This window comes from Chelon labrosus (assembly GCF_963514085.1).
Source record: "Chelon labrosus genome assembly, chromosome: 12".
Taxonomy (NCBI): domain Eukaryota; kingdom Metazoa; phylum Chordata; class Actinopteri; order Mugiliformes; family Mugilidae; genus Chelon; species Chelon labrosus.
The window spans coordinates 13606439-13719024 of record NC_140345.1 but is presented as its reverse complement, the minus strand read 5'-3'; the positions used below and the strand labels follow the sequence as shown (position 1 = coordinate 13719024).

Genomic DNA, 112586 nt, shown 5'->3' with positions numbered 1-112586 from the left:
TGCAATAATGGGTTTCATGGATGACCTTACTGTGATAACAACCACACATGTGCAGGCAAGATGGGTCATGGCAGAACTCAACAGCATGGCAACTTGGGCAAAGATCATCTTCAAGCCAAAGAAATCAAGGTGCTTGGTGATACAAAGAGGAAAACCAGCTGAAAAGTTCAAGCTACTTGTGCAAGGGTAGGCAACACCTCGCATAAAGGAGAACCCAATCAAGTGCCTTGAGAAATGGTTTAATGACTCCCTCACTGATAAAAACATCATCAACACGGAACAAGCTGAAAACTGTCTGAAAAAGATCGATAAATCTGAAATCCCAAGAAAATGTGAGATTGGATATGTGACAATTTAAAAAGTTAAATGAGCTAAAAATATAAATAAGTCTGACCAGTTAAAAAGATGAACAAGTGTGATTAGCTAAACATATAAAATAGCTAAAATGCTACTTAAAAAGAAATTAAAGAGTAAAATGCTCAATCCATTGGTCTGCAATTGATCCGGATGGCCTTGCAATCTGAGCTCTATTACTTCCGCCTGACCCACACTCACGGGAGAATTGCACTCCCTCTTTGCAGATAAACACCTGATGAGGAAACACCATAAATCACCACTGTGGTTATTTCTTCCTGTGGTCATGTAAAGCTTACCATGTGTATATTATTAATTCTGAATTGGAAAAGCTTCAGCTGGAAGTTAAATTAGCATTATATGGCCTGACTGGGGAACATCTTAAATTAAATTGTGCAGCGCACTTCAGATTTCAAAGAACATGTAAAATACGCACGCAGCTCATTTTTCATATTGTAAAGCATATTGAAAGGGAATAGCTAGCCGACTTGGAGGATGAAGGTATGTCTGACCTACTCGATGTAAAAGATATGCTGGAGAAAATACAAATGGCCCAGGAAATACAAGAAAGTGAGATTCAAAACCAATCTGAACAGGACAATCTCCAGAAAGAGATGGAAGCACTTAGTCTTTCATTACAGGAGAAAGAGAAAGCAATGCAGGATTTAATGAACCAAAATCTGATGCCCCCTGTGCAACCTAGCACCCCTGTAAAGACTCTGGTTACGACACCCCCTGATGGCTTGGTATGGCGTAAAGACTTTAAGATCTCTGGCCAAATTGGTCAGCTACCATTTTCTAATTTGGCCAGATAAATTGAGAGTGGGCTTAGCAGAGGTTCCCCAGAACTGGATGTTATCGAAGCTGTGATCTGAGCCATCACAACATAACTTTGCTTGAAACTGCGAAGTTATCTTGAACACTCCCTGCCTTTCGTAGGCAGGATACTAGGATACTCATATCTCACTACTAAGAGAGGGGCGCTACAGATTTATACAAACAGCTAACAACAGAGGTACAAAACAGCAAAGAGTCTCCCCAAAGCTTTCTGATCAGAGAAAATTCTGTTTGCCTCTCAAGAAGCGGAGTCAGGCCTAAAAGTACAATCCAGCCCTAGTTCAGAGTCTGTTTATGTATATCGTCTTGACTGGGCTTCAATATGACAATATTAAAAGTGATCTGCAGCCCTACCTCCTACAAACCGACACCTCAGATGAGCTCTTATTGGAGAAACTCAATATTGCATGTGCTAGGGCCTTGTCTGCCCTCTGATTTACTCTCTGAGATTAAAGAAATATGCTCTGACATAACGCTACTTAAGGATCTGAAGGCCAAGGTCTCACAAATCAAACCATCCAAACACCACACCCCCACAAGTAATTCATTTTTGTCCTCTGTAGAGGACATAAGTCTCTTATTGATATTTAAAAAACTATATAAGCTAGGGAGTTGAAACCGGTTGTGCCATGTAGAGAACACCCTGACCTTTCCATTGATATATCATTGGTTGGGGTGACACGTGCAAAAGGAGCTCTGCATTCTCAAAATGGCCAACATCTCACTAGCCACATTTTATGGGAGCAAGAGAGGTAAATAGTTTACATTTATGATGGATCTAAGTGGATATTTGATATGTTTTAGTTAGAAAAGGGTTTTAGCAAACCTTCAAACAAGTTTTATTTATATGGACAACATTTTAACCACAGAGCAGTATACTTTTTGTCAATGTCCTCTGTGGTGGACATTGGGACTCCATTCATCTGTTTTTACTTAAAACTAATGGTATCACAGGTGACAGTAATTTCACAGAAGTAGAGAGAGTTTTACTCAAAATTGCAGATGAAATTTGAAAATTTGTTTGTAAATTGAAATTGTGTCACATCCATTGTGATCCTATTTGGGTCAGGAGCAACATGTAAGATTAACATTGTTTAGGTTAGGTGTCGTCTGTGAACATTTTGAAAGTGCTGATTTCTAATTCTGATCATTGATCATTCAGAATACTGCCATAAAAGGTAAACAACATTCCAGTTAACTATATTTCAGTTACAAGTCTTAATTAACTTAATAATTGTGTTAGTTGTTATTGCTGATATTGCAGCAAATATTTGGTCGGATCAGACAAGAAAACAAAGAATTTGAAATCCGTTGTCCACTATAAAGGACATTCTATAAATACCTAATATAAAATGTTTTTTCTAAAACTTTTATTTTGCTGGATCCCAGGAGGATATCCCCAATCAAAGTTGACATGTCTTTGCCCTGTCAGGTCTCTCTCCCCTACAGAGCAGAACCAAATCCCATCCCACACTACCAGCAGCAAGCAGTAGCAGCGTTGGGATGCCAACCAATGTTTGGAGCAAGTCAGATTGGGGGGGGTGGCTGATGATAGACTTCACGTTAGGAAGGTCAGCTACTTGAAAGAGAGCCACCCACCTGGCAGCCACACCTTTGGACTTCAATTCATCTTCAGCATCTTCTTTGAGCCTCATCAGAATGGGTTTTGCTGTGGAGCATTCATCATAAAGTTCATCCATGTCGACTTTATGGATGAGGTTGAGCTTGGTGGTCACACTCTCAATGTCACTAAAGGTCAAGGTGCCATGGTCCAGAGAGAGAGGTTGCAATTAGAAGAGCCTGTTGTTTTCTGAAAAGTTGAACCATTTCTCAACGAGAGTGCTGTGTTGAGAAATGCAGTAAAATCTGCCCTTGCCATGTCTGCATCTCGTGGACGGAGATGCTGCAGCTTCAGCATTAAGTAGCCAAAGAACTGGTCATCTCCTCTCTGTGTGAGCTTTTTCTTGAAGTTACTCTCCAGCTTCTTTACAGCTTCCTCAGAGAGATAGAGAGAGGATATTAATGCAGAAGAGACAGTAAACCTTCAAACTCACTGAGCTTTAACAAAGCTCGCAGTTGTCTGGGACACTCCTCCCCAAGGATGATGAAGTAAGATTTCAGTGCAGTCCAGATTTGCATTAGCCAGGTGATGGCTGGATTAAGGGAGAGGAATCTAGCGGACATTTTTAAAAGGTGCGGGTTTTGTGAGCAACCCTAGGCCAGAAGGGTCAGGTCCCCTGATCCCCTTGTGGGGGTTCTGCCTCGCAAACAGCCTCTTCACATCCTTCTCCAGGATGGTGAGAGGTGAGGTGGAGGAGGAGGGAGGCTCTGAGTCCAGTGGCTTTCTGGATTTCTGGAGCGTCAACCGAAAGCAAAGTTTGTCTGCGAAAAAGCTGCACCTTCCTCGCAGCATGGACTTAGCTGTCCAGGAGAGCGTCAATTTTTATCCAAGCAGGGGTGAAATGCTGAACCCCGCCTTTGTTGGAGACCAGAGCCCGTGAATTTATTGAGTTCACATGGACAATTGAATCTACACAACATGTCAGAATCCTCAGTTGCAATGTTTGCAGGAGCAACTGCAATGCTACTGCAGCACGGGAGGTGTTACATGGAGGGCAACCGTTGAGACAACCTTCTCGCTCACCATTAGACTCTGGGTGTGAAACTGTGATCAGGATATGAGACTACAGTGTAAATGAAAAATGTGTCAGTTCCCCTTTTTGCGAAATGCATGCAAGTCAATAAATGACAACAACAGCTTTAAAAAGTGATTATTCACACTGATTAAACACAAGTCACAATTACTGGAAAAAAATAAATTCCTACACGTGTCTCTGAGAAATGGAGAGTGAGTATAGCAAACACTATGAATAAAAAACTTTTGGACATGGTAAAGAATGACAAAATACATTCTGATAAATGATTATTAATACGATACACTTCTCCCAATACAGGGTTGATGAGACAAAAGTTTTGTGCGGTCACAGTGGTTAGATTAAAAGTGGAATGGAAACTTGACAAGTCTCCTCTCACCACAGCGAAATGACAGCAGCACGTGCCTATTTGTCATTTTGTTTTCAGGTCTGAAACTGACACAAGATAGTAGGGGTATAATGGTACACACAAGTCACGGTTCGGTACGTACCTTGGTGTGGGGGTCACAGTTCGGTACGGGTTCGGTACAACGGGAAAAAAGCAACAAAATCTCACACATGTATAAGACTAGATTTTTTCATTTCTTTCGGAGAGACACCAATAGACTGAAAAACTAAAAACCACCTTCTGTTATACAAGTAAAAAATAAAAGTAAAAAATAGAATAAATCATTAAACAAATGCATTAGGAGGGTTCTCATACTATTCATTCATTTTGTTCATACAGAGGAAAAGAAAAAGCACAATTTCTTGTAAGGATAAATTGAGGTAGTCGGGGAGCAACTGGCAACTTTGGTAACTTCATTAATTTACAAAATAAATAATGAGTGTGTCTTATGTGCGTTAGCATGTTTGATGTGTTTCCAGAGACGTACCGCACTTCCGCGAAACATCTTCGGGAGACAGTCTTTGTCTGGTCCACCACCCGCGTCCCATTGCAGTTATGTTGCATCGGGAAACTAAAGTTTTCCCACACTGGTTATTTAAATGAACCCGCGGCTCTTCCAACTCCATACTCTCCATTAATTTTCTTCTTTGTCTGTTTTTCTTCTGCTGTAGGCTAATAATGTTTGATGGCAGCTTTTAGGCTTATTACCGCCACCTTTATTGAAGTGAGGACTCCACTTTTTCTTATTTTTAATAGGCTACTGGCTCAGACGTATTTGCCGTATGACTGCGTGCACTGAACTGTGACGCTCGTACCGTGACACTGCAGGACGAATACAAATACCGTTACACCCCTACAGCAGAGTGGAGATGGAAGCTCTAACACAGTCTGTGTTCTGTGTGCCTTTGCATTCAAGGTATGGTACCTCCTGTATGGTGAATATTCAGCTGTAATCAAACAAACAGTAGAATTAAACAGTCAGTTTTTTGTCTTTTTCATGTGTCTCTTTTGTTTGCAAAATAATTTGATATTCAGGTGAATTTGCACTTTACTGCATTCATTCATTGACTCCATGCTTATTCTGTTTCACTGTTCAATGTGTTACAGTTACTCAAACCGATGGCTCATCTTGGACAGCTAAGGTGCTGTCCTCAGTTAAAGGTGTCCTTGGGTCATGTGTGATCATCCCCTGCTCATTTGATTACCCATAGCTAGAAAATAAACAAGTCTCTGGTTACACTGGGATTTGGTACAACAACGAGAACCATCCTATCTATCACCCAGTCAAGCAAAATATCTTGGAGAATTATCAGGATTGGACAACGCTGCTGGCAGGCTGTGTGCTAAGGAGTCACGATGGTGTGACGTCGCAGCCGAAAACTGTTTCATTAGATGTAACATTGGCGACAAGGATGGAGTTTCCCTTCTCGCTCCTGCCTTTGTTCCTCGCTCTGCTGGGTGAGCCGCCGATCCCGTGGTCTGCTGGTATGAATCGTTCCGGACATTTATATGTCATTTATATGCGTTGGCTAACCCATTGGGTTAGCCAACGCTAACGAAGTTCGGCTAAGGGCGCTGCTAATCCACAGCCTGGGCAGCGAGCGACAGCGCATCTGCACCCTTGGACCCGCGGAAACATACGTAGACTGTGTGGCCTTGCTGGCCGGACATTACGCCACTCCACAGAGTGCTATAGTACGGCAGATCGTCCATCCATCATTATATCACTGATTTCCGGTGTCTGGCGAGCCTATTTAATTTCGGACAGTTAGAGGAAGAGATGATTCAGGACCAGCTAACAGAGCACACAACTGATCCTAAGCTGAGAGAGAAACTCTTTATGTCACCAGACGATCTACTGCTGTCTAAACCGGTGGAAAGGGCTTTTCAGCTCGAGTCTGCTGCCCAACTAGCAGCACAGCTACCAGCATTGGACTGCAACCCTCCACACTCAGCCCTGCTAGCACAGACAGTGGTCCCAGCCGCACAGCTCTCCAGCCCCATCCCCTCCCATGACGAGCTCAAGGTTAACGTAGCAGGACTACGGGATGCCACTGCACACTGGCCATGTGGGAACTGTGGTTCCTCCTCTCACTCCATGCGCACACCGAACTGCCCAGCCACAGGACAGAGATGCCAGCGCTGGGGTAAACTGAATCACTTCTCCAAGGTGTGTTGCTCAGCACCTGCAAACACAAGACCCCAGCACCACTCAACCCACCCATCGAGCCCGGCCACCATCCACTCTGTGGGCTTGAACACCAAGCCATTCAAGTGGTGCACTCTGGAACTGGATGGGGTGTGCTTGCTATTGCTGCTGGACACAGCTGCTTCAAGGTCTCTCCTCAATGAGTCCACAGTCCGGCGGCTGTTTCCCCATCACATACTCAAAGCGGACGCAGAGGAGCTGTATGGCTACGGATGCACTAAGATCGGCATAGTGGGCTCTGCCACCTTCTCCGTACACTGTGGTTCCAGGGCTCTCCCAGCATTCACCTTCACCTTCCAGGTGTCCTGGGGTTTGACCTGTTCTGTGCCTTGGGCTTCTCCATCACAGACAATACAGGTGCCACTATTCTGACAGTGTCCACACTCTGGCAGCAGTGCTGGCCGTCACTTTTTTGTCGGGCTAGGTTGCCTCACCTCCTTCAACTACCAGCTGCTCATTGACCTATCTGTGTCCCCTGTCATCCAACCTCTGCGCTGGCTGCCCCTCGCCCTGTGTGACGATGTCACAGCTGAACTGCAGAAACTGCTGGACGCTGGCATCATTGAGCGAGTCGAAGCCTCACCCTGGATCTCCAACCTGGTGGTTGCCTTGCGTTGACCTCAGACAGGTGAACAAAGCGGTGATTCCAGACAAGTATCCACTGCCTACGGTGGAGGAATGCTCTGTGCTTTCATCCGAGAGAATCAAGAGGGTCAAGAGTGACCTATCTTGCTGGAATGATGTCTGCGTGGCGAGAGCGCTGCGCACAGTGGTCCCGAGTGCCCTGAGAGAGCGTGTACTGGCGTTTTAAAGGTCAAGCAACGCTGTAGGAGCCTGGTCTGGTGACCGGGTATCGACAGGGACAAAGAGACGATGGTGAGACATTGCATCGCCTGCCTCACCAGCGGTAAGACCGGCCCTCCCCCCCTCCGCCCTTGCAGCCTCTGCCGTGGCCTCCAGCGCCGTGGACCCACATGCAGGTGAACATTTGTGGAGAACTCCATGGCATCCTGCAGCACCAGCGATTTCTCCTGGTAGCCTACTACCTCCATTCCAAGTGGCCTGAGGTTCTCCCCTGCCCATTTGCATTGTTAAAGTTACTGCATGAAGCTGTTAATACAAACTCAGATCTGCATCCTTTTCAAATTATGAGCCCCCTAGTGTTTCAGTGGGCATACACCATTCATTTCTTAATAATGCTTTTATTGTGAAATATTTGCAGGAAGCTAACGGTAAAACTCATTAGCTTGCAAGGTTCAGGTTAGTGCTTGAAATTAAGCTAATGTTACGATGTTTCACAGCCTCTGTGTTTTTTATGTGGAAACGTACTTTCAAACCATGCCATGTAACCGGCACACATGCAGCAGCATCTGAGCACCAGGCATCAATCGTCAGTGGGCAAGACTGCTGACTTCTTCACGCAAAAATTGTCCAAGTTCAGGGGGGCGCAAAATCACATGCGTGCTGCAAGTCAGACTTCAGCAACTTCCCTTCAAGCTTCTTACTAGGTAGCTTTGCTTGTCGCCAAAGCTAAAAAGCCATATACAATAGCTGAGGAGCTAATTGCACCGGCTGCAGCTGTCCAAGCTGAAACCATAAAAAGCCGCAGATGCAGTCCGGTCAGTACCACTGTCAAACAACACTATATGCCGCTACTGCATCTGTTTTGTTACATAATGTTCAGAAGATGCTGCATAAATATCCTGTTTTGTTACATATTTCTGGAAACTGCATAACTATGCTGTTGTATTACATTATGCCAAGAAGCTACTGCATGAGTTTGATTTTTTGTTCTGGCAGTTACAACTGAATTCTTTGCCTCAATAATTGCCATAATGCAATTTAAAATGCAGTTTCTGCTGTTTCTATCAAATTGCACCCCCACCCACCAGATCGGGGGGTGCAGGGACCCCAAAAAGATTGAGACTCACTGGTCTACGCCCTCCAGTGGGAGAGACTCCAGAGACGACACCCTTCCCAGGTGACAGGGTACAACAGCAGCAACGCAGCATGAAGAAGCGGTTTGACACTAAGCATCGGGCAAAGCGCCCAACACTCACAGTGTCGGATTGGGTCTGGATCCGTCGACCTAGTCGGGCCCACAAGCTGCTCTCATTCTAATCTGCATCACAACAGATAGACAAATAGCGCCAGCGGTGTGACGTCACAGCCGAAAAGTGCTGGCCATATGGTAAGTTAGTGTTCCGTTATTAACAAAGCATGGAATGAAACACAGTCAGTGTCCGCGTTTCATTAGATATAACAATGACCAAGGGCCTTTTCATTTCAGAATTGAAATGAAAGACTACGACAAATTTTCCTAACATACAAAACAAAGTTTCCATCTCAATAACTTGTAAGTAAAACTAGAAAATTCCTGCGGAAATTTTGACTGTGCCGATGATGCTGACGTCCAGTTTCAAGTGTGCGTGGTGACTGTCTGCCCTAAAGGCCTGGTTCCTACTGAGTGGATGGGTGTGAGTTTGATGTCATGCATGTTGGAGGGTAAAACAAACCAAACAGGATGAGGAGGATGCAGTAGGCCTGGCTGAGAGAGAGAGACACTGAGAAGGGTCATCCTTTATGCCCTTCTACAAACTGAAGGGCAGGTACATGCAGCAGACCCCTCCCAGCTCCACCTGAAAGCCAGCATCAAATAAGGAAGAGAGTGGGAGGGATCGTCACACCCCCACCTTTAAGAGGGGTGTCCTCACTAGGATCCCCAGACTTCAAACAACACAGTACAGCTACTAGATAGCTTCACAATACCCACAAATGTTATGTAACATACTTAATATAACTCTAATGAGTGTTCAACAGCTCATTATTTATTTAATTAAAAACATCATATTATATTAAATTACTCCAATTATATATATACTGTCATTAATGTCGTTACAAGCCATAAACGTTTCCTACTTTATGTGGTGGAATAATATATTTCAGTTTGACACAGTTTTATTTAAAAATATCTTCCCTTTAAAATGTAAGACTTCAACATTATGTTTTAATTTCAGTGCCGGTTTGATGACTGTGATAAGCTCCCGCTAGCAACGTGGCGAATTAGCCGGCGGCTAACCCCACTAGCCTCCGCGTTAGCTCACGGTTAACTCCCGCGGCTAACTCGCGGTTAAGTCCCGCGGGTCCGCGGTTAAATCCCGGTTAGCTCGCGGTTAAATCCCGGTTAGCTCGCGGTTAATACCCGGTTAGCTCGCGGTTAACTCGAGGCTAGCTCGCCGTTAGCTGGAGGCTAACTCCGCGGTTGAGTCCGCCGCGGTTAGCTAGCGGCTAGCTCCGCTAGCTCGCTAACATACATGAGCTATGCTGGAAGGCTAGCCTAAGGCTAAAACATTGGGCGGCTAGTAGTTAACTTCTATTAACAGTTCAGCTATGTTGGGCACAAACACTTAACATATAAATAATTCTAGAAATTCACTTACCTAATAAAGTGATAGCACCAACAGAGGAGGGAGGGAGGGAGGGAGAGGAGAGAGAGAGAAAGGGGGGGGGGGGGGGGGGGGGGAGAGGGAAGGAGGGAGAGAGAGGAGGGAGGGGAGGGAGGGAGAGGGGGGGGCAGGGAGGTGGGGCATGGAGTGTTCTGCCTCCCCACTGTAACAGTCTGAGAGTCCCTAATGTTTTGTCAGTCTGTGTCTGTAATGCTATAGTGGCAGGGGAGGTGGGGGGGTTGGAGTGGGGGGGGTCATAGTGTCAGGTTCTGGCCCCTACAGTAGTGGAAGGGGTAGTTTTAATGTTTTGGCAGATCCTGTTATCCACTGAGAACCCTTTCCCTCCACTTTCTGTGTGCACCTGTGCTGGGTCTGCTCGTCAGGATGGGGTCATAATGTTTTGGCACTCTGTGTCTGTGTGAATGTGCTCCTCTTCTGCTGCGTGTGTAAGCTCGTTAGGGTCTGGTTGTCATGGCTACCAGGGCCACCTGCTGCTGGAGTCTCCTTCTGCCTCTCACCTCTGCCTGAGTGAGAAAGAGGTCCAAAAAAACTGGACCCTAGGATTAAGGGTCCAAACAAATGCTCATATATCAAAAACTACAAGTGCTATCGGGAAAACGAACACATTGTGAGCGTCAGCCGAGGGTTCTCTACAATTTAGTGTTGTTCCCACGCGCGTACTGCCAAAATTGTGGCCGTAGTCGTTTTAGAAAAAAAATATGCGACACGAAAAATCGTCGAAAAACAGCTCTCGCTTTCCACATACACACACATGGGGAAAAATTCGAAAACTGACCGGCGCACTCCTCGCTCGGAGGAGCCTGCAGCCCAAACCGTACGTCCCACACAAATAAAACCCACACCATCTTAAAGCCAACAAAAATCCCTACGTTTTTATGTATTTTTTATCGGTGTACCTCAAAAACTGTGGCCACCACGTAAGATTTAAACTTCCTTTTTTCAGAATTTCGACGAAACTCTGAAGCTAGAGTGACAGTTAGAGTGTGCTCATAGAGATCCATTATAAACGATGATTTCTGACGTTTTTTCCAAAATTTCTCCAAAACGTAAACTGCGACCCTGACCAAACCATAAAAGGTATCGAAACGCCGTTTTCAGGAAAAGAAAGCCCCACTCCCCGTGCCTCGTACAAACTTCCAAGCATTTTTCTACTCCGAAGCACGGCCGAGTAATCGCTGGACAAAGCGAAGGAGGAGATTTTGGAATGTTGGCGATTTTTTCGGGCTTCTCCATTCATTTCAATGGGCCGAAACGCCCGCTTTTTGCCCGATTATTCTCGCCCCGTTGGAAGGATCGCTTAGAAAAGTCATAGCACACTTGTCCCGATTAAGGCGCACGTCTGGATATACAATTTGTCTATTTTTTTCAAGAACTCTGGGAGGAGTAGCGAACCGAAAAAACGGGCAGAAGAGGAAGAAAAATAAACGCAAAGCAATAGTAATATATGTGCCATGCACAGGCAGGCACTAGCTCCCATTGCCTGCAATGGGAGCTAATGCATCGGCACAGATAATGAACAGACTCCAGTAAAAACTATATAGTAACAGTAATTCCTATATTTCTATCTTGAATTCCAGTATTGTTATCATGACATTTATTTTTTTTAATTGTAGTTTATCAGTCTTGACTCCTCTCACTAGTTATGTTTCTTATTTCTTACTGAGGAAAAATGAACTAATGGGCACTAGTACACATCTTTTCACCCATGGTATCCTACACTGTTTGATTTTATGGATTATTTCAGATGTCATTGTTTGGCAAATTCAAATTGTAACAGCACAACCTAAAAAACAAAAACAAGTTCAAACTGCGCTGGTAACAATTGTTAGTTAGGTTTTTTTTTTGACAATCATGACAATCTATTACCTAGTTCCTCATTTGTGCTGTTATAATGCATTGATATCCTCTTTCTTTAAACAAGTTTGCAAAAGAGTTTTTTCCCTAACACAGATGTTCAATACTGAAAAAAGTAAGGGTTTCTATTTGTCCTAGGCATGAAAATCTTTGACTTAATGTGTATACAATTCTCATTGTAGAAACATTTACCAAGTTACAGTGTAGCTCTCGTCACGACAGACACAGATCGGTTATCTCTTTTACTGGCATTTATTTCGACTCTTCTCCCATCGTTCATGCCGTGAGAACTGTTATCACAGTAATACAAATATATCAGCTCATAGCAAAGACTGTACATGAAGAAATAAAAGTATAAATGTTGTGTTTTGTAAACATAAACAAAATACATCACCAATACAAAGAAAAATACCTTGTTAGCCGCTTGTCATGAAGAGAGGTTCTTGACACACATCAGGCCATGCTTAGCAGTATAGCATCGATTAATCCTGCCTCGGCAGCACACAGGTTATAAACGTTGGTTCTGGGCCAAAATACAACAGCACCAATGGAACACATTCATGAACACGATGCAATTGACTCATGTTTTATCTTATAACACACACCTTTCAAGTTAAATGATTTTACTCATCTAACCCATCACCTTTTCTATGGTTGAGGAGATAAGTGAGGGTCGGAGTGTGTCTCCATCCTGCTCTGTGTTTTACTCCCAACCTCTCCTCCTGTTTTCAATTGAAGTCCCTCTGGAGAGCAGCGTTTTTACCCACGAGAGCTCAGTGGGAAGCAGCGTCTACTCTGACATTTCGTCCCACCCGTGCTGACCACAACAAGTCTTTACGGTGCAGCATTCAAATGCACAATGGTAAGCCGCTGCAGACACAATCCAAGGTCCTTCAAGTAAAATGTAAGTAGTAATGATGAAAACAGATGCTTCTGACACACTGACCTTCATGGTTTCAAAAAGATAATAAAAAGCATATGAAGAAATATAAATAAAATCAAAGATGAGTGAAAACTGTCAAATATTCTGAAAGTAATTAGAATAAATCAGAGCAAAGACGTGCAGACAAAGAGAATGTAGGTTAAAATGAGATCACACTCAGACCAAAGAGAGGTAACACTATAGTATATTATGTGATTTAGTTTTCCCCAGTGTGGAAGCTGTTCCACTAACTGAACATACAAACCTATATATATATAGGTTTGTATGTGCAAGATCTCATGCTCAGCTTTTTGAGTGTAGGTTCTGTTTCTGTCACAGGTCTGACAGTCAGCATATACACATCTACGCCCATCTAACCCCATTGTGCTGTCTGCCTGTAAAAAATATTTATCACCTATTTTTAACCGTCACATTATTTATTTATTTTTAATGATAATAATGACATATTCAGTATCATTTCATTTTCATTCATTTTTAATTAATATTCAGTAGCGGTGGAAAAAATAATATAACTCGTATAACTGGCCATCAAAGACGACTCAGGAATCATTCTATTTAACCAGCTCAGTTGAATCCTACCACATCTGATTGATTTATAATCAATAAACTGCACCATTCAAACATCTTACATCACACTCTCCAGAGAAACAAAACATAAAGGAAACGAAACTTAAAGGGGAACTACTGTTTTTTACAACTTATTTCTAGCATAAAATACCATTGTTTACTCACCAGTATCACTTTTGTTTCATTTGCACTCATTCAGGAGATAATTAGATCAGCGTATAGCCATATAGCGGGAGTGCTCAAGGCACCGACTCTAAATAACACATTATCTGCTACGAAACTCGTTTATTTCGCCAATATTTTGTTATGCTATGCTAATACTATTCTCCGCTGAGTCCGGAGTTAATTGTCATCATTCTGTCTTCTAACCTGGATGATGTCATCTCTGAGCTGGACGCGCACCCTCTACGGTCAGCTTGTTTACCTGCAATTTGCTATTGATATGGTCCGTCCACAACCTCAGAATCGGAAAAATATTCAGACGACATCGTTCAGGTCAGATGATGACAACACGTAACTCTGGACTCAACGGGGAATAGCATTAGCATATCGTAACAAAATATTGGCGAAATGAACTATAGTTTCGCAGCAGATAATGTGTTATTAAGAGTCTGCGTTTTTGCTCCAGTGATGCTAACCCTCATGTCAGAAGTTGAGAGTGGCGCGATGAAACCAGTGCTCAAGTGCACAAGGGATCGATCCACACCCTTCCAAATGTCTCTAGACACACAAAAGGGCCGGTGTACTGTACTGCAGTTAATGAAGCAGGACGAGCTAATTCAAGCTCTGTGAGGCTCAATGTGTTATGTAAGTAAACAACTATGGAACCGTGAGGATGAAGAAGACTTTTTGTCAACTGTAGTGCCCCCTGTAGACGTAGTGTCACGCAACTTGATGGGTGTCTACACAATATTTTACAGATTGTGTATGCCAAATTTCATGAAGTTAGCTATTGCAGTTTTTGAGATATTGAAATGTTGCTTTTGTAGCGCCCCCTAGAGACCAAGGGTCACAAAAGTTGGGGTGCTTGTACAGAATTATGTTATTATCAATGATATGAAGTTTGATCAAGTTTAGATATATACTTCACAAAATAGTAGCTTTGGTGTTATACTGTGCCACGCCGTAAAAATTAATTAGCCATTAACTTTGTAATGAATAACCCTGCTAAAGTAGAATAAGAATTTTCGTTATCTTTGTCCCCAAATGATACATGCCAAGTTTGGTGAGAATTGGATGAACGGGCTAGGAGGAGTTGATTTCGCTTTGAGGTGCAATTTTTTCAAAATGGTGGGAAAAAAATGGCTGACCTATTCCATTAGAACCAGGGCTATCTAAGGAATCAGAGGGAAAATTTGGTTCCCGCGAACCAATACGAGTCAATGGAGTGAACTTTATTAAGCATCTTCGACAAAGTGCTGTAAGTTAATGCCTCTCATTTACATATTCACACCCGAACGTATATATTCAGGGAACTGATAGGAACCAAAAACAACGCCTGTAACATTAACTACTCAGAATGTTACAGACGTTGTTTTTGGTTCCTAACGGTTTCCTGAATGTATACGTTCGTGTGTGGATGTGTAAATGCTTATAGTACTTTGTAGAAGCGCTCAATGAGGCGTCTATGGTTCACGTAACCAGAGTTGCTAGTTATTGTATTGTACCAAATTCGATTTGGGCCTTAGTTGTATTTGCACTTGATAAACCAAAACTAGCGAGGGTAGCAACTTTTAATAAACTTAAAACACTAAACAGCACACAGTAGCAGATACCGTAGACAGCCATGACAAGCATTTTGGAGCTAACGAGCTAACTAGCTTACCTTCGTATGGATTTCAGGATTATTTCACACAATTCTGTCACAGTAAAGCCCTGAATACAACGGAGCAGCAAACAGCAGTAACAGAAGGCAACAGACACAGTGCATGCTTCGGCCTAAAATGCTCACATCATGAAATCACACAGCCAGTTACCAACGCTAGTCTAATGATGAATCAGCAGTGTTCCTATTGTTGGAGCATCATAGATGTAACTATGAAGAGCCAAGATGTGTGCTTTAACCACCAAATTAATTCATGATGGCTCTGCAGAGATGCTGAAGCTTTCCGCCAGTTGTTAAATCCGTGCATAAAAACGGTGCATCTTTGGCCACGCTGTATTCTAGCCATGAATACTGATCCATCCAACTTTTGTTAAAACTTCTCTGCTAATTCCAAAATTGTAGTATGGTGTATTTTTCAAGGACTGGCCATCTTGGGCCCTCTTGAGGATGGTTGCTAATATCACCTGCAGCACAAACTGTAACGTTAGCATCCTCAATGGAAACCACCACCGGTGATTCTCCTTCATCTTCATTCCCACAATTTTCTTGTTCCTGGGGCTCTGTGACGACGAGTGGTGGGTCTGCACCTTCACAGTCTTGTTTCCCTTCAGGTTGTGACTCAGAACATAGACATTTAGGGAGCAAAGACCGATCCATTTTGGTGTATTTTACTTTGTTAAATTTCCAAACTCGCTATCAAAAACAAGCTGCCATACGTTAAGGTCAAGGGTTCACAGCGCACTTCACCCATTAATAATGGATATAATATGACATTTTATAATGTAATGTGTACCTAGTACGAGCATAACAGATGGAATTAAAACACAAAAAGGGCAGTGAAGAGATCGTGGGAGGAGAGCATGGTCAGAAAGGGGAGAGAGTGGCGTGTTGTTTATCTTATTGCAGAAAGGAAAATATTCCCAAATTTTCTAAAAGCATTCTCCTCATCACAGTCATCTAGAAATTAATAGGCTCAGTCAATCTGGTGCATCTTCCAGAGGAATGTCTTTGTAATAAGTAACTGATTGTCAGATATTTCTTATCTTATTCATTTAAATTTAGATTTAAATTTAAATTTAGAGAACGTTTTTTCAATCTGACATACATGTTTTCCTTTACTCCTCTTTCAAACCATCTGTCTTCTCTGGCTAAGATTTGAACGTTGTTGACCTCAAAGGAGTGTCCTTTGTCCTTCAGGTGTAAGTGGACCACTGAGTGGTTTCTTGGTGAGCCGGCCCTCCTGTGTTGCATAAGCTACATTACTCTGTTTTTGCCTTGGTGTTTTGTCTTTGGGGTGGACCACTTTTTGCCTAACTGTATTACCAGGTTTGAAATAAACTGGAATGCGGTGTTGCAAACGGATAAGTTACAGTATGCTGTGTTATTGGTATGCGTGCCCTTATATTGGCATATTGCTCCTATGTGAAAAGTATTTCAAGGGGAAATCCAGTTCTTGCTCTTGTTATAAGTAGACTTATGTGTCTTATAGGTTTAAGCTGTAGGAAAGATGTTGCATTTTCTCTGAATCAAGGAAAATGGTCCAGAGATAAGATTCAGCCAACTCCATTCACCACAGTACAATGAGAATCCATTCATCTGCTAAAACAAACAAAATAATATATGGAAAACACTACGAAAACAATGAATATGCATTTATGAATCATTTTTGGAATTTAATAACCTCTACACGCTAATCAGTCATACCTAGATGAACGTAATACCACACTGAGGAAGATACATTAACTGAAAGCTGGTGAGATGTAAACCTGGTAACTTTCATTATTTCAATGTTCCAAATATCTTCAGAGCAGGCTGTGATTGAAAGACTTGTCCTGCTTGATTGACTGATCAATGCAAACGACTGACAGTGAGATTCATTAATCAGCAGCGACTGACTTCGACTGTTACTGCTTTCTTTAATCTCAGAGATCTCTGATTAATCGTTCCTTTGAGGACCTTCTCTGTGCCCTCCATGACTCTCTTTAAAATCCAGGGGACCTGATCACCTCTCATTTAAATCTGGGACTTCAGCAGACAAGCCAGAAGCGAGAAAAGTCATCACTGTCAACTGTTTTAGTGACCAGGTAAAACACTAGATATGTTGTGTTGAGGTATACATGTTTATTCATTTTATATGTCCTGTAATTGTTAGTTAGTTTTTTTTTGTTTTTTTGTTTTTTTAAACTTTCTGTTTCTTTGATTTACAGATTTGGTATTTCTTCCTTATTCACACATCCTACCATGGGTAACTCAGTGTCCACTGGTTTCACTACTCCTCCTCCCAAGAAACTGTCCTGGGGGCGGCAGAAGGAGGACACAGTCAAACTGGAGGACCATTTGACGCAATGTGAGGAGGATTTCTGGAGCGTCAAACAAAAGCAAAGTTTGTCTGTGAAAAAGCTGCACCTTCCTCACAGCATCCACTATGTTGACTTAGCTGTCCAGGAGAGCATCAATTTTTATCCAAGCAGGGGTGAAATGCTGAACCCCGCCTTTGTTGGAGACCAGGGCCCGTGAATTTACTGAGTTCACATGGACAATTGAATCTATACAACATGTCAGAATCCTCAGTTGCAATGTTTGCAGGAGAAACTGCAATGCTACTGCAGCACGGGAGGTGTTACATGGAGGGCAACTGCTGAGAGAATTTTCTCGGTCACCATTAGACTGTGGGTGTAAAACTGTGATCAGGATATGAGACTACAGTGTAAATGAAAAATGTGTCAGTTCCCCTTTTTGCGAAATGCATGCAAGACTAAGAATGTTTCTTTTGTTGTGCTAGGTATGATCCTGTCAAACAGATTTCAGTTTGATGTTATGGTATGTAGACGCTCAGAAATCAAGAGCATGAGCAGACTCCATACAAGAACCCTGACCATGTGACTTTTTAAATGAGCAAAAGAATATGTGGTCACTGTATTGTATCTTAGCACATTGTTGTCAAGGTGTTTTAAACCCCATTGAGATGTAAATACATTTTACAAATGTGTAATCAACCTTGTTGGACAGATAGATGGATTGCAGCGCTACTGTGTGTTACTGTTTCAGTTTTTCTGTCTCTCTTCAGTTAGTTGACATTGTCACAAATGTATCTGACAATGAGTCAACAAATGACAACAACAGCTTTAAAAAGTCACTTAAGTCAAGATGAACTTAATGGCCCATTAGAATTAAACTCAATGGGGCATGAGGCATTTTAAACTGATTTGCTGGGATGGTGATGATATGCTCAATGACCCTTGTGTTTATCGCGTGGTTAACATGTAAAAATAAAATTGGGGAAGTCACAATTACTGGAAAAAATTAAATTCCTGCATGTGTTTCTAAAGAATGGAGAGTGAGTATAGCACACATGGTGAATAAAAACTTTTGGACATGGTAAAGAATAACAAAATACATTCTGATAAATGATTATTAATAGGATACACCTCCCCCAATTCATGTTTTGTGTGGTCACAGTCGTCAGATTAAAAGTGGAATGGAAACTTGACAAGTCTTCTCTCACCACAGGGAAATGACAACAGCATACGCCTATTTGTCATTTTATTTTCAGTTCTGACCCTGACACAAGACAGTGGAGATGGAAGCTCTAACATGGTCTCTGTTTTCTGTGTGCCTTTGCATTCAAGGTATAGTACCTCCTGTATGGTGAATATTCAGCTGTAATCAAACGAACAGTAGAATTAAACAGTCAGTTAATTGTCTTTTTCATGCGTCTCTTTTGTTTGCAAAATAATTTAATATTCAGGTGAATTTGTACTTTACTACATTCTTTCATTGACTCCATGCTTATTCTAATTCACTGTTGAATGTGTTACAGTTACTCAAACCGATGGCTCATCTTGGACAGCTAAGGTGCCGTCCTCAGTTAAAGGTCTCCTTGGGTCATGTGTGATCATCCCCTGCTCATTTGATTACCCACAGCCAGAAAATAAACAAATCTCTGGTTACACTGGGATTTGGAACGACGATGCAGATCGCTCTATCTATCACCCAGACAAGGAAAATATCTTGGAGAATTATCAGGATCGGACAACGCTGCTGGGAGATGTCAGTCACAAGAACTGTTCTCTGAAGATTGATAACATTCAGTCCAGTGACCAAGGGCCTTTTCATTTCAGAATTGAAATGAAAGACTACGACAAATTTTCCTACACAGAAAACAAAGTTTCCATCTCAATAATTGGTAAGTGAAATGAACAGCCTCCAGTAAAAACTATATAGTCACAGTAATTCCTATATTTCTGTCTCGAATTCCAGTATTGTTATCATGACATTTTTTTTTAATTGTAGTTGAACTCTTCTCATTAGTTACGTTTCTTACTTTCTTACTTAAGAAAAAGGAACTAATGGGCACTTGTGACACATCTTTTCATCCATGGTATCCTACAGTGTTTGATTATCTGGATTATTTCACATGTCATTGTTTGGCAAATTAAATTTGTAACAGCACGACCTAAAAAACAAAAACAAGTTTTCAAACTGTGCTGGTAACAATTGTCATTTAGTTTTCATTTGTTTTTATTTCAATCCATTACCTAGTTCCTCATACGTGCTATTATAATACATTTATATCCTCTTTCTTTAAATAACTGATTGCAAAAGAGTTTTTTTCCCTTATAAAGATGTTCAATACTGACAAGTAGTAGTGCTTGAAAGCAGGCATGAAAATCTTTGAATTAATGTGCATGGGGGAGAATACGGAGGGGAAATTCTCTTTGTAGAAACATATAGATAAAGATAAAGAGCCTTTATTTGTCATTATATTATACAAGTATCATATAACGAGATTGCATGGTCAGACATGGAGGGTCGGTCCTGAGCCGCTGCACTTGCGCGCGCCGCCACTGTGGGCCAACCTGACTGGTGCCTAACACCTAGCATGTTTTGATGATGGGAGGAAACCGGAGTGCCCGGAGAAAACCCATGCAGACACGGGGAGAACATGCAAACTCCGCACAGAAAGGCCTCCGCCCCGGGGATTTGAACCAACGCTACCCACTGTGCCATCGTGCTGCCTGTAGCAAGTTACAGTGTTGTTTTAAGGTCAAGTTCCTGTTCTAACAGTATTATATTTTAACTGAATCTTTATTTTGAGGGAAATAATATAGAAAATATCTTTCCCACTATAAAGGGTGTTTGTAGTCCATATGTGTGGACTGAAGCTGTTTAATATATAAGCAAGCAATGCCAGAATTCAAAGCTTCAAAAAAAAAAACAATCCAGTAGACCAGTGTTCTCTATTAATGAAGTTAAATAACTGAGGTTCAGGAACAGGACCACGCCTAAAACACCCAATTACCCACACCTACATCTGTAACCGCCACAATGACATCAGAAAAGCCCATCTCCGACTCGCCTCTGCAAACTCTTTTGGGGGTCAAGGAGCCGACGCCTTCAGAGATATGCCCCCACCCTGAATCTCTCTCCCTGGGTTCCTACGTCCAGTCGTCCAAGGATCATCATCAGTCGCTACTCAATTCTCTTTTTCTTCCCCTCGACCTCTCGACCCTCCCGTTCGATCTCCTATCTTTCCCTTCTCTTTCACCTGGTCAAATAAACTTCTTTGAATATCAAGATGTGTGGTCTTGTTAGTGAAGTTACAATACAACTTCAGATCTTTGCCAACAGCTATTGTGATCTTTCTTGTTAACACAGATGAATCACAACCCATCACCTTGTCTATGGATGAGGAGATAAGTGAGGGTCAGAGTGTGTCTCCATCCTGCTCTGTGTTTTACTCCTGCCCAACCTCTCCTCCTGTTTTCAACTGGAGTCACTCTGGAGAGCAGCGTTTTCACTCACAAGAGCTCAGTGACAGCCAGCGGAAAGCAACGTCTACTCTGACATTTCGTCCGGCCCATGCTGAGCATAACAAGTCTTTACAATGCAGCGTTCAAATGCACAATGGAAAGCCACTGAAGACACAATCCAAGGTCCTTCAAGTAAAATGTAAGTAGTAATGATGAAAACAGATGCTTCTGACACTGTGACCTTCATGGTTTCAAACAGACAATGAAAAAAGCATATGACGAAAAATAAATAAAATCAAAGACGGGTGAAAATAGAGCATTTGGAGGATCTGAGGGAGCGGGAGGGGGTGACAGTATGGAAGAGATCCGACAGATAGGGAGGGGCGAGGTTATGGATGGCCTTGAAGGTGTGCAGAAGGATTCTGAAGTCGATTCTGAGTTTGACTGGGAGCCAGTGGAGATGCTGTAGTGGTGAAAATGAAATGAAGGGGTTTTGGTGATGATACGAGCGGCTGAATTCTGGACCATCTGAAGCTTACGGAGGGATTTGTGAGGGAGGCCGAAGAGGAGAGAGTTGCAGTAATCAATGCGGGAGTTGACAAGGCTGTGAACAAGGATGGAAGTGGTAGGGGGACTGAGGGAGGGGCTGAGACGATTTAAATTGCGTAGGTGGAAATATGCAGACCGGGTAACGTTGTTGATGTGAGAGTGAAATGATAATGAGATGTCAAGGATGACACCCAGACTCTTAACCTGGGGGGAGGGGGGAACTAAGGAACTGTTGATTGTGGGGAAAAAACTGTCAGCTTTGGAAAGTGTGGATTTAGTTCCCATGCGGAGTTCAGTTTTATCACTGTTGAGTTTAAGGAAGTTTGAGGTGAACCAGGATTTTATTTCAGATAAACAGGTGAAGCTCAGATGAGTGTGCATAGCAGTTTTACTTTTGTTGTATTTCAGGACTGACTTACATGCTCTGCACGTCACGGTAGAATGGGTTTTCACGGTAGAAAAGTATTTCCACACGCTTGATGAACCAATGCTAGTTTGCTTCAATGACCCACTGGGATCCTCGGCCTTCTCTGAGGCGTCCCTGTTGTGATTGTCACGTGATTGGCAACCAGTTGACTTCCTGCTTAAAGCGTCATGGCACATCAGTAAAGTCGACTAGTCAGTACAACCCCCAGCACAAACTTGACTATACAGGCTTTAATACAAACTGCAGACAGCTAATGCAGTTTCTTTTAAATCAGACATGGATGTGATGCTTCTATGATCTGCAGTGTATTTAATCAAAAGAGTTTTTCAGTTATAACAAATAAAGAAATAAGGTGACTTGCAGCTAATGGCCTTCATTAATCCTCCATTACTGACTAGTCGGTGCAACCCACTTTACTACACAAAACAATGTGTCTGTGAAGAGCACCACAGTAATATATACATCTATATGTTTCTATGCAGATGCCCCAGCGAATGTGAAGGTTGAGTACAAATCAGATGTGAAGGAGGGACAAACTGTCCACCTGAATTGCTCCAGTGATGCTAACCCTCCTGTCAGAAACTACGAGTGGCACAATGAAACCGGTGCTCAAGTGCACAAGGGATCGATCTACATCCTTCCAAATGTCTCTAGACACAGAAAAGGGCCGCTGTACTGCACTGCAGTTAATGAAGTAGGACGAGTCAATTCAAGCTCTGTGCAGCTCAATGTGCTATGTAAGTAAACAACTACAGAACCATGGTGATGAAGAAGACTTTTTTTATTTAAACACATATAATAAATGTACATTTCTTGCTCCTGCAGATGCCCCTGAGATTAAGAATGCTTCGTCGTGCTCCTCAGAGTGGGACATGGTAAAGTGTGTGTGCAGGGTTGAGTCCAATCCTCCCAGTATGATCCATTTTGTGCTTCCCAACAAAGTTCACCTGAGCACCAAAGTAGAGCAGCATGGCTCTCTTACTATCGGGACTCTACAAGTCAACATCGGGTCCTCCATGTATGTGCACTGTCTGGCAAACAACACGCAGGGCAGTGTCAACGTCACGCTCTCCCTGCCTGTTAAAAGTAAGAAATACTCTGAATGCAGCATATGTAGATTGTCACCACTGTGTTTGGACACACTCTATGATTTCTGTTTGGACAGGTAACATGCTGTATATTTACATTGCTGCTGGAGCAGCAGGAGGTTTGGTGATCCTTGTAGCAGCAGTGATCGTTGTTAAGAAATGGTGAGTTGCAATAGAAAAATGTATTGAATCAGAATTTTGATCAAATGTAAGTCGACCAAACCAGTTTGTTTAATATAAAAGCACAACACTTAACAAAAGACCAGCGATAAATATATACTTTTAAATCAGGCATTTGTTAATACAGTGCAACAATATGGCTTATAATAGTTAAACCAGGCAGAGGCAGAAGGTCAGCTTGAAAATGATTCTACGTCATTAGAATCAGTTCAGTCTTGTAGTTTGCATTACAAGGATTCAGTGTTTGTATGAAGTGTGTTTAAATTAAAAACCAATAATCTGCCAGTAGGAGGAGATCTGGAGACACACCAGAGCCTGTCATGAGCACCACAAAGACTGACAAAGAGGTGGAGCTCTCAGCGTCTCAGTATGCCACGACACAAAGGTTTAATGTTAATTCACATCAAATACAAACCTCACAGTGTCTTTATATGTACATTTAATAACGGTACACGTTTGCTTTCGGCACCAGTCAGAAAAAGAGAAAAGAGACCTATGATGACGTGGGATGCCAAGGCATTTATTCCAATGATCATATTTATGGCAACATGGAGGTATGTAAACTTTTCTTCATTCGTTCGTCATGACACACGTGCATGCAAGAGGAGAGAGAGTGAGTTAATGTTGTTTCCTGTGCAGAATGATGGAGATGACGCAATCTACGCCAACTCGTAACGCATAGAGGAGCTGTCCATGTCCGTGCTGTTGAAGTGAGAATCAAGGAAGTTGTAAAATATTTCTGTATACATCACAAAACATTTCTTTTTCTCTCCTCCTGAAACTTACATCATTTTTCATGCCCATCTTCACAGTTCCTGGGATACAAAGTGCTGTTAGATATAGATAAAGATATAGATAAAGTTATAGCGGTGACTTTCTTTCTCGCTCATCTCTTTCCTCTCGGTCCCACCGTGGTTACCCAGTAGGAACATCACTAATTGGCTAATCAAACAGACTGACCTGCCTACCCTGCCTCTCGCCCGATGGCAGCTGGGATAGGCTCCAGCAGACCCCGCGACCCTTAACAGGAATAAGCGGTTACAGAAGATGAATGAATGAATGAAAAAACAGACTGACACCTGTCCATACCATTTACAAAACAAGACTACGGTGCGTTCAGGAACCATGCTGAACATAGGACATTCCATATACTTAATGAGCAGTTCCAAATACCAGTAATCTTCTATGTAATTTCCGCATTTTGCACTTTGCAAATTCATGCCGCGGGCCAGATTAGATCCTCCGCAGGCCGTACGTTTGACAGCCCCGATTTAAACAGTCTTCAGATATGGATAACCGCAGAATTTATCCATTCACTCATCTTCCATAAATGGGGTTACCTTTTATGCCTTATGAAAAAGAAAATTCCGACAGCAAGAATGATCGAAGTCTAGCAGTTGGTGGAAAGGTGCTGAAATAGATGGTTTTTGAAGTATTGGTTTCTGGTTTCTTGATTCCTGTGAATAAAAAGACAATTGCAAATTTGACAAACTGGATATTAGTCTGGATCTGTTCTGAGAAACGAACAGTGTGTTTTTAAGGCTGGCAAATGAGTTTATACACACTTTGACACTGACTGTGTGGTACTTTTGTGGATAGATAAACTAGCACGGTATGGTTACATCTGAGCCCAGTGCAGCTGTAATATTTCAGACACTGCATTAATTAAAGTTCATACCTTGAGTGCTAAATTCAAAACAAACACATCAGCTCAACTAGAAGCCTGGGCCCGTATTCCTAAAGATTCTGAGAATCCTCTCAGAGAGCTCCTAACTTAGCCTAAAAATTCCTAGCAAGAAGTCTTAGCTTAGAGTGATTCCAGAAAATTCTCAGAAAACCGAGCAAGGAATGGACAGAAACTCTTATCGTAGCGAGAAGGTGTGGTTGACCCTGTTGCTAGGTATGAGTCATCATTTCAAGAGGTGTCAGGCCCGGAGTGGCTAATCGGGAGGACCGGGACAATTCCCAGTGGGCCGGTCTGACTTTCGGGCTGCGAGGGCCGGTGTTCAATTATTATTTTTATTTGTTTATTTATTTTGGGCCGGTGTTCAGTCATGGCACTGAGTGGGTATCACGTGTATGCTGTTACCGCTGTCGCTGGCCCGTCTCCACTTGCAGCTCTTTTCTTTTTCTTTTTTTTTGCAGACGCAGCCTGACGTAACACGTCCGTGCACACCGCACACTGTCCGTGGTGTTTGGAGCCTGGCTCCAGCCCCAGAAATGCAAGGGTGTTTGCAAAATGGAAAATAAAAATAGCAAGGGTGGCGCAGAAAAAACGAGAATTAAAAAGAGAAAAGCACTGGAGACAGATGCAGCCAAATGTGCAAAAATCGGCAGCTTTTTCAATAAAACGTGCTCGTGGTCTGAAACGACGAAGATGATGAAACGGGTAAGACAAGATGTTGAACAAAATGCAACTTTACCTGCACCGTTCAAGTTAATTAATTAGCCCATCAAGTCAATGGATTGCGTGGCGTTGTAACATATAGCCTGTCTAACCTAACGTTACATAATTTAAATAATATGATGCGACGCCACATAACTGGCCACAAACTATGTCTTGTAGCCCCTCAGGTGCAAGATGCATCACCAAGCACCAGCCATGAGCCCACAGGTCCAGAGTATGGTGTAGACCTGCTCTATATGATAAATGCCCTGAGATAATTGATGATGATAGATGATTCAGCACTACAATAATGAAACTGACTTGAAACTTGAAAAGGGGGAGATTTGTGTTGAGATTTATGACCATTTTTATGATTTAGTGACAGAGGCAGAGCCAGGAGCCAATGGTGAGGAAGAAACAGGTGAGCTAGTGTGTGAACAAGCAAGCATCAGTTCCAATAAAACCACTTTCTATGCCCAAATGATAGTGGTGGCCCGTTATACTTTTTAGAATTAGTAATAGTAAAGTAATATGAAATATGCCTGCCTATTTTGCCATTGAACCAAAAGTCAAAACTTTTGACTGAACCAATTACATCATTTTAATGTAATAGGTCGTGATCTAAAGTGGGCCGTGTCTGAGGCCCTGAGAGGTGTGATTGGTTGATCCTAAAAGCTAGATAAAAATACACTTTCGGTGTTAATGGGCCTAGAATGGAAGAATAGAACATAATCTCTATGAAGACTGTGTAATTATAAATAATATTTTACATAAAAATAAATAAGCTATACTTTAGAAATGATCCTACAAAATGTGTGAAAACTCCCACTTGCACAGTATTCACATGCTGATGGTTCTATTTATTTGCTTACATTCATTTACCATGCTGGTCATTTTTCATCCATGTGGTATTAACGAGGGTAAAACGGCTCAGCTTTCATCAGTTTCTGCGGTTGCTAACTGGTCTAGAAGAAGCAGTGTTGGTTGGCATTCAAATCTTCCACTAACCGAACAGCAATGGAGAAGAAAAGAAGTCGGAAACCCAAATGGACATGGGAACGGTGTTTGCTTCTGGCTCAATTGGTCAATGAGAATAAAAATGTTTTAAGACGTAGGTTTGACCCCAAGTCATCACTGCTGCATTGTTGCATTTTTCCTGTTGCTAAATACCTCAGTGCTGTGATGACTTTCATTTCCTGTGATATTGCGATTGTACCAAGCTTGATTGTCATTCAGTGTTTGGAGAATATCTCTCCTGCCTCTTCTTTCAGCCATTTTCTTCTCTGCTTAAGAAACTCCTAAGCCTCCTAAAAGTCCTCCTCCGTGCTCTTAACAGATCTCACCTTAGGAGCTCTTTTAAGAGCTAAGATACTTTAGGAACACCTTTTATCTTTACTAGGATCTACTCTTAATTTTGAGGAGAAATTCTTAGAAAACATCATCATTCGAAGACTTTTCTTAGAATTTGGCAGCTAGGAGCAACTCTTGGCGCTAAGAATCTTTAGGAATACGGCCCAAGGACCAGTATGAGACTAGGGCCAATCAGGCCTGGCAGTGGCATTCTCAGGTTAACAAACATAATCCTGAAATCTTCAAGGTGGTTCAGGTGGCAAATTATATATATATATACACACACACACAGTGTACACTTGGATCTCAAGTGCAAACACCATTCTTCTTGATCTGGATTTGTCTTATCACTGTAAGGCCTCTCTGCAGCATCTTTTTATACCTTTCTGTGACACTGGTGACATTTCAGTAAGTGCTATCAAGTGAATCTGCTGCTTGTGTGGAGGAGGAAGTGACAAACTTTGCATCATCCAGGATAAGGGTGTTGTAACATGAGTATTCAAAAGAAGATCTTAGCCAACATTAAAGGCATCTTTGCCCCATGAACTAGTTTCAATAATTTAATTCATAAGCAACGTGTAAGTCGAGTGTTTATCTACACCGAAGGACGGGTTCACATTTTTAAATGCTGATAAAATCCTTTATGAATTGTTGGCAAGTTTGGTTGCTGTAATTGTTCATCCATATTGACCAGATATTCAAAATTGTTGTGTCGCATGGTATGTCATGATTTTAAAAGAAAGCTTCTCATAGTTATGACTTTTAACCTCATAATTATGACATACTTTCTCCAAATGATGGCTTGTAATCTCCAAATTATGACGTACTATCTCCAAAGTATGGTTTGTATTCTCATAATTTTGACTTTTAATCCCATAGTTATGATTTAAATCTTATAATTCGACTTTAAATCGTATAATAATCTCATTATTATGACATACCATGTAACTCAATTTCTTTTTCGAGTGGAAATGGGCTTCCATAGGTTAATGGTTGTGTAGGTGGGACGAATCGACGTTGTGTCTTTTTAGCAACAAATAAACTTTTAGTGTTACTGTACTTTTAGATGACACCTGCCTCCTTTGTCTATTTGGCCAAAGCTTCAATAAACTCAATATACACGTCCCATTGACCTTGATGTTATTACATTACGGAACCACTAGATGGGGACACGCTCGCAAATCCAATGTGAACTTTGACACTTGAATCTGGACCGACTCCACCTGGAATGTGAGCCAAACAAACACAGAGCTCAAAGGTGCAGTCATATGACTCCCAGATGGCTGAATGAGAGTCAACAGAGCAGAGGAATGAGTCTCCTGAAACAAATTTTAAGCTTCAAGAAATCAGTCCTGGCTCGAGTGCTGCTCTTGCGCACACAGGAGGAGATGGACTTTCGGGGGAGGCGTGTTGTTTAGAGAGCGGGTTGTCTGGTATCATTCTGTGGATGGGGCACGACTGACAAACTTTTCTCCAGCTGTGCGCAGCGTGATGGAAAATCCAAATGACAGAAGAAGAATGACAGCAAGAGATGAGCTCCAGCAGCCAGCGACCGCATTGTCCACTGTCAGGGGAGAGTAGCAGCGATCTGGGGATCTGTCCGGGGGTCACAGACGCAGAGGGGAGGGTCGACCAGTCAAGACTGAGGATGCATATCATTAAAAACGATACAATTCTTAAAAATAAGTTTAAATACATGAGTAAAATGCATATAGATAGATAGATCGATAGATCGATAGATAGATAGATATACTTCAGATTTCAAAGAACGTGGTAAATCAAGCAAGCAGCTCATTTCTCATATTGTAAAGCATATTGAAAGGGAAGAGCTAGCTGACTTGGAGGATGAAGGTATGTCTGACCTACTCGATGTAAAAGATATGCTGGAGAAAACACAAATGGTCCAGGAAATACAGGAAAATGAGAGTCAAAACCAATCTGGTTACCCAGAACTGGATGTTATCGATGCTGCGAGACATCACACCAGGTTTGCAACTGCGAAGTTATCTTGAAGGGAATGAAACCCTTTACACTCCCTGCCCTTTGTAGGATACTCAAATCACACTACCAAGAGAGGGGCACTACAGATTTATACAAACAGCTAACAACTGAGGTGCAGAACAGCAAGAAGTCTCCCCAAAGCTTTCTGATCAGAGCAATGGACCTGAGACAGAAAATTCTGTTTGCCTCTCAGGAAGCCGAGTCAGGCCTAAAGTAGGTCAGAGTCTGTTTATGCATATTATCTTGACTGGGCTTCAAAATTACAATATTAAAAGTGACCTGCACAGTGCCCCAACACGAGTGACTAATGTCGGCGCCGTCCTGTCCATGAAGGTCCCAGTGGAAAAGAAACGCTCAGCAGAACAGAACGTGCCTTCTTTGCCCTCTGATTTACTCTGTGAGATAAAAGAAACACGCTCTGTATTTAAACCATATACATGTTCAAATATTAGGAAACAGGTGATGTATTTATAAATCATTTTTGGAATTTAATAACCTCTACATGCTAATCAGTCATACCTAGATGAACGTAATACCACATTGAGGAAGATACATACACTGAAAGCTTGTGAGATGTAAACCTGGTAACATTGAAACATTCATAATTTCAATGTTACAAATACCTTCAGAACAACAACAGGCTGTGATTGAAAGACTTGTGCTGCTTGATTGACTGATCAATGCAAATGACTGACCGTAAGATTCATTAATCAGCAGTGATTGACTTCTACTGTCACTGCTTTCTTTAATCTCAGAGATCTCTGATTCATCGTTCCTTTGAAGACAGATAAGAGCAGGCATTTTCTGTGCCCTCCATGACTCTCTTTAAAATCCAGGGGACCTGATCACCTCTCATTTAAATCTGGGACTTCAGCAGACAAGCCAGAAGCGAGAAGAGTCATCACTGTCAACTGCTGTAGTGACCAGGTAAAACATTAGATATGTTGTGTTGAGGTATACCGTAATTTCCGGACTATAAGCCGCTACTTTTGTCACTTGCTTTGGACCCTGCGGCTTATACAACGGATATATGGATTTTTACAGCTAACGGTCACCAGGGGCGCACTATCATGGAAGCGCAAGAGCGAGACAGACAGTTCGCACCAGATAACAAGAGCAAAACAAACCAAGTGAGTCCAAATGCAGTACGAGAGCTGCTTTTAAGTTAAAGGCGATCGATCTGGCTGACTTTTCTGTAGTAGGCTGGTTATTTTGATACAGTAAACGGCCGTGTTACTGCACCTTTACTGCTGTGTTGGCTGTTTTCGAAAAAGATGCTGGTTATTTTGTTGAGCAGCCGGGTTACTGCACTTTTGCTGCCGTGTTACAGGAAAGTAGCCTGACGAGCCAGACCCACATTAAATGTAGGGTCTGGGCACTCTCCATAGACAGGGCTCAACCGGAGGGGTGGGATAAACGGTTGTCTTTCAAACGCCCTCTCCACGCAATAGGATAGCGCTACAACCAATCAGAGCAACGAAGAAGGTGACGTAGTCAGAGCGACGGAAAAGAGAGTTCCTTTCTCAGAGAAAAGCATAACTTCAAGTCTTTCAGAGTGGCGGCCAAAGCCGATTCGAAAGAAAGTTGTTCGCTAGCAGCAGCCATCGCTCTGGTAGTTCTAGCAGGATGGGGAATTCACGCGTAATTCACGGAACTTATGGTCGCAGGTCAGTCGTCATCATGTTAAGCCCGCCCACCGACTCGTGATTGGCCCGGTCCATCTTGGATTTTTCGAAATCTCAAGTCAACGGAGAGTAACTAGACTGCCCCTGGAAGCTGCCGCTAGGGGCACGTCTAGATTCTAGGCTAACAGGCAAGCACTTTTAAAAACGAATTAAATTTAGCCATTTAACGTTATTGCCTCGTCAAGCGTTGTAAGCTTTGTTTTTTGTTATACTGCACTACTACGGTAGGCTACTATGACTGCAGGAAGAGCGCTAGGAGCGCACCGTTGTATTATTTGTGCACTGCACAAATGCTGTTTGTAATGTCAAAGATGTGAAAGTTTGATCGATTGATTGATTGTTTGAAAGATTTATTGTGTTTCTCAAATGTAAATAAATGGGACGCTTTGCATTTCCAAACAGTCATTTCTGTCCCGACAATCCCCTCCGTGGTAGAAGAAACCCTTACGGTAATTAAACATTAAAACACCAGCGGCTAATAGTCGGGTGCGGCTTTTAGTCGGGTATGGCTTATATATGGAACAATCTGTATTTTCCCCAAAATTTAGCTTGTGCGGCTTATTCAGGTGCGCCTTATAGTCCGGAAATTACGGTACATGTTTAGTCATTTTATATGTCCTGTAATTATTAGTTGTTGTTTTTTGTTTTTGTTTTTTTGATAAACTTTCTGTTTCTTTGATTTACAGATTTGATATTTGTTCCTTATTCACACATCCTGCCATGGGTAACACAGTATCCACTGGTTTCACTACTCCTCCTCCCAAGAAACTGTCCTGGGGGCGGCAGAAGGAGGACACAGTCAAACTGGAGGACCATTTGACACAACGTGAGGAGGATTTCTGGAGCGTCAAACAAAATCAAAGTTTGTCTGTGAAAAAGCTGCACCTTCCTCACAGCATCCACTATGTTGACTTAGCTGTCCAGGAGAGCGTCAATTTTTATCCAAGCAGGGGTGAAATGCTGAACCCCGCCTTTGTTGGAGACCAGGGCCCGTGAATTTACTGAGTTCACATGGACAATTGAATCTACACAACATGTCAGGATCCTCAGTTGCAATGTTTGCAGGAGCAACTGCAATGCTACTGCAGCACAGGAGGTGTTACATGGAGGACAACCGCTGAGACAAGTTTTTTTGCTCACCATTAGACTGTGGGTGTAAAATTGTGATCAGGATATGAGACTACAGTGTGAATGAAAAATATATCAGGTCCCCTTTTTGCGAAATGCATGCAAGACTAAGAATGTTTCTTTTGTTGTGCTAGGTATGATCCTGTCAAACAGATTTCAGTTTGATGTTACGGTATGTAGACGCTCAGAAATCAAGAGCATGAGCAGACTCCATACAAGAACCCTGACCATGTGACTTTTTAAATGAGCAAATGAATATATGATCACTGTATTGTATCTTAGCATATTGTTGTCAAGGTGTTTTAAACCCCATTGAGGTGTAAATACATTTTACGAATGTGTAATCAACCTTGTTGGACAAATAGATGAATTGCAGTGCTACTGTGTGTTACTGTTTCAGTTTTTCTGTCTCTCTTCAGTTAGCTGACATTATCACAAGTAACTCCGGATCCAACGAGGAATAGTGCTGCCGTATCATAACACAATATTGGTGAAATGAACGAGTTTCACGACAGATAATGCGTTATTTAGAGGCTGCGGGTGCCCCAGTCACTCCCACTATATGGATATACGCAGATCTAATTATCTTATGAACGACTACAAATGACACCAAAGTTATATTTATGCCAGAAATAAGGTCCAGGTTGTAAAAAACGGTAGTTCCCCTTTAATGGCCCATTTGAATTAAACTCAGTGGGGCATGAGGCATTTTAAACTGATTTGCTGGGATGGTGATGATATGCTCAATGACCCTTGTGTCTATTGTGCAGTTAATATGCAAAAAACTGTTACTGCAAATAATTAATGCTAAAAATTAAATTTCTGCATGTGTTTCTAAAGAATGGAGAGTGAGTATAGCACACACTGAATATAAAATTTTTTTGGACACGTTAAAGAATAACAAAATACATTCTGATAAATGATTATTAATAGGATACACCTCCCCCACTACAGGGTTGAAGAGATAAAAATTTGGTGTGGTCACAGTGGTTAGATTAAAAGTGGAACAGAAAATCGACAAGTCATCTCTCACCACAGGGAAATGACAGCAGAATGCGACTATTTGTCATTTTATTTTCAGGTCTGACCCTGACACAAGACAGTGGAGATGGAAGCTCTAACACGGTCTCTGTTTTCTGTGTGCCTTTGCATTCAAGGTATGGTACCTCCTGTATGGTGAATATTCAGCTGTAATCAAACGAACAGTAGAATTAAACAGTCAGTTATTTGTCTTTTTCATGGATCTCTTTTATTTGCAATGTAATACTCAGGTGAATTTGTACTTTACTACATTCATTCATTGACTCCATGCTTATTCTAATTCACTGTTCAATGTGTTACAGTTACTCAAACCGATGGCTCATCTTGGACAGCTAAGGTGCCGTCCTCAGTTAAAGGTCTCCTTGGGTCATGTGTGATAATCCCCTGCTCATTTGATTACCCACAGCCAGAAAATAAACAAGTCTCTGGTTACACTGTAATTTGGTACAACAACGAGAACCATCCCATCTATCACCCAGACAAGAAAGATATCTTGGAGAATTATCGGGATCGGACAACGCTGCTGGGAGATGTCAGACACAAGAACTGTTCTCTAAAGATTGATGACATTCGGTCCAGTGACCAAGGGCCTTTTCATTTCAGAGTTGAAATGAAAGACTACAACAAATTTTCCTTCCAAGAAAAAAAAGTTTCCATCTCAATAATTGGTAAGTGAAATGAACAGCCTCCAGTAAAAACTATATAGTGACAGTAATTCCTATATTTCTGTCTTGAATTCCAGTATTGTTATCATGACATTTATTTGTTTAATTGTAGTTTATCAGTCTGAACTCCTCTCACTAGTTACGTTTCTGACTTTCTTACTTAAGAAAAAGGAACTAATGGGCACTAGTAACACATCTTTTCATCCATGGTATCCTACAGTGTTTGATTCTCTGGATTATTTCAGATGTCATTGTTTGGCAAATTCAGTTTGTAATAGCACAACCTAAAAAACAAAAACGACAAGTTTTCAAACTGTGCTGGTAACAATTCTTATTTAGGTTCTTTTTACCTACTTCATCATTTTTGCTATTATAATGGATTGATATCCTCTTTCTTTAAACAAGTTTGCAAAATAGTTTTTTCCCTTACACAGATGTTCAATACTGAAAAAAGTAAGGGTTCCTATTTGTCCTAGACATGAAAATATTTTACTTAATGTGCATAGGGGGTGAAATTCTCTTTGCAGAAACATATCCCAAGTTACAGTGTTGTTATCAGGTCATGCTCCTGTTTGAACAGTCTTATATTTTTAACAGAATCTTTATTGTGAGGGAAATAACACAGGAAATATGTTTTCACTATAAAGGGTGTTTGTAGTCCATATGTGTGGACTAAAGCTGTTCAAAACAAGCAATGCCAGAATTCAAAGTTTCATAAAAAACAATCCAGTAGACAAGTGTTCTCTATTAGTTACAATACAACTTTAGATCTTTGCCAACAGCTATTGTGATCTTTCTTGTTAACACAGATGAATCACAACCCATCAACTTTTCTATGGTTGAGGAGATAAGTGAGGATCAGAGTGTGTCTCCATCCTGCTCTGTGTTTTACTCCTGCCCAACCTCTCCTCCTGTTTTCAACTGGAGTCACTCTGGAGAGCAGCGTTTTCACTCACAAGAGCTCAGTGATGGCCAGTGGAAAGCAACGTCTACTCTGACATTTCACCTGACCCGTGCTGACCACAACAAGTCTTTAGGATGCAGCGTTCAAATGCACAATGGAAAGCCGCTGAAGACAGAATCCAAGGTCCTTCAAGTAAAATGTAAGTAGTGATGATGAAAACAGATGCTTCTGACACTGTGACCTTCATGGTTTCAAACAGACAATAAAATGTATATGAAGAAATATAAATAAAATAAAAGACAAGTGAAAACTGTCAAATATTCTGAAAGTAATTAGAACAAAGAGAAAAGACGCACAAAGAGAACAGAGATTAAAATGAGACCAAAGAGAGGTAACACTTTATAGTTATGACTTAGTTTTTCCCAGTGTGGAAGCTGTTCCACTAACTGAACACACAAACCTACATATAAAAGCAACATCTCTTGAGTGTAGGTTCTGTCACTGTCACAAGACTGACAGTCATCACGTGTACATCTCCACTGGAAAAAACTCCATTGCTTGTAACAAGTGTTTATCTCCTGTGTATACCTAAAATCTTTTTTAAGGATGTTAGTCATACATTGATCAGCCACAACATTATGACCTACACAATATTAAGCAGGCGGTCATAATGTTATGTCTGACTGGTGTGTCTCGAGGGTATACAGGCTATACAGGCTTTAATAGAAACTGCAGACAGCTAATGCAGTTTCTTTGAAGTCAGACATGAATGTGATGCTTCTTAGATCTGCAGTGTATTTAATCAAAAGAGTATTTCAGTTCTAATAAATAAAGAAATAAGGTGACTTGCAGCTAATAGCCTTCATTAATCCTCCATTATCGACTAGTATATACATCTATATGTTTCTATGCAGATGCTCCAGCGAATGTGAAGGTGGAGTACAAATCAGATGTGGAGGAGGGACAAACTGTCAACCTGAAATGCTCCAGTGATGCTAACCCTCCTGTCAGAAGCTACGAGTGGCACAATGAAACTGGTGCTCAAGTGCACAAGGGATCGATCGACATCCTTCCAAATGTCTCTAGACACAGAAAATGGCTGTTGTACTGCACTGCAGTTAATGAAGTAGGACGAGTCAATTCAAGCTCTGTGCAGCTCAATGTGCTATGTAAGTAAACAACTACGGAACCGTGATGATGAAAACTTTTTTATTTAAACACGTATAATAAATGTACATTTCTTGCTCCTGCAGATGCCCCTGAGATTAAGAATGCCTCGTCATGCTCCTCAGAGGGGGACATGGTAAAGTGTGTGTGCATGGCTGAGTCCAATCCTCCCAGTATGATCCATTTTGTGCTTCCCAACAAAGTTCACCTGAGCACCAAAGTAGAGCAGCATGGCTCTCTTACTATCGGGACTCTACAAGTCAACATGGGGTCCTCCATGTATGTGCACTGTCTGGCAAACAACACGCAGGGCAGTGCCAACGTCACGCTCTCCCTGCCTGTTAAAAGTAAGAAATACTTTGAATGCAGCATATGTAGATTGTCACCACTGTGTTTGGACACACTCTATGATTTCTGTTTGGACAGGTAACATGCTGTATATTTACATTGCTGCTGGAGCAGCTGGAGGTTTGGTGATCCTTGTAGCAGCAGTGATAGTTGTTAAAAAATGGTAAGTTGCTGTAGAAACATGGATTTATTTGATCAAATGTAAGTCGAACAAACCAGTTTGTTTAATATAAAAGCACAACACTAAACAAAAGACTAGCAATAAATATATACGTTTAAATCAGGCATTTGTTAAAGGGGAACTCCGGCGCAAAATGAACCTGGGGTTAATAACACATGTGTACCGAGTTCGACCGTTCTCTGGTATTTGTTTTCATTCATTTGTTTTGTTAGTCAAATGTGACCAGTTTTCTTGCAAACCGCTATTTAGCGTATAACGCTAGCCTTCGGGGCACACCGACACATAAAAAGAAATCGCTATTTCTATACCACTAACAAGGCTCACAATATCACCACACTTACACGGTAGCATAACTAGGGTCTCTACATGTAAACCGAAGCATTGAGAACTTTGCAAGTATACAGGCAGTTTATTAAAAAAGGAACACAGCGTGTCTGGCTCGCATATCCAGGCGGGCGCCATCTTGGGGAAACTGAACTCTCTTCGTTCAGTGCTTCTCTATGCTCTCAGTGCTTTCTTCCGGCAACAGACAGTTCAGTTTCCCCAAGATGGCGCCCGCCTGGATATGCGAGCCAGACACGCTGTGTTCCTTTTTTAATAAACTGCCTGTATACTTGCAAAGTTCTCAATGCTTCGGTTTACATGTAGAGACCCTAGTTATGCTACCGTGTAAGTGTGGTGATATTGTGAGCCTTGTTAGTGGTATAGAAATAGCGATTTCTTTTTATGTGTCGGTGTGCCCCGAAGGCTAGCGTTATACGCTAAATAGCGGTTTGCAAGAAAACTGGTCACATTTGACTAACAAAACAAATGCATGAAAACAAATACCAGAGAACGGTCGAACTCGGTACACATGTGTTATTAACCCCAGGTTCATTTTGCGCCGGAATTCCCCTTTAATACAATGCAATAATATGACTTATAATAGTCAAACCAGGCAGAGGCAGAAGGTCAGCTTGAAAATGATTCTACGTCATTAGAATCAGTTCAGTCTTGTAGTTTGCATTACAAGGCTTCAGTGTTTGTATAAAGTGTGCTTAAATTAAAAACCAATATTCTGCCAGTAGGAGGAGATCTGGAGACACACCAGAGCCTGACATGAGCACCACAAAGGTGGACAAGGAGGTGGAGCTCTCAACGTCTCAGTATGCCACGACACAAAGGTTTTATGTTAATTCACATCAAATACAAACCTCACAGTGTCTTTATATGTACATTTAATAACTGTACACATTTGCTTTCTGCACCAGTCAGGAAAAGAGGAAAGAGACCTATGATGACATGGGATGCCAAGGCATTTATTCCAATGGTCATATTTATGGCAACATTGGGGTATGTAAACTTTTCTTCATTCGTTCATGACACACGTGCATGCAAGAGAAGAGAGAGTGAGTTAATGTTGTTTCCTATGCAGAATGATGGAGATGACCCAATCTACGCCAACATGTAACACGTAGAGGAGCTGTCCATGTCCGTGCTGTTGAAGTGAGAATTAAGGATGTTGTAAAATATCTCTGTATACATCACAAAACATTCCTTTTTCTCTCCTCCTGAAACTTACATTGTTGACAAAGTTTTTTCATGCCTATCAATGCGCTTGTGCTTGCAATTGTTTTTTTCATTTCTCCAAGACATTCTCATTGTATATGTGAGTTCAGTGACCAATAAAACAACAGAAAAGTGATGGATAACTGATCATATTCAGTAAAGGCAGACATTTCTAGGCTTTTAAATGACACTGAAGCACTGAAATGCTCTACGTTTCTTAAACAACACAGCGAGGCAACATTTATATTTCAACTGTCGACACTTGTGTGTAAAGTACAACTGTAACATGGCATGAATTAATTTGCCATACAGATGTTAGAGGCGTTACACAGGTCATACCCTGGACTTGGGTTCTTTTTTGTGCATGGCGGAAGTTGTTGACTGCTTCCTTCTGCTGTAACGCACTGTGCAACTTAAAGGCTTCTTTAAGTCAGCGGGCACAGGGCACAAAGATAAAAAAAAAAGTGTTTCCCACTTCCGGCTGCTCAGCTTCTTTGACCGACGTCTGGTGGTTCTGATGTGACTCCAAAGAATTCAGGGTGTACATACAGGCAGGAGTGAGAAATGGAGGTAGCTTTGGAATGCCTGCAGAGTTGGTATGTTACACAACATTACTCATTATACAAAGCTTGCATTTAAAGTGAAGCCTTAAAATAATCCATAAAATACTCACATGTAACATTGATGGACACTGTGTTTTTTATGTAGGAGAAGCTTCTGTATTGATGAATTTTAATGCTGAAGTAAAATGGGACGATGTCAGTGCTCCTGACTCTACCCAGCAGCATGGTGCAGTGAGTTCTTCCAGATTGCCCAAAAAGTGGGTTTGTCTTTTGCACTCTGCATTCACCTTCAATTTCATATTGAATGAGACTAATTATTCCCTTTCTTCCAATATCCCATCCTCCTTTTGATCAGTAAGTTTGTGTAGGGTCTGGGAAAAAAGTATTTTTTGTATACATGGCATTGTGTAAATATGCAAGATTTAGCTACAAGCTAATTTCCATCTGTAGTCCTCAGACACACTGGGAAACAAACATAACATAAACATACAGACATACCAGTATAAACAACACTATATAAAAACAACAAATAACATTCCAGTACAATAAATAAAAGACTGCTTAAAAGAGGGCTACTACTTTAGAGTAGTGCACGTTCACAGGTTTGATTAGTTTTTAACTATTTTTGAGCTGTTTTTTAAAAGCAGTGAATGTCAAACTTTTATTTTTTTGCATATTTTCATCCATATTGACCAAATATTCAAAATTGTTGTGTCGCATGATATGTCATGGTTTTAAAACAAAGCTTCTCATAGTTATGACTTTTAATCTCATAATTATGACGTACTATCTCCAAATTATGGTTTGTTATCTCATAATTATGACTTTTAATCTCATAGTTATGATTTAATAGTAACGTAATGTAGTAATGTTTCTGTGTTAATACGCCTGTACTAAAAATAAACTCATCGACATTAACTAACTCCTATATTTTTCTGTTGCCTGAACTGATATATAAGTAATGTGAGTTCTTCTCTTTGTACATTAAATTTTGACTTGTGCTCAGTCTGTGGTGATTTCTTCTTCATTGCTTGATTGTTATTGCTTGATTGACTTAAATAACAATAAACCGGTCATGTCAGCTAAAACAGCTAATTTGGAAGATTGCTTAACCTGATACCTTGACTATTGTTTGAATAAGTTGACCTTCTTCAATACTTAGTCAACACATTTATGTTGGCCAGATGGTGGAGCTTTAACACTGATCAACAGCTGATGAACTCACTGAAGGATGAAGCAGTGACTGGAAACTAACTTGTTGACTTACAGTCTGGTGAGAGGCAGGAGAACTCTAACCAGGAAGCTCACCACAGCACTACTGTTCTCTCTGTGCCTGTACCTACCTAAGGGCATACCAAGGACACCTTTAGTGCTCCCCCAGAAAGCCTACCCCAACCAGTTAAAGTAAGAATTGAAGGTTACGATATTGTAACCCTAGTTATATTAGCACAGGCGGAGCCCTCTACTGGACTCTATGGGTATGACCCTCCTGCCATCGCGTACACGGGATGGCAGGAGGGTAGAGGGCGAAGCCTGTGTGAGATATAACAACTGGTCCAAGATGTGTAGACAAGGATCTGGACAATGTGCTGGATGTAGCTGGAACATCAGACCAAAAGATTGAATCTCTGACGACCGTTACATACAACTTTACACAAGAACGTTTTGGAGCAGTGTCAGGGAAGGAAAGTAAAGTTAGGCCAGAAGAAGGGAAAAGAAGATTAAGCAAATGAGGGAAAGGATCAATACCCTGAATAAACAGTTTTAAAAAGGCCAGAATGGCGGAAAGGGAAGAGATAAAAGAACTGACCACCAGCCTTCGAGGCCAGCTAATCAAGATAAGAAGAGCTGAGGGATTAAACTGAAGGCGTAAAAAGAAGCTGCAAGAACCAACTTAATCAAAAACCCACACTGTTTCATCAGAGTACTTCTAGGAGAGACCAGATCAGGAACCCTAACAAGTTCTAAGCACAGAACCTCCATCAAGGAGAGAGGTCCAGGATGTCATAAAGCACTCCAGATCATCTTCTGTACCAGGCAGTTGTTTTTGACAAACAACACCAGCCTGTTACTTTTTTTAACCACATTAAAGCTGAAACAGCATGTGAAAGTTCTCTTAGGCATAGGGCTGGGCGATAAAACGACAACGATATATATCGCAATAGACACGTGATCGATATCAATAGAAAATACGTTCGATAGAATGTTCGATAATTTCACTTGAACTCCGTTAGAGAAAAATAGGAAGACAACCCGGAGCCAGAACTGCAAGTCATTCTGTCGGATGTAGGCAGAGGAAGGGGCATCAACAACAACAAAAAAGTACGGCGTGGAGTGAAAGGAGAATATGTGTGCAACAGAGCGAGAGGAAATTGTAGATAAAAAAGGAAAGGTCACGTCACCAGTTTGGCAATATTTTGGTTAGTTTAAAACTTCAAACTTGGTGGCGAGTGAGAATATTATTTGGCTCTTGTCTCTCTTGATTAGTAGTGTAAGAGTCGGCTAAGTTTCGTTTATCTGCCGGCCGAGTGAGTGGCTGCTGACTCGGTTAAGCAGGGATCCACGAGCAGCGGTTATGAGTCGGTTAAGTCGGGTAGTACGTTTTGTTTCTCTGCCGAGTGAGATGTAAGATGTTTGAATGGTGCCGTTTATTGATTATATATCAATCAAACGTGGTAGGACTCAAATGAGCTGGTTAAACAGACGTCTAGATTCATGATTCTTGAGTTGTCTTCGATGGCCAGTTACATGAACAGAATATTCACCGCTGCTGAATATTAATTAAAAATTAATGAAAATTAAATTCTATTGAATATGTCATTGTTATCATTTTTAAAAAATTAAAGTGATGGATAAAAATGGGTTATGACGGGATTTTTATGACCCTGTCAGTCAAAATGACAGACAACGAAAAAGTCTAGCGCAACCTCTGATCAAGAGGTACACGGCTGCAGTGCCATACGACAAAACATCAAAGCGATATAAAGAAATAACGGATGCAGTTCAGCACAGTTGAGAAGTCTGGGTAGAATAGGTTAAAAAAACAAATCAATAATTATCGATATTGACTGATATGAAACACTTATATCGTGATACATTTTTCTGCCATATCGCCCAGCCCTACTTAGGCATGAACAATGGGACCACCGTGATTGGAGCAGCCACGCAAGCAGTGGAAAATCAGAACGAGGCAAATGTTTCGTGGTCCATGGGAGTGTCGGTGACACCTGTAATAGTACCAGCGGACACACCCATCATCCCGCTTATTCCGGGGACCCCCTCTTGGAGATGCAAAATGGTTTAGTCCGCCCATAGACAGCGGCCAGCGACAGCGCAGATTGAATGACCTGGAGGCTAACCGTCAGCATGCCGCCCAAAAAAACACAAATTGGGGTATCAGAAAAATAAAGAGCGGAAAGAAAAAGAAATAGGGCAGAATGAGGGGAAGCAACTGTTAACTGCTTTTTTTCCGAAAGGTGAACCGAGTTTACTTGTTGTTTAACTGCATTCAATTAATGTTAACGCTGTCGTAGTCCAGAGTCAGTAAATTACATCCTTACATCTTGTGTAAGGCTTTAGCAAGGCTTTATTTCTTTTTCTGCAAGCTGAAGAACAATTTTATTGAAAAATTAGATAGTTTATTTGATTTGATTCTCTGTGTGCAGTTGTTGGCTCCTGTTCAAGAATAAATGTTTTTAAATCAAAATGTGTCATCGATCAAAACGTTAGTACACAAACCAGATGTAGCCTAATGTTTATAGGTGTTTGAGCACAAGTAGGCCAAATGCATCAATTCAGGTGGTGAATGAAAGAACCAGTTATCATTATAATCTGATCTGATTTTAGCTTATGCTTGTTTATTTATAAATAAACACCCCCAATCTTTATTTATTTATTTATTTTTTTTTTGCTCACGCACTGGAATGGATAGGGGCCCACTGACATTACGAGTGTACAGGGCACAGAATTTGGTGCTACGCCCCTGCCCCCAAGTAGGTTTGCTGAGGGAGTGGGATGAATTGGAAACTGATGAAAATGGAATCTTGTACAGGAAAACAGCAACCAGGAAACTGTTGGTGCTCCCAGAAAAACACATACCCACAGTGTTAAAGGAGCTTCATGGTGATGGAATGGGCCACTGAGGTGTGGACAGGACCACCTCACTAATACGAGACAGGTTTTACTGGCAAAAAAACTGCGCTATCTCCTCTTCCGACAGCGTTGAAGAAAATCAGAATACACCCAATGTTTGAGTATATGAAAAAAATAGAAAGCAACACGGACTCGATTTGCAGCCACCTCGTTCTCAGTCAAGCAGAAAGATATGACCAAATATGACCAAATATGTCTACGAAACGTTCTGTTTACATGCATGCCACTGACGGCAAATGATTTTGCGCCACTTGATCACGTGAACGTCCCGCCTGTGTTTCCATTACATTTCAGAAAAGCACATTCGGTACTCTCAGTGGAAAATAAAATATCCTTTTTAATAAATGTAAATAAACCTGTATGGATCTTTTTTTAACCTATTTACTATCGTATTTAAATTTTTATCATAATCCAGTCTTTTTATTTATTTATTGTCAATTACTTATTAAACGTGCAATATCAGTCACACATCCTATTTAATTTACTGGAAACCTACTGTAATCTGTCGGATGATATGGACAGTAGCAACCAGGGTTACATCACAGTCTACAAAGTGACGTTAACAACTGTTGAAGGAATGGAGAGGGAGTGCAATGAGAACCTTTGTAGATGGCTGGGAATACTACCAAGTTTTACATCTGTAGGGCTCTACATAAGGTCGGGTCAGCTCCAGCTTCCATTGTGTTCTGTTATGGAAGAGTTTATAGTTGCAGACATGCTCTAACATATTGTGACTCCAAAGATCAGGTGATCCGAGAATCTGGAATGAGAGGCTTAGGAAGCTCCTATTTTCTGCATTGTTCAAAGCCCCACCCATGCTCCAACAGAGCCCCATCCCCCAACAAAAAAAAATAAATTTACTGTACCATTTAACTTGCTGGCCCCGATTCTACATACAAGCACATACATCATATGCATTGTCTGCATGTTGAAACAGCTCACAAAACGAAATCAAGAAAACAGATAAATTAAAGTAATAGTGTATGGCAGGCCCGAAAAAGGAGAGATATATACACACACACATATTTGCATACACATACATATCCTCCCCTTCTCAATTACATCTTGGGGAAACTGAACTCTCTTCGTTCAGTGCTTCTCTATGCTCTCAGTGCTTTCTTCCGGCAACAGAGAGTTCAGTTTCCCCAAGATGGCGCCCGCCTGGATATGCGAGCCAGACGTGAACGGTACTGTGTTCCTTTTTTAATAAACTGCCTGTATACTTGCAAAGTTCTCAATGCTTCGGTTTACATGTAGAGACCCTAGTTATGCTACCGTGTAAGTGTGGTGATATTGTGAGCCTTGTTAGTGGTATGGAAATAGCGATTTCTTTTTATGTGTAGGTGTGCCCCGAAAGCTAGCGTTATACGCTAAATAGTGGTTTGCAAGAAAACTGGTCACATTTGACTAACAAAACAAATGCATGAAAACAAATACCAGAGAACGGTCGAACTCGGTACACATGTGTTATTAACCCCAGGTTCATTTTGCGCCGGAGTTCCCCTTTAAGTCTCAGAATGGTATCTAAGAGGGAATGGGGTGGATGCGATGGGAAATGAGTGAATGATGCTGCTATAAAGCTGCGAAGTTGTAAGAATCTAAAGAACTGAGACCTGGGAATGTTAAATTTTAACCTTAACTGATCAAAAGATGCGGTGTTTCCTGAAAATTCTCTTGAGTTTTTCCGTTACACCAGCCACATAGGGGATGGAAATGTTCTTCCTCCTGTTGTTTCTGATGGGCTACACCCACATTTCCTATGTGGGAAGTTGAGGTTTCCTATTAAGACCTCAACTTCCCACCAGTTCCTTAGAACTGAAGAAGCTACTCGGATGAGTGGCAAAACTCAAGCTCTACAAGTCCAGTTGCCTTTTTTAAAAAACGATTTCTGGATATTATGGGGGAAAATATATGTGAGAGTTAAAAAAATAAACCAGTGTTTGCAAACAGATGAGCTACTGTATGCTGTGTTATTGCTATGTGTGCCCTTATATTGGCATATTGCTCACATGTGAAAAGTATTTCAAGGGGAAATCTAGTTCTTGTTCCAGTTATAAGTAGACTTAGATGTGTCTTATAAGTTCAAGATGTGGGAAAGATGTTGCATTTTCTCTGAATTAAGGAAAATGGTCCAGAGATAAGATTCAGCCATCTCCATTCACCACAGTACAATGAGAATCCATTCATCTGCCAAAACAAACAGGCAGGTGCTGTATTGCCTGTAAAAAAAATGTTAGAAAAACACTAGGAAATCAATGAATATGCATTTATGAATCATTTTTGGAATTAAATAACCTCAACATGCCAATCAGTCATACCTAGATGAACGCAATACCACACTGAGGAAGACACATTAACTGAACTGAAAGCTTGTGAGATGTAAACCTGGTAACTTTCATCATTTCAATGTTCCAAATACCTTCAGAGCAACAACAACAGGCTGTGATTGAAAGACTTGTGCTGCTTGATTGACTGATCAATGCAAACGACTGACCGTGAGATTCATCAATCAGCAGCGATTGACTTCTACTGTTACTGCTTTCTTTAATCTCAGAGATCTCTGATTAATCGTTTCTTTGAGGACCTTCTCTGTGCCCTCCACGACTCTCTTTAAAATCCAGGGGACCTGATCACCTCTCATTTAAATCTGGGACTTCAGCAGACAAGCCAGAAGCGAGAAGAGTCATCACTGTCAACTGTTTAAGTGACCAGGTAAAATGTGTTGTGTTGAGGTATACATGTTTATTAATTTTATATGTCCTGTAATTATTAGCTGTTATTTTTATTTTTAATTTTTGATAAATTTTCTGTTTCTTTGATTTACAGATTTGATATTTCTTCCTTATTCACACATCCTGCCATGGGTAACTCAGTGTCCACTGGTTTCACTACTCCTCCTCCCAAGAAACTGTCCTGGGGGCGGCAGAAGGAGGACACAGTCAAACTGGAGGACCATTTGACGCAACGTGAGGAGGATTTCTGGAGCGTCAAACAAAAGCAAAGTTTGTCCGTGAAAAAGCTGCACCTTCCTCGCAGCATCCACTATGTTGACTTAGCTGTCCAGGAGAGCGTCAATTTTTATCCAAGCATGAGTGAAATGCTGAACCCCGCCTTTGTTGGAGACCAGGGCCCGTGAATTTACTGAGTTCACATGGACAATTGAATCTATACAACATGTCAGAATCCTCAGTTGCAATGTTTGCAGGAGAAACTGCAATGCTACTGCAGCACGGGAGTTCACCGCTGAGACAAGTTTTTCGCTCACCACTGTGGGTGTGAAACTGTGATCAGGATATGAGACTACAGTGTAAATTAAAAATGTGTCAGGTCCCTTTTTTGCAAAATGCATGCAAGACTAAGAATGTTTCTTTTGTTGTGCTAGGTATGATCCTGTCAAACAGTTTGATGTTACGGTATGTAGACGCTCAGAAATCAAGAGCATGAGCAGACTCCATACAAGAACCCTGACCATGTGACTTTTTAAATGAGCAAAATAATATATGGTCACTGTATTGTATCTTAGCACATTGTTGTCAAGGTGTTTTAAACCCCACTGAGATGTTAATAGATTTTACAAATGTGTAATCAACCATGTTGGACAGATAGATGGATTGCAGTGCTACTGTGTGTTACTGTTTCAGTTTTTCTGTCTCTCTTCAGTTAACTGACATTGTCACAAGTAACTCCTGACTCAACGAGGGATAGTACTGCCGTATCATAACAAAATATTGGTGAAATGAACAAGTTTCACGGCAGATAATGCGTTATTTAAAGGGTGCGGGTGCCCCAGTCACTCCCACTATATGGATATACGCAGATCTAATTATCTTACGAACGACTACAAATGACACCAAAGTTATATTGGTGAGCAAACGGTGATGATATGCCCAATGACCCTTATGTTTATTGTGTAGTTCATTCATTCATTCATCTTCTGTAACCGCTTATTCCTGTGAAGGGTCGAGGGGTCTGCTGGAGTCCATCCCAGCTGTCATCGGGCGAGAAAAAGGGTACACCCTGACCTTCTCGCTGTGAGGCATTAGTGCTAACGTTATTGTGTTGTTAATATGCAAAAATATTACTGCAAATAGTTAATGCAAAAAAAATCATTCCTGCATGTGTTTCTAAAGAATGGAGAGTGAGTACAGCACACACTGTGAATAAAAAACTTTTGGACGTGGTAAAGAATACCGAAATACATTCTGATAAATGATTATTAATAGGATACACCTCCCCCACTACAGGGTTGAAGAGATAAAAGTTTTGTGTGGTCACAGTGGTTAGATTAAAAGTGGAATGGAAACTTGACAAGTCATCTCTCACCACAGGGAAATGACAACAACATACGCCTATTTGTCATTTTATTTTCAGGTCTGACTCTGACACAAGAGAGTGGAGATGGAAGCTCTAGCACGTTCTCTGTTTTCTGTGTGCCTTTGCATTCAAGGTATGGTACCTCCTGTATGGTGAATATTCAGCTGTAATCAAACAAACAGTAGAATTAAACAGTCAGTTTTTTGTCTTTTTCATGCATCTCTTTTGTTTGCAAAATAATTTAATGTTCAGGTAAATTTGTACTTTACTACATTCATTCATTGACTCTATGCTTATTCTAATTAACTGTTGAATGTGTTACAGTTACTCAAACCGATGGCTCATCTTGGACAGCTAAGGTGCCGTCCTCAGTTGAAGGTCTCCTTGGGTCATGTGTGATCATCCCCTGCTCATTTGATTACCCACAGCCAGAAAATAAACAAATCTCTGGTTACACTGTGATTTGGTACAACAACGAGAACCGTCCTATCTATCACCCAGTCAAGAAAAATATCTTGGAGAATTATCGGGATCGGACAACGCTGCTGGGAGATGTCAGACACAAGAACTGTTCTCTAAAGATTGATGACATTCGGTCCAGTGACCACGGGCCTTTTCATTTCAGAGTTGAATTGAAAGACTACAACGCATTTTCCTTCCAACAAAACCAAGTTTCCATCTCAATAATTGGTAAGTGAAAAGAACAGCCTCCAGTAAAAACTATATAGTGACAGTAATTCCTATATTTCTGTCTTGAATTCCAGTATTGTTATCATGACATTTATTTGTTTAATTGAAGTTTACCAGTCCTAACTCCTCTCACTAGTTACATTTCTGACTTTCATACATAAGAAAAAGGAACTAATGGCACTAGTAACACATCTTTTCATCCATGGTATCCTACAGTGTTTGATTCTCTGCATTATTTCACATGTCATTGTTTGGCAAATTCAATTTGTAGCACAACCTAAAATACAAAAACGACAAGTTTTCAAACTGTACTGGTAACAATTCTTATTTAGGTTTCGTTTGTTCTCATTTCAATCTGTTACCTAGTTCCTCATATGTGCTGTTATAATGCATTGATATCCTCTTTCTTTAAATAACTTTGATTGCAAAAGAGTTTTTTCTCCTTACACAGATGTTCAAAACTAAAAAATGTAAGGGTTCCTATTTGTCCTAGTCATGAAAATCTTTGACTTTATGTGTATATACTGTGTGAAATTCTGTGTTGTTCTAAGGTCAAGTTCCTGTTCTAACAGTCTAACAGTATTTTTAACACAATCTTTATTTTGAGGGAAATAATACAGGAAATATCTTTCCACTATAAAGGGTGTTTGTAGTCCATGTGTGGACTAAAGCTGTTTAATAACAAAACAAGCAATGTCAGAATTCAAAGTTTCATAAAAAACAATCCAGTAGACAAGTGTTCTCTATTAATTACGATACAACTTCAGATCTTTGCCAACAGCTATTGTGATCTTTCTTGTTAACACAGATAAATCACAAGCCATCAACTTGTCTATGGTTGAGGAGATAAGTGAGGGTCAGAGTGTGTCTCCATCCTGCTCTGTGTTTTACTCCTGCCCAACCTCTCCTCCTGTTTTCAACTGGAGTCACTCTGGAGAGCAGCGTTTTCACTCACAAGAGCTCAATGACGGCCTGTGGAAAGCAACGTCTACTCTGACATTTCGCCCGACCCGTGCTGACCACAACAAGTCTTTACGATGCAGCATTCAAATGCACAATAGAAAGCCGCTGAAGACACAATCCAAGGTCCTTCAAGTAAAATGTAAGTAGTGATGATGAAAACAGATGCTTCTGAAACTCCTGAGGGTCAGGTTTGGTTTTATTTTTTGTTTGCACAGTTAAAAAATTACACAAGTAAGAGTAACAATTATAACGATTTGAAGTGCAGGAAGAGGCGAAAACTCGAAGAGCTTATCACATGCCTCCACCTAACAATAAAATATTATATCATACTTAAGAAAACAAAATGTACAAATGAGCAATCAGAAAAATATGTAGATAAAAGAAAATATTACACAAAAACAATAATAATCAAAATATATCAATAACAATAAGGAATAACAATTAAGAAACCAACAAACAAACAAAAAACAACGACTAAAGGACAATACAAATAAAACAAACAAGAAATAACTTCAACTTGGCAATTGCACAAAAGGATAAAATAAGTGTCATATCAGTACCTCCATTACTTATGCCAGTTTCATTTACGAAACAAAATTTAAATGGTGTTTCAGACATCCTTTATAACCTTGGACAGATGAGCATTTTTTTGCTAAGTGGGAATATGTATTCCATAGTTTGACACCCCTGTACCGTATTGCATATTGAGCCCTGGTTGAAACACATTTTGGAGGATGCAGATCTAACGCTCGACGAGTTGCATGAGTATGAACCTGAGAATTTGTAATGAAATAGTCTTTGAGGTGAGCAGGAATGCTTTCCTCCTTTAAGACCTTATAAATAAAAAGACATGTCTGATAAATATTTATATTATAAATGTTAAGAATATGAAGTTTATGAAACAGAGGAGTGGAGGGACTGTATGGATCTGAACAAGTTGCTAACCTGACAAAACGTTTCTGACAGACCAAAATTTTGTGTAATGTTGTAGGAAAGGTACTGGCCCAGACTATATTACAATATGAAAGATATGGGTAAATTAGACTATAATAGAGAGTGAGAAGACAATTTGTTTTAACCAAATGTCTAATCCGTCTAATAATGCCAAGAGATTTGTGAATTTTTGTATTGACACAATCAATTTGATCTTTCCAATTTAAGTTCTCATCAACAAGAACTCCCAGGAATCTGAATGAAGATACCTGGAGCATATCAACAGAGTTAATTTGAATTTTGGATAAATCTCTTGGGTAAGATTTTTTGCCACTGAAAATTATAAATCTACATTTCTTAATGTTCAGAGACAATTTATTTAACTTAAACCATTTCATATAAGCAGTTAGACCAACATTTGCTTCTCTAATCAATGAATTAAAATTACTGTCAGAGAAAACAAGGGTTGTGTCATCAGCAAACATAATTGGTGAGAGGGTATGTGAAACATTTGATAAATCATTAACATAAATAAGAAATAGCAATGGTCCTAGAATAGACCCCTGTGGAACCCCACAGGTAAGTTTAGCTTTGTCAGAATAGCAATTATTAATGCAAACAAATTGATACCTATTGAAAAGATAATCCTTCAACCAATTGTATGTTGTGTTCTGAAAACCATATTTAACCAATTTTTGAAGCAAAACCTGATGGTTAACTGTGTCAAATGCTTTGGAAAAGTCTAAAAAGATACTACAAGTGATTTGATGATCATCGAGTGCAGAAATAATTTTATCAGTAAGGTGAAGCAGAGCCATATAAGTGGAATGCTTTTCCCTGAAACCATACTGATGTTTGTAGAGGACTGAATTATAAGTCAAATGAGAAAGAATTCTGTTATATACAAGTTTTTCTAATATCTTTGAAAAACAAGGCAGAATTGATATGGGCCTATAATTGTTAAAAGAACCTGGATCATCTGCTTTAAACACTGGAACAACTTTTGCAATTTTTAAATCCTCCGGTACAACTCCTGTAGCCAAGGACAGGGAAAAGATGTGAGTGAGGGGCTTTAATATAGACTGTTTCACCAGTTTGACAAGAAAAGCAGGAATACTGTCGTGACCAGCTGAGGATGTTCTGAGGTCATCGATTGAGTCACTTATCTCTTGGCTACTGGGTGGTTTAAAAGAAGTCATAATGGAAAAGGTCCCTGGTATATAGTCTAATGGACTGCCCGGACAGTCAGGAATTTTATCAGCTAAATCCTGGCCAATATTTACAAAGAAGTCATTAAATTTTTGAGCAATCTCAAGCGGATTATTTACAGCATTTTCACTATCATGAAATACTGAGGGTAATTTCAAATTTTTTTTCCCTCTTTGCAATATCTGATTAATCACTTTCCAGGTATTTTTAGTATCATTTGAAAACCTCTTAAATTCATCACTGAAATAGTTCTTTTTTGCAGATCTGATGGAGTGAATATATTTATTTCTACAACTTTTATATGCACCACGGGTAAGAGGTGTTGGATTAAAGGCATACTTTTTATAAAGTTTATTCTTTTTCTTTAGTAGCTTAAGTAGATCATCTGTAAACCAAGGCTTGCTAAAGTCTTGGCTGTTTTTCTTAGAAGAACTGCTTAAGGGGAAACAGTGATTAAAACTAGAGTTAACTATATTCATGAACTTCTTGTATGCTGAATCAGCGTTTTTTGTCACAAGAATATCATCCCAGGACATGTTGACAAGCATAGATTCAAATTTAGAGATGTTTGACTTACTCATGATCCTTTTGTACTTTGGTTGTGGTTTCTTAGTGTAATTAATCCCATCAGCCTGAATTAAGGAACACTGAAAAATAGGAAAATGGTCAGATAAATCTGATAACAGAATCCCAGAATTCATTCCTTTCCCTATGGAATTTGTGAAAATATTGTCAAGTAAAGATATTGAATGATCTCCAACTCTCGTAGGCCTGTGGATGAGGGGGAAAAAATAACTAGAGTAAAATGTATTTAAAAAATCACCCATGACATCATTCGAATCACATTTGAAGAGGTTTACATTAAAATCTCCTAAAATAAAACACAACTTATTTTCCTTGTTGATACACTCCAGACAAATAGCGAGGTTTTCAATAAAATCTCTTAAAGGGGAGTCAGGAGGGCGATATATAACCCCAACAATAATCTTCTTGTGGCCCAAGACCCCAATGAGTTCCACAAAAACAGATTCCACCCCGACAGTAGATTTAACAGTAAGATCATGTCTTAGTTTGAATTCATAGTCGTCATGAATAAAGAGTGATACACCCCCTCCAGGTCTACTCCCTCTTACATAATGAACTGCGTTGTATTTAGGCACCTTAAAGATCTCTCTGGTAATCTCAGTGAGCCATGTTTCAGGTTCAGTCTGTCCAAGTGACACAGCATGTCGATCAAAAAAGCCAGATCCATAATCCACTTGAGGTCTGAGAGTTCGGGATAGTGCTTGTCCTTCTCTTCCATGAACAGTTTCACGGCATCCAAAAGCTCAAAGAAGCGACAAAGTACCTTGCCTTTTGACAGCCACCTCACAGTGCAGTGCAGCAGCAGGTCACCTGGAAGTCCTTGGTCCAGCTCAGTGATGAGATTTTTGAATTGCCTGTGGTTAAGCGCATGTGTGCGGATGTAGTTGACGATTTCCATCACAGGCTTCATGACGTTGTCTAAATTCAGTGATTTAGACACAAGTTGCTCCCTGTGGATGATGCAGTGGAAATTCCAAAACTCTGGAAAAGTTTGGTCAGCTTTGCACAGCCCCACAAGCCCGTTCACAGATCCGATCATGGCTGGCGCTCCATCCGTGGCTATCGCAGTTAGCTTCGATATGGGCAGTTTTGCTTTCACAAATGCAGCCATCATTGTTTCTTTCAGATCTATCAGAGGTGGCAAGTAACGAAGTACAAATACTTCGTTACTGTACTTAAGTAGATTTTTCAGGTATCTGTACTTTACTTGAGTATTTCTTTTTCTGACGACTTTTTACTTTTACTCCCTACATTTGTACACAAATATCTGTACTTTCTACTCCTTACATTTGAAAAACAGGCTCGTTACTTTTTTAACCTCCACGGACGACAAGACGTAAAAGACGTGACATGATCGGACATGACTAGAGCATCGGATTAGAGAAGGAAAGTCGAAGCTGCGCTTCCTGTGTTCTTCTTCTACTGTTTTGAACAGGTAGCCTGTTGATTGGTTTGAGCTCTGCTGCCACCTAGTGACTGGAGGCTTGTTTATCGTTTAAGCATCAATAGAGACACTAATACTGAAAGTCCACCTGACCCCACTATTTGAGAACTATTGGTCTAATGTGAAAAAACAAATTCATGTATGGTGCGGTTTCTGTTGCTATCATTAGCTTTTTGGATTATGATTTTTTGGAAGCTAGTTTACAACGTTAGCAATGCTATCGAAACACACCGTTTTGATAGTTTATAGCTAACACTAGCTAGCAGTTTAAAAACAACAACCCAATAACCCTCAGTTTATTATTAAAAATGATCCAGATGCTCATGCAGGACATCTGGTCAAAACGTTTTCATTTTGCAAAATTATCAACAGATGAATTGTTTCATTAATAGCAAAATAATTTTTACTTTTTACTTAAGTACATTTCAGAGCCTGTACTTTCTTACTTTTACTTTTACTTACTTTCACTAAAATACTCACAGGGTTGAAGGTCGGAGTGCAACTGTGATTCAACCGTGTGGCGGGACAATTGGATGTCTGATATCATTCGTTTTAGCTTAGACAAAAAAAAATAAACTCTCCCACTCTATTAAAAACGTCCTGTGTTCATCTTCATATTTTCGTTTTGCTGTGCATTTTTTCCCTGCCATTTTGGGAGCGAACTTGGTAGGCCTACACTACGTTTCTTCCCTCCAAGTCATTTGCGTCAGATGCACGTACCTTAAAAAAACACAAAATTCGACATGAATGTAAGAGCCGCATGAAACCAGGCAAAGGGCCGCATGCGGCTCGGGAGCCGCGGGTTGGCCAGGCCTGCTTTATAGTTATGATTTAGTTTTCCCCAGTGTGGAAGCTGTTCCTGTGTGTCTCGAGGGATGGTCTAATAGGCCTAATAACTTTAGACAATGAAAGTCACCAGCTAATTGTTGATGTGCAGCCTCCTCCTCTATGTTACCGCAGGACATTAGGTGAAGTTGTTAATTGACTACTGTTGAGAGGATTTGGATCGTTCCTCTGCTAGCATTAGCAGATGCCTTTTCAGATGAGCTTGCATAGCAGTTTTACTTTTGTTGTATTTCAGGACTGGCTTCCATATTCTGCATGTCATGGTAGAATAGGTATCATCTTTAGTGAAGTATTTCCACACGCTTGATGAACCACTGCTGGTTTGCTTCAATGACCCACTGGGCTCCTCTGCCTTCTCTGAGGCGTCCCTGTTGTTACTGTTGACTTCATGCTTAAAGCGTCATGGCACATCAGTAAAGTGGACTAGTCGGTACAACCCCCAGAGCAGACCCAGCTATACAGGCTTTAATACAAACTGCAGACAGCTAATGCAGTTTTTTTCATACCGTAAATCAGACATGAATGTGATGCTTCTTAGATCTGCAGTGTATTTAACCAAAAGAGTATTTCAGTTATAACAAATAAAGAAATAAGGTGACTTGCAGCTATTGCCCTTCATTAATCCTCCATTATCCACTAGTATATACATCTTTATGTTTCTATGCAGATGCCCCAGCGAATGTGAAGGTTGAGTACAAATCAGATGTGAAGGAGGGACAAACTGTCCACCTGAAATGCTCCAGTGATGCTAACCCTCCTGTCAGAAGCTACGAGTGGCACAATGAAACCGGTGCTCAAGTGCACAATGGATCGATCTACATCCTTCCAAGTGTCTCTAGACACAGAAAAGGGTCGCTGTACTGCACTGCAGTTAATGAACTAGGACGAGTCAATTCAAGCTCTGTGCAGCTCAATGTGCTATGTAAGTAAACAACTACAGAACCGTGGTGATGAAGAAGACTTTTTTATTTAAGCACATATAATAAATGAACATTTCTTCCTCCTGCAGATGCCCCTGAGATTAAGAATGCCTCGTCATGCTCCTCGGAGGGGGACATGGTAAAGTGTGTGTGCAGGGCTGAGTCCAATCCTCCCAGTAGGATCCATTTTGTGCTTCCCACCAAAGTAGAGAAGCATGGCTCTCTTACTATCGGGACTCTTCAAGTCAACATCGGGTCCTCCATGTATGTGCACTGTCTGGCAAACAACACACAGGGCAGTGCCAACGTCACGCTCTCCCTGCCTGTTAAAAGTAAGAAATACTTTGAATGCAGCATATGTAGATTGTCACCACTGTGTTTGGACACACTATGATTTCTGTTTGGACAGGTAACATGCTGTATATTTACATTGCTGCTGGAGCAGCCGGAGGTTTGGTGATCCTTGTAGCAGCAGTGATAGTTGTTAAAAAGTGGTGAGTTGCTGTAGAAACATGGATTCATTTGATCAAATGTAAGTCAACCAAACCAGTTTGTTTAATATAAAAGCAAAACTAAACAAAAGACCATCAATAAATATATACTTTTAAATTAGGAATTTGTTAATACAATGCAACAATATGGCTTATAATAGTCAAACCAGGCTTCAGTGTTTGTATAAAGTGTGCTCAAATTAAAAAACAATATTCTGCCAGTAGGAGGAGATCTGGAGACACACCAGAGCCTGACATGAGCACCACAAAGGCAGACAAGGAGTTGGAGCTCTCAGCGTCTCATTATGCCACGACACAAAGGTTTAATGTTAATTCACATCAGATACAAACCTCACAGTGTCTTTATATGTACATTTAATAATTGTACACGTTTGCTTTCTGCACCAGTCAGAAAAAGAGGAAAGAGACCTGTGATGACGTGGGAAGCCAAGGCATTTATTCCAATGATCATATTCATGGCAACATGGAGGTATGTAAACTTTTCTTCATTCGTTCGTCATGACACACGTGCATGCAAGAGGAGAGAGAATGAGTTAATGTTGTTTCCTATGCAGAATGATGGAGATGACGCAATCTACGCCAACATGTAATGCATAGAGGAGCTGTCCATGTCCGTGCTGTTGAAGTGAGAATCAAGAAAGTTGTAAAATATCTCTGTATACATCACAAAACATTCCTTTTTTCTCTCCTCCTGAAACTTACATTGTTTTTCATGACCATCTTTACAGTACTCACAGTTCCTGGGATAAGTTATAGCGGTGAATTTCATTCACGCTCGTCTCTTTCCTCTTGGTCCCACCCACCTGGTTACCCAGTAGGTTAACTTGAACATCACTAATTGGCTAATCAAACAGATTGACACCTGTCCATACCTTTTTCAAAACAAGACTATGGTGCGTTCGGGAACCATGTTGAACATGGGACATTCCATATACTTAATGAGCAGTCCCAAATACCAGTAATCCGCATTTTGCACTTTTCAAATTCATGCCGTGGGCCAGATTAGATCAATTCATTAATTCATTCATCTTCCATAACTGCTTGTCCTGTGAAGGGTCGCTAGGGTGGCTGGAGCCTATTACAGCTGTCATTGGGCGAGAGGCGGGGTACACCCTGGACAGGGCTAACACAGAGAGACAGACAACCATTCACACTCACATGCACACCTACAGCCAATTTAGAATCACCAATGAACCTAATGAGCATGTCTTTGGACGGTGGGAGGAAGGGAGAGAACCCATAAAAGACACAGGGAGAACATGCAAACTGTTCTGAGAAACGAACAGTGTGTTTTTAAGGCTGGCAAATGAGCTCATATCTGGGGTATCTGTAGTAAAATTACACCTGTGGGAGAAACATGCAAAGTATTCATATTTCTGTACTCAAACATTTAGTTTAAATCACTGATAATTTTTTTTTTTTTTTTTGCGAAAATCTGAGCATTGAAGGAAATGGAGACAAAGTCTCTATAGAAGCTGTAGTTGTCGCGTCATTTCATAATTATGATGTACTATCTCCAAATTATGGCTTGTAATCTTCAAATTATGATGTACTATCTCCAAATAATGGTTTGTAATCTCATAATTATGACTTTTAATCTCATAGTTATGATTTAAATCTTATAATTACGACTTCAAATCGTATAATAATCTCATTATTATGACATACCATGTGACTCAATTTCTTTTTCGAGTGGAAATGGGCTTCCATAGGTTAATACCTGTGTAGGTGGGACGAATCAACGTGTCTTTTTAGTACCAAATAACCTTTCAGTGTTACTGTACTTATAGATGACACCTGCCTCCTTTGTCTATTTGGCCAAAGCTTCAAGCTAGCATCACACACCCACCAGTCCACCTAACAGGATGTTGTCTCTGACTGTCTTTGTTGTCTTTAACTCCAGATAGATAGATAGATAGATAGATAGGTTCCCACAGGGAAATTGACATCTCCATCGGATACAGCACTGTCAAACATATATGTACACGAATTATATAGGAAACAGTAAATAAACCCAAATACCAAACACCCAAAAAAGAATAATAATAATAATAATAATAATATGACTGTACATACATGGTTGTTGCATAAATAGAAAAATACCAGCTGCATATTGTTGTACGAGCCGTATTCAATCGTGCATGTACACAGTTAGGATAATAGTGACATTTTTCTAATGAAACTTATTTCTAAAAAATTGTGATTGCACAATCAATTTTTTTTAACCCTCTGTTCCAACTGAAGATACACATGTCCCATTGAACTTGACGTTATTACATTACGGAACCACTAGATGGAGACAGCTCGCAAATCCAATGTGAACTTTGACACTTGAGTCTGGACCGACTCCACCTGGAATATGAGCCAAACAAACACGGAGCTCAAAGGTGCAGTCATATGACTCCTAGATGGCTGAATGAGAGTCAACAGAGTTGAGGAATGAGTCTCCTGAAACAAATTTTAAGATTTGTGATCTTGCACGATTCGATCCTGCTGGGAGAAGAAAAAAAGAAAACAGAAATCAGTCCTGGCTCGAGTGCTGCTCTTGCGCACACAGGAGGAGATGGACTTCCGGGAGAGGCGTGTTGTTTAGACAGCGTGTTGTCTGGTATGATTCTGTGGATGGGGCGCAACTGGCAAACTTTTCACAAGTTGTGAGCGGCGTGATGGAAGCCTGTAATGTTTCTGTGTTAAAAATGATGCTAAAAATAAACTCATCGACATTTACTAACTCCTATATTTTTCTGTTGCCTGAACTGATATATAAGTAATGTGAGTTATTCTCTTTGTACATTAAATTTTGACTTGTTCTTAACCAGAACAAAGAAATCAGAGCATATCACCCCAGTTCTTAAGTCTTTACATTGGCTCCCAGTCAGCTACAGAATAGATTTTAAAGTTCTGCTACTGGTTTACAAATCACTGAATGGTTTAGGTCCAGAATACATGAATGACATGTTAGCAATGTATAAACCCAGTCGAGCTCTGAGATCGACTGACTCAGGTCAGATAGTGGAGCACAGAGTTAAAACCAAACACGGTGAAGCAGCATTTAGCTGTTACGCTGCACACAAATGGAACAAACTACCAGCAGAGCTGAAATCAGCCCCAACTGTAAGCACTTTTAAATCCAGGTTAAAAACATTTCTTTTTTCATGTGCATATGGCTGAGCCCTTTTAAATCATTTTAAATCGTAATCTTGGATTTACACTGTAAGTCCTCTTAATCGTTTTAATATATGTATAATATAATACACTTTTCTTTTTCTTTTTTCTTTTTTCTTTTTCTTTGTTCTTGCTTTTAACTGTGTGTTCTAATTTGTTCTGTTTTTATGTAAAGCACATTGAGTTGCCTCTTGGTATGAAATGCGCTATATAAATAAAAATGCCTTGCCTTGCCTTGCCTTGTGCTCAGTCTGTGGTGATTTCTTCTTCATTGCATGCTTCTTAGTGCTTGATTGACTTAAATAACAATAAACCAGTCATATCAGCTAAGACAGCTGATACATTGACTATTGTTTGAATAAGTTATATTGACCTTCTTCAGTACTTAGTCAACATACTTATGTTGGCCAGATGGTGGAGCTTTAACACTGATTAACAGCTGATGAAGTCACTGAAGGCTGAAGCAATGACTGGAAACTAACTTGTTTCCAGTGGCCAAGTTGGAGATACATTCTGTTGCAGCAGAATACCCTGAATAAACAGTTTAAAAGGGCCAGAATCAAGGAAAGGGAAGGGATATAACAACTGACCACCAGCCTTCGAGGCCAACTAATCAAAATAAGAAGAGCGGAGGGATTAAACCGAAGGCGTAAAAAGAAGCTGCAAGAACCAACTTAATGAAAAATGGAGAGAGGTCCAGGATGTCATAAAACACCCCAGATTATCTTCTGTACCAGGCAGTTGTTTTTGACAAACAACACCAGCCTGTTACTTTTTTAAACCACATTAAAGCTGAAACAGCCTGTGAAAGTTCTCTAAGGTATGAACCATCTGACCAGTCTGATTGGAGCACCAACACAAGCAGTGGAAAATCAGAATGAGGCAAATGTTTCGTGGTCCATGGGAGTGTCAGTGACACCTCTAACAGTACCGGCAGACACACCCATCATCCTGCTTACAACAGAGCAAATCAGACATGATCAGGGGAATGATCCAAATGTGGGGAAAGTCATTCAGCACAAATTGACAGGACAGAGACCAGCAGGCCCACAACGAAAACATCTTGGCCCCCAAATATCAGGTTTGCCGAGGGAGTGGGACAAATTAGAAATTGATGAAAATGGAATCTGGTACAGGAAAACAGCAACCAGGAAACTGTTCGTGCTCCCAGAAAAACACATACCCACAGTGTTAAAGGAGCTTCATGATGATGGAATGGGCCACTGAGGTGTGGACAGGACCACCTCACTAATACGAGACAGGTTTTACTGGCAAAAAACCGTGCTATCTCCTCTTCCGACAATGTTGAAGAAAATCAAAATACACCCAATGTTTGAGTATATGAAAAAAAATAGAAAACAACACGGACTCGACTTGCAGCCAACTTGTTCTCAGTCCAGCAAAGAGAGAAAGACTAACCAAGTATGTCTATGAAACGTTCTGTTTACATGCATGCCACTGACACACACAAGTGATTTTGCGCCATTTGATCACGTGAACGTCCCACCTGTGTTTCCATTACATTTCAGAAAAGCACATTCGGTACTCTCAGAGAAAAATGAAATATCCTTTTTAATAAATGTAAATAAACCTGTATGGATCTTTTTTTTTAACCTATTTACTATAACTATTTGTTACTACTACTATTACTTAAATTTTTATCATAATCCAGTCTTTTTATTTATTTATTGTCAATTACTTATTAAATATGCAATATCAGTCACACATCCTATTTAATTTACTGGAAACCTACTGTAATCTGTCAGATGATATGGACAGTAGCAATCAGGGTTACATCACAGTCTACAAAGTGACGTTAACAACTGTTGAAGGAATGGAGAGGGAGTGCAATGAGAACCTTTGTAGATGGCTGGGAATACTCCCGAGTTTTATATCTGTAGGGCTCTACATAAGGCCAGGTTAGCTCCAGCTTCCATTGTGTTCTGTTATATCCGATACACCAGCCACAAAGGGGATGGAAATATTCTTCCTCTTGTTGTTTCTGATGGGCTATACCCACATTTCCTATGTGGTAAGTTGAGGTTTCCTATTTAAACCTCAACTTCTCACCAGTTCCTTAGAACTGAAGAAGCTACTCGGATGAGTGGCAAAACTCAAACTCTACAAGTCCAGTTGCCTTTTTTAAAAAACGATTTCTGGATATTATGGGGGGAAAATATATGTGAGAGTGACAAAAATAAACCATAGTTTGCAAACAGATGAGCTACCGTATGCTGTGTTATTGCTATGTGTGCCCTTATATTGGCATATTGTTCCTATGTGAAAAGTATTTCAAGGGGAAATCCAGTTCTTGTTCTTGTGATAAGTAGACAAAGATGTATCTTATAGGTTCAAGATGTGGGAAAGATGTTGCACTTTCTCTGAATCAGGGAAAATGGTCCAGAGATAAGATTCAGCCATCTCCATTCACCACGGTACAATGAGAATCCATTCATCTTTGGAAATTTAATAATCTCTACATGCTAATCAGTCATACCTAGATGAACGTAATACCACATTGAGGAAGACACATTAACTGAACTGAAAGCTTGTGAGATGTAAACCTGGTAACTTTCATCATTTCAATGTTCCAAATACCTTCAGAGCAACAACAACAGGCTGTGATTGAAAGACTTGTGCTGCTTGATTGACTGATCAATGCAAACGACTGACCGTGAGATTCATTAATCAGCAGGGACTGATTTCTACTGTTACTGCTTTCTTTAATCTCAGAGATCTCTGATTAATCGTTACTTTGAGGACCTTCTCTGTGCCCTCCATGACTCTCTTTAAAATCCAGGGGACCTGATCACCTCTCATTTAAATCTGGGACTTCAACAGAAAAGCCAGAAGCGAGAAAAGTCATCACTGTCAACTGTTTAAGTGACCAGGTAAAACATTAGATATGTTGTGTTGAGGTATACATGTTTATTCATTTTATATGTCCTGTAATTATTAGCTGTTTTATTTATTTATTTTTTGATAAACTTTCTGTTTCTTTGATTTACAGATTTGGTATTTCTTCCTTATTCACACATCCTACCATGGGTAACTCAGTGTCCACTGGTTTCACTACTCCTCCTCCCAAGAAACTGTCCTGGGGGCGGCAGAAGGAGGACATAGTCAAACTGGAGGACCATTTGACGCAATGTGAGGAGGATTTCTGGAGCGTCAAATGAAAGCAAAGTTTGTCTGTGAAAAAGCTGCACCTTCCTCACAGCATCCGCTATGTTGACTTAGCTGTCCAGGAGAGCGTCAGTTTTTATCCAAGCATGGGTGAAATGCTGCACCCCGCCTTTGTTGGAGACCAGTGCCCGTGAATTTACTGATTTCACATGAGCAATTGAATCTACACAACATGTCAGAATCCTCAGTTGCGATGTTTGCAGGAGCAACTGCAATGCTACTGCAGCACGGGAGGTAACCGGTGAGACAGGTTTTTCGCTCACCATTAGACTGTGGCTGTAAAACTGTGATCAGGATATGAAACTACAGTGTAAATGAAAAATGTATCAGGTCCCCTTTTTGCAAAATGCATGCAAGACTTAGAATGTTTCTTTTGTTGTGCTGGGTATGATCCTGTCAAACAGATTTCAGTTTGATGTTACGGTATGTAGACGCTCAGAAATCAAGAGCATGAGCAGACTCCATACAAGAACCCTGACCATGTGACTTTTTAAATGAGCAAAAGAATATATGGTCACTGTATTGTATCTTAGCACATTGTTGTCAAGGTGTTTTAAATCCCACTGAGGTGTAAATACATTTTACAAATGTGTAATCAACCTTGTTGGACAGATAGATGGATTGCAGTGCTACTGTGTGTTACTGTTTCAGTTTTTCTGTCTCTCTTCAGTTAGCTGACATTGTCACAAGTAACTCCTGACTCAATGAGGGATAGTACTGCCGTATCATAACAAAACATTGGTGAAATGAACGAGTTTCACAGCAGATAATGCGTTATTTAAAGGCTGCGGGTGCCCCAGTCACTCCCACTATATGGATATACGCAGATCTAATTATCTTACGAACGACTACAAACGACACCAAAGTTATATGGGTGAGTAAACGATGGTATTTTATGCCAGAAATAAGGTCCAGGTTGTAAAAAACGGTAGTTCCCCCTTAATGGCCCATTAGAATTAAACTCAATGGGGCATGAGGCATTTTAAACTGATTTGCTGGGATGGTGATGATATGCTCAATGACCCTTATGTTTATTGTGTAGTTCATTCATTCATTCATCTTCTGTACCCGCTTATTCCTGTGAAGGGTCGAGGGGTCTGCTGGAGCCTATCCCAGCTGTCATCGGGCGAGAGGCGGGGTACACCCTGACCGTCTCGCTGTGAGGCATCAGTGCTAACCTTATTTTGTAGTTAATATGGAAAAATATTACTGCAAATAATTAATGCAAAAAAATTAATTCCTGCATGTGTTTCTAAAGAATGGAGAGAGTATAGCACACACTGTGAATTAAAAACATTTGGACATGGTAAAGAATACCAAAATACATTCTGATAAATGATTATTAATAGGATACACCTCCCCCACTACAGGGTTGAAGAGATAAAAGTTTTGTGCGGTCACAGTGGTTAGATTAAAAGTGGAACAGAAACCTGACTAGTCTTCTCTCACCAGGGAAATGACAGCAGAATGCGACTATTTGTCATTTTATTTTCAGGTCTGACCCTGACACAAGAGAGTGGAGATGGAAGCTCTAACACGGTCTCTGTTTTCTGTGTGCCTTTGCATTCAAGGTATGGTACCTCCTGTATGGTGAATATTCAGCTGTAATCAAACGAACAGTAGAATTAAACAGTCAGTTATTTGTCTTTTTCCTGTGCCTCTTTTGTTTGCAATTTAATATTCAGGTGAATTTGTACTTTACTACATTCATTCATTGACTCCATGCTTATTCTATTTCACTGTTCAATGTGTTACAGTTACTCAAACCGATGGCTCATCTTGGACAGCTAAGGTGCCGTCCTCAGTTAAAGGTCTCCTTGGGTCATGTGTGATCATCCCCTGCTCATTTGATTACCCACAGCCAAATAAACAAGTCTCTGGTTACACTGTGATTTGGTACAACAACGAGAACAGTCCTATCTATCACCCAGTCAAGAAAGATATCTTGGAGAATTATCGGGATCGGACAACGCTGCTGGGAGATGTCAGTCACAAGAACTGTTCTCTGAAGATTGATGACATTCGGTCCAGTGACCAAGGGCCTTTTCATTTCAGAGTTGAAATAAAAGACTACGACAAATTTTCCTTCCAACAAAACAAAGTTTCCATCTCAATAATTGGTAAGTGAAATGAACAGCCTCCAGTAAAACTATATAGTGACAGTAATTCCTATATTTCTGTCTTGAATTCCAGTATTGTTATCATGACATTTATTTGTTTAATTGTAGTTTATCAGTCTGAACTCCTCTAACTAGTTACATTTCTTACTTTCTTACTTCAGAAAAAGGAACTAATGGGCAATAGTAACACATCTTTTCATCCGTGGTATCCTACAGTGTTTGATTCTCTGGATTATTTCAGATGTCATTGTTTGGCAAATTAAATTTGTAACAGCACAACCTAAACATCAAAAACAACAAGGTTTCAAACTGCCCTGGTAACAATTGTTATTTAGTTGTTGTTGTTTTTTTTTTTACCTAGTTCCTCATTCATGCTACTATAATGCATTCATATCCTCTTTCTTTAAATAACTTTGATTGCAAAAGAGTTTTTTCCCTTACACAGATGTTCAATACTGAAAAAAGTAAGGGTTCCTATTTGTCCTAGGCATGAAAGTCTTTGACTTAACGTGCATATAGGGCCTGAAATACTTTTTGTAGAAACATATAGCAAGTTACAGTGTCGTTCTAAGGTCAAGTTCCTGTTCTAACAGTCTTATATTTTTAACACAATCTTTATTTTGAGGAAAATAATACAGGAAATATCTTTTCCCTATAAAGGGTGCTTGTAGTCCATATGTGTGGACTAAAGCTGTTTAATATCAAATCAATGCCAGAATTCAAAGTTTCATAAAAAACAATCCAGTAGACAAGTGTTCTCTATTAATTACGATAAAACTTCAGGTCTTTGCCAACAGCTATTGTGATCTTTCTTGTTAACACAGATGAATCACAATCCATCAACTTGTCTATGGATGAGGAGATAAGGGAGGGTCAGAATGTGTCTCCATCCTGCTCTGTGTTTTACTCCTGCCCAACATCTCCTCCTGTTTTCAACTGGAGTCACTCTGGAGAGCAGCGTTTTCACTCACAAGAGCTCAGTGACGGCCAGTGGAAAGCGACATCTACTCTGACATTTCGTCCGACCCACGCTGACCACAACAAGACTTTAGAATGCAGCGTTCAAATGCACAATGGAAAGCCGCTGCAGACACAATCCAAGGTCCTTCAAGTAAAGTGTAAGTAGTGATGATGAAAACAGATGCTTCTGACACTGTGACCTTCAAGGTTTCAAACAGAGAATAAAAAGCATATGAAGAAATATAAATACATTTAAAGACAAGTGAAAATTGTCACTTGTCTTTGATATCACTTTTCTGTGTACAGCAGCTAAAGGTCTAATAACTTTAGACAATGAAAGTCACCAGCTAATTGTTGATGTGCAGCCTCCTCCTCTATGTTACTGCAGGATGTTATGTGAAGTTGTTAATGGACTACTGGTGAGAGGATTTGGATCGTTCCTCTGCTAGCATTAGGGGATGCCTTTTCAGATGAGCGTGCGTAGCAGTTGTACTTTTGTTGTATTTCAGGACTGACTTACATAGTCTGCACGTCATGGTTTCATCTTTAGTGAAGTATTTCCACACGCTTGATGAACCGCTGCCAGTTTGCTTCAAGGATCCACTGGGCTCCTCGGCCTTCTCTGATGCGTCCCTGTTGTTATTGTCACGTGACTTCCTGTTTAAAGTGTCATGGCACATCAGTAAAGTCAACTAGTTGGTACAACCTCCAGGACAGACTCAACTAAACAGGCTTTAATACAAACTGCAGACAGCTAATGCAGTTTTTTTCATACCATAAATCAGACATGGATGTGATGCTTCTTAGATCTGCACTGTATTTAATCAAAAGAGTATTTCGGTTATAACAAATAAATAAACAGGGGGACTTGCAGCTAATGGCCTTCATTAATCCTCCATTATCGACTACTATATACATCTATACGTTTCTATGCAGATGCCCCAGCGAATGTGAAGGTTGAGTACAAATCAGATGTGGAGGAGGGACAAACTGTCCACCTGAAATGCTCCAGTGATGCTAACCCTCCTGTCAGAAGCTACGAGTGGCACAATGAAACCGGTGCTCCAGTGCACAAGGGATCGATCTACATCCTTCCAAATGTCTCTAGACACAGAAAAGGGCCGCTGTACTGCACTGCAGTTAATGAAGTAGGACGAGTCAATTCAAGCTCTGTGCAGCTCAATGTGCTATGTAAGTAAACAACTACAGAACCGTGGTGATGAAGAAGACTTTTTTATTTAAACACATATAATAAATGTACATTTCTTGCTCCTGCAGATGCCCCTGAGATTAAGAATGCCTCGTCGTGCTCCTCAGAGGGGGACATGGTAAAGTGTGTGTGCAGGGCTGAGTCCAATCCTCCCAGTATGATCCATTTTGTGATTCCCAACAAAGTTCACCTGAGCACCAAAGTAGAGCAGCATGGCTCGCTTACTATCGGGACTCTACAAGTCAACATGGGGTCCTCCATGTATGTGCACTGTCTGGCAAACAACACGCAGGGCAGTGCCAACGTCACGCTCTCCCTGCCTGTTAAAAGTAAGAAATACTTTGAATGCAGCATATGTACACTACCAGTCAAAAGTTTGGACACACTCACTCATTTAATGTTTTTTCTTTATTTTCATGACTATTTACGTTGTAGATTCTCACTGAATACATCAAAACTATGAATCAACACACGGAATTATGTAGTAAACAAAAAAAGTGTGAAACAACTCTAATATGATTCATAGGTGTCAGGCCAGGTCATCTGGCGCAGCACTCCATCACTCTCTTTCTTGGTCAAATAGCCCTTACACAGCCTGGAGGTGTGTTTGGGATCATTGTGCTGCTGACAAAATAAATGATGGTCCAACTAAATACAAACTGGATGGGATAACATGTCGCTGCACGTCACAGTAGAATGAGTTTCATCTTTAGTGAAGTATTTCCACACGCTTGAAGAACCAATGCTAGTTTGCCTCTGCCTTCTCTGAGGTGTGTCCCCGTTGTTATTGTTTACTTCCTGCTTAAAGTGTCATGGCACATCAGTAAAGTGGACTAGTCGGTACAACGCCCAGCACAGACTAAACTATACAGGCTTTAATACAAACTGCAGACAGGTAATGCAGTTTTTTTCATACCAGAAATCAGACATGGATATGATGTTTGTTAGATCTGCAGTGTATTTAACCAAAAGAGTATTTCAGTTATAACATATAAATAAACAGGGGGACTTGCAGCTAATGGCCTTCATTAATCCTCTATTATCGACTACTATATACATCTATATGTTTCTATGCAGATGCCCCAGCGAATGTGAAGGTTGAGTACAAATCAGATGTGAAGGAGGGACAAACTGTCCACCTGAAATGCTCCAGTGATGCTAACCCTCCTGTCAGAAGCTACGAGTGGCACAATGAAACCGGTGCTCAAGTGCACAAGGGATCGATCTACATCCTTCCAAATATCTCTAGACACAGAAAAGGGTCGCTGTACTGCACTGCAGTTAATGAAGTAGGACGAGTCAATTCAAGCTCTGTGCAGCTCAATGTGCTATGTAAGTAAACAACTACAGAACCGTGGTGATGAAGAAGACTTTTTTATTTAAACACACATAATAAATGTACATTTCTTGCTTCTGCAGATGCCCCTGAGATTAAGAATGCCTCGTCGTGCTCCTCAGAGGGGGACATGGTAAAGTGTGTGTGCAGGGCTGAGTCCAATCCTCCCAGTATGATCCATTTTGTGCTTCCCAACAAAGTTCACCTGAGCACCAAAGTAGAGCAGCATGGCTCTCTTACTATCGGGACTCTACAAGTCAACATGGGGTCCTCCATGTATGTGCACTGTCTGGCAAACAACACGCAGGGCAGTGCCAACGTCACGCTCTCCCTGCCTGTTAAAAGTAAGAACTACTTTGAATGCAGCATATGTACACTGCCAGTCAAAAGTTTGGACACACCCACTCATTTAATGTTTTTCTTTATTTTCATGATTATTCACATTGTAGATTTTCACTGAATACATTAAAACTATGAATCATCACATGGAATTATGTAGTAAACAAAAAAAGTGTGAAACAACTCTAAATATGATTCATATTTTATATTCTTTAAAATAGCCACCCTTTGCTTTGATAACTGCTTTGCACACTCTTGGTATTCTCTCGATGAGCTTAATGAGGTAGTCACCTGAAATGCTTTTCCAACAGTCTTGAAGGAGTCCCCAGATGTTGGCTCTTTTGCCTTAACTCTGCCATCTCGATTGGGTTTAGGTCAGGTGTCAGGCCAGGTCATCTGGCGCAGCACTCCATCACTCTCTTTCTTGGTCAAATAGCCCTTACACAGCCTGGAGGTGTGTTTGGGATCATTGTCCTGTTGAAAAAATAAATGATGATCCAACTAAACACAAACCGGATGGGATAGCATGTCGCTGCACGTCACAGTAGAATGAGTTTCACCTTTAGTGAAGTATTTCCACACGCTTGATGAACCAATGCTAGTTTGCTTCAGTGACCCATTGGGCTCCTCTGCCTTCTCTGAGGCGTCCCTGTTGTTATTGTTGACTTCCTGCTTAAAGTGTCATGGCACATCAGTAAAATGGACTAGTCGGTACAACGCCCAGCACAGACTCAACTATACTATCGACTAGTATATACATCTATATGTTTCTATGCAGATGTCCCAGCGAATGTGAAGGTTGAGTACAAATCAGATGTGAAGGAGGGACAAACTGTCCACCTGAATTGCTCCAGTGATGCTAACCCTCCTGTCAGAAGCTACGAGTGGCACAATGAAACCGGTGCTCAAGTGCACAAGGGATCGATCTACATCCTTCCAAATGTCTCTAGACACAGAAAAGGGCCGCTGTACTGCACTGCAGTTAATGAAGTAGGACGAGTCAATTCAAGCTCTGTGCAGCTCAATGTGCTATGTAAGTAAACAACTACAGAACCGTGGTGATGAAGAAGACTTTTTTATTTAAACTAGGGATGGCTCGATACAACTTTTTCATGTCCGATACCGATACCGATACTGCAACTTGGAGTATCTGCCGATACCGATATCAATCTGATACCTTCTTTTCTCCTCTGTTAAGTTGTTTATAATACATATAGTTTGTATAGATGTACTTTGCTTAATATGGACATCTAAAAACACCATGGTCAAACTGTGCAACAAATTTTCTGCTCCCCTAAGGGAAGAAATAAAATAGCCCACGATGTGCCTCAAGCCATAAGCTCTTTATTTAAACTTCAAATCAGTGCAAACTGCAAACTTGAATGTTTCTTCTTTCACATGTAACCTCTGGGGTTGAACTGTATGTAAAACACCCATATCAAACTAGATATAGAATGGACTTCGTTCCAATGTTCCATTGAAGACTATAGGAGAGGGGTGCCCACACTTTTTTGGCTTGCAAGCTGCTTTTACAATGACCAAGTCAAAGTGATTTACCTATCCTAAGTCATATTAATTGGTGCTATAGTGTTAAAAGCTCTATCCATCTTTGTTTTTATTTTTATCAAGAAAAACTGGTGCACTGCACCTTTAGAAAACTAGCGCTGTCAGTAGTCTTGAGTTGTTGTGGTGGAAGTTGTGCGTGGCTGTGGGTGTGTGCCGCTGAACTGAGGGCATGTTGCAAATATATAGTAAAATAAATAAAGATGAACGTTTATCTTGCTGTTTGTTTTGGAGGTGCAACAGATAATTGTTAAGCCAGACTTACATCTAAAACATTTATTTATTTTTTTTTCAACGGCACGCGATCTACCTGCACCGGTCGTTCGCGATCGACGTAATGGGCACCCCTGCTATAGGACATATAGCTGCTTTAAGTGAATGCTAACTTTAAATAACTGTCACAGTGCGTCCAGTGCTGCTGCCACCCCTTGAGACACTCGCGTTGCACAAGTTGCATTCGGCTGCTTTACATTTCTCTTCCTTGCATGCAAACTAACTCCAAACAGCTGACATGAAAAGAGCGCTAGGCTAATTCACTGTCACGAAGTTCTGTTTACACACGTTTGCAGCAGCTGCTCTCTGTTTACGGCATGTCGCGCAAAGTCAAGTTGAGCATTTGGGCTTAGGTATCGGATCGGACGGGCTATAGTTATTTTTTTCGATGTTCGATCCTGAAATTTTGACCGGTATCGGGCCGATACCGATCCTAAGTATCGGATCGAGCCATCCCTAATTTAAACACATATAATAAATGTACATTTCTTGCTCCTGCAGATGCCCCTGAGATTAAGAATGCCTCGTCGTGCTCCTCAGAGGGGGACATGGTAAAGTGTGTGTGCATGGCTGAGTCCAATCCTCCCAGTATGATCCATTTTGTGATTCCCAACAAAGTTCACCTGAGCACCAAAGTAGAGCAGCATGGCTCTCTTACTATCGGGACTCTACAAGTCAACATGGGGTCCTCCATGTATGTGCACTGTCTGGCAAACAACACACAGGGCAGTGCCAGCGTCACGCTCTCCCTGCCTGTTAAAAGTAAGAAATACTTTGAATGCAGCATATGTACACTACCAGTCAAAAGTTTGGAAACACCCACTCATTTAATGTTTTTTCTTTATTTTCATGATTATTTACGTTGTAGATTCTCACTGAATACATCAAAACTATGAATCATCAAACATGGAATTATGCAGTAAACAAAAAAAGTGTGAAACAACTCTAAATATGATTCATATTTTAGATTCTTTAAAATACCCACCCTTTGCTTTGATTACTGCTTTGCACAGTCTTGGTATTCTCTCGATGAGCTTCATGAGGTAGTCACCTGAAATGCTTTTCCAACAGTCTTGAAGGAGTCCCCAGATGTTGGCTCTTTTGCCTTAACTCTGCCATCTCGATTGGGTTTAAGTCAGGTGTCAGGCCAGGTCATCTGGCGCAGCACTCCATCACTCTCTTTCTTGGTCAAATAGCCCTTACACAGCCTGGAGGTGTGTTTGGGATCATTGTCCTGTTGAAAAAATAAATGATGGTCCAACTAAACACAAACCGGATGGGATAGCATGTCGCTGCACGTCACAGTAGAATGAGTTTCACCTTTAGTGAAGTATTTCCACACGCTTGATGAACCAATGCTAGTTTGCTTCAATCACCCATTGGGCTCCTCTGCCTTCTCTGAGGTGTCCCTGTTGTTATTGTTCACTTCCTGCTTAAAGCGTCATAGCACATCAGTGAAGTCGACTAGTCGGTACAACGGCCAGCACAGACTCGACTATACAGGCTTTAATACAAACTGCAGACAGCTAATGCAGTTTTTTTCATACCGTAAGTCAGACATGGATGTGATGCTTCTTAGATCTGCAGTGTATTTAACCAAAAGAGTATTTCGGTTATAACAAATAAATAAACAGGGGGACTTGCAGCTAATGGCCTTCATTAATCCTCCATTATCGACTACTATATACATCTATACGTTTCTATGCAGATGCCCCAGCGAATGTGAAGGTTGAGTACAAATCAGATGTGGAGGAGGGACAAACTGTCCACCTGAAATGCTCCAGTGATGCTAACCCTCCTGTCAGAAGCTACGAGTGGCACAATGAAACCGGTGCTCCAGTGCACAAGGGATCGATCTACATCCTTCCAAATGTCTCTAGACACAGAAAAGGGCCGCTGTACTGCACTGCAGTTAATGAAGTAGGACGAGTCAATTCAAGCTCTGTGCAGCTCAATGTGCTATGTAAGTAAACAACTACAGAACCGTGGTGATGAAGAAGACTTTTTTATTTAAACACATATAATAAATGTACATTTCTTGCTCCTGCAGATGCCCCTGAGATTAAGAATGCCTCGTCGTGCTCCTCAGAGGGGGACATGGTAAAGTGTGTGTGCAGGGCTGAGTCCAATCCTCCCAGTATGATCCATTTTGTGCTTCCCAACAAAGTTCACCTGAGCACCAAAGTAGAGCAGCATGGCTCGCTTACTATCGGGACTCTACAAGTCAACATGGGGTCCTCCATGTATGTGCACTGTCTGGCAAACAACACGCAGGGCAGTGCCAACGTCACGCTCTCCCTGCCTGTTAAAAGTAAGAAATACTTTGAATGCAGCATATGTACACTACCAGTCAAAAGTTTGGACACACTCACTCATTTAATGTTTTTTCTTTATTTTCATGACTATTTACGTTGTAGATTCTCACTGAATACATCAAAACTATGAATCAACACACGGAATTATGTAGTAAACAAAAAAAGTGTGAAACAACTCTAATATGATTCATAGGTGTCAGGCCAGGTCATCTGGCGCAGCACTCCATCACTCTCTTTCTTGGTCAAATAGCCCTTACACAGCCTGGAGGTGTGTTTGGGATCATTGTGCTGCTGACAAAATAAATGATGGTCCAACTAAATACAAACTGGATGGGATAACATGTCGCTGCACGTCACAGTAGAATGAGTTTCATCTTTAGTGAAGTATTTCCACACGCTTGAAGAACCAATGCTAGTTTGCCTCTGCCTTCTCTGAGGTGTGTCCCCGTTGTTATTGTTTACTTCCTGCTTAAAGTGTCATGGCACATCAGTAAAGTGGACTAGTCGGTACAACGCCCAGCACAGACTAAACTATACAGGCTTTAATACAAACTGCAGACAGGTAATGCAGTTTTTTTCATACCAGAAATCAGACATGGATGTGATGTTTGTTAGATCTGCAGTGTATTTAACCAAAAGAGTATTTCAGTTATAACATATAAATAAACAGGGGGACTTGCAGCTAATGGCCTTCATTAATCCTCTATTATCGACTACTATATACATCTATATGTTTCTATGCAGACGCCCCAGCGAATGTGAAGGTTGAGTACAAATCAGATGTGAAGGAGGGACAAACTGTCCACCTGAAATGCTCCAGTGATGCTAACCCTCCTGTCAAAAGCTACGAGTGGCACAATGAAACCGGTGCTCAAGTGCACAAGGGATCGATCTACATCCTTCCAAATATCTCTAGACACAGAAAAGGGTCGCTGTACTGCACTGCAGTTAATGAAGTAGGACGAGTCAATTCAAGCTCTGTGCAGCTCAATGTGCTATGTAAGTAAACAACTACAGAACCGTGGTGATGAAGAAGACTTTTTTATTTAAACACACATAATAAATGTACATTTCTTGCTTCTGCAGATGCCCCTGAGATTAAGAATGCCTCGTCGTGCTCCTCAGAGGGGGACATGGTAAAGTGTGTGTGCAGGGCTGAGTCCAATCCTCCCAGTATGATCAATTTTGTGCTTCCCAACAAAGTTCACCTGAGCACCAAAGTAGAGCAGCATGGCTCTCTTACTATCGGGACTCTACAAGTCAACATGGGGTCCTCCATGTATGTGCACTGTCTGGCAAACAACACGCAGGGCAGTGCCAACGTCACGCTCTCCCTGCCTGTTAAAAGTAAGAACTACTTTGAATGCAGCATATGTACACTGCCAGTCAAAAGTTTGGACACACCCACTCATTTAATGTTTTTCTTTATTTTCATGATTATTCACATTGTAGATTTTCACTGAATACATTAAAACTATGAATCATCACACATGGAATTATGTAGTAAACAAAAAAAGTGTGAAACAACTCTAAATATGATTCATATTTTATATTCTTTAAAATAGCCACCCTTTGCTTTGATAACTGCTTTGCACACTCTTGGTATTCTCTCGATGAGCTTAATGAGGTAGTCACCTGAAATGCTTTTCCAACAGTCTTGAAGGAGTCCCCAGATGTTGGCTCTTTTGCCTTAACTCTGCCATCTCGATTGGGTTTAGGTCAGGTGTCAGGCCAGGTCATCTGGCGCAGCACTCCATCACTCTCTTTCTTGGTCAAATAGCCCTTACACAGCCTGGAGGTGTGTTTGGGATCATTGTCCTGTTGAAAAAATAAATGATGATCCAACTAAACACAAACCGGATGGGATAGCATGTCGCTGCACGTCACAGTAGAATGAGTTTCACCTTTAGTGAAGTATTTCCACACGCTTGATGAACCAATGCTAGTTTGCTTCAGTGACCCATTGGGCTCCTCTGCCTTCTCTGAGGCGTCCCTGTTGTTATTGTTGACTTCCTGCTTAAAGTGTCATGGCACATCAGTAAAATGGACTAGTCGGTACAACGCCCAGCACAGACTCAACTATACTATCGACTAGTATATACATCTATATGTTTCTATGCAGATGCCCCAGCGAATGTGAAGGTTGAGTACAAATCAGATGTGAAGGAGGGACAAACTGTCCACCTGAATTGCTCCAGTGATGCTAACCCTCCTGTCAGAAGCTACGAGTGGCACAATGAAACCGGTGCTCAAGTGCACAAGGGATCGATCTACATCCTTCCAAATGTCTCTAGACACAGAAAAGGGCCGCTGTACTGCACTGCAGTTAATGAAGTAGGACGAGTCAATTCAAGCTCTGTGCAGCTCAATGTGCTATGTAAGTAAACAACTACAGAACCGTGGTGATGAAGAAGACTTTTTTATTTAAACTAGGGATGGCTCGATACAACTTTTTCATGTCCGATACCGATACCGATACTGCAACTTGGAGTATCTGCCGATACCGATACCAATCCGATACCTTCTTTTCTCCTCTGTTAAGTTGTTTATAATACATATAGTTTGTATAGATGTACTTTGCTTAATATGGACATCTAAAAACACCATGGTCAAACTGTGCAACAAATATTCTGCTCCTCTAAGGGAGGAAATAAAATAGCCCACGATGTGCCTCACTCCATAAGCTCTTTATTTAAACTTCAAATCAGTGCAAACTGCAAACTTGAATGTTTCTTCTTTCACATGTAACCTCTGGGGTTGAACTGTATGTAAAACACCCATATCAAACTAGATATAGAATGGACTCAGTTCCAATGTTCCATTGAAGACTAGGACAGGGGTGCCCACACTTTTTTGGCTTGCAAGCTGCTTTTACAATGACCAAGTCAAAGTGATCTACCTATCCTAAGTCATATTGATTGGTGCTATAGTGTTAAAAGCTCTATCCATCTTTGTTTTTATTTTTATCAAGAAAAACTGGTGCACTGCACCTTTAGAAAAATAGCGCTGTCGGTAGTCTTGAGTTGTTGTGGTGGAAGTTGTGCGCGGCTGTGGATGTGTGCCGCTGCCGCTGAACTGAGGGCATGTTGCAAATATATAGTAAAATAAATAAAGATGAACGTTTGTCTTGCTGTTTGCTTTGGAGGTGCAACAGATAATTGTTAAGCCAGACTAACGTCTAAAAGATTTTTATTATTTTCAATGGCACGCGATCTACCCGCAAAGGTCGATCAAGATCGACGTAATGGGCAACCCTGCTATAGGACATATAGCTGCTTTGAGTGACTGCTAACTTTAAATAACTGTCACAGTGCGTCCAGTGCTGCTGCCACCCCTTGAGACACTCGCGTTGCACAAGTTGCATTCGGCTGCTTTACATTTCTCTTCCTTGCGTGCAAACTAACTCCACACAGCTGACATGAAAAGAGCGCTAGGCTAATTCACTGTCACGACGTTCTGTTTACACACGCTTGCAGCAGCTGCTCTCTGTTTACGGCATGTCGCGCAAAGTCAAGTTGAGCATTTGGGCTTAGGTATCGGATCGGACGGGCTATAGTTATTTTTTTCGATGTTCGATCCTGAAATTTTGACCGGTATCGGGCCAATACCGATCCTAAGTATCGGATCGAGCCATCCCTAATTTAAACACATATAATAAATGTACATTTCTTGCTCCTGCAGATGCCCCTGAGATTAAGAATGCCTCGTCGTGCTCCTCAGAGGGGGACATGGTAAAGTGTGTGTGCATGGCTGAGTCCAATCCTCCCAGTATGATCCATTTTGTGCTTCCCAACAAAGTTCACCTGAGCACCAAAGTAGAGCAGCATGGCTCTCTTACTATCGGGACTCTACAAGTCAACATGGGGTCCTCCATGTATGTGCACTGTCTGGCAAACAACACGCAGGGCAGTGCCAGCGTCACGCTCTCCCTGCCTGTTAAAAGTAAGAAATACTTTGAATGCAGCATATGTACACTACCAGTCAAAAGTTTGGACACACCCACTCATTTAATGTTTTTCTTTATTTTCATGATTATTCACATTGTAGATTTTCACTGAATACATTAAAACTATGAATCAACACACATGGAATTATGTAGTAAACAAAAAAAGTGTGAAACAACTCTAAATATGATTCATATTTTATATTCTTTAAAATAGCCACCCTTTGCTTTGATAACTGCTTTGCACACTCTTGGTATTCTCTCGATAAGCTTAATGAGGTAGTCACCTGAAATGCTTTTCCAACAGTCTTGAAGGAGTCCCCAGATGTTGGCTCTTTTTCCTTAACTCTGCCATCTCGATTGGGTTTAAGTCAGGTGTCAGGCCAGGTCATCTGGCGCAGCACTCCATCACTCTCTTTCTTGGTCAAATAGCCCTTACACAGCCTGGAGGTGTGTTTGGGATCATTGTCCTGTTGAAAAAATAAATGATGATCCAACTAAACACAAACCGGATGGGATAGCATGTCGCTGCACGTCACAGTAGAATGAGTTTCACCTTTAGTGAAGTATTTCCACACGCTTGATGAACCAATGCTAGTTTGCTTCAGTGACCCACTGGGCTCCTCTGCCTTCTCTGAGGTGTCCCTGTTGTTATTGTTGACTTCCTGCTTAAAGTGTCATGGCACATCAGTAAAATGGACTAGTCGGTACAACGGCCAGCACAGACTCGACTATACAGGCTTTAATACAAACTGCAGACAGCTAATGCAGTTTTTTTCATACCGTAAGTCAGACATGGATGTGATGCTTCTTAGATCTGCAGTGTATTTAACCAAAAGAGTATTTCAGTTATAACAAATAAATAAACAGGGGGACTTGCAGCTAATGGCCTTCATTAATCCTCCATTATCGACGACTATATACATCTATACGTTTCTATGCAGATGCCCCAGCGAATGTGAAGGTTGAGTACAAATCAGATGTGGAGGAGGGACAAACTGTCCACCTGAAATGCTCCAGTGATGCTAACCCTCCTGTCAGAAGCTACGAGTGGCACAATGAAACCGGTGCTCCAGTGCACAAGGGATCGATCTACATCCTTCCAAATGTCTCTAGACACAGAAAAGGGTCGCTGTACTGCACTGCAGTTAATGAAGTAGGACGAGTCAATTCAAGCTCTGTGCAGCTCAATGTGCTATGTAAGTAAACAACTACAGAACCGTGGTGATGAAGAAGACTTTTTTATTTAAACTAGGGATGGCTCGATACAACTTTTTCATGTCCGATACCGATACTGCAACTTGGAGTATCTGCCGATACCGATACCAATCCGATACCTTCTTTTCTCCTCTGTTAAGTTGTTTATAATACATATAGTTTGTATAGATGTACTTTGCTTAATATGGACATCTAAAAACACCATGGTCAAACTGTGCAACAAATATTCTGCTCCTCTAAGGGAGGAAATAAAATAGCCCACGATGTGCCTCACTCCATAAGCTCTTTATTTAAACTTCAAATCAGTGCAAACTGCAAACTTGAATGTTTCTTCTTTCACATGTAACCTCTGGGGTTGAACTGTATGTAAAACACCCATATCAAACTAGATATAGAATGGACTCAGTTCCAATGTTCCATTGAAGACTAGGACAGGGGTGCCCACACTTTTTTGGCTTGCAAGCTGCTTTTACAATGACCAAGTCAAAGTGATCTACCTATCCTAAGTCATATTGATTGGTGCTATAGTGTTAAAAGCTCTATCCATCTTTGTTTTTATTTTTATCAAGAAAAACTGGTGCACTGCACCTTTAGAAAAATAGCGCTGTCGGTAGTCTTGAGTTGTTGTGGTGGAAGTTGTGCGCGGCTGTGGATGTGTGCCGCTGCCGCTGAACTGAGGGCATGTTGCAAATATATAGTAAAATAAATAAAGATGAACGTTTGTCTTGCTGTTTGCTTTGGAGGTGCAACAGATAATTGTTAAGCCAGACTAACGTCTAAAAGATTTTTATTATTTTCAATGGCACGCGATCTACCCGCAAAGGTCGATCAAGATCGACGTAATGGGCAACCCTGCTATAGGACATATAGCTGCTTTGAGTGACTGCTAACTTTAAATAACTGTCACAGTGCGTCCAGTGCTGCTGCCACCCCTTGAGACACTCGCGTTGCACAAGTTGCATTCGGCTGCTTTACATTTCTCTTCCTTGCGTGCAAACTAACTCCACACAGCTGACATGAAAAGAGCGCTAGGCTAATTCACTGTCACGACGTTCTGTTTACACACGCTTGCAGCAGCTGCTCTCTGTTTACGGCATGTCGCGCAAAGTCAAGTTGAGCATTTGGGCTTAGGTATCGGATCGGACGGGCTATAGTTATTTTTTTCGATGTTCGATCCTGAAATTTTGACCGGTATCGGGCCAATACCGATCCTAAGTATCAGATCGAGCCATCCCTAATTTAAACACATATAATAAATGTACATTTCTTGCTCCTGCAGATGCCCCTGAGATTAAGAATGCCTCGTCGTGCTCCTCAGAGGGGGACATGGTAAAGTGTGTGTGCAGGGCTGAGTCCAATCCTCCCAGTATGATCCATTTTGTGCTTCCCAACAAAGTTCACCTGAGCACCAAAGTAGAGCAGCATGGCTCTCTTACTATCGGGACTCTACAAGTCAACATGGGGTCCTCCATGTATGTGCACTGTCTGGCAAACAACACGCAGGGCAGTGCCAACGTCACGCTCTCCCTGCCTGTTAAAAGTAAGAAATACTTTGAATGCAGCATATGTACACTACCAGTCAAAAGTTTGGACACACCCACTCATTTAATGTTTTTTCTTTATTTTCATGATTATTTACGTTGTAGATTCTCACTGAATACATCAAAACTATGAATCATCACACATGGAATTATGTAGTAAACAAAAAAAGTGGAAAACAACTCTAAATATGATTCATATTTTAGATTCTTTAAAATAGCCACCCTTTGCTTTGATTACTGCTTTGCACAGTCTTGGTATTCTCTCGATGAGCTTCATGAGGTAGTCACCTGAAATGCTTTTCCAACAGTCTTGAAGGAGTCCCCAGATGTTGGCTCTTTTGCCTTAACTCTGCCATCTCGATTGGGTTTAAGTCAGGTGTCAGGCCAGGTCATCTGGTGCAGCACTCCATCACTCTCTTTCTTGGTCAAATAGCCCTTACACAGCATGGAGGTGTGTTTGGGATCATTGTCCTGTTGAAAAAAATAAATGATGGTCCAACTAAACACAAACCGGTTGGGATAGCATGTCGCTGCACGTCACAGTAGAATGAGTTTCACCTTTAATGAAGTATTTCCACACACTTGATGAACCAATGCTAGTTTGCGTCAATCACCCATTGGGCTCCTCTGCCTTCTCTGAGGTGTCCCTGTTGTTATTGTTTACTTCCTGCTTAAAGCGTCATGGCACATCAGTGAAGTCGACGAGTCGGTACAACGCCCAGCACAGACTCGACTATACAGGCTTTAATACAAACTGCAGACAGCTAATGCAGTTTTTTTTCATACCCTAAATCAGACATGAATGTGATGCTTCTTAGATCTGCAGTGTATTTAACCAAAAGAGTATTTCGGTTATAACAAATAAATAAATAGGGGGACTTGCAGCAAATGGCCTTCATTAATCCTCCATTATCGACTACTATATACATCTATATGTTTCTTTGCAGATGCCCCAGTGAATGTGAAGGTTGAGTACAAACCAGATGTGAAGGAGGGACAAACTGTCCACCTGAAGTGCTCCAGTGATGCTAACCCTCCTGTCAGAAGCTACGAGTGGCACAATCAAACCGGTGCTCAAGTGCACAAGGGATCGATCTACATCCTTCCAAATGTCTCTAGACACAGAAAAGGGCCGCTGTACTGCACTGCAGTTAATGAAGTAGGACGAGTCAATTCAAGCTCTGTGCAGCTCAATGTGCTATGTAAGTAAACAACTACAGAACCGTGGTGATGAAGAAGACTTTTTTATTTAAACTAGGGATGGCTCGATACAACTTTTTCATGTCCGATACCGATACCGATACTGCAACTTGGAGTATCTGCCGATACCGATACCAATCCGATACCTTCTTTTCTCCTCTGTTAAGTTGTTTATAATACATATAGTTTGTATAGATGTACTTTGCTTAATATGGACATCTAAAAACACCATGGTCAAACTGTGCAACAAATATTCTGCTCCTCTAAGGGAGGAAATAAAATAGCCCACGATGTGCCTCACTCCATAAGCTCTTTATTTAAACTTCAAATCAGTGCAAACTGCAAACTTGAATGTTTCTTCTTTCACATGTAACCTCTGGGGTTGAACTGTATGTAAAACACCCATATCAAACTAGATATAGAATGGACTCAGTTCCAATGTTCCATTGAAGACTAGGACAGGGGTGCCCACACTTTTTTGGCTTGCAAGCTGCTTTTACAATGACCAAGTCAAAGTGATCTACCTATCCTAAGTCATATTGATTGGTGCTATAGTGTTAAAAGCTCTATCCATCTTTGTTTTTATTTTTATCAAGAAAAACTGGTGCACTGCACCTTTAGAAAAATAGCGCTGTCGGTAGTCTTGAGTTGTTGTGGTGGAAGTTGTGCGCGGCTGTGGATGTGTGCCGCTGCCGCTGAACTGAGGGCATGTTGCAAATATATAGTAAAATAAATAAAGATGAACGTTTGTCTTGCTGTTTGCTTTGGAGGTGCAACAGATAATTGTTAAGCCAGACTAACGTCTAAAAGATTTTTATTATTTTCAATGGCACGCGATCTACCCGCAAAGGTCGATCAAGATCGACGTAATGGGCAACCCTGCTATAGGACATATAGCTGCTTTGAGTGACTGCTAACTTTAAATAACTGTCACAGTGCGTCCAGTGCTGCTGCCACCCCTTGAGACACTCGCGTTGCACAAGTTGCATTCGGCTGCTTTACATTTCTCTTCCTTGCGTGCAAACTAACTCCACACAGCTGACATGAAAAGAGCGCTAGGCTAATTCACTGTCACGACGTTCTGTTTACACACGCTTGCAGCAGCTGCTCTCTGTTTACGGCATGTCGCGCAAAGTCAAGTTGAGCATTTGGGCTTAGGTATCGGATCGGACGGGCTATAGTTATTTTTTTCGATGTTCGATCCTGAAATTTTGACCGGTATCGGGCCAATACCGATCCTAAGTATCGGATCGAGCCATCCCTAATTTAAACACATATAATAAATGTACATTTCTTGCTCCTGCAGATGCCCCTGAGATTAAGAATGCCTCGTCGTGCTCCTCAGAGGGGGACATGGTAAAGTGTGTGTGCATGGCTGAGTCCAATCCTCCCAGTATGATCCATTTTGTGCTTCCCAACAAAGTTCACCTGAGCACCAAAGTAGAGCAGCATGGCTCTCTTACTATCGGGACTCTACAAGTCAACATGGGGTCCTCCATGTATGTGCACTGTCTGGCAAACAACACGCAGGGCAGTGCCAGCGTCACGCTCTCCCTGCCTGTTAAAAGTAAGAAATACTTTGAATGCAGCATATGTACACTACCAGTCAAAAGTTTGGACACACCCACTCATTTAATGTTTTTCTTTATTTTCATGATTATTCACATTGTAGATTTTCACTGAATACATTAAAACTATGAATCAACACACATGGAATTATGTAGTAAACAAAAAAAGTGTGAAACAACTCTAAATATGATTCATATTTTATATTCTTTAAAATAGCCACCCTTTGCTTTGATAACTGCTTTGCACACTCTTGGTATTCTCTCGATAAGCTTAATGAGGTAGTCACCTGAAATGCTTTTCCAACAGTCTTGAAGGAGTCCCCAGATGTTGGCTCTTTTTCCTTAACTCTGCCATCTCGATTGGGTTTAAGTCAGGTGTCAGGCCAGGTCATCTGGCGCAGCACTCCATCACTCTCTTTCTTGGTCAAATAGCCCTTACACAGCCTGGAGGTGTGTTTGGGATCATTGTCCTGTTGAAAAAATAAATGATGATCCAACTAAACACAAACCGGATGGGATAGCATGTCGCTGCACGTCACAGTAGAATGAGTTTCACCTTTAGTGAAGTATTTCCACACGCTTGATGAACCAATGCTAGTTTGCTTCAGTGACCCACTGGGCTCCTCTGCCTTCTCTGAGGTGTCCCTGTTGTTATTGTTGACTTCCTGCTTAAAGTGTCATGGCACATCAGTAAAATGGACTAGTCGGTACAACGGCCAGCACAGACTCGACTATACAGGCTTTAATACAAACTGCAGACAGCTAATGCAGTTTTTTTCATACCGTAAGTCAGACATGGATGTGATGCTTCTTAGATCTGCAGTGTATTTAACCAAAAGAGTATTTCAGTTATAACAAATAAATAAACAGGGGGACTTGCAGCTAATGGCCTTCATTAATCCTCCATTATCGACGACTATATACATCTATACGTTTCTATGCAGATGCCCCAGCGAATGTGAAGGTTGAGTACAAATCAGATGTGGAGGAGGGACAAACTGTCCACCTGAAATGCTCCAGTGATGCTAACCCTCCTGTCAGAAGCTACGAGTGGCACAATGAAACCGGTGCTCCAGTGCACAAGGGATCGATCTACATCCTTCCAAATGTCTCTAGACACAGAAAAGGGTCGCTGTACTGCACTGCAGTTAATGAAGTAGGACGAGTCAATTCAAGCTCTGTGCAGCTCAATGTGCTATGTAAGTAAACAACTACAGAACCGTGGTGATGAAGAAGACTTTTTTATTTAAACTAGGGATGGCTCGATACAACTTTTTCATGTCCGATACCGATACTGCAACTTGGAGTATCTGCCGATACCGATACCAATCCGATACCTTCTTTTCTCCTCTGTTAAGTTGTTTATAATACATATAGTTTGTATAGATGTACTTTGCTTAATATGGACATCTAAAAACACCATGGTCAAACTGTGCAACAAATATTCTGCTCCTCTAAGGGAGGAAATAAAATAGCCCACGATGTGCCTCACTCCATAAGCTCTTTATTTAAACTTCAAATCAGTGCAAACTGCAAACTTGAATGTTTCTTCTTTCACATGTAACCTCTGGGGTTGAACTGTATGTAAAACACCCATATCAAACTAGATATAGAATGGACTCAGTTCCAATGTTCCATTGAAGACTAGGACAGGGGTGCCCACACTTTTTTGGCTTGCAAGCTGCTTTTACAATGACCAAGTCAAAGTGATCTACCTATCCTAAGTCATATTGATTGGTGCTATAGTGTTAAAAGCTCTATCCATCTTTGTTTTTATTTTTATCAAGAAAAACTGGTGCACTGCACCTTTAGAAAAATAGCGCTGTCGGTAGTCTTGAGTTGTTGTGGTGGAAGTTGTGCGCGGCTGTGGATGTGTGCCGCTGCCGCTGAACTGAGGGCATGTTGCAAATATATAGTAAAATAAATAAAGATGAACGTTTGTCTTGCTGTTTGCTTTGGAGGTGCAACAGATAATTGTTAAGCCAGACTAACGTCTAAAAGATTTTTATTATTTTCAATGGCACGCGATCTACCCGCAAAGGTCGATCAAGATCGACGTAATGGGCAACCCTGCTATAGGACATATAGCTGCTTTGAGTGACTGCTAACTTTAAATAACTGTCACAGTGCGTCCAGTGCTGCTGCCACCCCTTGAGACACTCGCGTTGCACAAGTTGCATTCGGCTGCTTTACATTTCTCTTCCTTGCGTGCAAACTAACTCCACACAGCTGACATGAAAAGAGCGCTAGGCTAATTCACTGTCACGACGTTCTGTTTACACACGCTTGCAGCAGCTGCTCTCTGTTTACGGCATGTCGCGCAAAGTCAAGTTGAGCATTTGGGCTTAGGTATCGGATCGGACGGGCTATAGTTATTTTTTTCGATGTTCGATCCTGAAATTTTGACCGGTATCGGGCCAATACCGATCCTAAGTATCAGATCGAGCCATCCCTAATTTAAACACATATAATAAATGTACATTTCTTGCTCCTGCAGATGCCCCTGAGATTAAGAATGCCTCGTCGTGCTCCTCAGAGGGGGACATGGTAAAGTGTGTGTGCAGGGCTGAGTCCAATCCTCCCAGTATGATCCATTTTGTGCTTCCCAACAAAGTTCACCTGAGCACCAAAGTAGAGCAGCATGGCTCTCTTACTATCGGGACTCTACAAGTCAACATGGGGTCCTCCATGTATGTGCACTGTCTGGCAAACAACACGCAGGGCAGTGCCAACGTCACGCTCTCCCTGCCTGTTAAAAGTAAGAAATACTTTGAATGCAGCATATGTACACTACCAGTCAAAAGTTTGGACACACCCACTCATTTAATGTTTTTTCTTTATTTTCATGATTATTTACGTTGTAGATTCTCACTGAATACATCAAAACTATGAATCATCACACATGGAATTATGTAGTAAACAAAAAAAGTGGAAAACAACTCTAAATATGATTCATATTTTAGATTCTTTAAAATAGCCACCCTTTGCTTTGATTACTGCTTTGCACAGTCTTGGTATTCTCTCGATGAGCTTAATGAGGTAGTCACCTGAAATGCTTTTCCAACAGTCTTGAAGGAGTCCCCAGATGTTGGCTCTTTTGCCTTAACTCTGCCATCTCGATTGGGTTTAAGTCAGGTGTCAGGCCAGGTCATCTGGTGCAGCACTCCATCACTCTCTTTCTTGGTCAAATAGCCCTTACACAGCATGGAGGTGTGTTTGGGATCATTGTCCTGTTGAAAAAAATAAATGATGGTCCAACTAAACACAAACCGGTTGGGATAGCATGTCGCTGCACGTCACAGTAGAATGAGTTTCACCTTTAATGAAGTATTTCCACACACTTGATGAACCAATGCTAGTTTGCGTCAATCACCCATTGGGCTCCTCTGCCTTCTCTGAGGTGTCCCTGTTGTTATTGTTTACTTCCTGCTTAAAGCGTCATGGCACATCAGTGAAGTCGACGAGTCGGTACAACGCCCAGCACAGACTCGACTATACAGGCTTTAATACAAACTGCAGACAGCTAATGCAGTTTTTTTTCATACCCTAAATCAGACATGAATGTGATGCTTCTTAGATCTGCAGTGTATTTAACCAAAAGAGTATTTCGGTTATAACAAATAAATAAATAGGGGGACTTGCAGCAAATGGCCTTCATTAATCCTCCATTATCGACTACTATATACATCTATATGTTTCTTTGCAGATGCCCCAGTGAATGTGAAGGTTGAGTACAAACCAGATGTGAAGGAGGGACAAACTGTCCACCTGAAGTGCTCCAGTGATGCTAACCCTCCTGTCAGAAGCTACGAGTGGCACAATCAAACCGGTGCTCAAGTGCACAAGGGATCGATCTACATCCTTCCAAATGTCTCTAGACACAGAAAAGGGCCGCTGTACTGCACTGCAGTTAATGAAGTAGGACGAGTCAATTCAAGCTCTGTGCGTTTCAATGTGCTATGTAAGTAAACAACTACAGAACCATGGTGATGAAGAAGACTTTTTTATTTAAACACATATAATAAATGTACATTTCTTGCTTCTGCAGATGCCCCTGAGATTAAGAATGCTTCATCGTGCTCTTCAGAGTGGGACATGGTAAAGTGTGTGTGCAGGGCTGAGTCCAATCCTCCCAGTATGATCCATTTTGTGCTTCCCAACAAAGTTCACCTGAGCACCAAAGTAGAGCAGCATGGCTCTCTTACTATCGGGACTCTACAAGTCAACATCGGGTCCTCCATGTATGTGCACTGTCTGGCAAAAAACACACAGGGTAGTGCCAATGTCACGCTCTCCCTGCCTGTTACAAGTAAGAAATACTTTGAATGCAGCATATGTAGATTGTCACGACTGTGTTTGGACACACTCTATCATTTCTGTTTGGACAGGTTACATGCTGTATATTTACATTGCTGCTGGAGAAGCCGGAGGTTTGGTGATCCTTGTAGTTGTTGTTATGAAATGGTGAGTTGCTGTAGAAACATGGATTTATTTGATCAAATGTAAGTCAACCAAACCAGTTTGTTTAATATAAAAGCACTAAACAAAAGACCAGCAATAAATATATACTTTTAAATCAGGCATTTGTTAATACGATGCAACAATATGGCTTATAATAGTCAAGCCAGGCTTCAGTGTTTATATAAAGTGTGCTTCAATTAAAAACCATTATTCTGCCAGTAGGAGGAGATCTGGAGACACACCAGAGCCTGACATGAGCACCACAAAGGCAGACATGGAGTTGGAGCTCTCAGCGTCTCAGTATGCCACGACACAAAGGTTTTATGTTAATTCACATCAAATACAAACTTCACAGTGTCTTTATATGTACATTTAAAAACTGTACATGTTTGCTTTCTGCACCAGTCAAGCAAGCAAGATGAAAGAGAGAGTGAGTTAATGTTGTTTCCTATGCAGAATGATGGAGATGACGTAATCTACGCCAACATGTAACGCATAGAGGAGCTGTCCATGTCCGTGCTGTTGAAGTGAGAATCAAGGAAGTTGGAAAATGTTTCTGTATACATCACAAAACATTCCTTTTTCTCTTCTCCTGAAACTTACATTGTTTTTCATGACCATCTTACAAAGTGCTGTTAGATATAGATAAAGATATAGATAAAGTTATAGCGGTGACTTTCTTTCTCGCTCGTCTCTTTCCTCTTGGTCCCACCCACCTGGTTACCCAGTAGGTTAACTTTAACATCACTAATAGGCTGATCAAAGAGACTGACACCTGTCCATACCATTTACAAAACAAGACTATGGTGCGTTCAGGAACCATGTTGAACATAGGACATTCCATATACTTAATCAGCAGTCCCAAATACCAGTAATCTTCTATGTAATTTCCGCATTTTGCACTTTGCAAATTCATGCCGCGAGCCAGATTAGAACAATTCATTGATTCATTCATCTTCCGTAACTGTGTGTGTGTTTTTAAGGCTGGCAAATGTGCTTCCGCCTGTGGTATCTGTTGTAAAATTTTCACCTGTGGGAGAAACATGCAAAGTATTTATTTCATTTTTCTGTACTCAAACATTTAGTTGTCGTGTCATTTCATAATCATGACGTACTATCTCCAAATTATGGCTTGTAATCTTCAAATTATGATGTACAGTACTATCTCCAAATTATGGTTCGTAATCTCATAATTATGACCTTTAATTGTATAATATTCAATCAAATATTCAGTCGTGCATGTACACAATTAGGATAATAGTGACATTTGTCTAGTGAAACTTATTTTTAAAAAATTGCGATTGCACAATCAGTTTTTTAACCTAACCTCTGTTCCAACTCAAGATACACATGTCCCATTGAACTTGACGTTATTACATTACGGAACCACTAGATGGCGACACGCTCTCAAATCCAACGTGAACTTTGACACTTGAGTCTGGACCGACTCCACCTGGAATATGAGCCAAACAAACACGGAGATCAAAGGTGCAGTCATATGACTCCCAGATGGCTGAATGAGAGTCAACAGAGCTGAGGAATGAGTCTCCTGAAACAAATTTTAAGATTTGTGATCTTGCACGATTCGATCCTGCTGGGAGAAGAATAAAAGAAAATAGAAATCAGTGCTGGCTCGAGTGCGGCTCTTGCGCGCACAGGAGGAGATGGACTTTTGAGAGAGGCGTGTTGTTTAGACAGCGGGTTGTCTGGTATGATTCTGTGGATGGGGCGCAACTGACAGACTTTTCTCCAGCTGTTCGCAGCGTGATGGAAGCCTGTAATGTTTCTGTGTTAATACGCCTATACTAAAAATGAACTCATCGACATTTACTAACTCCTATATTTTTCTGTTGCCTGAACTGATATATAAGTAATGTGAGTTCTTCTCTTTGTACATTAAATTTTGACTTGTGCTCAGTCTGTGGTGATTTCTTCTTCATTGCTTGATTGTTAGTGCTTGATTGACTTAAATAACAATAAATCGGTCATGTCAGCTAAGACAGCTAATTTGGAAGATAGCTTAACCTGATACCTTGAGTATTGTTTGAATGAGTTGACCTTCTTCAGTACTTAGTCAACACATTTATGTTGGCCAGATGGTGGAGCTTTAACACTGATTAACAGCTGATGAAGTCACTGAAGGCTGAAGCAGAGACTGGAAACTAGCTTGTTCTGTGGTTCTTCTCAACAGACTGGTGACAACAGCTCAAACTGAAACACACAAAAGAAGTGACTTTACATTAAATGAATACATTTAGAGGAAAAAAAAAGAAAAGAAAAAAACACAATCCAGAATTATAGTGAGCTGAAATGGCAGCTTGGTTATACTGAAGCAAAATTAACAGGACATTATGTCTAAAGAATTCCAAGAAACAAAATTAGGGTTTGGTTTTCTGTTCATTTTTCATAAGATTTATTCATTGCAGGAAAATTCTGCTAAAATGGAAAAGGACTCAAGATACATCAGAGGAGGCCCAAGTGTGGAAAAGGCGAGGTGCTGACATGTCGCACAGATTTTAAGTCTTGTGAGAGGCAGGAGAACTCTAACCAGGAAGCTCACCACAGTGTTACTGTTCTCTCTGTGCCTGTACCTACCTAAGGGCATACCCAGGACACCTCCAGTGCTCCCCTGGAAAGCCTACCTAAACCAATTAAAAACAGGCTAGCAGAATTGAAAGGAAGATTAAGCAAATGAGGGAAGAGATCAATACCCTGAATAAACGGTTTAAAAAAGGCCAGAATCGAGGAAAGGGAAGGGATAAAACAACTGACCACCAGCCTTCGAGGCCAGCTAATCAAGACAAGAAGAGCTGAGGGATTAAACTGAAGGCGTAAAAAGAAGCTGCAAGAACCAACTTAATCAAAAACCCATACTGTTTCATCAGAGTACTTCTAGGAGAGACCGGATCATGAACCCTAACAAGTTCTAAGCACAGAACCTCCATCATGGAGAGAGGTCCAGGATGTGATAAAGCACTCCAAATCATCTTCTGCACCAGGCAGTTGTTTTTGACAAACTACACCAGCCTGTTACTTTTGTTAACAACATTAAAGCAGAAAGAGCCTGTGAAAGTTCTCTTAGGCATGAACAACGGGACCACTCTGATTGGAGCAGCCACACAAGCAGTGGGAAATCAGAATGAGGCAAATGTTTCGTGGTCCATGGGAGTGTCAGTGACACCTGTAACAGTACCGGCAGACACACCCATCATCCCGCTTACAACAGAACAAATCAGACATGATCAGGGGAATGATCCAAATGTGGGGAAAGTCATTCAGGACAAACTGACAGGACAGAGACCAGCAGGCCCACAACGAAAACATCTTGACCCCAAGTATCAGGTTTTCCGAGGGAGTGGGATGAATTGGAAACTGATGAAAATGGAATCTTGTACAGGAAAACTGTGTGGCGAGGATAAGGTGAAAACAAAAGAGAAATTAAACCGATAACCAAATTAGAGAAAGAAACCGACAACGCCACCCTGGGAATTTCGCCCAGAGAATTAGTCTGGAAAGCACACAGGTAAGTTTACTCAGTAAGGCATGAGACGTGGTTCAGGTACTTATAGAAAACCGTACAACTTTATTGTTAAGGGACTTGTTTAAAATATTTCAGTTTCATTCATACCAAAGGAAATCAAAAATAAGGAAATCAAACAAAAAGGGGCTGGAGCTGAGTGTATGGACAGGGGCTTGGTGCAGGGGGGGAATCAACAAAAGGAAAAACGCAACTCAAAAACACCCGAAATTCGTGACACACACTCAGTGAAGTGAAGCCCGCTTCCCCAGACACAGCAGACAGGGATACCACCACCCGGGCACCAGCACCGCCACCACCAGTCTCCAGCAACTAAAAAGAGAAATAAACAGATTAATAAACCAATCACAAAACAAAAAGGGCAAATAATCTTAACCAATATCAACAGAGCCTACTTTTAGAAATGGAAAATAAACTAAAGAAAACAAAACCACTTTAAATAAGTAATCAATTCAACATAACCAAATAACTTAAATAACCCAACACTTAAACACACACGCACACATGGGGGCCAGGCCCTAGTTAAAACACCCAGGCTTGAGTTGGACGAAGTTGTTCTGGGGCGTGGGCCGCAGACGTCAGGCCGCGGTGACCGCCAGGTGAGGCCGAGCAGAGCGGAGCAGCCACGCAATCAAGCAGCGTGGAGACCGTCCCGCACAAGCAGCGTCGAGACCAAGCACAGTAAAACAATTAAAAGTCCAGGCAGAACAGAGCAAAGCAGCAGAGTCTCAAAAGTTTAGCACAGGACAAAGCAGCAGCGTCCCCAATCAGCTGATCGCACGTTACACCTAATAACAAAAAAACATACCATTAGCGTCCCTACGTTTAACGGTAATTATGGTGGTTGATTGCTAACACACATACCCGTTTGATGATACACCCATTCGCACAGGAGGAGGGAGGGAGAAGAAGACCGGCACTACTGGCATTTACCTGTGACCACACTAGCGTTAGCCCTCAGACAGCATCAACACTGACGAGAAAGGGAGGACACTTACCACGTACAAACCACGCCGCACATACGGGGCACACGGAGCAGCTGCCCTACAAATGAAGACAAACGCCGTGAGCACAGAAAGGGACCGAGCGACCAGTGTGGTGAAGCAGCGGGCAACCATACCTGTCGGGCCTACCTATGAGCCGGAAGTGACGCACCAGTGACGACAGAGGCGCAAGAGGAATAGCCAGTGAAGGGTGGCGGCTTTTATACTGGCCCCCCAGTGGCACTAAATGCACATAGCAGCACTAAATGACAGCTAGCATATGTCTGCTGCTACAACTGCAAACAGGAAACTGTTGGTGCTCCCAGAAAAACACATACCCACAGTGTTAAAGGAGCTTCATGATGATGGAATGGGCCACTGTGGTGTGGACAGGACCACCTCACTAATACGAGACAGGTTTTACTGGCAAAAAACTGCGCTATCTCCTCTTCCGACAGGGTTGAAGAAAATCAAAATACACCCAATGTTTGAGTATATGAAAAAAATAGAAAACAACACGGAATCGACTTGCAGTCACCTCGTTCTCACTCCAGCAAAGAGAGAAAGTTCAACCAAATATGTCAATGAAACGTACTGTTTACATGCATGCCACTGACGGCAAATTATTTTGCGCCACTTGATCATGTGAACGTCCCGCTTGTGTTTCCATTACATTTCAGAAAAGCACATTCGGTACTCTCAGAGGAAAATAAAATATCCTTTTTAATAAATGTAAATAAACCTGTATGGATCTTTTTTTTAATTTTTTTTTTTAACCTATTTACTATCATATTTAAATTTTTATCATAATCCAGTCTTTTTATTTATTTATTGTCAATTACTTATTAAACGTGCAATATCAGTCACACATCCTATTTAATTTACTGGAAACCTACTGTAATCTGTCGAATGATATGGACAGTAGCAATCAGGGTTACATCACAGTCTACAAAGTAACTGTTGAAAGAATGGAGAGGGTGTGCAATGAGAACCTTTGTAGATGGCTGGGAATACTCCCGAGTTTTACATCTGTAGGGCTCTACATAAGGTCGGGTCAGCTCCAGCTTCCATCGTGTTCTGTTATGGAAGAGTTTATAGTTGCAGACATGCTCTAACATATCGTGACTCCCAAGATCAGGTGATCCGAGAATCTGGAATGAGAACAAGATCAGGGAGGAAGTACGCTGCCGGCAATGCAGTTGACCAAGCTAAGAGCTCCCTCAAGATCAAGGAAATCAATGGCAAGCCCTGAATCAGGCTTGGCTTAGGAAGCTCCTATTTTCAGCATTGTTCATAGCCCACTCCCAATGAAAGGAGGACTATAATTCAGGAGGAAGTTCAAAACCTGGATGGGGAGAGAAGGAGACCGAAGGTAATAGAGTTTGGAACGCAGGGGTCTTGGATCATATGGGATCTTCCTAAGAGGTCAATCACATGGGCAGAGCTGTGGAGTCTGAAGCCGTTTCATATCTATTTAATGCTCAGAGCTGTGTAGAACAACAACAAACCTGCACAGGTGGGGAATGAGGCAGGATCCATTGTGTAGGTTGTGCGGAGCTCAAAGCACCATGTCCCACATATTATCAGGGTGTAAAACAGCATTGACGCAAGGCAAATACAGGTGGCACCAAGACGCCATTTGGAGTAGAGCTGTGAAGAAGCAGAAGAAAGGAAATAAGCAAAATACGAACAGCTCGTCCAAGATTGTCAGGATAAAGGGTGGATGACTTCCTTATTCCCTGTGGAAGTAGGGTGTCTGGAATTCCCAGCCAAGAGAGTTTGGAAGCTGCGGATGGGTTGTTTGGTTTCCCAAATGTACAAGTCTGTACACTCCTCACTGCACTGAACAGCATAAACTACATTACTCTGTTTTTGCCTGGGTGTTTTGTCTTTGGGGTGGAGCAGTTTTTGCCCAAGTGTATTCCCTGGTTTGAAATAAACTGGAATGCGGTGTTTTCTGAAAATTCTCTTGAGTTTCTCCAATACACCAGTCACATAGGATGGAAATGTTCTTCCTCTTGTTGTTTCTGATGGGCTATACCCACATTTCCTATGTGGGAAGTTGAGGTTTCCTATTTAAACCTCAACTTCCCACCAGTTCCTTAGAACTGAAGAAGCTACTCGGATGAGTGGCAAAACTCAAACTCTACAAGTCCAGTTGCCTTTTTTAAAAAAACTATTTCTGGATATTATGGGGTAAAATACATGTGAGAGTGACAAAAATAAACCATAGTTTGCAAACAGATGAGCTACTGTATGCTGTGTTATTGCTATGTGTGCCCTTATATTGGCATATTGCTCCTATGTGAAAAGTATTTCAAGGGGAAATCCAGTTCTTGTTCTTGTTATAAGTAGACTTAGATGTGTCTTATAGGTTCAAGATGTGGGAAAGATGTTGCATTTTCTCTGAATCAAGGAAAATGGTCCAGAGATAAGATTCAGCCATCTCCATTCACCACGGTACAATGAGAATCCATTCATCTGCCAAAACAAACAGGCAGGTGCCGTATTGCCTTTAAATAATGTCTGAAAAACATCAGGAAATCAATGAATATGCATTTATGAATCATTTTTGGAATTTAATAACATCTACATGCTAATCAGTCATACCTAGATGAACGTAATACCACACTGAGGAAGACACATTAACTGAAAGCTGAAAGCTCCTGTAATTATTAGCTGTTATTTATTTTTGATAAACTTTCTGTTTCTTTGATTTACAGATTTGGTATTTCTTCCTTATTCACACATCCTACCATGGGTAACTCAGTGTCCACTGGTTTCACTACTCCTCCTCCCAAGAAACCGTCTTGGAGGTGGCAGAAGGAGGACACAGTCAAACTGGAGGACCATTTGACGCAACGTGAGGAGGATTTCTGGAGCGTCAAACAAAAGCAAAGTTTGTCTGTGAAAAAGCTGCACCTTCCTCACAGCATCCACTATGTTGACTTAGCTGTCCAGGAGAGCGTCAATTTTTATCCAAGCAGGGGTGAAATGCTGAACCCCGCCTTTGTTGGAGACCAGGGCCCGTGAATTTACTGAGTTCACATGGACAATTGAATCTATACAACATGTCAGAATCCTCAGTTGCAATGTTTGCAGGAGCAACTGCAATGCTACTGCAGCACGGGAGGTCTGAAATGGAGGGCAACCGCTAGACAAGTTTCTCACTCACCATTAGACTGTGGGTCTAAAACTGTAATCAGGATATGAGACCACAGTGTAAATGAAAAATGTGTCAGTTCCCCTTTTTGCAAAATGCATGCAAGACTAAGAATGTTTCTTTTGTTGCGCTGGGTATGATCCTGTCAAACAGATTTCAGTTTGATGTTACGATATGTAGACGCTCAGAAATCAAGAGCATGAGCAGACTCCATACAAGAACCCTGACCATGTGACTTTTTAAATGAGCAAAGGAATATATGGTCACTGTACTGTATCTTAGCACATTGTTGTCAAGGTGTTTTAAACCCCATTGAGATGTAAATACATTTTACAAACGTGTAATCAACCTTGTTGGACAAATAGATGGATTGCAGTGCTACTGTGTGTTACTGTTTCAGTTTTTCTGTCTCTCTTCAGTTAACTGACATTGCCACAAGTGCATCTGATAAGGAGTCAACAAATGACTACAACAGCTTTAAAAAGTGATAATTGCCTCACACTGATTAAACACTTAAGTCAAGAAGAACTTAAAGGGGAACTACTGTTTTTTACAACCTGGACCTTATTTCTAGCATAAAATACCATCGTTTACTCACCCATATCATTTTTGTTTCATTTGCACTTGTTCAGGAGATAATTAGATCAGCGTATATCCATGTAGCGGGAGTGAGTAATATTCAGCCATGTTGCAAAAAACTAGCAGTAGCAAATTACAGATAAACAAGCCGACCGTCGCAGGTGAACGCGCAGCTCAGAGACAACATCATCCAGGTCAGAAGACATCATCCGGGGTCTGTAGGTCATTCTACAGACCCCGGATGATGATGAAACGTAACTCCGGACTCAACGGGGAATAGCACTAGCGTATCATAACAAAATATTGGTGAAATAAACAAGTTTCGCGGCAGATAATGCGTTATTTAGAGGCTGCGTCTCTGTGCCCTGATCACTCCCGCTACATGGATATACGCTGATCTAATTATCTCCTGAACAAGTGCAAATGAAACAAAAGTGATATTGCTGAGTAAACGATGATATTTTATGCTAGAAATAAGGTCCAGGTTGTAAAAAACAGTAGTTCCCCTTTAATGGCCCATTCAAATTAAACTCAATGGGGCATGAGGCATTTTAAACTGATTTGATGGTGATGATATGCTCAATGACCCTTGTGTTTATTGTGTGGTTAATATGCAAATATATTACTGCAAATAATTAATGCAAAAAAATTAATTCCTGTATGTGTTTCTAAAGAATGGAGAGTGAATATAGCACACATTGTGAATAAAAAAATGTTGGACATGGTAAAGAATAACACAATACATTCTGATAAATGATTATTAATAGGAGACACCTCCCCCACTACAGGGTTAAAGACTCAAAAGTTAAGTGCTGTCACAGTTGTTAGCTTAAAAGTAGAATGGAAACTTGACAAGTCTTCTCTCACCACGGAAATGACAGCAGCACGTGCCTATTTGTCATTTTATTTTCAGGTCTGACCCTGACACAAGAGAGTGGAGATGGAAGCTCTAACACGGTCTCTGTTTTCTGTGTGCCTTTGCATTCAAGGTATGGTACCTCCTGTATGGTGAATATTCAGCTGTAATCAAATGAACAGTAGAATTAAACAGTCAGTTATTTGTCTTTTTCCTGCATCTCTTTTGTTTGCAAAATAATTTAATATTCAGGTGAATTTGTACTTTACTACATTCATTCATTGACTCCATGCTTATTCTAATTCACTGTTCAATGTGTTACAGTTACTCAAACCGATGGCTCATCTTGGACAGCTAAGGTGCCGTCCTCAGTTAAAGGTCTCCTTGGGTCATGTGTGATCATCCCCTGCTCATTTGATTACCCACAGCCAGAAAATAAACAAGTCACTGGTTACACTGGGATTTGGAACGACGATGATCATCGCTCTATCTATCACCCAGTCAAGAAAAATATCTTGGACAATTATCGGGATCGGACAACGCTGCTGGGGGATGTCAGACACAAGAACTGTTCTCTGAAGATTGATGACATTCGGTCCAGTGACCAAGGGCCTTTTCATTTCAGAATTGAATTGAAAAACTACGACAAAGCTTCCTACCGACAAAGCAAAGTTTCCATCTCAATAATTGGTAAGTGAAATGAACAGCCTCCAGTAAAAACTAATTCCTATATTTCTGTTTTGAATTCCAGTATTGTTATCATGACATTTATTTTTTTTAATTGTAGTTTATCAGTCTGAACTCCTCTCAATAGTTACGCTTCTTACTTTCATACTTAAGAAAACGGAACTAATGGGCACGAGTGACACATCTTTTCATCCATGGTATTCTACAGCGTTTGATTCTCTGGATTATTTCAGATGTCATTGTTTGGCAAATTCAATTTGTAACAGCACAACCTAAAAAACAAAAACAAGTTTTCAAACTGTGCTGGTAACAATTGTTATTTAGTTTATTTTTTTTCTCATGTTACCTAGTTCCTGTTACCTTCTGCTGTTATAATGCATTATAATCCATTCGTTTGTAAAAGTTTGCAAAAGGGTTTTTTCCCTTACACAGATGCACAATACTGAAAAAAGTACCAATACCAATACCAAGTTACAGTGTTGTTCTAAGGTCTGTCATCGGGCGAGAGGCGGCGTACACTCTGGACAGGTCGCCAGTCTATCGCAGGGCTAACACAGAGAGACAGACAACCATTCACACTCACATTCACACCCACGGCCATTTTAGAATCACCAATGAACCTAATGAGCATGTCTTTGGACAGTGGGACGAAGCTGGAGTAACCGGAGAGAACCCATGCAGACACAGGGAGAACATACAAACTCCACACAGAAAGGCCCAGTAGGCCCATGGATTCGAACCTCGCTGTGAGGCATCAGTGCTAACCACCTTGCCACTGTGCCGCCCCAGTCTTATATTTTAACTGAATCTTTATTTTGAGGAAAATAACACACAATCAGAATCAGAATCAGAAAAGACTTCTTTGCCAAGCATGATTGTACATACAAGGAATTTGTTTTGGTGTTGTTGCACCCATTCCACATAAACAAATAAAATAAAAAAAAAAAATAAAAAAATGGGGGGGGGGGGGGGGGGGGGATTGGCATTGTTCAACAGACGCACTTCGGATGGGAAAAAACTGTTTGCCATGCGAGTGGTCCTGCACTCGATGGATCGCAGCCATCTGCCAGAGGGGAAATATCTTTCCACCATAAAGGGTGTTTGTAGTCCATATGTGTGGACTAAAGCTGTTTAATATCAAAACAAGCAATGCCAGAACATTCAAAGTTCATAAAAAACAATCCAGTAGACAAGTGTTCTCTATTAGTTACGATACAACTTCAGGTCTTTGCCAACAGCTATTGTGATCTTTCTTATTAACACAGATGAATCACAACCCATCAACTTGTCTGTGGTTGAGGAGATAAGTGAGGGTCAGAGTGTGTCTCCATCCTGCTCTGTGTTTTACTCCTGCCCAACTTCTCCTCCTGTTTTCACCTGGAGTCACTCTGGAGAGCAGCGTTTTCACTCACAAGTGTTCAGTGATGGCCAGCGGGAAGCAGCGTCTACTCTGACATTTCGCCCGACCCGTGCTGACCACAAGAAGTCTTTACGATGCAGCGTTCAAATGCACAATGGAAAGCCGCTGAAGACACAATCCAAGGTCCTTCAAGTAAAATGTAAGTAGTGATGATGAAAAAAAAAATGCTTCTGACACTGTGGCCTTCATGGTTTCAAACAGACAATAAAAAGCATACGAAGAAATATAAATAAAATCAAAGACAAGTGAAAATTGTCAAATATTCTGAAAGTATTCATTCATTCATCCATTAATCTTCTATAACCGCTTGTCCTGTGAAGGGTTGCGGGGGGTGCTGGAGCCTATCCCAGCTGTCATCGGGTGAGAGGTGGGGTACACCCTGGACAGGTCGCCAGTCTATTGCAGGGCTTGTTCTGAAAGCAATTAGAACAAATAAATGTTGATGATTGGCTAAGGTAGGGTAAGATTTCATGGTAAGCCAATCAGCGGCAGGGCAGTGTTCAGTTGGGCGGGTGTTGTTTACAACACCTGCACAGCAATATCACACACAAGCGATCAGAGATGGCAAGGTGGAAGTATAGGCACTAATTTAACCTCATTGAGGTAAAAGGCAAGAACGTACAAGTGAAGTGTACATTACATTCAGAAAAAAATCTAATTATTAGACTTATTTAAACTTTTTTTTTTTTTTAAAGTAATGCAATAGTTACTTTCCCTAGTAACTAGTTAGTTCAGTTACTAACTCAGGTACTTTTTGGGAGAAGTAACTAGTAACTATAACTAATTACTTTTTAAAAGTAACGTGCCCTTCACATATAATAAATGTACATTTCTTGCTCCTGCAGATGCCCCTGAGATTAAGAATGCCTCGTCGTGCTCCTCAGAGGGGGACATGGTAAAGTGTGTGTGCATGGCTGAGTCATATCCTCCCAGTATGATCCATTTTGTGCTTCCCAACAAAGTTCACCTGAGCACCAAAGTAGAGAAGCATGGCTCTCTTACTATCGGGACTCTACAAGTCAACATCGGGTCCTCCGTGTATGTGCACTGTCTGGCAAACAACACGCAGGGCAGTGCCAACGTCACGCTCTCCCTGCCTGTTAAAAGTAAGAAATACTTTGAATGCAGCATATGTAGATTGTCACCACTGTGTTTGGACACACTCTATGATTTCTGTTCGGACAGGTAACATGCTGTATATTTACATTGCTGCTGGAGCAGCTGGAGGTTTGGTGATCCTTGTAGCAGCAGTGATAGTTGTTAAGAAATGGTAAGTTACTATAGAAAAATGGACTGAATCAGAATTTTGATCAAATGTAAGTCAACCAAACCAGTTTGTTTAATATAAACAAAACAAAAACACTAAACAAAAGACCAGCAATAAATATATACTTTTAAATCAGGCATTTGTTAATACAATGCAACAATATGGCTTATAATAGTCAATCCAGGATTCAGTGTTTGTATAAAGTGTGTTTCAATTAAAAAACAATATTCTGCCAGTAGGAGATCTGGAGACACACCAGAGCCTGACATGAGCACCACAAAGGCTGACAAGGAGTTGGAGCTCTCAGCGTCTAAGTATGCCACGACACAAAAGTTTAATGTTAATTCACATCAAATACAAACCTCACAGTGTCTTTATATGTACATTTAATAACTGTAAACATTTGCTTTCTGCACCAGTCAGGAAAAGAGGAATGAGACCTATGATAACGTGAGATGCCAAGGCATTTGTTCCAATGATCATATTTATGGCAACATGGAGGTATGTAAACTTTTCTTCATTCGTTCGTCATGACACACGTGCATGCAAGAGGAGAGAGAGTGAGTTAATGTTGTTTCCTATGCAGAATGATGGAGATGACGCAATCTACGGCAACATGTAACGCATAGAGGAGCAGTCCATGTCCGTGCTGTTGAAGTGAGAATCAAGGAAGTTGTGAAATATTTCTGTGTACATCACAAAACATTCCTTTTTTCTCTCCTCCTGAAACTTACATTGTTTTTCATGACCATCTTTACAGTACTCACAGTTCCTGGGATAAGTTATAGCGGTGAATTTCTTTCACGCTCGTCTCTTTCCTCTTGGTCCCACCCACCTGGTTACCCAGTAGGTTAACTTGAACATCACTAATTGGCTAATCAAACAGATTGACACCTGTCCATACCATTTACAAAACAAGACTATGGTGCGTTCGGGAACCATGTTGAACATAGGACATTCCATATACTTATCAGCAGTCCCAAATACCAGAAATCTTCTATGTAATTTCCGCATTTTGCACTTTTCAAATTCATGCCGTGGGCCAGATTAGATCAATTCATTAATTCATTCATCTTCCGTAACTGCTTGTCCTGTGAAGGGTCGCTAGGGTGGCTGGAGCCTATTACAGCTGTCATTGGGCGAGAGGCGGGGTACACCCTGGACAGGGCTAACACAGAGAGACAGACAACCATTCACACTCACATGCACACCTACAGCCAATTTAGAATCACCAGTGAACCTAATGAGCATGTCTTTGGACGGTGGGAGGAAGGGAGAGAACCCATAAAAGACACAGGGAGAACATGCAAACTGTTCTGAGAAACGAACAGTGTGTTTTTAAGGCTGGCAAATGAGCTCATATCTGGGGTATCTGTTGTAAAATTTACACCTGTGGGAGAAACATGCAAAGTATTCATATTTCTGTACTCAAACATTTAGTTTAAATCACTGATAATTTTTTATTTTTTTTTTTGAGAAAATCTGAGCATTGAAGGAAATGGAGACAAAGTCTCTATAGAAGCTGTAGTTGTCGCGTCATTTCATAATTATGATGTACTATCTCCAAATTATGGCTTGTAATCTTCAAATTATGATGTACTATCTCCAAATAATGGTTTGTAATCTCATGATTATGACTTTTAATCTCATAGTTATGATTTAAATCTTATAATTACGACTTCAAATCGTATAATAATCTCATTATTATGACATACCATGTGACTCAATTTCTTTTTCGAGTGGAAATGGGCTTCCATAGGTTAATACCTGTGTAGGTGGGACGAATCAACGTGTCTTTTTAGTACCAAATAACCTTTCAGTGTTACTGTACTTATAGATGACACCTGCCTCCTTTGTCTATTTGGCCAAAGCTTCAAGCTAGCATCACACACCCACCAGTCCACCAAACAGGATGTTGTCTCTGACTGTCTTTGTTGTCTTTAACTCCAGATAGATAGATAGATAGATAGATAGATAGATAGATAGATAGACAACTTTATTGATCCCTTTGGGAGGTTCCCACAGGGAAATTGACATCTCCATCGCATACAGCACTGTCAAACATATATGTACACGAATTATATAGGAAACAGTAAATAAACCCAAATACCAAACACCCAAAAAAGAATAATAATAATAATAATAATAATATGACTGTACATACATGGTTGTTGCATAAATAGAAAAATACCAGCTGCATATTGTTGTACGAGCCGTATTCAATCGTGCATGTACACAATTAGGATAATAGTGACATTTTTCTAATGAAACTTATTTTTAAAAAATTGTGATTGCACAATCAATTTTTTTTAACCCCCTGTTCCAACTGAAGATACACATGTCCCATTGAACTTGACGTTATTACATTACGGAACCACTAGATGGAGACAGCTCGCAAATCCAATGTGAACTTTGACACTTGAGTCTGGACCGACTCCACCTGGAATATGAGCCAAACAAACACGGAGCTCAAAGGTGCAGTCATATGACTCCTAGATGGCTGAATGAGAGTCAACAGAGTTGAGGAATGAGTCTCCTGAAACAAATTTTAAGATTTGTGATCTTGCACGATTCGATCCTGCTGGGAGAAGAAAAAAAGAAAACAGAAATCAGTCCTGGCTCGAGTGCTGCTCTTGCGCACACAGGAGGAGATGGACTTCCGGGAGAGGCGTGTTGTTTAGACAGCGGGTTGTCTGGTATGATTCTGTGGATGGGGCGCAACTGGCAAACTTTTCACAAGTTGTGAGCGGCGTGATGGAAGCCTGTAATGTTTCTGTGTTAAAAATGATGCTAAAAATAAACTCATCGACATTTACTAACTCCTATATTTTTCTGTTGCCTGAACTGATATATAAGTAATGTGAGTTATTCTCTTTGTACATTAAATTTTGACTTGTGCTCAGTCTGTGGTGATTTCTTCTTCATTGCATGCTTGTTAGTGCTTGATTGACTTAAATAACAATAAACCAGTCATATCAGCTAAGACAGCTGATACATTGACTATTGTTTGAATAAGTTATATTGACCTTCTTCAGTACTTAGTCAACATACTTATGTTGGCCAGATGGTGGAGCTTTAACACTGATTAACAGCTGATGAAGTCACTGAAGGCTGAAGCAATGACTGGAAACTAACTTGTTTCCAGTGGCCAAGTTGGAGATACATTCTGTTGCAGCAGAATACCCTGAATAAACAGTTTAAAAGGGCCAGAATCAAGGAAAGGGAAGGGATATAACAACTGACCACCAGCCTTCGAGGCCAACTAATCAAAATAAGAAGAGCGGAGGGATTAAACCGAAGGCGTAAAAAGAAGCTGCAAGAACCAACTTAATGAAAAACCCATACTGTTTCATCAGAGTACTTCAAGGAGAGACCAGATCAGGAACCCTGACAAGTTCTAAGCACAGAACCTCCATCATGGAGAGAGGTCCAGGATGTCATAAAACACCCCAGATTATCTTCTGTACCAGGCAGTTGTTTTTGACAAACAACACCAGCCTGTTACTTTTTTAAACCACATTAAAGCTGAAACAGCCTGTGAAAGTTCTCTAAGGTATGAACCATCTGACCACTCTGATTGGAGCACCAACACAAGCAGTGGAAAATCAGAATGAGGCAAATGTTTCGTGGTCCATGGGAGTGTCAGTGACACCTGTAACAGTACCGGCCGCTTACAACAGAACAAATCAGACATGATCAGGGGAATGATCCAAATGTGGGGAAAGTCATTCAGGACAAATTGACAGGACAGAGACCAGCAGGCCCACATTGAAAACATCTTGACCCCAAGTATCAGGTTTGCAGAGGGAGTGGGACGAATTGGAAACTGATGAAAATGGAATCTTGTACAGGAAAACGGCAACCAGGAAACTGTTGGTGCTCCCAGAAAAACACATACCCACAGTGTTAAAGGAGCTTCATGATGATGGAACGGGCCACTGAGGTGTGGACAGGACCACCCCACTAATACGAGACAGGTTTTACTGGCAAAAAAACTGTGCTATCTCCTCTTCCGACAGGGTTGAAGAAAATCAAAATACACCCAATGTTTGAGTATATGAAAAAAAATAGAAAGCAACACGGAATCGACTTGCAGCCAACTTGTTCTCAGTCCAGCAAAGAGAGAAAGACTAACCAAGTATGTCTATGAAACGTTCTGTTTACATGCATGCCACTGACGGCAAGTGATTTTGCACCATTTGATCACGTGAACGTCCCACCTGAGTTTCCATTACATTTCAGAAAAGCACATTCGGTACTCTCAGCGGAAAATAAAATATCCTTTTTAATAAATGTAAATAAACCTGTATGGATCTTTTTTTTTTAACCTATTTACTATAACTATTTGTTACTACTACTGTTACTTAAATTTTTATCATAATCCAGTCTTTTTATTTATTTATTGTCAATTACTTATTAAACATGCAATATCAGTCACACATCCTATTTAATTTACTGGAAACCTACTGTAATCTGTCAGATGATATGGACAGTAGCAATCAGGGTTACATCACAGTCTACAAAGTGACGTTAACAACTGTTGAAGGAATGGAGAGGGAGTGCAATGAGAACCTTTGTAGATGGCTGGGAATACTCCCGAGTTTTATATCTGTAGGGCTCTACATAAGGCCGGGTTAGCTCCAGCTTCCATTGTGTTCTGTTATATCCGATACACCAGCCACATAGGGGATGGAAATATTCTTCCTCTTGTTGTTTCTGATGGGCTATACCCACATTTCCTATGTGGTAAGTTGAGGTTTCCTATTTAAACCTCAACTTCTCACCAGTTCCTTAGAACTGAAGAAGCTACTCGGATGAGTGGCAAAACTCAAACTCTACAAGTCCAGTTGCCTTTTTAAAAAACTATTTCTGGATATTATGGGGGGAAAATATATGTGAGAGTGACAAAAATAAACCATAGTTTGCAAACAGATGAGCTACCGTATGCTGTGTTATTGCTATGTGTGCCCTTGTATTGGCATATTGTTCCTATGTGAAAAGTATTTCAAGGGGAAATCCAGTTCTTGTTCTTGTTATAAGAAGACTGAGATGTACCTTATAGGTTCAAGATGTGGGAAAGATGTTGCACTTCCTCTGAATCAGGGAAAATGGTCCAGAGATAAGATTCAGCCATCTCCATTCACCACGGTACAATGAGAATCCATTCATCTGCCAAAACAAACAGGCAGGTGCTGTATTGCCTTTAAATAATGTCTGAAAAACATCAGGAAATCAATGAATATGCATTTATGAATCATTTTTGGAAATTTAATAATCTCTACATGCTAATCAGTTATACCTAGATGAACGTAATACCACATTGAGGAAGACACATTAACTGAACTGAAAGCTTGTGAGATGTAAACCTGGTAAGTTTCATCATTTCAATGTTCCAAATACCTTCAGAGCAACAACAGGCTGTGATTGAAAGACTTGTGCTGCTTGATTGACTGATCAATGCAAACGACTGACCGTGAGATTTATTAATCAGCAGCGACTGACTTCTACTGTTACTGCTTTCTTTAATCTCAGAGATCTCTGATTAATCATTCCTTTGAGGACCTTCTCTCTGCCCTCCATGACTCTCTTTAAAATCCAGGGGACCTGATCACCTCTCATTTAAATCTGGGACAAGCTAGAAGCAAGAAGAGTCATCACTGTCAACTGTTTTAGTGACCAGGTAAAACATTAGATATGTTGTGTTGAGGTATACATGTTTATTCATTTTATATGTCCTGTAATTATTAGCTGTTTTATTTTATTTATTTATTTTTTTTTGATAAACTTTCTGTTTCTTTGATTTACAGATTTGATATTTGTTCCTTATTCACACATCCTACCATGGGTAACTCAGTGTCCACTGGTTTCACTACTCCTCCTCCCAAGAAACTGTCCTGGGGGCGGCAGAAGGAGGACATAGTCAAACTGGAGGACCATTTGATGCAATGTGAGGAGAATTTCTGGAGCGTCAAATGAAAGCGAAGTTTGTCTGTGAAAAAGCTGCACCTTCCTCACAGCATCCGCTATGTTGACTTAGCTGTCCAGGAGAGCGTCAGTTTTTATCCAAGCATGGGTGAAATGCTGAACCCCGCCTTTGTTGGAGACCAGTGCCAGTGAATTTACTGAATTCACATGAGCAATTGAATCTACACAACATGTCAGAATCCTCAGTTGCGATGTTTGCAGGAGCAACTGCAATGCTACTGCAGCACGGGAGGTAACCGGTGAGACAGGTTTTTCGCTCACCATTAGACTGTGGGTGTAAAACTGCGATCAGGATATGAAACTACAGTGTAAATGAAAAATGTATCAGGTCCCCTTTTTGCAAAATGCATGCAAGACTTAGAATGTTTCTTTTGTTGTGCTGGGTATGATCCTGTCAAACAGATTTCAGTTTGATGTTACGGTATGTAGACGCTCAGAAATCAAGAGCATGAGCAGACTCCATACAAGAACCCTGACCATGTGACTTTTTAAATGAGCAAAAGAATATACGGTCACTGTATTGTTTCTTAGCACATTGTTGTCAAGGTGTTTTAAACCCCATTGAGATGTAAATACATTTTACAAATGTGTAATCAACCTTGTTGGACAAATAGATGGATTGCAGTGCTACTGTGTGTTACTGTTTCAGTTTTTCTGTCTCTCTTAGCTGACATTGTCACAAGTAACTCCTGACTCAACGAGGGATAGTACTGCCGTATCATAACAAAACATTGGTGAAATGAACGAGTTTCACAGCAGAAAATGCATTATTTAGAGGCTGCGGGTGCCCCAGTAACTCTCACTATATGGATATACGCAGATCTAATTATCTTACGAACGACTACAAACGACACCAAAGTTATATGGGTGAGTAAACGATGGTATTTTATGCCAGAAATAAGGTCCAGGTTGTAAAAAACGGTAGTTCCCCCTTAATGGCCCATTAGAATTAAACTCAATGGGGCATGAGGCATTTTAAACTGATTTGCTGGGATGGTGATGATATGCTCAATGACCCTTATGTTTATTGTGTAGTTCATTCATTCATTCGTCTTCTGTACCCGCTTATTCCTGTGAAGGGTCGCGGGGTCTCCTGGAGCCTATCCCAGCTGTCATCGGGCGAGAGGCGGGGTATACCCTGACCGTCTCGCTGTGAGGCATCAGTGCTAACCTTATTGTGTAGTTAATATGCAAAAATATTACTGCAAATAATTAATGCAAAAAAATTAATTCCTGCATGTGTTTCTAAAGAATGGAGAGAGTATAGCACACACTGTGAATTAAAAACATTTGGACATGGTAAAGAATACCAAAATACATTCTGATAAATGATTATTAATAGGATACACCTCCCCCACTACAGGGTTGAAGAGATAAAAATTTTGTGCGGTCACAGTGGTTAGATTAAAAGTGGAACGGAAACCTGACAAGTCTTCTCTCACCAGGGAAATGACAGCAGAATGCGACTATTTGTCATTTTATTTTCAGGTCTGACCCTGACACAAGAGAGTGGAGATGGAAGCTCTAACACGGTCTCTGTTTTCTGTGTGCCTTTGCATTCAAGGTATGGTACCTCCTGTATGGTGAATATTCAGCTGTAATCAAACAAACAGTAGAATTAAACAGACAGTTATTTGTCTTTTTCCTGTGCCTCTTTTGTTTGCAATTTAATATTCAGGTGAATTTGTACTTTACTACATTCATTCATTGACTCCATGCTTATTCTATTTCACTGTTCAATGTGTTACAGTTACTCAAACCGATGGCTCATCTTGGACAGCTAAGGTGCCGTCCTCAGTTAAAGGTCTCCTTGGGTCATGTGTGATCATCCCCTGCTCATTTGATTACCCACAGCCAGAAAATAAACAAGTCACTGGTTACACTGTGATTTGGTACAACAACGAGAACCGTCCTATCTATCACCCAGACAAGGAAGATATCTTGGAGAATTATCGGGATCGGACAACGCTGCTGGGAGATGTCAGACACAAGAACTGTTCTCTAAAGATTGATGACATTCGGTCCAGTGACCAAGGGCCTTTTCATTTCAGAGTTGAAATAAAAGACTACGACAAATTTTCCTTCCAACAAAACAAAGTTTCCATCTCAATAATTGGTAAGTGAAATGAACAGCCTCCAGTAAAAACTATATAGTGACAGTAATTCCTATATTTCTGTCTTGAATTCCAGTATTGTTATCATGACATTTATTTGTTTAATTGTAGTTTATCAGTCTGAACTCCTCTAACTAGTTACATTTCTTACTTTCTTACTTAAGAAAAAGGAACTAATGGGCACTAGTAACACATCTTTTCATACGTGGTATCCTACAGTGTTTGATTCTCTGGATTATTTCAGATGTCATTGTTTGGCAAGTTAAATTTGTAACAGCACAACCTAAACATCAAAAACAACAAGGTTTCAAACTGCCCTGGTAACAATTGTTATTTAGTTGTTGTTTTTGTTTTTTTTACCTAGTTCCTCATTCATGCTACTATAATGCATTCATATCCTCTTTCTTTAAATAACTTTGATTGCGAAAGAGTTTTTTTCCCTTACACAGATGTTCAATACTGAAAAAAGTAAGGGTTCCTATTTGTCCTAGGCATGAAAGTCTTTGACTTAATGTGCATATAGGGCCGGAAATACTTTTTGTAGAAACATATAGCAAGTTACAGTGTCGTTCTAAGGTCAAGTTCCTGTTCTAACAGTCTTATATTTTTAACACAATCTTTATTTTGAGGAAAATAATACAGGAAATATCTTTTCCCTATAAAGCTTGCTTGTAGTCCATATGTGTGGACTAAAGCTGTTTAATATCAAATCAATGCCAGAATTCAAAGTTTCATAAAAAACAATCCAGTAGACAAGTGTTCTCTATTAATTACAATAAAACTTCAGGTCTTTGCCAACAGCTATTGTGATCTTTCTTGTTAACACAGATGAATCACAATCCATCAACTTGTCTATGGATGAGGAGATAAGTGAGGGTCAGAGTGTGTCTCCATCCTGCTCTGTGTTTTACTCCTGCCCAACATCTCCTCCTGTTTTCAACTGGAGTCACTCTGGAGAGCAGCGTTTTCACTCACAAGAGCTCAGTGAAGGCCAGTGGGAAGCGACGTCTACTCTGACATTTCGTCCGACCCATGCTGACCACAACAAGACTTTAGAATGCAGCGTTCAAATGCACAATGGAAAGCCGCTGCAGACACAATCCAAGGTCCTTCAAGTAAAGTGTAAGTAGTGATGATGAAAACAGATGCTTCTGACACTGTGACCTTCAAGGTTTCAAACAGACAATAAAAAGCATATGAAGAAATATAAATACATTTAAAGACAAGTGAAAATTGTCACTTGTGTTTGATATCACTTTTCTGTCTACAGCAGCTAAAGGTCTAATAACTTTAGAAAATGAAAGTCACCAGCTAATTGTTGATGTGCAGCCTCCTCCTCTATGTTACTGCAGGATGTTATGTGAAGTTGTTAATGGACTACTGGTGAGAGGATTTGGATCGTTCCTCTGCTAGCGTTAGGGGATGCCTTTTCAGATGAGCGTGCGTAGCAGTTGTACTTTTGTTGTATTTCAGGACTGACTTACATAGTCTGCACGTCATGGTTTCATCTTTAGTGAAGTATTTCCACACGCTTGATGAACCGCTGCTAGTTTGCTTCAAGGACCCACTGGGCTCCTCGGCCTTCTCTGATGCGTCCCTGTTGTTATTGTCACGTGACTTCCTGTTTAAAGTGTCATGGCACATCAGTAAAGTCAACTAGTTGGTACAACCCCCAGGACAGACTCAACTAAACAGGCTTTAATACAAACTGCAGACAGCTAATGCAGTTTTTTTCATACCATAAATCAGACATGGATGTGATGCTTCTATGATCTGCACTGTATTTAATCAAAAGAGTATTTCGGTTATAATAAATAAACCCACTTTACTATGCGAAACACTGTGTCTGTGAAGAGCACCACAGTAATATATACATCTACATGTTTCTATGCAGATGCCCCATCAAATGTGACGGTTGAGTACAAATCAGATGTGGAGGAGGGACAAACTGTCCACCTGAAATGCTCCAGTGATGCTAACCCTCCTGTCAGAAGCTACGAGTGGCACAATGAAACTGGTGCTCAAGTGCACAAGGGATCGATCTACATCCTTCCAAATGTCTCTAGACACAGAAAAGGGCCGCTGTACTGCACTGCAGTTAATGAAGCAGGACGAGTCAATTCAAGCTCTGTGCAGCTCAATGTGCTATGTAAGTAAACAACTACAGAACCGTGGTGATGAAGAAGACTTTTTTATTTAAACACATATAATAAATGTACATTTCTTGCTCCTGCAGATGCCCCTGAGATTAAGAATGCTTCGTCGTGCTCCTCAGAGGGGGACATGGTAAAGTGTGTGTGCATGGCTGAGTCCAATCCTCCCAGTATGATCCATTTTGTGCTTCCCAACAAAGTTCACCTGAGCACCAAAGTAGAGAAGCATGGCTCTCTTACTATCGGGACTCTACAAGTCAACATGGGGTCCTCCATGTATGTGCACTGTCTGGCAAACAACACGCAGGGCAGTGCCAACGTCACGCTCTCCCTCCCTGTTAAAAGTAAGAAATACTTTGAATGCAGCATATGTACACGACCAGTCAAAAGTTTGGACACCCACTCATTTAATGTTTTTCTTTATTTTCATGATTATTCACATTGTAGATTTTCACTGAATACATTAAAACTATGAATCAACACACATTGGATTATGTAGTAAACAAAAAAAGTGTGAAACAACTCTAAATATGATTCATATTTTATATTCTTTAAAATAGCCACCCTTTACTTTGATAACTGCTTTGCACACTCTTGGTATTCTCTCGATGAGCTTAATGAGGTAGTCACCTGAAATGCTTTTCCAACAGTCTTGAAGGAGCCCCCAGATGTTGGCTCTTTTGCCTTAACTCTGCCATCTCGATTGGGTTTAGGTCAGGTGTCAGGCCAGTTCATCTGGCGCAGCACTCCATCACTCTCTTTCTTGGTCAAATAGCCCTTACACAGCCTGGAGGTGTGTTTGGGATCATTGTCCTGTTGAAAAAATAAATGATGATCCAACTAAACACAAACCGGATGGGATAGCATGTCGCTGCACGTCACAGTAGAATGAGTTTCACCTTTAGTGAAGTATTTCCACACGCTTGATGAACCAATGCTAGTTTGCTTCAGTGACCCACTGGGCTCCTCTGCCTTCTCTGAGGTGTCCCTGTTGTTATTGTTTACTTCCTGCTTAAAGTGTCATGGCACATCAGTGAAGTCGACTAGTCGGTACAACGCCCAGCACAGACTCAACTATACTATCGACTAGTATATACATCTATATGTTTCTATGCAGATGTCCCAGCGAATGTGAAGGTTGAGTACAAATCAGATGTGAAGGAGGGACAAACTGTCCACCTGAATTGCTCCAGTGATGCTAACCCTCCTGTCAGAAGCTACGAGTGGCACAATGAAACCGGTGCTCAAGTGCACAAGGGATCGATCTACATCCTTCCAAATGTCTCTAGACACAGAAAAGGGCCGCTGTACTGCACTGCAGTTAATGAAGTAGGACGAGTCAATTCAAGCTCTGTGCAGCTCAATGTGCTATGTAAGTAAACAACTACAGAACCGTGGTGATGAAGAAGACTTTTTTATTTAAACTAGGGATGGCTCGATACAACTTTTTCATGTCCGATACCGATACCGATACTGCAACTTGGAGTATCTGCCGATACCGATATCAATCTGATACCTTCTTTTCTCCTGTTAAGTTGTTTATAATACATATAGTTTGTATAGATGTACTTTGCTTAATATGGACATCTAAAAACACCATGGTCAAACTGTGCAACAAATTTTCTGCTCCCCTAAGGGAAGAAATAAAATAGCTCATGATGTGCCTCAAGCCATAAGCTCTTTATTTAAACTTCAAATCAGTGCAAACTGCAAACTTGAATGTTTCTTCTTTCACATGTAACCTCTGGGGTTGAACTGTATGTAAAACACCCATATCAAACTAGATATATAATGGACTTCGTTCCAATGTTCCATTGAAGACAATAGGAGAGGGGTGCCCACACTTTTTTGGCTTGCAAGCTGCTTTTACAATGACCAAGTCAAAGTGATCTACCTATCCTAAGTCATATTGATTGGTGCTATAGTGTTAAAAGCTCGATCCATCTTTGTTTTTATTTTTATCAAGAAAAACTGGTGCACTGCACCTTTAGAAAACTAGCGCTGTCGGTAGTCTTGAGTTGTTGTGGTGGAAGTTGTGCGTGGCTGTGGGTGTGTGCCGCTGAACTGAGGGCATGTTGCAAATATATAGTAAAATAAATAAAGATGAACGTTTATCTTGCTGTTTGTTTTGGAGGTGCAACAGATAATTGTTAAGCCAGACTAACGTGTAAAAGATTTTTATTTTTTTCAATGGCACGCGATCTACCTGCACCGGTCGATCGCGATCGACGTAATGGGCACCCCTGCTATAGGACATATAGCTGCTTTAAGTGAATGCTAACTTTAAATAACTGTCACAGTGCGTCCAGTGCTGCTGCCACCCCTTGAGACACTCGCGTTGCACAAGTTGCATTCGGCTGCTTTACATTTCTCTTCCTTGCGTGCAAACTAACTCCAAACAGCTGACATGAAAAGAGGGCTAGGCTAAATCACTGTCACGACGTTCTGTTTACACACGTTTGCAGCAGCTGCTCTCTGTTTACGGCATGTCGCGCAAAGTCAAGTTGAACATTTGGGCTTAGGTATCGGATCGGACGGGCTATAGTTATTTTTTTCGATGTTCGATCCTGAAATTTTGACCAGTATCGGGCCGATACCGATCCTAAGTATCGGATCGAGCCATCCCTAATTTAAACACATATAATAAATGTACATTTCTTGCTCCTGCAGATGCCCCTGAGATTAAGAATGCCTCGTCGTGCTCCTCAGAGGGGGACATGGTAAAGTGTGTGTGCAGGGCTGAGTCCAATCCTCCCAGTATGATCCATTTTGTGCTTCCCAACAAAGTTCACCTGAGCACCAAAGTAGAGCAGCATGGCTCTCTTACTATCGGGACTCTACAAGTCAACATGGGGTCCTCCATGTATGTGCACTGTCTGGCAAACAACACACAGGGCAGTGCCAACGTCACGCTCTCCCTGCCTGTTAAAAGTAAGAAATACTTTGAATGCAGCATATGTACACTACCAGTCAAAAGTTTGGAAACACCCACTCATTTAATGTTTTTTCTTTATTTTCATGATTATTTACGTTGTAGATTCTCACTGAATACATCAAAACTATGAATCATCACACATGGAATTATGTAGGAAACAAAAAAAGTGTAAAACAACTCTTTAGATTCTTTAAAATAGCCACCCTTTGCTTTGATTACTGCTTTGCACAGTCTTGGTATTCTCTCGATGAGCTTCATGAGGTAGTCACCTGAAATGCTTTTCCAACAGTCTTGAAGGAGTCCCCAGATGTTGGCTCTTTTGCCTTAACTCTGCCATCTCGATTGGGTTTAAGTCAGGTGTCAGGCCAGGTCATCTGGCGCAGCACTCCATCACTCTCTTTCTTGGTCAAATAGCCCTTACACAGCATGGAGGTGTGTTTGGGATCATTGTCCTGTTGAAAAAAATAAATGATGGTCCAACTAAACACAAACCGGTTGGGATAGCATGTCGCTGCACGTCACAGTAGAATGAGTTTCACCTTTAATGAAGTATTTCCACACGCTTGATGAACCAATGCTAGTTTGCTTCAATCACCCATTGGGCTCCTCTGCCTTCTCTGAGGTGTCCCTGTTGTTATTGTTTACTTCCTGCTTAAAGCGTCATGGCACATCAGTGAAGTCGACTAGTCGGTACAACGCCCAGCACAGACTCGACTATACAGGCTTTAATACAAACTGCAGACAGCTAATGCAGTTTTTTTTCATACCGTAAATCAGACATGAATGTAATGCTTCTTAGATCTGCAGTGTATTTAACCAAAAGAGTATTTCGGTTATAACAAATAAATAAATAGGGGGACTTGCAGCAAATGGCCTTCATTAATCCTCCATTATCGACTAGTATATACATCTATATGTTTCTATGCAGATGCCCCAGCGAATGTGAAGGTTGAGTACAAACCAGATGTGAAGGAGGGACAAACTGTCCACCTGAAGTGCTCCAGTGATGCTAACCCTCCTGTCAGAAGCTACGAGTGGCACAATGAAACCGGTGCTCAAGTGCACAAGGGATCGATCTACATCCTTCCAAATGTCTCTAGACACAGAAAAGGGCCGCTGTACTGCACTGCAGTTAATGAAGCAGGACGAGTCAATTCAAGCTCTGTGCAGCTCAATGTGCTATGTAAGTAAACAACTACAGAACCATGGTGATGAAGAAGACTTTTTTATTTAAACACATATAATAAATGTACATTTCTTGCTTCTGCAGATGCCCCTGAGATTAAGAATGCTTCATCATGCTCTTCAGAGTGGGACATGGTAAAGTGTGTGTGCAGGGCTGAGTCCAATCCTCCCAGTATGATCCATTTTGTGCTTCCCAACAAAGTTCACCTGAGCACCAAAGTAGAGCAGCATGGCTCTCTTACTATCGCGACTCTACAAGTCAACATCGGGTCCTCCGTGTATGTGCACTGTCTGGCAAACAACACACAGGGCAGTGCCAATGTCACGCTCTCCCTGCCTGTTAAAAGTAAGAAACACTTTGAATGCAGCATATGTTGATTGTCACCACTGTGTTTGGACACACTCTATCATTTCTGTTTGGACAGGTAACATGCTGTATATTTACATTGCTGCTGGAGAAGCCGGAGGTTTGGTGATCCTTGTAGTTGTTGTTATGAAATGGTGAGTTGCTGTAGAAACATGGATTCATTTGATCAAATGTAAGTCAACCAAACCAGTTTGTTTAATATAAAAGCACTAAACAAAAGACCAGCAATAAATATATACTTTTAAATCAGGCATTTGTTAATACGATGCAACAATATGGCTTATAATAGTCAAGCCAGGCTTCAGTGTTTATATAAAGTGTGCTTC

General features: G+C 40.9%; 5 protein-coding genes across 5 annotated transcripts; all 5 read left to right on the top strand.

Moving 5' to 3' along the window:
* Positions 1 to 18678: 18678 nt before the first annotated feature.
* On the top strand, positions 18679 to 31513 carry LOC311497582 (sialic acid-binding Ig-like lectin 5; the record flags this gene model as incomplete). The annotated part of the gene is made up of 10 exons (XM_084557893.1): positions 18679 to 18727; positions 18919 to 19284; positions 20757 to 21050; positions 22310 to 22564; positions 22653 to 22913; positions 22993 to 23077; positions 23382 to 23487; positions 23578 to 23649; positions 23908 to 24017; positions 31204 to 31513. 10 exons carry the CDS (start codon positions 18679 to 18681, stop codon positions 31511 to 31513), a joined length of 1908 nt encoding a protein of 635 aa, XP_084414019.1.
* Positions 31514 to 32408: 895 nt separating this feature from the next.
* Positions 32409 to 45350, top strand: LOC311497581 (myelin-associated glycoprotein-like; the record flags this gene model as incomplete). The annotated part of the gene is made up of 10 exons (XM_084557892.1): positions 32409 to 32802; positions 32989 to 33354; positions 34161 to 34454; positions 35170 to 35424; positions 35509 to 35769; positions 35849 to 35933; positions 37016 to 37121; positions 37212 to 37283; positions 41181 to 41278; positions 45041 to 45350. Exons 1-10 carry the CDS (start codon positions 32754 to 32756, stop codon positions 45348 to 45350), a joined length of 1896 nt encoding a protein of 631 aa, XP_084414018.1. The 5' UTR covers positions 32409 to 32753.
* Positions 45351 to 46167: 817 nt separating this feature from the next.
* Positions 46168 to 55220, top strand: LOC311497580 (sialic acid-binding Ig-like lectin 14; the record flags this gene model as incomplete). Its single annotated transcript, XM_084557891.1, has 9 exons — positions 46168 to 46661; positions 46853 to 47218; positions 48027 to 48320; positions 53866 to 54120; positions 54208 to 54450; positions 54528 to 54612; positions 54832 to 54937; positions 55028 to 55099; positions 55185 to 55220. Exons 1-9 carry the CDS (start codon positions 46613 to 46615, stop codon positions 55218 to 55220), a joined length of 1506 nt encoding a protein of 501 aa, XP_084414017.1. The 5' UTR covers positions 46168 to 46612.
* A 7004-nt stretch (positions 55221 to 62224) lies between these two features.
* LOC311497579 (sialoadhesin-like) lies at positions 62225 to 90801 on the top strand (the record flags this gene model as incomplete). Its single annotated transcript, XM_084557890.1, has 23 exons — positions 62225 to 62552; positions 62739 to 63101; positions 63926 to 64219; positions 64998 to 65252; positions 65340 to 65701; positions 66678 to 66951; positions 67725 to 67979; positions 69284 to 69544; positions 70491 to 70745; positions 70833 to 71093; positions 71842 to 72096; positions 72184 to 72444; positions 73220 to 73474; positions 74779 to 75039; positions 75985 to 76239; positions 77538 to 77798; positions 78747 to 79001; positions 80306 to 80566; positions 81512 to 81766; positions 83065 to 83325; positions 84274 to 84528; positions 84616 to 84876; positions 90683 to 90801. The coding sequence occupies exons 1-23, from the start codon at positions 62504 to 62506 to the stop codon at positions 90799 to 90801; spliced, it is 5844 nt and encodes a 1947-aa protein (XP_084414016.1). The 5' UTR covers positions 62225 to 62503.
* Positions 90802 to 94231: 3430 nt separating this feature from the next.
* Positions 94232 to 103497, top strand: LOC311497577 (sialic acid-binding Ig-like lectin 13; the record flags this gene model as incomplete). Its single annotated transcript, XM_084557888.1, has 7 exons — positions 94232 to 94280; positions 94472 to 94837; positions 96100 to 96393; positions 97100 to 97360; positions 97440 to 97524; positions 97761 to 97835; positions 103329 to 103497. 7 exons carry the CDS (start codon positions 94232 to 94234, stop codon positions 103495 to 103497), a joined length of 1299 nt encoding a protein of 432 aa, XP_084414014.1.
* Between the last annotated feature and the right edge of the window lie 9089 nt (positions 103498 to 112586).